This window comes from Artibeus jamaicensis, unplaced genomic scaffold, assembly GCF_021234435.1.
Source record: "Artibeus jamaicensis isolate MK-2021 breed Jamaican fruit bat unplaced genomic scaffold, CSHL_Jam_final contig_373, whole genome shotgun sequence".
NCBI lineage: Eukaryota > Metazoa > Chordata > Mammalia > Chiroptera > Phyllostomidae > Artibeus > Artibeus jamaicensis.
The window spans coordinates 6,749,216-6,877,714 of NW_026521807.1; the positions used below are offsets into that span (position 1 = coordinate 6,749,216).

Here is a 128,499-nt window from a genome sequence, read left to right on the forward strand (position 1 = left end):
TACAAAGTTTCTTTCAAAGGGGGCAGAAAACCTTTGTGTCAACTGGTTGACCCTTTGCTCTGTAAGGTCCTATTGAAAGCTTTTGTAACACAATGCAAGGCACTCTTCCATGTGTTGATGCAGTTTACCTAGTTGGGTGGGCCTGGCTGAAAACAAGTTTCACATAAATATGAAAGATTATGGTTTCACTTCTTGCTCACAAGGAAGGTGACTGATATATCCAAGGAGTCTGTCACTCAGAACAATTATTAAATACTCTACCATTAAGGTAGAGTATTTGAAAGACTGACGGGAAAAACAAGAAAGAATCTAGACCTTAATGTAGGTTTGCGTGAGAGGAAGAGGATCTGTTGGATGCAATAAGAGAATTTCCTGTTCAGCCCTTTATTACCGGGGTCTTTGTAGATTGCGCAAGGACGCTGGCCTCCCCACTGGGCAGTCCCCGGGAGGGCAGTGGGGAATTCTGAGGCTTTCCCTCTAGATCTCTGGAGGGTCTCCTTTCCTATGTCTCAGGTTGGCAGAAACCTTGATCCTCACACTTCCCTCAGATGGGACACGCAGGCTCTGTGGCCGCAGAAGCACGCTGCAAACAAGTTCTTTGGTGATTTTACAGTTTCGTTTGCTCCCAAGAACTGACGGCACTCAATTGTCTAGCACTAGTCTGTCCTGCAGGAGCCTGGGGGCTCGTTCCCCCCTAACCCAGAACTGGCAGCACGGGGGCGGGGCAGTGGGGGTGGGGAAGTGGTGGGAGGGCAGTGGTTCCTTGCACGCAGCGCGATGTTCCTTAGGGAGTCGCTGAATGGGGAGTGCTGCTGTCCCCAAGCCGATTGGTACTTGTCAGGAAGAAACGCCGAGAGGTGGGAGTGCCTGCGGAGGGAGGCAGGCGGTCCCTACCGCCAGCGCGGGGAGCTGCCTTTCCGCCTCTCTGCCTTCTTTCCAAGCCTGGGCTCTTAGGAGTGGCTGAAGCAGCGGAGCGCTTCAGGAGCCTGTGAATGAACCCTCCTCCTCTTCCTCTTCCTCCTCCTCCTCCTCGCGGAGTCTCCTCCTCGATGCTGACGGTACAGTGATATAATGATGATGGGTGTCACAACCCGCATTTGAACTTGCAGGCAAGCTGCCCCAAGCCTTTCTGGGGAAGAACTCCAGGCGGGCAGGCGAAGCAGCCGCGAACATTAAGTGCTGTGGACAGGCGCTGGACCAGCCCCGCAACCTCCCGCATCCTCCAGCACCGTCCCGCACGCTCCGCACCCATCCCCAGGCCACCGCGCTTCCTATGTGATCCGCCCAGGCAACGCCGAACCCATTCGCGCAGCTCTGCGGTGAATTGTTTCCCACAAACTGCACTAAGCCGCCTTTCAAGGTAATCACGTTTCTTTTGTTTCCCCTTAAAAAAAAAACTTATAGGGAAAAAAAGCGAACTTAGAAAAAAGAAGTACATTGCAATTGACAGAAAGCTTTAATTAAGGCAAAAGGAACTAACTGTAGGGCTAAGTTAAGAAGATATAAGCACTTAAAAAATGCAGGTAACTTTCAGAAGGACATTTGAAGGAACGAATACAGAGGGACCGTGGTGCTGAAAAAGATCCAGACAAAAGAAGCCCGAAGTGGGGTGGGCGTAGAACTACTAACGGATTTGGGGGAAGGGAGGAAAGGGAATTGTGGAGAACCCCTAGGAAAGTCGTAGGGTCCTGAGCTGGAGAGGAGAGAGGGACCCCTGGCACCTTGATCCAATTTTTTTTGTTAACCTGCTGAGGCAAAAGTTTGAATGGGGACTCCGAGACTTGCCCACGTACAAGTCTCCGAAGCCGCTTCTCTGCAGGCCACCTGGTTCCCGGCCCCTAGTTTGCAGTCAGTTCTCTGCGTTCCTGGAAAGCTGCTCCAGGGCAGCTCCTGACAGGGCGACCCCTCGTCCCAGCAGCAGGGGACCTGCGCGGACGTGATCCCCTCCGCCCGTAGGCAGCCTGGGGGAATGTCCGGCCGGGGGAGGTGCAGGGTGTCAGGGCTGCGTCTCCTTGGCGACTGGGGGGCTGTCAAGGCTCTCTCTGTGGCCCCTGCGCTCTTTTGTCCTGTGCCCTGTGCGCGGGGGCTGTCCGGGAAGGAGCAGGCGAGGGGGGTGGGGTTGCTGGAGTATCGTGGAGATCTGGGAGGCGCCTGGGCGGGAAAAGCTCTCCCTAAACTAGCAGTGATGTGCTAGAATTTTACCTTACCCTGAAGAGATAAGGGGAAGCTTTCACTCCCATCTCAATGAGCAAACCGACGCTCCAAGCACTCTGCAGACAAAGGTGGTGCGGAGACTCCAATCTGGAGCCTCTAGGACCAGTCTTCTCGCCCCGGCGACCGCAGCCCTCCTTTTCTTTCCATTTCCCCACCCTCTCCCAGCTCTCGGCCCAAGTTGAGCAACTTTATTGGCCGGTCCAGCGGCCGGGGAGAGCGTGTGCCGGCAGTCCCGCCGGACGCCCTCGGATGAGCGCCCCACCGCCCTGCAGAGTCGTCGGGCGACATCCCTGGTGCTTGTGGACTAGGGAGCCTCAGGGCTGTCCCGGCTCGTAGACTGTCACTGGATGGGTCACGGTCACTGTTTAGGCATCGGATATTGAAGTAGAAAAATAATGTCATAGCCTAAACTATTTGCTCTGGGATCCAGCTGCACAAGAGCAAGTTTGGCATGTCCCCAGAAGATGCTGCGGGACGAAGGAGAAATCTATGCGGGGCCTGGAGAGCTGTCCCGCCGTGCGCACACCCACAGGCGAAAAGGCAGTCTCGCTGTCTGTGTTCCTTGTCTCATCTTTGTCTCTCCCTCTGTCTCCATCTTCTCCTTGTCCCTTCCCCTCTCCCAGGCTCTGCCGCTCGGCCTAGCTCCTGCGTCCCCTCCCCCATGGCTGACAAATGAATGGCTAGTGTGAAATCCCTGCCTCCCCTGTCCGCAGACGCTGGCTAGAAGGGAGGAGCGAGGGAGGAGGTGCGCTCCTTGGGATCAGCCAGCAGTTGCAGGCTCTGGACTAGCAGAACCCAGACGTCTCGGAACAGGGAGTTTGTGGCGGGTATGGGCGCCCCCTGATGGAGAAATCCAGCACATGTGGAGAAAAACGAGCCCTTCCACCAGAGCGAGTCGTTTTCACAAGGACGGAGGACCCCTTTAGCCGTTAGTTTTCTACTCAGAATCTGAAACATAAATCTAGGGGTTTGAAGAACCCAGGAAGGAGACCCTGGTCTTTGAGAAGTTTCAGAAGTGCCTTCCCCGCGTCAGCTAGGATAGGCGGCCAGTCTGCAGCTTGGCGCATAAGCACTCTTTTCGCCAGGGGAGAATCCAGGTTTTGGGTGGGCAAGGGAATGAAGGATGATGCTCAGTTTGGGGTGTCACCGTAAGAAAGAATACAAAAAGCCTTGCTTTGTAAATTTTACTAGGGCCTATGATCACTTGAACACAAAGCTGGGCATCGCCCCAGGGCATTGCAAAAGAAGGGCCCCCTGATCCAAAGTTTTCAGTTCCTCAGCGTCAGGACACTCGAACCTGTAAATTTGGAAAGGAGACCGCCAGGAGAAAAAAAAGGAAGGGAAGGGAGGGGAAAGGAAAGGTGGGGAAAGAAAGGGAAGAAAGAAAGGGAAAGTGGGGAAAGTAGGAAGAAGAAAGCAGCAGAGTTAGGGCAGATAGATGCAGGCAAACTGCTGGGAGCTGACCTGCAGGGTTCGTTTCTAGATGTTGGGCTGAATTTCGCGTCTCTTTTTAAAATAGTTTTTGAAGCCCGAGAGCGACAACTAACGCAACTGAGGCGGCTCGCACAGTGGAAGGGTGGTTAGGGGAGGAATTAGCCCCTTGCAGCGGCTGGGGCCTGGGGCCTTTTGCTCAGCACCCGCGGGGCTAAAAACTGCCCCGGCACTCTGCAGCCCCGGAGTTCACCATCGGCCGCCACGTGGGCTGGGGCTTCAGCCGCGGCCCGAGACGGGTGTGACTTCTTGGGCTCCAACACAGCTGTCCAGCGGAACCAGCGGTCCGCTAAGACTGGGAGCTGGCGGGGAGCCTTGTGGGTCCCCGCCCAGAGGCCAGGGGAGGCGGGGCTTTGCTCCAGTGCAGGCTGGGGGCGGGGCGGGGCGGGGCGGGGCCCAGACGGGGAAGGCGGGGCCGGCTAGTCTGGGAGCCCTGCGACCGCGCACTCAGAGCTAAGGGTGTTGGCTGCTGCTGTAGGCGACCCGACTTTTACCAGACCGCACTAGGCACACTTATTAAAAGAATGACCTTTATTTTTTCCTCTTGGGAGCAGTAGGAGTTTTTGCCTTGTGACGGGGAAGAAGCAAAGATTTACTCCAAGAAAACTTAATTTTTTTTGGTGGGAAATATGAGATGATTTTATCCTGTGTTAAATACGTTCAGGTCGGTTTAAAGACCTTTCTTTTTTGATATTGTTTTCACAGGATAATCATGTTCAAGGCTGTTATAAAGAGTTCGTCTGGAATGGCAAACAATTGCCGTAGTTGACAGGACTGATAGAATTCTATGACCTCAAATACAAATGAGGCTGGTGGGGGGGCGGTCCCTGGGCATCACGGGCCTCAGCGTGGGCTCAGCCCATAGTGGGAACTCCTCACCTATTTATGAGATGGCTGAGCGAGTGACTCCGGGAATGTGGCACAAATGAGACACTGCCACCTACAGCCACATTTTAATTCCTCCTACTTCTCTTTATCTTAGAAGTACAGGGTTTTAATAATCTTTTCAATCTCACATTCTGACATCTAACAAACTCATCTTCTTTCCCTCTCTTTTTGACTCCTAAAACCTGTGACGTAATTGTTTTAAGTACTGCTTGGCAATTGTGCCAAACGTACCGTTAAAAAATTCATGTAAAGTTCTAAAATAGCATGTTGTCAGTTAAATATAAAAACAGGAAGGCACCAGTGAAAGCAACAACTATTTTTCTAAGATAAAATCTCAGTGCCCTGAAGGCTGTGCTCAGTTGGTTGGGCATCGTTCCGCAAAGCTACAGGTCACTGGTTTCAACCCTGATAAGGGTACTGGCCTAGGTTGCAGTTGGGTCCCCATGTTTCTCTCAACAAAATTTCTCTCCTCTCTTTCTCCCTCCTTTCCCTTCTCTCTAAAAATAAATAAATTAAAAAAAATCTGTTTCCAGTTTGGGCAATATATAATGTGGAATGTCAGCATATCAAGCAGAAGGTCTCAGGGACTGACTTCTAGTTCTGAGCTCTGAGTTAAGAAAGGAATATTTTGTGGTTGTATATGCCTGTCTTGTCTAATGTTGCAAAGGGTTCCAGTGGATTCCAAAGTGATTGAGCAATTGCTTCCTCCAGCAGGAAGTCCACAGTCCCTAATCATCTTGTGGGTGGTGGGAAGAGGGATGAGATTCAAGACAATCACTAAGAATTTATGTAAGAATTCAAAATTATTATTTTGATTTTTTAAAAAGTATTTTATTTATTTATTTTTAGAGAGAGGGGAAGGGAAGGAGAAAGAGTGGGAGAGAAACATGAATGTGTGGTTGCCTCTCATGTGTCCCCTCCTGGGGACCTGGCCTGCAACCCAGGCATGTGCCATGACTGGGAATTGAACCAGTGACCCTTTGCTTCACAGGCCCATGCTCAATCCACTGAGCTACACCAGCCAGGGCTATTATTTTGGTTTTTTAGTTAAAAAAAAAGAAATTAAAAGATATTCCTAAATTGTATTTCCAGCTTTTAAAAATGAATTTGAAAAAAAATCCTCCTAGATTTACATATGTTTACAAACATAGGTTTCTTCTCTTCTTTTTCTCTACTCTTACAAACTGGAAGGGACTGTGTCTAATATTATGAGATCTCTATATTCATACCCTTGTAAATTCTGTTTGGAAAGGATCTAAATGGTTAACTTAAAGCCGAATATAATTTATATTAAGGACATAGTCATTGTTTTCTCTTTCCTCACATTATTATGCTTAAGGACATCATGGTTAATGATGGGTCACTCATGGAGCATGGGAGCCTTTGGAACACAAAGATCAACCAAGACTGTTCCCAAGAATGATAAAACTAAGCTCTCCTTTTCTACTGGGGTTTAAACATATTTGTTGACTTTATTCATGGGCAAACATCATTAGACACTGTATTTAAACTGGTATTTTGCCCTGTGACAGAGCAGAACTTTTCAAGATACATGGTTCTTTTGAGGAAAAGAATGAATGACTGTAGTAAGCTATTATGTCACCACCCACCTAGAGAAACCAGTTAGGACTCACAGACCCTCATTGTTGGAGGTTACTAGCTCTGGTCTGAGAAAACATGCTTTGTTGTATAGGTCTATACTTTACAAGAAAACACAAGGCCAGTACTCTCTCTGGTTTGGAATCAGAACAAGGGGATTTAGAGAGAAATGCCTTGGCTGAGATCCACTTCAGTGAATGAATTTTTGCCAGTTTCCTCTGGTAGGCTAGATGTGGTAAATGACATATATATGTATATATTCTATATCTATGTATATTCTCCAGGATTTTTGACTTTTCTAAGTTATTATCACTGAATATGCAAGGAGTACTTGTGTTTCAGTGGTTAGTGCAAAGTACCTTTGTTTAATGTGTTTGTCAGTTATGTTTCCTGAAATTCCTCTAGATAGATCAATAATCTAAAAAAGGGTCTAAATCCATATCTACATTTAAGTTTCCCATATTTCTGTGTGTATATAAACACACACACAAAAATTCTACCTGGTTTTTCTAATCTAAGAATTTTAAGAGGTGCTTAGGCCCATAAAAGTGAGATTACATCACTTGTAGTAAACATATATATAATATGTAGGTTATAATCTTTTTATAACTAAATTATTTAGTTTACATTACCTGTGTGGTATAGTGGGATAAGCACCAGACTTGGAATCAGAAAGCTTGACTTGCACTTAACCAGCTGAGAAAACCAAATTAAGACATAGCTTCTAGATCTTTAGTGTCAGAATCAAAAGGATGAATACCCGTGGAAAGGCTTTTGTGAATGGAAAACTATACAAATAAGTGGTGTTTTTTTAAATTAATTTTATTTAGTTATTTTTCAAGTACAGTTTTTTATTTCTCCCATCCTAGCCTCCCCCGCCCCTTGCTCCCACCTCCCTCCCATTTCCACCCTCCTTAGTTCTCATCCCTGTGTCCTTCCTATTTGTTCCTCCAAATCCCTCCCCAAGTGGTGTTAATATATTATGTATGTGGGATTCAGATTGATCAGTTTTATAACTTTAATAATGACAGCATTACATAAATATGTACTTCCTATTAAATATATACAATGAGTTAGGGGTATATTGTTTTAAGAATTGCCTAGTTTCAATGAAGAGAATCCAGAATCTAGAAATAGAATGAAATTAACATGAACATTCATTGGAAAAGAAAGATTATTCAATAAATGGTTTGGGGACAACCGATCAGCTCACTCACAAAATCAAGGTCTACCTCATTTCTTATCATAACAAAAGTTAAGATGTATCAAATATGAAATGTAGACAATGATATTTAAAGAAAATATCATTTTCTTTAAGGCTCATCATGGAACTGTTGAAATCAGAGATGCTTCATTCATCTGATGGAACACTATACAGCTAAAAATAACACAGAAAACATGTATTTGTTGATTTGGAACATTTCCCAAAGTACAGTATATTTTAAATGAAGACAGTAATGTGTTAAATAGTATATGTAATATGCATCTAATTATGTGAAGAAAGGACATATTAATTAATTCAACAAATATTTACTGAATATCCTGTGCATTGTGGATTCAACGAAGAACAAAATACCAAAGACTGCTATTGGAACATATACAATGGTGGAGAAAGAAAGGCCATTACCAAATACATTCATGAAATGCTGAAAAGTGCTATGTTGAAATGGGAGCAGGGAAAATGGAATAAAGAGTGCACTATGTTTTCCAGGCAGAGAACAGAGCAGCAGTGCTAAGGAGCATGGACATGAAAAAGCTTAGCCAAGTCCAGGTTCAGGAGTCTAATTGCAGCTTCTTAGACATAAATTCATATGGTGCCATTTCTTCTGTGATGTAAATTTATGAAATTTCATGTCTAAACCACGAGAGATTTCTCCCTGTATTACAGCGATTCCTCCTGTAAAAAAGCACCCAGGAGCAATCTGGTAGACAATGGTCATTATCTCCACTTTGTGGCTGAGGTGTCCTAGACAGCTGGTTGTCTGGGGTAACTAATTTGAAGACTGGAAGACAAAACCACTATGCCAGTGTCTCTAAGTCACCCTTTGCTCAGTGGGGCTTCCCCAAAATGAAGGGAGAATATTAAATGTCTGTTTGCTAGAACTTGGGCTCTTGCTTTCTCTGAGCAGCCCATTCGTGGAGTGACATTTATCCTCTATGCAGTCATTTCTCATGGGTAGGAGTCTGGCTGACCTTGTCTCTTATGTCTCCCAAGCAATTAGACAGCTGTAGTCAGCTGTGTCTTGATTGTTCAAAGACTCTCTTCTCCTCACTGACTTTACTGGAGTAGAAAGCTAAATATAGGCACAGTTCTCCTATCTCCCAGGTCTTTCTATGCAGACAGACTTGTTATCACTAATAGATTATGCCTTCAAGACTGACAGGAAGAACAGAAGAATAGATATAGGGCTCTGAGTGGTGCTGAAAACAAACAAAAAAGAGACTTTAGAAAGTCTGATTTATTAGAAAGACACATACCATATGATCTCACTTATAGGAGGTATCTAATGAACAAAATAAACTAACAAGCTAAATAGAACCAGAGACATAGAAACATGGAACAGACTGACAGTGGCCAGAGGGGAGGGGTGAGGGGGATAATGGCAGAAAGGAGGAGGGATTAGTCAAAGAACATGCATGAATGATGCACGGATATGGACAATGGTGTGGAGATTGACTGTGGGAGTTGGGGGTGGGATGGGCGGAGGAGAGCAAAGAGGGAAAATTGGTACCACTGTAATAGAATAACAATGAAAAAATTTAAGTTCCTCATTTAGTAAGATGAAACAGAAGGAAAGTCACATAACGTGACTTAACAACAATGAACATGAACATAGCCTTAAGAAAATTAAAGAAATGAATGAATGCACATGCACTGAGGTATTTGCTAAAGAGAGAAATGACCATCCTTTAAATTAAGGGGTATAAATTCTGTGCCTACAGGGAACAGGCATGGAGTAGAAATGGATGAGAAGCCCAGTGGGGCCACTGATAACCTTGAGCACACAGAGCCAAGGTGAGAGGCTGCTGCTTGCTTAGCACTAATGATTGCCCTGGTAGAATATGAACCTAGAGTTGCTAGATCTGATTTTTCAAAAGAAGTCATAGATCTGAGACTTAGTGTGCAAACTCTAATTTTTAAATGTTGGCCACTTATTCAGACATAATTTTACAAGTGTATTTAAAACATGATCTATCTCTCCCTTGTATTTTCAATACACTGGCATCATTACTTAACCTTGTCTTGGGATGATTTTAAGTGATGAGGATATTTGTTATATAGGTGAAAGACCCCTTTTCCTATTCCATCAAATAAAGAGGACACTTTTTTTTAGAGATTTTATTTATTTGTCTTTAGAGGGGAAGGGGGGAAGGAGAGAGGGAGAGAAACATCAATGTATGGTTGCTTTTTGTGCGTCCCCTGCTGGGAATTGGCCTGCAGGGAACTGGCCTACAACCCAGGCATGTGCCCTGACTGGGAATCGAACCGCAATTGTCTAGTTCGCAGGCCTGTGCTCAATCCACTGAGCTACACCAGCCAGGAAAGAGGACACTTTTATAAGCATAAAGTGTGGTACACAGAGTTTAGGCTTTGAGTATCTGACTTGGAGGGGATTAGGGTGCAGAAGACACATTCCTGGATCACACCTCTCCTCTGGGTTTGTTATGAGGTACAACACTCTAGATATTGACAAACATCAGTTATTATTGTGTCATGGTAAATATTCAACTAGACTGATACAAATGTGTTTCAGGTGTTAATTAACCTGCTTGCCCATTGCTTCAAAGTAGGTTTCTGAGTAGGAAATGGAGGGTATAGTCATGCATTTGGTTGGTGTACAGATTTTCTTCAAGGGTCTGTTCCAAACCTGGCACTACGTCAATATTGTGGGAATTAGGAAGCTGAATATGACACAAGCTGTGCCTCCCAGAGCTAGTTCTACAGAGGACATAAAACGTGTTTGCAAGTACTGATTCAAAGCACATAGGACAATTTATTGTAAACATGAAGTTGCACATTGATTCTATAGGGGTAACCCAGGTTATGATTTTCAAATCCAAGAGATTCAAGTGCTTTTCTTTTTACTATTAGTAATATGAAACCAGGAAGAGAACATCTGTAGAAAGACTGAATTAGTAATTTTTAAACTTAATTTTACTTATTTTTATTTTTTAATTTTATATATTCATTTCTACAGAGGTGAAGAGTAGGAAGAGATGAAGAGAAGTATCAATGTGTGGTTGCCTCTTGCACACCTTGCATGGGGGTCCTGGCCTGTAACCCAGCCAAGTGCCCTAGACTGGAAACTGAACCAGAGATCCTTTGGTTTGCAGGCCGGCACTCAATCCAGTGATGCCTGGATCCACAAGGCTGAATTAGTAATTTTAATAATAAATATTGAATAGCTGGTATACCTTATCAATGAGCTATATGTCATATGCATTATTTTATCAGTTCTTACAAAATTTTCAATAATTAATCTTATTTTCAATAGCTAATTTCATAACTAATTAGTTACTGAAAATAAGAGGATTAATAATTTACCCCAAATCACAGAGTATCTGTAAAGGATTCAGAACTTGAATTCAGGACCATCTAACAGTGAAGCCAAGACTTTTAACATTATACTTAGAAATATTTCCCCCCAAAAAAGAAAGTTGAGAACAATTTTTTGAAGGGTGATAAAAAATTATGGTTTATAAGTACATTGATAGAAAGTTTTCTTATTTGGATTCCATTAATACTCATAGGATACATTTTCTTTAATAGTATTTTATGATACAATCTACCATTTCATTTTTTGGAAACTTTTGACTATAGAGTATGTAAAATCGATATCTTTATTTTTTCCCTGAAATGTTGCAATGGCATTGAGAAATAGGTGTATACTTTCTGTTTGCTGTGGTATCATAGAAGAAATCCAGAAATATAGAAATCTAATTTCCCAGTTAGTGTTTAACAACATGTAATACATTTTTTAAAACTTTTTATTTATTTATTTGTCTTTAGCGGGTAAGGGAAGGAGAGAGGGAGAGAAATATCAATGTGTGGTTGCTTCTCATGTGTCCCCTGCTGGGAACTGGCCTGCAACCTAGGCATGTGCCCTGACTGGGAATCGAACCATGATCCTTTGGTTCACGGGCCCGCACTCAATCCACTGAGCAACGCCAGCTAGGGCACGTGTAGTAAATTTAATGATTTTAGTAATCGTATGCTAAATAATAAATTTAATTGTCATGGTTGATCAACTATATGCTTTTCATTGTGAGTTGTCCAATGGCCTATAGATGAAAAATACACATATAATGTATTAGGTTAAAAATGCTCTTTAGGAAATATCTGGAATTTTATAATTTTGTTTTAGATCAGTTCTAACACATTTCAAGATATATAAAAATAAAGCATTCAAATCAAGATGAGTATACAGGAAAAATTAATACCTGGCATAAATTATGAAATTGAAATTGAACTTAAATTTGACTTTGATTCTTGTAGCATTTCGTTGTTTTCAGTCTACATTTGCTAAATAAAATAGAGTTAATATATTTTCTAGGGAAATTGTTAGGAAGTTATTTAGGACACCAACGCATGTATGTGTCAGGATGCATTCAGCTATAAGGAACAAGAAGCCCTAATTTTACTGGAATTTGTTATTTTATATAGAAAAAAATTCACAGGTTCCCTCTAGGCTCACTAGCTTTAAGCTCTGTTCCTTCGAGTTCTTTCTCAGCTTCAGCCCCGGAGGCTATCCTAAACACTCAGAGATGCAAGATGGCTACAACAGTGAGAGGAGAAACTAAATCCTCCTAGAAACTAAATCCTGTCATCACAATGTGCAGTGAGGAAGAGCAACCAGCTCTTCTTTTTCTTTTCTCTCTCCCTTTTCTTAGAATGAATATACCTTTCCCAGGAGCAGCTTTTAGAAGCGCTGCAGCGACTTCCTCACATCTCATTGGCCAAAATTGCATTATGTATTTATTTCAAAACTGATTACTGGTGACAAGAATGGGGTTTCCTTAGGACAATCAGAATCACTTTTTTGGACTGGGTTTTGACCCTGACTCCTTTAAAGTATATGGCTGCATGAAGGAGGGTAGATACTAAATGGAATCAGAGTTTTGCAGGAAAGGAGAAAGAAGAACGGCTATTTGTACAATGCCTATTATAGAAGAGTTCTAAATGTGGCTGAGAAGGGAACAACTGGAGATCAAATAATCTGCAATTCTTCAGAGACTGGCTCTTTGATTTCTAGATGGTCCCCAACACTGGTACTTACCATCCTCGTAATTACAGCTTCATAGAAACTTGAGCTGAAAGGGACCATTCTGAGTCTCAGTTTATTAAAATGTTCTTACCAAAGTCACACAATAAATTAATGGCAAAGCCAGGGCTGGGCGGGTTTCTTGACTCAGTCCGAGTGTTTTCTTTTATGTTTTACCCCTCAGACATTAGAACTGTTGGGATGGCTTTAAAACTCATGGCCAGCCCTGGCCTTTTTTTTTGTACTTAACAGTTCTTCATAATGTATTTGTTTGTTCAGCCTCCTAGAAACTAAACTGAGTCTGTGCTTTTAAAAAGCCTGCTGAAGTCTTTGCTCTCTTGTGATACCATGTGCCTGAACCACCAGCAGGCTCCTTCCCACCTCACATTTGATGCCAATCCTTGTCTTTCAGCATCTCTCCCTATTGCTTTTCTATCTACTCTTGCTCCATCTATGACCAGTTTCCTCTTTCTAAATAGACTTTGTGGTCGCCCTCCTCTCTTTGTGCCAGCTTTTAGCCACCAGTAATGAGGGCTGTGGTCTTCACTGTTCTTCCTACAGCCTACCCAAATTGTGGCTGTCCCACACATCCATATCGTTAGGTCCCCAAATCGGGTCCTGGGATTATTTTGGTAACCACTGCACTGTGTGAGAGTCAAACTAATAGTGTTGAGACAACTTCTGTTGCAATTTCCTCTCCTATGTTTACTATCCAAGAGGAGCTGCTTCTGGTACTCTTTTTACATACAATGTACAAATAGCATGTGATTTATAGCCCTCCACAAAACCGAAAGCTTATGATTTACTTTGGATTTTTCTTCATTTCTAGGACAAGATGTTGATTAATATAAAGAGCATCTTATTGATGTGCTCTACCTTAATAGCAACCCATGCACTACATGAAGGTGAGTGTGGTAACAATTTGTTTGGTGCTAAGGGAAATGAAAATTTAAGTGCTGGAGCATGTAATGGCAATATGGAATAATTAGAATAAAGGATGAATTTTTTAATCTATTCAGTGCTGAAAACTTTTAGTTAAAATATTATTAGGCTGAAAACAGTGGTTTTAAACAAATCAATCAAAACAAAATAACAAATAGCATGCTAAAGAAGCAGGTGGGCTTACAGTAACTTCCCAGATTACTTCCAGACTGTGCAAAAGGTTCATACAGTCATCCCCTGGCATCCATGGACAATTGGTGCCAGGACCTCCCCACAGATACAAAAATCTGTGGATGCTCAAGTCTCTTATATAATGGCATAGTACTTGCATATAATCTATGCACATCTTTCCATATACTTTAAACCAATAATGCCTAGAGTATTCATAATGCCTAATATAATATGAATGCTATATAATTATTGTTATACTGTATTATTTAGAGAATGTGTTCAAGTACAGAGGCAACTGTCTAGACTTAACTACATATTACTCATCAGCAACATAACATTAAAAAAATATTTTCAATCTTCAGTTGGTTGAATCTGTGGATGCAGAACCTGTGGATATGGAGGGCCAACTGTCTGTATCACTGGGCAAATTTCCCATCTTCTTCAATACCACTCAAAGACTTTCATATAAAAAAAAGATTGTCACACCCTCAGGAGACTAGATTTTGAGAAAAGTCAAGAAGATAAAGAGAAGACTGACAGCCAAGTATTTGCACCTACTTCCCTTTTCTTTTTCTGTCCTTTCCAAAGTAACTGGAGACATTCACATAAACTGTTTTTCTTAGCTTTAAATTATATGTCCACCAAATGAATATTTCATAATTCCAAATCTGTAGGCTATGATTCATGAACGATACTGCCTTGAGCTGCAGTGATCTACTCCTCTCTGGACACAGCATCCACCTCTTTCTCACACTCCCTCTATCTTTCAGGATCTTTGAAGTATTTTGCCATTCCATGCACAGACTTTCATATGACATGTTTTTTTCTATGTAATTTCTCTGCTTGGCAGTCCGATCTCTTGTTCTCTACACTTCTACTTCAACTCGTTCTTCAGTACTCAACATTTAACTATCACTTCATCTATCCATTCATTTATTTACTCATCCATCCACCCCTTACCCTATCCATTCATGTAACTACCAACTGACAATGTTGTTTGAATGCCTTCCATGTTCCAGGTTTAATTTGGGTATACAGGGATATACCGTTGTCCTGGATTTCATTAAACTTAATCTCCTAGTTATATGAGACAGATGATAAACACATACATAAACAATTTGGCTATTAGAGTCTAGGCTCCACCCATCTGTTAACAGTTCAGGAGCTGTCTTTTTCACATTTTCGGGCATAAAGGTGAACATCACAGAAAGGAAAGGGTAACAGCATCTAGGGAAGAGGGAGGGCACAGAAAAGAGATATAGAGAAGGGAGTTGGTTCGGGTAGGTGGTAAGAGAAGGGGAATTACAGAGGAAGTCGTGGTAGAACCTGGAAGGACAGAGCAACCATCCTCATTTAAAACAAAGTTTAGACTTTCTGCTTAAAAAAAGGAAAAGAACTTACCCCCCACATTAAAAAACAAAACAAAACTATAGTATAGCTTCTTGACAGTATGTTAACATAGTATAATAATAATAATAACTAAAAATATTGAGTAATTTTAATGTGTTTGGCCTTGTTGAAAGTATTTTGCATAGTTTATTTAATCTTAACTCTCTAATGATAAATCCTTATATTCTCCCCATTTGGCAGATGAGGAAACTGCAGTATCAAAAGGTTTGCAGGCATAGCTACTGTGGAAGACCATGCATCAATTTAGTGTTGGAGCCTGGAGTTGAACCCAGGCGGTTGGGCTCCTTCACCTCTACTTGGTGAAAATGCTGAAGACAGCTCCTGAACTGTCTGTTAACACAGACTGGTGGACCCTAGACTCTAGTAGCCATCTGGGTCTTTTCTATCCCAATTTAAGTCTTACTTTCTCAAAAAGGCCTTACCACCTTCCCCCTAACCCAGGCCATGCTCTTTTCACTCCAAGAACTGAGTTCTTTGTAAATCTATGATAATGATTAAGACATGTGATTAGTTGGGGCTAATTTAAGAAGAATTTAATTTTTTTCATATGAGAGGAGAAAGTTGAACAGGTGATCTACATAAAACAGATTTGCCAAGTTCACGGTGAAGTACACCAAAGTACCTGGTTGTGAGTCAACACAAGTGCTTATATTTCAAGTTTTTTTTCTCTTTATTCTTAGGCTTTCAAAGGTCAATAACTAACATTAAGGAAAACCCTATGTACTGGTTATTGGCTTTATTTTAATTCATGAAGAACTCTTTGCTTTAACAATACCCATTATATTGATTATCAGGCACTGACCTACTTATTTGGATATTCCTCTAATATTAATAACTAGAGTCACATACAGTCATGCATAAATAAATGAATGAGAGAATAATATTTATCACCCAAGAAAGTGATAAATTCCCATACTCTCAATCTGACATGTTTTGGCCAAAGTCTCCGTGTGTATAAATGTGTTTGGTCAAATAATGTAGATGGAATTTACATCATCTTTCTTTTGAAGAATATACTGACAGGATGAAAGGTAATTGATTTTCATTATTTAGCCATTTCTCCCTTACAATACTCATTTGGATCACAAACTGTCTGGTGGGAATAGCAAACTTTGTGTTAGCATTCGTTTTTATTACTTGCATTGTCAGAATTTCAGACAAGTTTGTGCAGGTAGCAGCTTTCTTTTTTAAACGAGGATAATCCATAAACATTATCCTCTGAACTACTAAATTTCTTTCTTAAAATATTTAGGTTTAGTGAACTTAGTTCTTGTGATCCAGTGCATTAAGACCCAAGATTTCATACACAAAAGAGCTGACCACACAGTGTTTTGTTTGTCCTGGATTCTACATGACATACACATTTATGTCCAACCAAAGGTTTTACTTTTCTTGGGAAATTTGCCTTTTGACATTATTTTGTTCCAGTATATCTTTTCATTACAGCAGTGCTATTATTGAGCACCACTCTGAGTTTCTGAGATCTCTCCATTGGATAGGCTGGATTGCATCTCGTATCTGCCTCTCCACATCTAAAACTGTGATGAGAACTATAATTTAGTTATAAATACTGAGGAATTCTAAGTCGCTTATCTTAAAATCTTTTTTTTAAGAAACTGGGAAAGCATCTTACAATTTAAACCACCATTGAGATTGATGATAAAGTTTATTCTCCATTAAAATGCAAGACTTTATTTCTGCTGAAGTCAATCATTGAAATTTTCAGGAAAGTAGGTGATATTTTCTAGAAATATGATAAATGTAAATTAAAAGATTTTTAGGTCACAGAATCCTCACCCCTTTCCTTCTCAGGACCCCTATTCCTGGCCATAAAAATGAGCAGTTCTTATCTCCCTAACGAGTTCCTAATTAAAGGCCTATGAAATGGGTGGTGGTTACTCTCTGGGAGTCCTGTATAAAGTGGACTTTATGGATTTATTTAAAAGATTATGAAATTTCTAACAGTTTTCAGTTCAGAGAGCCATTAGAAATAGGGTAGGTGTAGACTGGAAAGGAACTAAAACTAATTCAGGGACAGGAGAAGAACCCAGTAAATGCCAAAGCTGAAAGATGCCTTGATTAGGTGTAAGGAGACATGTTCAGGTCCAGGTCTGTTGCCAGCCAGCTGGGATCTTAACAGTCAGTTCTTCAGTGGAGCAACCTTGTAAGGTACTGGACCGGTTTCACTCTGAGGATGGGCTTTAAGTAAGAGAATTTGTTTTGTAAGCCAAGGAGGCCATTAAAAATAGAATTATTGCCTTGCCATTATAGTTCAAAATACTATAGTCTTTGTAACATTTTAAAGATTAACTTAGTGCAGTTAATAGCACATTTCCTTTTAATTTTATTTACTCTTGAGTGCCTTAAACCCTGTTAGATTAGTAAAGTGCTAAAGAATTTATGGTGCAAATGATCATTATAAACTTGGAATGATTACTGGTTTCTATTATATATACAGTAAATATAATACTGTATTAATAATTTTAGATTTATTTGTATCGCATGAAACATCTTATAAGCCAGTCTTTCTGAAGTTAAATTTCAATCTCTAGCAATAGAGATTATTTTTTCTTAAAGAGCATAATATCTCCATATTTTTCTGCAATGTTCAAAATGACTTATCCCCAACTGAATCCACAGAGCTATATTGACAACTATATAATTTCTGTTGTATATCCATATTGACACGTGTATTAACATCTTTGACCACTAACACACTGATGTTAGATATGTCATGTTATTAATTACAAATTGTTATTTCATTCCACTGATTAACTTGTTCATCATATTTCATTAAGTGGAAGCTGCTTTTGTATTGATGGTCATTTCTGTTGTTATTACCAACAACCCTCTGGTTAATTAGTAGACACTGGAAGATATGGGGTGTGGGGAAATGTCCTATAAAAGAACATTTCTTTTGCATGTCATAGTGTTACATTGTAGGCAGTACATTCTTTTCCATTAAAAGTATAAGGGCTTAAACAGAAAGACATTGTGCAGATTAATACTTTAGGAGGGTTAGGTGAACAGATGCCAACTCTCCCCCAGGATATAATCTAGAGGTAAGGTTTCACTGCAAAGTGATTGCAGCTGGATCTGTCATTATAATGAAAGCCTTTGGTTCAAACACTGAACCGAAGAGGGTCCTTTCAAGTGTTAGACTTCCCCTTGCTCCACTCTACTGAAGTACATTATTTTCTTTATTTTCACTTCCTCTTTAAATTTTATTTTCACTTCCTCTAAGGTAATGTGGCAGTTACCTTAACAAACGTTTTTCACCTTCTGACCTGTGACATAAACTCACCTTTCAACTGCTCTTTTTTACATTGATCCAGGATTTTAAACCTGAATTCCTGATTTGAGTCTCCTTTGGCTCTTTTTTGCTTGCCTTCCTGTACTTTCCTTACGTTATAATTTATTTGTTCATGTTAAACACTGAGTTATAAATACTTTAATATTAATGCATATTTTGGCATAAAAAGGAATATTATTAATCTCTCCCTTTGTTCTAAAACATTAATGAAATTGTACACTATTCTCTCTCTATAAAAATCACTCTCATTATTTCATATACCGAAGATACCAATTTCCATAACGGTTTCTTATCCACTTACATAATTAATAGACTGGTTTTTTTAGGACTATTAATTCCATATCTTCTCTTTCTTCTAGTCGAAGTGGAAAAAAGCCCACCTGTTATGGGGTCCCTCTCTGGAAAAGTCAACCTTCCTTGTCATTTTTCAACCATGCCTACCTTACCACCCAGTTACAACACCATGAGTGAATTTCTCCGAATCAAATGGTCTAAGATTGAATTGGACAAGAGTGGAAAAGATTTGAAGGAGACCACTGTTCTCGTGGCTCAAAATGGGAATATCAAGATTGGCGAGGGCTACAAAGGCAGAGTGTCGGTGCCTACGCACCCCGAGGACGTGGGCGATGCCTCGCTCACCATGGTCAAACTGCTTGCAAGTGACGCGGGCCTCTACCGCTGCGACGTCATGTACGGGATTGAAGACACGCGGGATACAGTGTCGTTGACCGTGAACGGTAAGGCCTAGAATGTAGTATAACTATAACATGGTACTCTGTTCAGAAGTGTTCGAAACCTTACTCAAAAGTAACTATTGCTCAAAGTTTGAACAAATGGAAACATCATTGATCACCCCAACAGTCCATATCTTTCAGCAAAAACCCCTGTTATTTATTTGGGGGTCAAGGAAGGTCACTTCTTGCATAACAACTTGAATGATTCAGTGTGGAAAATATAGTTTGTATACTGGAAATAATGAATGCCTGAAGACATAGGATATAGTTCAATATCATTACTCATTATTGAGACCTATTGGCTATCTACATTTTGTTAAATTTTTTCCATATGTGTGTATGCACACATCATATACGCACATACACACACAACATATATGTGTATATACACACTCCCCCAATTTTTTTCTGATTTTCCTCACTCTTCTAGCATGATTGTTAAAATCTTTGAGTTTGCTTTTATGAAATATAAATTCTGTCTTAATGTATATTGAACAAATAGGGCACAATAAGTAACCTGGTACATATCACAGCACATTTAAAAGGCCAAAACTCAATAAACATCTGAATTGGATCAAAACTATAACTGGGAATTTTTTAAGGTTAATATACTAGTTGTTACCATTGCTTTGCAATGAGAAATTTGGTTTTAGCCATCTTCCAGTGGTGGTTTATATGTCATTGGAATTTAAGTTAGGGGACAGAGCAAAGAAAAATTGCTTTAATTGGGTACACACATAATGCCATAGCTCTTGGAAGCAAAATATTTTGGCAAGTTACTGAGCAAAATTCTAATACTTAGACATGATGGAACAGATTTTTCTTCCAACCCCCCATTGCCCTATAATATATTTATTTACCTTTTAGAAATATATACAAAGGGCTTTATTAAAACTCTTTCTTGTGTAGCCAAAAGGAAATACTTTAAATTTCAGATGCAACAAATTAATTTTCTGGACATCCTTTTGCATTCAGATTCTATTGCCTTCTTCCATAAATCTATTTTTATATTATCCAGTTATCCACTAAATATCCTGGGCTCTTTGCTCTTTTAAGCTTGTTATCATTAATTTTAGTTAGCATAGAATTGTTTTATGCTATTGGTATTTCTCTTGATAGGTAGGTAATAGTGTTAGATACACACTATATACAAATATATATAATAATGTAAATATATTAAATATATATCTGAAATGACCAAGAATTTAACAACTTCTTAAAATTACCAGCATTAGAGAATTAACAATGGATTTGCCCCTTGCCCCTCTGAAAACATTGAAAACCTTCTGCTTAATCTCCTTAGCCAGATGAGGTATTCAAATTATCCCAACAATTGCAGATACTTGTACAGGCTCTTATTGTCTGCCTTGGGCACGGAGGCTCCTTGGTGCCCTTCACTGCCAATCTTCAGTGCACACAGAAGATTTTTAATGATCAAGAAGACTATCTGAAGCTTCAGTCAAGCTAAGACTAATTTACAACTGTTCGAATTCTTGCTTAGCCTTAGAGATTATTATAAGCAATCTCTCATATTTACCAAATACCATCATATATACATCTTGGCGATTTCAAAGTAGTTCTGTAAAGGTACATATTTTCTGAAACACAGTGGATGATTTCTTTTTTTCAATATCAGAGACGGGAACACAAATGCTAATTGTCAATGCATCTTACTTAGTGCCTGTGCAGGCCTTTTGTGTTGGCCCTGATCACATGTGCTCATCTATGACATGGCTATTCAGTTCCCTCACCATTACTTTATCGGCACAAACCTAAGACAATCTAAGTATGGACATGTGGGAGAGTCTTACAGTTGGATGTCAGTCTGTGAAAGGCAGACTTGTCAACCCCAGTAAAATACTAGGAATAAAAGGAGAGTAGAAGATACTTCAGAAACCAAAATTTATTCTGCATAACAAAAAGGAAAAGTAGTCAAATGATGTGACTCAAAATCTCATCCATGAGACCCAGGTGCCCCAATTTGTATTTTTTGGTGACTTCTCAGGCACATTAGCTTGATGCACTTTGCAGACTTACAGAAGTATTTATTCCAGTTAAAAATGGAGATGCTCTTGCTGAAGTGGGAGAAGAGGAATACAGCTCCACCCAGCTGCTCTTTCCTTGGCCCTTTGGCAATTCCTTGATCCTGGAGGACAGGAAGAACTACTAGTTTATGCAACTCCTAAAACACAAGAAAGTGGAATTTGAGACAAGTACCAGAATTCCTGACTTGACTTCAGGGCTTCTTTGGGATAAAAGTCCTACATTTTTATCTGTCATAGGGGAGACCCTAAATTATGCTGGTCTGATAGTAAATATGATAAATCTTTGAGTAGTACTAGTAGCCTATCCAACATTTTAAAATCCTTTATCTAATTTGAACATCATATTAGTCAAAGAACATAAGCAGTATTAGTCACATTTAAGGAGGAGAAAATTAAGGCTCAGCACATGATTAAGAATTTGTGTATGTTTAAGGGGTTAATTAGGGATTAAAACAAGCCTTCTCACTCATACATAGTGCAGTATCTTTTCCATCTTAGTATATTGGCCCTGGAAGGAAATATGTTTTATGTTTAGGAGAAGTGTTCACAAATGTTCCATGTGCTTTTGAGTTGACTCTGGGAAAAAATCATGAAATAGAAGTTGGTTTTGTGGTCCCTTAACTCTTTTTGTCCCTTGCAACTACTCCCTTTAGTTGTCCAGTGTTCCCATGAGAGCCTGAGTACTACCTGTATTAGGACAAGTGTCCACCTTTTGGGACTTAGTGGCTTAAATCCTAGGTTGTGTACATGTGAACAGAAAATATATGGCTAGGGAACTTTGTAATGGAGCAGAATGGGACACCCAAGTGAATGCCATTTCTGGGGCTCCTCATATCACCATCATTTTGCATAATGTTACATAAAGTAAAAATAAGGACTTATCAAGACATTATTACCATGTTAGCAATAATTTGATATATTGCTCCAATGAGAAAGTGGCAGATTGTACATGCCCGTAATTGTTTGCTGCTCTCTTTGCAGGGGTCGTGTTTCACTACAGGGCGGCCACCAGCAGGTACACTCTGAACTTTGAGAGTGCGCAGAAGGCTTGTTTGGATGTTGGAGCCGTCATAGCAAGTCCAGAGCAGCTCAATGCTGCCTATGAAGATGGATTTGAGCAGTGTGATGCAGGCTGGCTGTCTGATCAGACCGTTAGGTGAGATGTCTGGGGGCCACAGGCTTTATTTCATCGCATTGGGAGTGAGAATAAGGTGCTAATTTTTAGTCCTTTATTTCCCCAGATATCCCATCCGGACTCCCCGAGAAGGTTGTTATGGAGACATGATGGGGAAGGAAGGTGTCAGGACCTATGGATTCCGTTCTTCTCATGAAACTTATGATGTGTATTGTTATGTGGACCATCTGGATGGTGAGATCAGTTTACCTTTCTCTAGTATCATTTGAACTGAGAGAATTGAGGAAAGACCAGGAGCATGTTGAAATAAAACAAGTCTTCATACCTGTTTGGATTCCAGCAGCAACACTCAGTTTAAATGACCATATGATTCTGTGGTGAAATAAGCTTAAAGTAGAAAGAGAAGGAGGGGTGTGTAAATGGTTGTGCAGGTTAGACATGTCTTTAGTTAATAGTGGGTTTCCTTTCCATCATGCTTCTGTTAGAGTGTTTCCAGTATACTTTTAGAGTGTTAAGAATAGAAAGCTGTGAGGGTGGTACCTATTCTTGTGAGAACTTCAGGTAAAATCCTGTGATGACAAACCAATGTGAATCCAAGTTTTGATAACACCCCAAATTACAACTGAATAACATAAACTAGCCTAAAAAGGGTTTTCATGTGTCACTTCTGTTTATTTTGCTACTACACTGATATTCAGAGTAATCACTCATTCATTTGGCCAATCAACACATTTTAAAAAATCTGCTTTGTGATAGATAGTTTGCTAGTTGTTAGGAATGTGAAGCCAGGTAAGATATAAGCTTTGCTTTAAAGATGCTTAGAGTCTGATTGGTTTGGACTATCATTTCTCACACAGCATGAGTTGGAGAAGTGGTTTTTTTACTTTTTTTCATCGATGTTCTAATACAGTTGTCTTCATTTTTCCACCACCACTTTCCCCCGCCCTACCCACACTCATGGTGGGAATTAGAGATTCTTAAAGACAAGTTTAAGTTCATTAGTGGCAACATTATCTAAGCGGTGCTTGAGGTTTTATTATAAAACACTGGGAATACAAGTTTATGTGACTTTTGAAATGGAGTTTCCTTTGTATCAATGGATATCTCGGAAGCCTAAATATATAAGTACAAATATTGAATTGAGTTATACATTTAATTTTGGCTGGGTACATATAAAAAGAGTGATCTCAACTAGATAATTGCCATGGTTTCACCCAACATTACGATTCCATGATTTTATGAATTGAATAAACAGCCTCAGAGACTGAGAGCTAGGAGAGGAGCAGCTCATATTTTCCCAATGCTCTGACTAAATTTGCATCAGTGGGCCTGCTTACAGGGAGGCTGCTGAAGTGTGGGGGTCTCCAGCATCCTAATATTCTCATTATAACTATCATTTAATACTGGTTACATGTGTTTCCTAAACCAGAACTCCAGATACTAACAGCTCCCTTTTTTGTACAGGAACCAAGGGAAAAACACATGTAAAGTCCAAGCTATGATATGTAGTTTTTCTTCTACCTTTACTTTAGGTTTCATTTACTAGGAGAGGGCTGGTAAGAGAATCTAGTTTTAGGAAATAAATTTGGCTATTGCTATTTAAATAAGATGGAAATTTGTATTCAAATTCAGTAACATGGAATTTGTTTAATCATGGTTGTTTTAACTTAGGATAATATCTATCAGAGCAATAGTTATGAACATCTCTGGAATATTGGTAATACTGGAACTAAATCATAGGTAGTTTTGAAGATGTATACATAAATTCTAATTACCTAAAAGAGTTCTACATAATATAATTGAAATGATGGCTTTCGGGTATGAATTCATGGTCTGATCCAAATATGAATTATCACCACAAACCAGCCTCCTTGTTGGAGAGACGGGCCCCTGTACTCACAGTGCTCTCAGAAAACCTAAGGCCCCCTCTGTGAGTGTGTTCTTCATTCTTTTCCTGATGGAGCTACTGAACCCCTCTCTAAGGCTGAAAACTCCTTAACTTATTTTGAGACCAACCAGAGCACTTTCTGCTTCTGCAGAAGTCCTAGAAATCCCATGCCTTCTGTAAATACGGTTTGAGAAAATACTTTTGACGGGATCACTGGGGATCCGTTGCCACTCTGAACCCATTGAAAAAGCTGGGCCTCTCATGGTCTGTTCAGAGTATTGCAACTAGTGTGTGAAAAGAATTAGAAAGTAGGTCTGAGAGTGTGCACGTGCAACACAAACAGGACTTAGTAGTCATACAGGAGTCTTCTTCTGCCTCCATGAACATCATTTCTAAGGCTGCCGTTGTTTGTAAAACCAGTCTAGGCTCCACTGTAACCCAGCTGTATTCTGTACAGTCACTTAGGACTAATGTTTCACAAATTTGGGGACTGAAAACTTGTGATGTGTAATGTGCCATAAATTTATGTAGGTATTTATACAAAAGCAACAGAATTTAAACCTTTTCTTTTAGTACATACAAGTTAGAAGACAGAGATAAAAGAATCGGTATAAATTCTAATTCAAGCACCAGCTGAAGTTAGTGTCAGCCAAGTAAAAGTTTTCATTTGTTTCATAGACAGAATTTGACAATTCTGAAAGGTATTCAGTATATTTGCAGTGACATTATGCTGTAAATATTTCCCTCCTTGCTTTCTGTCCTTTGGAATAATTAGCAAATCTTGGGACACTGGTCTTTTCTCTTAATTTGAAATTGGGCTGGTGGTCATGGGTGGGACAAGGAGGTGACAGTGACTTTTGTGACCGATGTAAGAAAAGCACAAGGTCCTTCTTGTAAGGTCTCCTTCCTTCCTTTACTGAGGTGTGTGTCCTCCATCTGAACTAAAGGCCATAGGCTAAACTATGAATTGATAAAAGTTCTTGTGGAAAATTTACTATATACTATTACACCTGGTATTTCATGCCACATTGATAGGAGATTATCTGAAGTGAGCCATAAATTCCTCATAAGAGGTACTAACTGCTGTACTCATGGGTATAATAATTCCCACCTATATTTTATTGTATTTTCAACAGCCAAGTGTGTGTGAGAGAGATGGTGAGGCAGGAAAAATTACAGATAGTGACATACCCAGAATACACATGGTATACACAATTACAAACAAGGTAAAGTACTTCAGTTAGAAGCTATATTATTCCAGATGGTATAATGAAAAACCCACTGAAGTATAAAATTAAACCTAGTCTAAGATAACATTAATGTTGTTTTAATTTAGTTATTTATCATCCAAGGTACTTAGTTAACAGGATATCAACCTTCTTTTTTTTCTTAGTTCTTATTTTATGCTACCATATTCATCCTGACATGGATTTCTTTATAAAAGAGAAAAATGGATCTGGTTCCTATTCTAAGGTGGTGATTCTAACACAGTTATGCATCTGAATACAATATTTGATTCTATTTAAAAAATAACCTTATAAGTATAAGATCAATTACATTAAAATGGTGAATATATGTATTCACTAATACATATGAAGCATTTCACTAATAGCTTGTGTTCTTAGAAATGGTCTAGACCTTAAGGTGGTTTGTGAGCCACAGTGCAGTACCAGCGTTCTGTTACTAAGCAAACCATGGAGTTGAGACTCTAAAGTTGGAGTCTAGTAATTATGCTTTATAAAATAATCCTTATTAAGAAGCTTTATCTGTGTTTCCTGGTAAAGTAGATTTGGGAAACATTGCGAAAGTTCCTTCTTAGAAAGTTGAATCCTTGTTTCCCGGTAGATGGATTGGAAAATGTTGAGAGAGTTTAGAGAAGAGTTCAGATGTTTGCATAGCAGACAACTGAGTAAAGGATTAGGGTTATTTGGAGTGGAAAAGACAGTGCTGAGAGAGGGCGCTTGGGAGGCAGTTAAGTTTCTCACTATTAAGAACAGGAAGGCGTCAGGTGAGCCCCAGCTCCGTTACTTACTCGTTGTGAGATCCTGAACCACCCTTTACCTCTCTAAGCTCCAGTTTCTTTTTCCGTGAAAGGGAAACAAGGATACTTACTTTTTAATCATGACATAAAGATGAAGTGGTTTAATGTGTGAAACTTCTATCACAGTACATGGCACAAAGTAAGTGCTCCATAAATAATAGCTGATGGATATATGAAAGCTTCTTTATTTCCACTGAGTTCCTGAAAAGAAATGAGTTAAAATTCAACTTTATAAATTACATTCGATATGCATTTTTTAAAATAATAATATTGGTAAGTGTAGAAGGAATCCTGACAACCTGTAATATTTCTTCTCTGGAACTTTCTTAAAACTAAAATGAATCTAAAATGTTATGACTGTAATCCTCTGTCAAAGGCTGAGTCCCACTGGGTACTTCGAAGGATACAGAAAATAACTGGAACTAAGTCACTTTATGAAGAAGGGTAACTTTACATCAGACATTCTGAATAGGCTAAATTGTTTGAACATCATTGAATAATTAAAAATAATACTGTAGCAAAATAAGAACTCCTATGTTATCCCCCCTAAATTGTTTGAAACCAGTTTATTCTCTAATAGAACATTATCTTCAGGAATTAATCTGGTGTCCAAACTTTTGCAAAGGACACATAAACATGCCCACTTTGTCAATGGAAAGTTGAAGTACTTCTGAAAGCGCTTTGTGACTTAATGTATTTCTGTTCTGAAAACTAGCAGTTTAATAGGAAGTATTTGTGTATAGTTTTATCTATAGCAGAAAATGATTCCTAAATAAGGCAGATAAAAGTGTTGTAAAAAATGGAGCCCAAAGTAAACATTCAGCTGAGAAAACACTCGAACATTTAAGGGAACTTTAATTCTTTTTTAATGAAATCAATGGATTGTTATCTGGTTTACTTTTGATAGCAGGTACTTGTAAGACAATAGTTCCCTTTATACAGGGGTTTAATTCTCCCTGCAGATAAATCAGAGGGTAGCAGATGAGGTCAGATTGCTTTCTTTCATGCCTGACCCTTTAATTTCCTGGCAAATGACTCAGCACTTCCAGCCTTATCTCCAGATCTGACAAATGATTGATCCAGGAGATCCTTGGCCCTCTGACACTGACAACCTTGGGGGCACCTACGTCCTATTCTTCTATGATCTGTATTTCTACGTAGCCCTAGCTTTTGGCTTTTACTTCACCTGGAGTAACTACCACCCTAGTATTCCAATTCCCTGGCTCTCAGCCAAGTTTCCCTAAAGTCTGATCTCTGTACATTGATGGGCTCCTTCATTCATTTCACATCCCCCATCTGATTCCTAGTTGATCTCCCCTACCTTTACCATCTCTGAAACTTGAATGTCTGACTATAACTCTGTCCTGCACACCTCCGTGTCTCCTATTAGCCTGTGAGTTCTGGGAGGGAAGAAACCATGTGTATCCCCACTATCTTCCTGGCACATAGTAGGTGATACATAGACGGAGTGGAATAAATGAGTGAATTGATAAATTAACTTCCAAACAATAAGAGCTCACTCCACTCACCTCACTTGATACTTGTACCTTGGAAAACTTCCCATCTCTCCAGGCTTCATCACTATTCTACTACTTGCTTCCCAATTTTTCTTTTTTTTTTTTAAATTTTATTTATTTATCTTTAGAAGGGAAGGAGAGAAATACCAGTATATGGTTGCTTCTGGTGCATCCCCTGCTGGGAACTGGCCCCTGCTGGGAATTTGACCTGCAACCCAGGCATGTGCCCTGAGTGGGAATCGAACACGGTGTTTTGGTTCGCAGCCAATTTTTCATTGCTCCAATTTTCTTAGTAGTTTGTTTAATTTTATTTTAGTTCTTTTATATGTAAACTATAAGTCAAATGACTTGCAGTGTAGATGATTGGAGTGCAAAAGTACACCAAAGAGAACACACAAAAAAGAAAATGTTAATTTCTAGTTTTGCATGTCTAACCCTAACCTTTCTTCTGAATTCCATATTCATATTTCTAGTTCGTGAATAATTTTTACGAATCACCTCTGCTTTTGATTCTCACAAATAATCACCTAGTCAATGTTGTGTAGTGAATTTTCCATTGCTTTCCTCCTCAAGTACAAATTCTGCCTGATTTTTGAAGCCTCTCAAACCTGGCTCATGAGTAACCTATTTGACCTCATCTCCTCTCCAGCAAGTGCCCTCAGAGAACACCCCCCCCCCTCAGCTGTCCAATAGCCTGCTCTTCCCTTGTGCCTGAAAGCCCTGCTCCCAAGGGCTCAACTGTGGCTCTTATCATCTCACACTGAGATTTCCTGGCTCTGAACCCCTACTTTTCTTAGATCTAGTTCCACAGAGGTGGTGTTTAGTTATCCTCTGGTTGCTTCATATTAATCAGATACAAAATGTTATCTGTTAGTTTTATTTCCGCGAAACCTCTCTAAACTCTAGGTAGAGATAAGGTGCCACAACTTCTATTGCTCTCTCAACCACAGTGAAAGACCTAGTCCAGAAATAGACACATAATAATTACTCAAAAATACTTGGCGGTAATGGCAGTATTTCTCCAGACTTTGTTTTTTGGTTTTTTTTGGATACTGCCTTCACTACCGTTCCATTTCTATAATATTTCAAATAAAGCTTTGTCAAGCTTTGTACCGAGTGAGCTATGTCCACCAAATTTACTAAGGATTTTTTTTACCTTCATTAAATCACAAAAGTACTAATTTTTCTCTGTGAATATCTGCTCTCACTTTTTTCTGTGGTGTCTCAGGAATAATTCCTTTCTAGAGACACTCTTTTCTGCTCTACAGCCTCCCATGATAATTCCCTTCCTTGCCTGCCCAGTCAATTGTCCTCTGTAGGATTGATTCCTTTGTATCTATTTATAGGTTAATTTTTCTAGTTCTCCTCGTGTCAAAATCCAGGATCACTCTGTCTCCTCTGCAACTTGTCTAATGCCTCTACATCATCCTTGTATCTGACCTGGAGCCTTTCTTTTTGTTATTGTGTTAGCTCCTTTAGAAATGCAAAGCAAAAAATTAGGTAAAGGCCTGCTTATCCTTAAATAGGTCTTAGAGTTAGGCTTAGTTCTGGCCTTTTGGGAGGCTTTAATTGGACTAAAATCAGATACCAAATTTGGAAATTGTGTGATTTCCTACCTGTAGATTCTCAGATTGGCTTCTAATTTTAGCAGAATTTATAGCATGTAATTTACAGAATACTTCACTCATGAGAGTTATTTAAGAATTAGTGATAGTGAGCTTATTCAGCTAAAAAGCTTCAAGTTCAGCGGACGATTTAAGTATTGATTCTGGATTACAGAACCTCTCTATACTGATTGAGGCTGGTGCTGTAAGATGCTCAAAACTTTTTAGCTATTCTCTGTAGAACTCATAAATCATAGATCACAGCTATGGCTATGCTTCTTATAGTGGCTTTGGAGACTAACAGCTTGTTAGGTGTTTAAAACTGAACTTGGAGTTTTTTTCTTTTTAAGTGTTTGACTGGTCTAGCAAAGAGCCATTGATGAAGGCAATCAGGCATGGCACCTTCATTTACCATGAAGATGTCATGGTAAATGACATGTTTATTCAGTGTAGTGACTTCCATAGATTGACTATCAGGTAGTCATAGGTGGTAGGGTAAGGAAGGAAACAATCTATCATATGGTTGCTTGTGAGGCATTAAAGAAGAACCCACACCCTCCCTTTTTTAACGTAACTGAGGCACAGAGAGGTTAAGGGATTGAATGTGCCCTCTCCTGTGATCCACTGCAGTCTGCTTTCAGGGCCACTGAAGATTCCCCAGCAGGGTAGCAGCTCTCACAGCTCCCCTGAATCTCTGATTTACTGTGGGAAAGTATTCTAATTCTTGTGTGAGTAATGACTGCATTACTGATTACGTTGCAATGATTGGAATTGCTGAGTTACATGGTAACTCTATTTTTAACTTTTTTGGGAACTGCTAGATTGTTGTCCAGTGTGACCGCACCATTATATATTTTCACCAGCAGTATCTGGGGGTCTTCTTTTAATTTCCTGCCAACACTTGTTTTTATCTGACTTTTTGATCATGGCCTAGCCTAATAGGCGTGCAATAATATCTGATGGTTGTTTAGATTTGTATTTTCATGCTTGCTAATGATTTGAACTTTTTATGTGTTTTTTGGCTATTTACATATTTTCTTGGAGAAATGTCTATTCAGTATTTATGCCTATTTTTAATTGGGTTATTGAGCTGTAAGAGTCATATATTCTAGATTCAGGTGCCTCTTCCAATACTGAATATTATTTGCAAATATTGTCTCCCATTCTGTGAGTAGTATTTTTACTTTCTCAGTAGTGGCGTTTGAACACAAAAGATTCTAATTTGTATGAAATCCAGTTTATGAAATTGTTCATTGGTTGGTTGTCCTTTTTGGTGTCATAACTAAGAAAACATTGTCAAATGCCCAGTCATGAAGACTTAGTTCTGTATTTTCTTCTAATGTTATATGACATTTGTTTACTTGTGTTTTAATCTATTTTGAGTTAATTTTTGTACATGGCGTGAGGTAAGAGTCCAAATTTATTCTTTTGCATGTGGATGTCCATTTATCCAGGCAGCACTTGTTGAACAGACTGTTCTTTTCCCATTGAATAGTCTTGGCATCCTGTTGAAAATCAGTTGATAGTAGATGTATGGATTTGGTTCTGGTCTCTCCATTAGATTCTATTAATGCTTATGTCTCTACCTATGCCAGTACTATTGTCTTGATTAATATGGCTTTGTAGTAAATTTTCAAGTTGGAAAATGTGAGACTACCAACTGTGTTCTTTTTAAAATTGTTTTAGCTATTCCAGGCCCACTGAGTTCCCATATTAATTTTAGAATCAGCTTGTCAATTTCTACAAAGATGCCAGCTGGGATTGTAGTATGAATCCCATTGAATTTCTATATCAATCTGAGATGTGTTGCCATCTCAACAATATTAACTTTTTGGATCCATGATCATGAAATGATTTTTACTGTTTTTTTGAAAATCATCTTTAATTTCTTTCAAAGATGAATTTTAGCCTTTACAGTACAAGGTTTGCAGCACTTTTATTGAATTTAGTCTTAAATATGTTTTCTTTTTGATAGAAATGTAAATGGGTTTTTCTCCTTTTCTGTTTGTTGCAAGTGTAGAGATGCAATTGATTTTTATACATTGACATTATATCTTGTATTCTGCAACCTTGCTCAATTTATTAGCAGTGATAGTTTTTTTAATGGAATCCTTAGGATATTCTGTAATAGTTTTTTTTTAAATTTTATAATAATGCCTCAAAAAATCAGGGATGTCTTGACATAAACTCCTTGAAGCATGTGACAGTCGTTTGCACTACGGTTTTGATGTCAAGGTCTCCTCAACTACTGAGTTCAAAGAGGTCCTTTGGGAACACAGTGACCACTTACCTTTCAACTGTGAGACCTAAAAAGCCATGAGCGCACAGATGCAAAAAGTAGGCCAATTCTCCTGTGCTGACCTGCGGCCTTGCTGTGCCTGTCAGACCAAATAACATGTTCAATCACTTACGTATTTTGAAGACTGAGGCACCCAGATTTTTTAGAACTTCCTTCTCACTCTGATTAAAACCTGACAGCTCTATCAATGGGAAAGAATAAGATCAACATCCCAAAAAGCATAAAAATGTGTTTAATTTTAGTGGGGCTTCCTTGTCTTTCAGCCCTTCAAATTGACATCTGTGAGCGCTTGTGTAATACCACACAGACAAATGCGTGGCTTCCTTTTACTGTACATGTTATTTGATTTAGAGAATGTTAGCTGACTATCAAAGCTGACTAAGAAAATTCTCTAATAATTACTTAGAGGTTACAAACTTCAGAACCCAGAGTCTATGCTTTAAGCCACGGTATGCTTCTACTTCAGCCTAAGACAAGGGAGAAGTTGGAAAGGCCCTGACCTGGCTTCCCATTCTCAGCGCCGCTCAAATTAGAAACATCACTAACCTCACACTGGAAATGAAGTGAAGTTACTCTGGCAGATCAGGGGGCCTTCTTGTCACTGTTAATGGGGGGTTGGTGGTCTCTGTGAAGGTTAAAGAATCAAATCGTAGGGGGAATCAACATATTTTTTGCATCATCTACAAATTTTAGCCCTCAGAAGATTATATAGCAGTGTATGTTAGCTGTTAACCACACATGTACAGCTGTGGGTTTCATGATCCAGAGGATAATGAGCATTAGTCTTCATTGCTTTGATCTTGGGTATGCAGACTCAGGCAAAAAAGGAGACAGACAGAGAAAGAGGAAGAAAGAAAAAAGAAACCTCCTTTGAAAAAACTTAAAAGTCAAGACTTCAAAGCTAATGATAATTATGTTGAATTGTTTTTATCACTATAGCACTTGCCATATACTATAAGTTGTTTTATTATTGTATGGCATTTATAAGCTCATTTCATGTGCTTATTTTCAGCTCACACCATATCTACTTTTGCATACATTTACTACTTATACACCTATTTGATCCAAATAGCAGGAAACTGTATAAATCTTGAACTTCCTTAAAATGAAAAAATAAATCAGGGAGTTCTGTTCTCAGATGGACCAAGGGAACCATGATTAGTTTATGAGAACTAATTTTTAGGCCATGTAGTTCCGGACTGAAGAAGGATTATGACCACAGATAAACAAAAGAAGCATAAACATTTATCACACTACCCAGCAAATACATCCAGCTGGAGAACTGTGGTGAGGTCTCAGCTTTGATGCTCACAGAGAGAGCCTATTGGCTGCAGGCTAGGAAGCAATTGAGTATTACCTGGGCTCTGCTGATGCCCATTTCCCATTTCACCTTAGTGGTCACAGGGAATTGTCAGCAGGAGAGAAAGATTCTACCCCACCTTTGCTCTAGACCCTGGCCCATTAATAATTTTCCTGAATTACTCCTGGGTATCAAGTCTAGATTTTGAACAGTGTGGCTTATTTTCTATGTTTTGATTTGTTGTCGTCATTGCTTGTCTTTTCAGCATGTGTCACCGTTGAGTTAGCTAGAAAATAGCTTTCCTATTTAGAAATCAGAAGTACAGAAAATGAACATGCATGGTCCAGTTTCTAGGGAGTCTTAGAGCAGTTAGTTGTCAAATTAAAGCTTTTTCTTTGTTAATAATTATGATGAAGTTAATTCCCATGATTAAGATGAATTCAGTTTGTGGAATGTCAACAGATGTTAAAGTCTCACCAGCAGTGCCTTCCAGTTTCTTCCAGGACATCCCTGGGAAGTTGAAATAACAGGAGTATTCAGAGCCACAGTGTTTAATTTTCAATTTAGGAGAAGTATGTGTTAAGAAGACTGCATATAAGGTTTTCATAAAATATGCAAATTAGCCTGTGTGTGAAAGCTTCTCTTCTACTTTATATTGCACATGTATGCTAATGGAAATGCATATGTATATACCTTGTTGAATTCTTACTTATAACAAATTGACTTGACATTTTATCTTAAGTAATGTATTGCTTTGTATATATAAAAGATACTTTGGGTATTTCTTTCCTGACTTATTTGCTTTCTTTATCTGGAGAAAAATGAAGTATTCTCTCATAGGTAGATAACATTTGGAAACATGTTCCAAATCTGTACTCTAGTTACAAATTTGATAAATGTCTTATAGATGTAGCTGCTTTGATGAGGTCACTTCTGAAACTTAATAGTGGGCGCATTGTCAAGTTATAAATGTGATACTTGCCTTCCAGGAAGGCAATGATCCAGTAAATGCCAAATACATTAAATTGTTTAGTTACAAGTATTCAGTTGTAGACACAGAACACAGCCATGTCCTAGCCTAATATAATAGGGTTTTCTCTCACTGAAGGCTTTGCTTTCCCCCTTCTCACTCTATAGGTGGTATTGTAATAAAAACTCAGAAGGAAATTTTATTGCCTACATCAGAGGCAAAAAGGTGCCTTTAAGATACCCTCAGGGTAGGAACTTACACAACCCGCCCAATTAAGTCATGTTGAAGAGAAGCCAAGCAAATGCACTGAGTTACTTTGCTTGGTTCCCCACGTTTGCTTTCTCTTTCTGTTGTTCTTTGGTTCCTAATTTGGTTTTGCCTCTGGATTTTAGATTCTATCTTTTGATGCATCCTCCTGTGATTATTCACTTTTGGAACAAGACCTGAGTTACTTTATTATTACTGGCCCAGACTCAATATGTAACTGTCTAATTTCATTCCACCATGCTATAGTTTAAAACATATAGTTTGACCTATAAATAATTCCTAACTATAAACTTAAAAGCTGAAAGAGAACCTATAAAAAATTGAAAATCTTATATCTTGACTGCTTCGTTAGTGTAGCGGTGGTCAGTATGCAGAGCTATGGAGTGGAGAGATGTGCCTATGGTTTGCTATGGAGGAGAAAACCCGATGCTTTTATTGACTGTCTCTTGTTTTACTTTTTGCAAAAAGATCTTTTTAATAAATAACCTGTGTTTGGCTAAAAACTGTCTTAGACACTTCATCAGGGCTCTCTGCTCTATCCCAGCACCGTTTGCTCACTTGAAGTCTTTGAAGAAACCTGGGAGACAGTGAACTTAATATGCTATTTGCTTTGTACTCTCTTTAGTTTTTTGGCCCCTGCTTTGATTCTGTGTGGTTACCTGATCCACTTACCCTACTTCTACCTTGAGCAGGTTGACAAATAGGCAACCAGAAAGTCAATACTAAGTTACAGTCATTATGGTCACCTGAAGTTCCTTCTCATTGAAACACATATGTCTCTAGAGTAATGTTTTTGAAACTATTCCAAGTAAGGGATCTATGGACTATTGAGTAGTAGTCTGTGAAAAAAGGAGAGTTCTCTGATCAAATGGTATGGGACTCCCAATAAATATTAGAACTTTAAATGCTCAGAGAAGTGTTGCAGAAAGAAAGCCTATCAAATGACTCATGTCTGTTTTCTAACGGTGGTTGTTCATGGAGCCTTGTCTTCGGAATGCCTGGTTGCATCTCAAGGCTCATCAGTTTTCTGTGGAAGACGTTTTTGGAAATTGTGTTGTTAGAATTGGAACTATAAATTAGTAATATTCCTGGTCTACATCTTCAATAATAAGTTTTTTTACAGATTGGTTTGAGAGAGAGAGAAAGAGTGAGAATCATCAATTCATTGTTCTACTTGTTTATGCATTCACTGGTTGATTCTTTTTTGTGCCCTAACAAGGGATCAAACCCACAATCTTGGTGTATAGGGATGACACTGTAACCAACTTAACTACCTGGCTGGGGCTTCAACAATAAATTTTTAATAGGTTAATGCTAACTTAATCAGCAGGTCATCTACATTTGTATTATGTTAGATAAAAATCATATAATGTCAAAGTGTTATTTAATTAAAACCAGGCATCCAATGAATTAAAAATATATTTGACAGGAAGTTATAGAAGCCTTTTTGTGTATGCATGGTTTGAATTTTAGTGTGAAACTGAGGCCAGGATATTCTGGCACATTCTAGAAAAACATGTGATGATCTGGCTTTAATAGTTTGAAGTTAATACATGAGAAGGGCAAAGTTTGTACATTTAACATATCAATATGGATATAGATTCAGTGTTAACCACAGGAGTACTGAGATATAGTAAGATAATTCTATAATGTGAATGCCTCACCATATCATTTGTTTTCTGCACCGGGCAAGGTAATGTTCAAGATAAACAATTATAATTTAGGAGTCTTAGATATATATATTTTGGGATTAGTTAAAGGAAATGTTTTTCTCATTTTTCATTATTTTAAATAAGACAATAATTATGACATGTAGATATCTTTCTTTATAGGTGAAGCCTTTTAATTCTTACCTTTAAGTAAGTTCAATGTCAGTTGAATATTCCTTTGGGGAGGGGGTTCTGCATTACACAGGACTCAGTAGTAATATATCTTCTAAAATTTCTAAAAAAATGTATTTGCCATGTTTTAAAAATTTCTACATATAAGTGAAAAGAAAAATAGGCAGCCTTAAAGGAAACAGAATTTAATCGAATAAGTAAAATCATTACTTCATGGGTATTGGGTACATAGATGAAAATTGCATCCTCCAAAAATGAATTAAATAATTGATGTTTTGATGTAAAGTCAGATTTAACAAGAGTTTCTGTATAAAAAGTTCTATAAGTAGATCTTTATGACTTAATATTAATAAGAGAATTCCCTTTTCAACCTGCCAGCCCCTTCTGAAACCCTTTTTTCCTTTAATACCACAAACGTGTGTGTTGTTTAAGACAGGGAAACTGTTACCCATGAGATCATGCTGCCATTTTTCTTCATTAGGCCTTTGGTCTGGCTGCATTTGGAGAAGTTGATTTCCCCCAACCGATCGACTAACCTAGGTGTTGCAGTTTTACACAATTAATTATGTTTCTTTGCCCTGTTCTGGTTGGCCGAGCATTCCTGTTACTTAAGAGGAACAGTAGTTTTACCTCAGTGCAGAAGCCCCTTGCAGTGCAGAAAATGAAGGCAGCAAAAATGATATGCCAGCTGTAATAACAAACCCAAGCGGATTGGCAAGCTGCCCTCCTTCACACTTGTGTTGCTCTCAGGCTTAATGCAAGTGTAAGACGAAGTGAGTGAGGCTGCTCAGGGCCGCACGGACCAGTCTATCTGTCTGCCTTTTCCCCCTGTTGCTTTGTGCCAAACCCATAGGTGAAATCAATCACCTGTTCCAGACGGCAGCGCCCCAAAGCCCTGCTACAGAATTAGTTTTATTTAATATGCTGCTTGGGAAGCAGGGAAGAAAGAGTACCTTGTGTCTTAACAAGAACTTGAAATGGAATTCATTTAACAAATATTACGGAATACATACTCTGTAACTGGTCTTGTGACCCTTATGCTTTTAAAACTTATTAGGGAGGGAGACATTGAAGAAATGGGGAGGAGGTAAACTTACCTGTTTATGTGTATTTTTAGATTTGAGGTTACTAACCCTTCCCAAACTAGATCATTAAGTACAAACCTATTCACACCGCACCGTACCTTTCTCAGTCAGGTAACAGTTTTTCTTTCTCTTTTTCAAACAGCCCTTATTGGGATTTGAACAGGTATTATCAGCAGCCATTTTAGATTTATAGTGAGAAAAGCTGATATGTGTGATTTGGCTATTTTCCCCATAACTCACTTTTTCTTGTTTTATAAATCTATCACACACTCAGAGAGGAGTGGCTCTATTCATTTTAAATAATTGCTTGTCACATCTAAATTTGGTCAGGTGAAGCCCCAAACCGCGAGAGCTCTGGAGTCCCAGCCGTTTAATGTCCCATAGAATCAGAAAGCGGCTGGAAATGGGACCCGCAGCTGCTGCAGTGATGGTCTATCAATGTTTCACCTTCCTCTGCATTCCATTTTATATCCCTTCTGCCCACTGTATTTGCCTAGGTAATTCTAATGCTGCCCCTGTCTTTTAAAAAAGGGCACTTGTGCTCAGGTGTGGAAAACATCCTTTAATTTACATTGAATCATGTTCAGCCAATTGTTCTGTTACCCAGGGAAATTCCGATTTAATAAACTGTCTGGCATTTCAGAGTATTTTATTATGGCACATTAAATGGAAATAAACATATTCTTAGTTAATTGGGCCCGGTGATTAACAAAGTAAATGTCCAGCCTTTCTTTGTTAATCAATAAGCAAATATAAGAGTCTCGCAAACCTAAAGCCCCTGATGGCTTTGTGAGAAATGGAGACACAGTCCCCACCCCAGACCGATTACAAAAGTCACCTCCCTGGGCAGAGCAAGCAGAAAACAAGGTGCCACTTCCTCCCAGAGGGACTGGAGTGCCTTTGGCTGGGTGAGTGGGAGCTGACGGCCCCATTCACTCTCTGCCTGACCACGTGTGCGTGCAGGCAGTACCCCGCGGAACAATCCCAGCAGCCCTGAGCCCCAGATGGGAAGGCAGGCAACACCATTCCATTCTGATTCTGTCCCTTCCTGCTTGATAACAGTGGTATGTGAGAACGAGCGTCAGAGAATTACCGTTTGATTTTAGGGTAAACAAAGTGAAATGCCCTCAGTGACAGCTCAGCACAGCTTTTCTTTTGCAGTTTGCAATGTTAGTAAGTACATCACAGACTCTTTCATTAAACGAAAAACCCATTTCTTGGACAATAATTCAAATATTCGCTTGGAAAGGTTTGTTTATCTTAGAGAGTTAATTGTAACTTTATTATCAAATGACCGTTTCTATGGTCTATGGGTATATAGGAGCGTTCATTTGATAATAAAGTTTATATATATATATATGAACATTTTGGGGTATGTATTATTTCTTATCAGACACAAATAGCAACGAAATTAAGTAATATTATGTTTTCTGCTTTAAAGTGTCAAAAGCTGCTGCCATACTGTGAAAAGTATTACGTGAGTTCACCCTACACCCTAAACTGGAAAAGAATGAGTAACCAAACTTAGGACTTTCTTTCCTCTTGTTATTTCAGGTGATGTGTTTCACATCACTGCTCCCAATAAATTAACCTATGAGGAGGCTGAAGAAGAGTGTGAAAACCAAGACGCTCGGCTGGCGACAGTGGGGGAGCTCCAGGCAGCTTGGAGGAATGGCTTTGACCAGTGCGATTACGGGTGGCTGATGGACGCCAGTGTTCGTCACCCTGTGACTGTGGCCAGGTCCCAGTGTGGAGGTGGTTTACTTGGGGTGAGAACCCTGTATCGTTTTGAGAACCAGACAGGCTTCCCCTCCCCTGATAGCAGATTTGATGCCTACTGCTTTAAACGTAAGTGTTTGATACCTTTTTCAATGTTACAGATAAAAAAATACTTCGAAGGCATGCATTGATGTTCAACTAGCAATTGGAATGGATTCCTTATCTTGCAGTGTGTGCACAAAATGGAAACAGTTCAGTAATTTTCAAAAGCAATAAAATGGAACAGCAGTGATATGGTTAAAACAATGGGAAGTTTGACAAATAGTTTTGTAAATGGGATGAGGAAATGTCAAGTTGAGGTCTTAACTGTGCCCTGTTGCACCACGAACACATTACTGACTAGTTAATTTATATTAACCATAGTCCTCAAATGCAATTAGGTGATTGGTGCTGTATTGCTGAGGCCAACTATGGCTGAGTCGAATCCTTGAATTGTGTTTATTTTGTCTTTGGTATATCTTTCTTTGAAATGGCGGAGAATTTCAATATCAGTGATTGCAGGTGAGTACTTGTAACTGACATGGATAATCAGAATATTCGGTTAATGCATAAAATGAAGCATGCTATAAATAAAAATCTCCATTTATCTTATTTTGTCTCAAATAAGAGAAATATGTGCCTTCTAATAAACAATTCTCTAGTACCAATTGACACACGATATATGCTTTTTGCAAGGTGTGACATAGGCTATCTTCGTTAGGTTTAATACTTGAAATTGGTGTCAAACAAGATTTTTCAACATTCACGATATAGTTATTTAAATTTTTCAAATGACCTTAAGTTATTTTATCAAAACTAGTCACATGATAGAGTATCATTCTTATAGAATGTTTAATTAAACAGACAAGTAATCCAGAGTCTGTTCTTACTGTCAGGACTGCCTCATAACAGCTAAAAAAAGGTCTCCTAGAATATTAAAGTTATGTTTAAGACAGAGCCATGTTATATTGAAATGTAGCAAAAAGTTTTTACTAAGTTCCTAATATGTCTTGTTATAGCAATATGTAACTGAAATGAATGGAAAATAGCTTGTTATGTGATTGGTTTCTGAAGTCAAGTACACAGGCATTCGTCATCAGCCAGAAAGACACAGCTGGGGAATCTGAGGAGCCAGCAGAGTAGATGTTAGAGCAACGGACAGGTGTGATTTCACATACTGCTGTCTCCCGGCTCTGATGCCTCCGCTTGGATCTCCTCCCATGAGCTCAACTTTCTGAGTGTTAAAGCCACCAGCTGTGTATTGGTGCAATACAAATGGGCCATAAAGAGCCATTGAAAATACTAGCTTTTGTTTTTAAACCCTAAAACAACAGAAAAAACTTCCTTAATCATTTCTAGGAAAACAAACAAATAATACTAACACTTTATCCCTAAAAGTAGAAAGACACATTCTCATAGCAGTGATTTTTAAGTAGTTCAGGCTCTGTGATGAGTGTCACATGAAGTGACTGACATAACTGAGGGACAACATGAGATGCTTTGCGTTGGGGTGAAGGGGTTAGAGAGGTGAAATTAGGCAAGGAGTAGAATTCTCCAGCATCACGAGTTGCTGGATTGTATTTTTTTTTGCGCTTTATAAAACTGGCACTTGTTAAACAGTTTTGCTCCCTGAGGGTAAAATTTAAACCAAACCCTGTCTGGAGCCATAAAGAATTCATCCTGATGTATTTTAAATTATTTGTTTGCACGAGGAATTCACATGAATGTATGAAATAGCAAGGTACTTAAATTCCAATAGAAAAATCACCTACTAAAAATCTACATAAAAATCTTTAAAAGTTGGAAAGTTTAGGTCTGTTGTCTTCTATCGAATTCATTTGAATCTATGTAGTAACTTGGGCATATATAACTTATAAATATAATGGTTCAAATTTTGGTTATTGTTCCACCTTAGCTAGAGGCTAGACTTTTGTTTTTTTCTTCTCTACCTAAGACTCTGTCACATTCAAAATTTATTCAGCACATAAAAGGCTTAGAATGTTTAGTCATAACATAAGAATCTTTCTTTTTTTTTTTAAAGATTTTATTTATTTATCTTTAGAGGGGAAGGGGGAAGGAGAGAGGGAGAGAAACATCAATGTATGGTTGCCTTTTGTGCGTCCCCTGCTGGGAACTGGCCTGCAGGGAACCGGCCTGCAACCCAGGCATGTACCCTGACTGGGAATCGAACCGCAATCATATGGTTCCGCAGGCCCGTGCTCAATCCACTGAGCTACACCAGCCAGGGTGAAGAATCTTTCTTAAAGCACACACAATGCCAACAGTTTCCTTAAATTTCTAATTCAATTTTCAAAGATTCTTTTAATATATAGGGTGGGGTGAAAGTAGGTTTTTAGTTGTGTGTTCACAAAAAAACAAAAGTTTACTCTTGTATTATTATATATTATTATATCATTTTTCACATGAACAATGGTAAACTTGCTTTTGACCTACCCTGTATATATGTGTATTTTAATTTGAAAAATATTCTCAAACGATTTGACTGCCATCCACTTTTCCCGCACAGTAGAGTAGTGACTGAATTCTGTAGGGTAAACTTTGCAGGGGTTGTGGCCTTAGAGACAGTTCCAAAAGTGACTTCAGAGATGTACAGTTGGTTTGATAAAATAGAGGAATTTAGAAATGTAGTCATGTTTCTGGTTTGCTGTTACCAAGTGCAGTTACCAGTGTTTTTATAGCCACTTCTTGGTGAGTGAACAATAACAACTCTCACTTTGCTATAATTCCCTTTTTCTTCTAAAATCATTGAATAAAACATTAATAATGGCTGATAATGCATAGAACTAGAATTTATTTTTGTCAAGTAGATATCAAAAGCCAGTAAATTAACATCTTTGTGAAATGAAGTTTTCTTCTGTATCTCCCTGTGGTGATTAAACTAAATTGTATACTTTCGATTTTTCTATGAGCTCAGAGTTGAGCCGGTTATGTGAAAGTTAGAGTTAAACAGGGCTTTGAAAGATCACCCATACATCCCCAAATTTAAGTGAATCAAAAGCATTCAAGATAGGATAATCTCTCATTTGATATTATTAATGATTTCTAAGACAGGGAGTAGAGCATGTTTCCTAGAAAACCCATTCTAATACCCTATTACCATCACTCAGAGTTTTTTCTAATTATTTAAATCCATCATATCAGAGTTGGAGCCCATTTTTCCTTTTTCTGTTGGAAACCAAAATCTAGAATAAATAACATCCATCCCTATTATTGAATACAATTGTTCAGTTGTCCCTCAACTGAAATGGTGTTCTGATTTTGAAATTTCAATGTCTAAACCTACAATCACCCATGTGATCTTGCTTTGAATCCTCCTTATTTTCACATCCCCCTCTTTGATCACACTTGCAACTAAAACCAGTGGCCTCAACAAAGGCTAAATAAGTACCACGCGGTTCAGATGCTGTCCACTTACTTATTTGTTTACTTTTAAACTTGGCCTGCCCTTCTTAACCTACAGTCAGTTTATCTTTTTTGTGCCCTATAATCCGACCATAGGTACCAACAGTTATCCTTCTCTAACTGGTATTTTTAAAGTGTTTCTGTTTATTGAATTTGAATCTGTTAGCATTCACTCATTCATAAAACTTGTTTTAAAAGTTCGAATTTTACCATAGTTTCCACGTGTACTTTCCCCAACAATAAACCCAGAATCAACCTATCAAATACCCACTTTATTTGTGAATCCCTATGTTTATAATTATTTATACATAAAACATTTAATCAGAAGAACTAATTTGGAATTAGTCATTTACTTATAATGTAGGAAGTGTGGGCATGAGTTAAACCAACGGACATGCTGCTAATAGGGCTTTTATATTTGACTGGAAAAATCTGCCTGATGTCTAACAACAGAAGCACAGAGAAGACAGTCCACATGACATAAAACGCCACAAGTGCAGTGATGTGAACCATCTGTGTAGCAGACAGCTGTGAAGGCTGGAAGGGAGCTTTTGTGGGGAAGCAGCATTGATTTCTGTGGCTTTCCTAGCAAAGAAGTTGGGAGGACACTGGTAGTTCTCCAAGACAAAAACTTCTCCATGGGAATGCGCCTTCGGCAGGCATGGTGTGCTCACCTATATAATAATCGTCTTTATTATAGCAACATTTATGATACCTCTTCAGACATATTTATACTTTTAAAAATGATTTTTTGGGGGTGGGGAAATGGTTGAAACAAATGGCACAGATGAGGAGATATACTGAGTTGGAAATCACTGTTAAATTGATACAAAATTCATCCAACCCCAAGAGGAAGTCTGAGGTTTTTCATTCCAAATAGTATAATTTAATTAACTTAATTATAGGCAGACATTTTAACAGGGCTCTAAAATTTTTGAAAAAACCATTGTTCTTTTTTTTTTTTTTTTAATCGCATAACTCCTGGCTTTGTAAAGGAGATTCTCTGAGACTTATTAAGTCCCTTCACAGTGCTCCAGGCCTAGATGAAGCCAATCCAAATGCTACAGCAATAATTGATAATGACATAGTTATTTAGTTATATTTTAATCCAAGTCCTTCATTTTTCAGACACTGTACAAGTGTTTTCATAGCACAGTAGAAGTTGCTAGCACGGAACTCGGGTTGGAACGAATGGAGACCTGATTCCCAGGCTCCCTGTGCAGCTCTGATGCAGTTACCACCTCCTGTAATGTTAACCTCATCCGCCATGGAAATGCTCAGAGCAAACAAGCAAGGTCACCTTTTTTTGTTGTTAATAATACAATTAATTTTTCTAATACACACAGTGTCCTTAGAGCTTATATTATGTTTCCATGGGAACTTTCTCTGTATGTACATTTTACTATTTCCCAAAATAACGCAGTTATAAGACAAACATGATATGTGGCAGTTAAATGAGGTAACAGTTATGGAATTTCAGAGGATATAGATAATTGAATTAAAAGGAAAAATAGTCAACCATACTTTGCTTCCTTAAGTTGCTCATGTCAATCAAAATATAATAAAGCTTCTTCCAGTAAATGAATGAAGAAAAAGCTTTCCTTTAAAAAAAGAAAAAGGATATTTAACATAGTTTGATGAGTTCAAGTCTTTTTGTAAGTTTAGTGTTGTTTAACTACAAAAGGATAAATAGTTACAGACTTTAAAGATCATCTAAGGGCACCGTAATGTAAATAACCACCAAGCTCTTATTATAAAGTTGGCTAATCTGGGCTACGGCAGCTCGAGTCTGATGTACAACGAAATAACTTCATCTTATCATTAAATTTTTAAATAGACTTTATTTTTTAGAGCAGTGCTAGGTTCACTGCAAAGTGGAGTGGACAATTCGGTGACTCCCATGTGCCTCCCCCGACCCAGCGTGGCCCCCCCATTACCCACATCCCCTCCATGTTTGCACAGGCGATGGATCCATGCGGATGTATCATAACAGCCAGAGCCTATAGTTCACACGAGGTTCATTCTTTGTGTTGTATGTTCTGTGGGTTTGGACAAGTATATAATGACATGTATTTACCATTCTATTCATCCAGAACAGTTTCACTGACAAAATTAAGTTTTAACACAGTAGAGGGAGCTCAGAGGTATCCTGTTTTGCTTTCCCAGGGACTTCTGTTTGGGGGATTATTGAGAGTAAGACACAAAATGGCACAGGTACGACAGACCTTGCAACTCTTGCCGGGGGACAGTCGTTACCCATACAACTAGTTCTAAGTGGTAAAGGCTATAGCAAAACAACGAAGGTTTCCTCAGAAGAGTTCCTTTGGAGTTTAGTGGCGGGCAGTTTTTGATTTCTGAAAGTCTGAATTTGGGGGAAAAAGAACAGAATCTTCCTGTAGTAAGCTGTTGCACTTTCCCACGTTGAGAAGGAATCTTGTCTACAACACCGTCGCTTTTATACACAGTTTAAATTTCTTTAAACAGGCCAGGCCGTTCTCTGTAAATCTGGATGCCTTATAATGTAGCATTTTATGATGACAGGTTACTTTTTATTGCCTGAGCCTATTCTTTCTGATGCTTAGGGTTGTTTTCAGTGATTTGTAATTACAGACCTAAAATATATCATGTGGGTACTTTATTTCCTGTTCTACGTTTGGGTTTCATGCTAAAGTAGGCCCGGAACCAGGACCTGTAAGAGTTATAAACACAGTATGTAGAACATAGAACAAAAGGTAGAACTACAATAAATACCAAGCAGCCTCTGCCAGAAACATTTTATTATTATTTATTAGAAACAAGGCTACACTAGAGTTGAAAGGAGGGGAAGACAAATGTCCAACACCTGGAGTCAAGTGAGGGTGGTATTAAAAAGTTTAATATCCTGTTTTTATGACACCCTCCGTGTTATGGACCGTAAAATAGTTTATATGTAACGTGGGTACATTTGATGTGGCTTTTTGTTGTTTTGTAATCTGAGGCACTCCCTCTCCCCTGAGACATTATGCAGCTTGAGAAGGAGGGAAAACCTTGTGGCAGAGTACAGAAGCTTCCAGAATAGTAGTACTAAGTTCTCCAGCTAGGTTTCAAGTTGCTGCAGTTGTTTCTGATAGATCGCTTACCTATTATTTCCGAACTCAGCATTTATACATTTTTAGACATCTCCTGATCTTAAAGTGATATAATATTCAATTTCCTTAACCAAGAGCAGTTAATCATATGTATGGGTAAAAGCAGCGATAACCTTGCAATATAAAACAAGTGATCAGTGGGTGTCTATTAAATGTTCAGTTGTCATTGAGTTTAATCAGTATAGTTTTTAGACTTTCCTCCATCAAAAACACTTTAAGGTCACTCCCAAATATACAGCAGCACTTAACAAACACTGGACGTGCAGCTTTTTATTAGTGACTTGTCTAATCAACTCTCTGAAATTATTTTCTAGCTAAACAGAATATATCAGAGACTACAACCATCGATCTGAATATCCTTACAGAAACTGCATCACACAGTTTATCCAAAGAACTCCAAATGGTACCTGACAGAAATATACCAATCACCCCTTTAATCACTGACTTACCCATCATTACAACAAAGTTAACTTCTGTGGGAAACATGGTCAACTTTGAACAGAAATCCACAGTTGGGTCTCCAGCTGTCATACACAGGTCAGCCACGGAAACGCCCACACCTACTGTGGGTACCAAGAAGCCTTGGGATGAGAACTATTACTCAACTCCTGCTGCAGGACCACTTGGAAAGCCAGACATACCTGAAAGTAAGGAAGACGTGTCCCAAAGTACAACTGTCATCTACGATCGTGCTACCGATTCATGGGATGGCATCACAGAAGACATACGAACACAAGAATCAGTTACACAAATTGAACAAATAGAAGTGGGTCCTTTGGTAACATCTATGGAAGTCTCAAAGCACATTACTTCCAAAGAATTCACTGTAACAGAAACACCATTTGTATCTACAACAATGACCCTGGAATCCAAAACTGAAAAGAAAACAGTACATACTACTTCTGAATCAGTGACCACAACCCAAGAAGATGGTGGTGAAGACAGAACGTTTACAGTTAGATCTGGCCAGAGCACCTCGGTCTTTAGCCAAATACCTGAAGTCATCACAGTGTCAAAGATGTCAGAAGACACCTCCCCCACTCAGTTAGAGGACATGAAGTCAGTCTCAGCATCAACGATTGTCTCACCTGTAGCTGTTACTGACAGTGATGCTTCACCCAAGGACAACTGGGAAGAAAAGCAAATTAATGGTAAGAAAACTGAAGATTTTTTTGGCCAGTATGTATCCACCACACCTTTCCCGTTACAGCATCATACAGTTGTAGAATTGTTTCCTTATTCTGGTGATAAAATATTAGCTGAGGTAGTACCCACAGTTATTCATCCCTCGTCACACACAGAAATGACCCAAGGAAGAGAAAGAACAGAAACACTGGTACGAGAGATGAGAACAGATACTTATGCCAATAATGCAATACAGGAAAAGATCACCAAAGATCCATTTATGGGAAGAATAGAGGACGAAGGCTTTTCTGGAATGACGTCCCCCACAGCTTCCTCAGAGCAAATTCATCTCACAGAGTCTTTGGTGGAAATGACCACGTTCTTTGATTCGCCACCACTGACACCAAGAAAGCTGGGTGTGGCACCAACAGAGGCAAGAGATGTGGAGGAAGACTTTACAAGAACTCCAGTTGGATTGGAAACAGATGGCCATCAAGATACTACAAAGTATGATGAGGGTGTTACAACAGTCCGTTCGGCCCACAGCACTTTGAATGGGGAGGGAGTCACTGTATCCAAATGGTCACGGGACGAAGATAGCACAGCCTCAGTGCGGTCAGGGTCCACAGAGCAGGCAGGCTCTCGGAAATTGCCCCCGGCCTTACTCACCACTCCAGGAGTCAGTGGGAAGAATGAAGGCATCTCAAGTTTCACTCGGGATGGAGGAGATGAGTTTACTCTTATCCCAGATAGCATTCAAAAGCCATTAGAGAAGTTTACTGAGGAAGACACAACAGACCATGGGAAATTCACAGTCAGGTTTCAGCCCACAACATCGATTAGCATTACAGAAAAGTCAACTTCAAGAGATTCTACGACCGAAGAGAGAGATCTACCTGTCCCATGCACGGAAGATCGAATTGCTCAGGCAACCACAGAAGGAAGTGCTTTGGATGAAGGAGAAGATACGCATGTCTCTAAGCCTGTAGCTACCGTCTCCCAGTTTGCACACACTTCAGATGTGCAAGGATCGGCATTTGTTAATCACAGCCACACCCATGAGCCTACCACTGATGCAAACACCTCCCATACCGTTCCTCTTTCTCTAATTCCCAAGACAGAATGGGGAGCATTGGTACCTTCTGTTCCATCAGAAGGTGAGTTTCTAGGTGAACCCTCTCAAGACATACATGCCATTGGTCAGACTATTTCTCCTGAAACTATAAGAACACCAGCAGGCATTACCCAGGGAACAACTCAGGAAGAATTCCCTTGGAAAGATAAGACTCCAGAGAAACCAGTTCCTGCTCTCAATCCCACAGCCAGCACAGCCAAGGAGGCAACAGCACCTTGGGATGAACAGGAAAGTGATGGGTCAGTGTATACTGTTTCTGAAGACAGAGTAGTGATGAGTTCTGGGAGAGCCCCAATTTTAGAAACAACTCCCATTGGAAAAATGGAACACACAATGTCTTATCCACCTGGGGCTATCACTGAGCACAAATCAAAAGCAGACGGCGTGGTAACACAAACACCGAGCATGGGGCCAAAGGTATTTTTAAGTCCAGGGCCTGAACAAAAGTATGGAACAGAAGGTACTAGCCCAAGGGGAATTGTGTTGCCTTTAAGCACCAGTGACACCCAGCTTATGGAAGAAACTACTACTAAGAGAAGGGAGGAAACATCCTTAGATTATTTTGATTTAAGCTCAGGATTACTCGAAAAGCCCAAAGCCACAGAACTCCCGGAATTTCCAACAATGAAAACCACAGTTCCAAGTGAGATCTCCACCGTCTTCAGTTCAGCAGACGGACTTCGCACAGCTTCAGCCTTCAAGCCACCTTCAGCCTCCACTGAGACACCGCCTCTTGTTGACACGGAGCCCAGTGAAGAAACCACCAGTGACATGGTCACCATGGCAGAATCAGCATCTCGCGTTCCTCCCACTACCCTCAAAGATACTGTAGCCAAGGAAATGGAAACCCACATCGATAAAGACTATTTCACAACCTCAAGTCCTCCTTCTGTTACACAGCCAACAAGACCACCCACTGTGGAAGGCACAGAGGCCTTCAGACCTCAGGCACTCCCCACTCCAGAACCCCCGACAGGGACCAAACTCCGCACTGATATAAATATTTATATTATTGAGGTCAGAGAAAACAAGACAGGTAAGTCTTTGCTTTCTAGATATACCAGTGAAGGCAATCAGCTTTTTATCTTGAAAATTGCTTTTGGAAAAAAATTGTCAACATACCAAATGCTGCCATTAGAAGATAACTGGAGTGTGGAAAAATTCTGTCTTTTAGCTTCACATATTTGTACAAGTATTGGAAGAATGTGTTAAACAGTTTGGAAGAATGTTAGATAACCATTTTATTTTAAACATTATAAGAAGCACTGCTTTGTCATCTAATATAACCAACTCATCATGTTACATCACTTCAGAACGTGCAGAACAAAGTGTTTTAATTTCAGTGTCTCTCCATGTATTACTACTCAAGTGTAGTACTAGACTGTGTCAACATTCCATTGGTCTTTAACCATTAACCTTCAGTACTCACACTGTGGACAATTAAAACTGTATTTCATATTCCTAGGGTTCGCAGAAAGACATCTAAAGGTTTGCTATGGTTTTTCTTTCCAGGATTTTGCAGGTTTATTACGTGACTTGTGGGGGTGGGTAATACGTCTGCCGTTTAAATGTTATTTCATGCCAGTTTAACATGTGTTTCAGCTGTTGTCCTTGGGTATTTTAATGAGGCTTTAATTATTTAGGATGAATACAGTCTAGCTCAGTTCTGGAAAATGCTATAATTCATTGTGTCAATATCAGCATTACTTCTGTTCCCTAAAACCAGCTATAATGTTACTTATTTTATGATTTAATAGGGGTATTTGCAATGCCTTCTATTTTGCTCAAATATTTTATTTATCTCTCTGGTAAAATGCTTAAAAGCCATTATTTTCACATTGATGAATACTTACAATTCGCATTATCAAACATAACATTTTTTTCTGAAGGTCGGACCACGTCATCTTTTCAGTTTGGTAAGCTAAGCTGAGACTACACAGCACATACAGTTGAGTAGATCAGTTCAGGTTTGTTTCTCTCTAGTCTACGAGTCAGGGCCATTGATTTTAGTTAAGTTGGTATATTCTCTTTTTAATGGTGAATTTTCCTTGAGAAGTAGGACTGGAGGAGAGTCTCTTTTTTAAAGCAGGTTTTCTCTTACTGTTGAGGTATTCCCCTCAGCATGTCCTTTTTCCGAAGCAATGCTCCCCTCATTTGAGTTCTTAGGAGCGCTACCTGTTGGGGACAAACAGGTAACTCTACTGGTCTGCCGGCAGGCTTCCAATGCTGTGGTGGAAACTTCATGACTTCTACTCTCTAGATTTTCTCAGTGTTTTCACAGCTCTTGCCAAGGGAGTAAAGCGTAGAGAAGGGAATGCATTCCCCCGAGTGTTGAAGTTAATCTTCACTTTCCGATACAGTTGGAAGTAGCCAGGGTTGGAGCATTATTTTCCTACTAATGATGCTGTTTCTTGGAGACCATAGCATATTTCCTACATTCTTTTCCTGCCTCTTGAAACTGGAGTTGGCATGAGAAGATGAGTTGTCACCAGGTAGTGGGAATAAAGGTAGCTGTTAGCAGGGCTGGAAAAATGAAAAGAAGCTATTAATATGAAAAAGAAAGAAGTGAAGTAAAAAAAGGAATTAGAGCCAACACTTAATTTGAGAATTAAAAAATACATTTGAATGACTATGCAGCAGTTTTCCCCAATTTAGATTACTCTTTTATTAGTGTAGGTATTAACATTCAATCAAATAATCTAGAAACCAGTAAAAAAATGCTCTACATTTGAAAACCCTTTTAAATGGGAAACCCTGTTAAGGTTAGAGTGATCAAATTACAAAGCGGAAAAGTAAACTCCATCTCCCTGGAAAGACTGGCAGCCATAGGAAAAGAAAACCCGAGTTTATAAATGGTTACTCCAAATGGAGGGTCTGAGTGACCTAACCCAGAAACTGTTTATACAAAGGTGCAAATTTATAGTGAGTGGCGAACTTAATTCAGCCTGCGAGATGTGACTGTGTTTCCTCTTCTTCCACTTTTAAACCATGGCGCCATGCTTTGTCCTCAAACTAATTTTTGCTTTACAATGATAACAAATGGTCAGAAAGCTCTGTAGAAAGGGACTACAGTTATCTCTACAAGGACAGGATTCTATTGTCTGGGTGCTGTGAGCCTGTGTCTCCCTAATTTCCTCCCTTCATCTCCCTCTCTTCCCCGTTCCCTCCCCGCCTTTCTCTTATTCTCTCTTGAATCATTTTTGTGTAGTTTATATGGGCCATTTTCTGTATGATGAAAAGCAGTATTTAATAAGACAATGACATTAACTCAGATCCAGCTGCTTACTTTTACTTTTGTTTGTTTCCTATAAGAAATCAAATTTTTCAAGCATTTTGACATTTGTCAAGGGAAAGCCCTAAAACAGATGTTAAATTAATGAGGTCTAAGGCAGGTGTACATAAATAAGGAAAAATACATATGTGCCTGGAAAACCGACCTTTTTATGCATCGAGGCACATTTTTCCACACTGGAAAATCCTCGGTATACGCATGAACGTGTGTAACTCTATTCACAAACATAGACTCGACCTGTATGTATACTGTATATCCAAGTAAGCAAAGATACCACCTGTGTTACACTAAACCAAGACAGTCATAATTTTTTTTTGCTGCACTCAGTGAGTCATGTAAATCTTGATACATTTTTTTAGTACTATGAAACGAAACATGCTACTCAGGGCACATGAATGTTGTGTTCGTTTAAATGGATCTTAATAGCAACGAAGGTGCTGTTGCTGGAAGGCAGCGATAGCTGGCAGTTAAAAAAATCCGAAGGAACTTTTCAGCTCATAAAAGTTTTATGAGCTGAAAAGTGCTGTGGGCCGTATTTAACAGTGGTTCAGGGGACACTGCACACATGACTCCTGTCTGTTTCAGGGGTAATTTGCACACCTGCATTTTGAAAAATTATTAAAAGGTTTTCTTTGTGAACATGTATGAAGTCTACAGGGTTTCACGATGTAGGGAGATTTCCTTCAATTCTGGGCCTTCAAAAAAAAGAATGCTTTTTCTCTGAATCATCTGAAATATAACAAGTTAGTGTGACAGAACTTTGAATGATTTTTTAAAAAAACTGATATACTGGTGTGTCTAAATCAAAGAATAATTTGGAAATATGCAAATATTATGCAAATGCTCACAATAACAACTTTAAAATAGGTGCTTATTAGGTTTTTTTAAAAAACAAGTTCATATAAAACTACATACAATGTGTCAGGGCAGCTTGGTGTTATTTGTCTTCTCAGATATTTTTGCTCGTTTTATCATTTATATTAATATAAATCTGAGTGCAAGGCAAGTGTAAAGTCAATATTAAACCACGATGACATAAGCATTAAGATATATAAAATACTTAATGTAATAATATTAAATATTAATGAGATCTTAAGTAAGATCATTTTGGCCATGACATTAGAATGTATTTTGCCTGTTTTTTTTCAGTGAGAATTATGACTCCATAATCGCTACATCGTTCAGCAGTAACTCCCATGTGGTTAATCCCTTCTGCATTTCTGTTTATACATTTGAGAAATGTAAATAAAGCTAGAGGTTTATTGTGTGAATATGATAGTGTTGAAGAGAGGGGAAGGGATAAGGGGCATTGGCTCTGAGAACAGGAGACAGAGAGGTAAATGCCGGTCTTTAGATTATTGATTACACAGTAGTCATTTTTAGAAAGGTTTTTTTTTTTTAATGCAAGGTAGTCTCGTATAAATTTCAAACACATATATTTTATTTTTATTGAAATTATGTAAAAATTAGTGCTTTATTTTTTGTTATAGGATCAGATTCCCTTATTCAAACAAAATCTTACTTAGAACCTTCATATTTTTCGAGCAGATGAAAGAATGGCTGTTCTGGTTAATGTCTGAGAGCAGAGACAGGAGCCCCCTGTTCTGAGAACTCCCCCTCAGGCCCTTTGGTAGTTTCTAAAATAATGTGCACCTCACGACAGAGCAAAAAGGAGAATTATGTTATTTAGATAACTCAAAACAAAGCAGAGCAATTACTCATTCCTGGACGAATTGATTTAATAAAGTAAAAAAAAAAATTGGTCTGATTATCAATACGTTCTCTCACTGCATCTCTCACAGTGATGCAGATTTATCGACACTCATTTCTGAATAACTCCGTATGATTCTGATAAAGCAGGTCAGGTGGCGCCTCTAGTTTCAGTCCTGTTGATGCCCCTGTGTGATCTAAGTGCTTAGACTGCGGAGTGTCACGTGCGTGTGCAGGGCTAACTCACCACCCAGCTCACACTGATTCTTTCAGTAGGCTTTACGTAATGTTATGACGTCTAAGTCTCAGAGATGATTTGTGGGACAATGCGAGAAAGTACTGCAGGTGGGCAGATGAAGGCACACTGGGCCTGCTACTGTAGGCCCAGGGGCTCACAGCCTTGGTGCTCCTTGGAGCAGTTTTGTGGTGAGAACTTCTCTCCCCTGACGAACTCCCAGGAGTGATGACCCTCTATTGGCTCAGGTGCTGACCTCTCCCTCAGTTCTTAAAAAAGCATAGACTTTGAGAAGACTGGCTTTTTTGTGGCTTTCTATGCAACTGTTAAGACTACGTGACTCAGGTGTAGTTTGCAGGTACTGTACGGGGCTATGTATGCTATTCAGAGACCTGTTGGGGCAAGAGAACAGCGGGCTGAGATCAGTAATTCTGGTTGTAGGCGGCTGCTTCCCTGCAGAATTCTGGGGCACATCCCTAAGAGTGGTTGGGGCTGGTGCTCACACACATGAGCGGTTCCCTTTGCCGGGCACCAGTGGTGGCTCCCCACCAGAGAAGCACATTTTTCTGAAGGGAATTAGGTGGCTTCTCCCCTTTCTCCTTGGCTGGGAAAGGATCATGTTTCTCTTCTTTCAATCAAACAATGAAAAAAGAAGAGGCTATCAATCCTCCCTTTATTTCTGCAGCATAAAGAAAAGAGCTGACTTTAGTGTTTCTAACTTATTAATTATACAAATTATAATAATTTATATGTTATATAAATTATTTATTATCATGAACAATTGATATTAAGTAGCGCTGCACTACAGAAAAAAGGTTGCCTTTTAAAAAAGTTCTTCTACGTGAAATATTTTGTATGTATAACTCATACATACACATACTGCTCACTCACACAAACTCACATAGAATCTCAATTTTTAAAGTCCTCATTGAATGTTTTATGAATCCACTAAACTCAAGGAAAAAGATTAAGAAATTGAAATTGTTTTCTTCACAGATTAAAGTTTAATAATAAAAGACGTGTTCCATAGATAGCCAAAAGAAACTTCGCTATCTTCTTCCTAACACAACCCAGTGCCGATTCTTTCTGAAAATGGCATTTGCAGTTACAATTTACCAGTGTCAAAATAACTACTGAGGTGGGGCACTACCCAAAGACAAGCATCACTTAGTTATCTTTGACAGTGACCCCGGGAGAAAGGCTTACACTCTCTTCTAGCAGAGTGTAGTCAATCAAGGATTATCTTCTGGTAAAGCTACAGCATGACTACTTTCTTGACAGATATTAAAAGAGGTACAAAATAAAAATTAACTACAGGCCCTGGTCCCAAGAACTTTAAATACCTTTGGGGAAACCAGTATGAACGTGATCAAATGTAACTTTATTACAGAAAGACATCCAGGTGCACTAGGTACTGTGGTGCCGGGGCTGTGACTGGCAGACGAGGTGAGAAAAGGAAGGCATCAGTGAAGGCAGGGGGTTGGAAGCTGTTGCACGAGAAGGAAGGGACTTAAGTCTGGGCCTGTTGGAGGAGTAGATTAAAGAACCAATTACTGGAAACCAGCTATCAGCTTATTGCTTCCCAACAAAGGCTCCCAAGTGGGTATAAGCAGCCCCAAGTATTAACAGGCATTTTTCTAAATATAGCTGGATTACAGGGAGAGCATGGTCTGCCTTCTTAGGATCCACCTAGAAACGCACAGGTTCCTGGAAGCCAGAAGCATTCACCAGACTTCCTCAGGAGGCAGTGTTCTCGTACCACTTTTCTGTTCTTCTCTGACTTGTAGTTTTTGATAAAGATAGCATCTTCTATAGGTTAAGTATGTTTAACTTTTCAAAATATATTCCCATGAACTATCAGGGTTCAGAGTTACACAATTGTGAAGTTCAAAAGTACTTTTTAAAGAGTGATCTAAATGCTCCTAAGAGGTAATTTAAAGGTTTATGACATCTTAAGTCTAATGAATTTTGATCAATAGTGAGTCAGAAACAGGTGCTATGAACTGGGGAATCAACAGTCAGTCTGTCCTTTGATTGTCTGCAATGTGGACCTAGGAATTTCTTAATTTCTCTTTGAAATTTTTTTACCAGTAAAATGGGTGTAATGGCTATCATTGTATATAAAGAATAATATTTCTTAAACCTTGATCCATACTCTTTTTCCAAATCACAAGGATTATGAAACAAGATGATCATGTATATGCAGATATATGTATATATACAATTATACTTTTTCACATATTCAACAAATAGTGAAATAATGACTATGCACTAGTTTCTAGACAAGAATTGGAGTTTTGAATCACGCTGTGATATTCTGAATGAAATGGAAGGGTAATCAGTTCCCTTCATAGCATACATAAAAGAGGCAGTTTATGTAGCCGAAAGAGCTTTGGAAACAGACCTGGGTTCATTCATTATCAACATTGTTATATGCTATCTGTTTTGATCGTGAATAAATTGCTAATCTCTATAGGCCTCAGTTGCTGTAACTTTAAACACATATAATAATACTACAAATGCACCAGGCTGCTGAAAGGGGGCAGGGGTCTCTCCAAGGGCTTGCTGTGATGGGCACATCACTCATTTAAAACTCCGTGACAGCAGTGCCCCAAGCACCGTGCCGGGCACATGGGAAGGAGTTAGTACAGATTAAGCCCCTCTCAGCTTTAAGAATTACTTTATTCTGAAATTTTACACGCAGACAAATTTAGACTGTTTTGTACTAAATAGGCAAAAACTGAGTTCTCTTAAAATTCAAGATGCTTTGTACCGTGGGGAGCCAAAAATAATTATACTGTAGTGTCTGCTTGACTGCAAGAGCTTGTTAAAATTTTAATCCTCTGTGGATGGTGTTTGGGTGATGCCATTTTGGGTGCAGATCAGAAGCAGCTGCAGCCTTTATTTAACATTTAAATATAGTACCAATTCTATAGTGTCTATGTATACCATTCATTCGCTTTCTGCTTTATTTTATGTGTGAAAATTCGGTTTACGATTTTGATAACTATCAATTTCATTTTTTTCTGGAGAAAAAGAGCTTTTTAAAAAATTCTTTATGAATTTTTTCCAGGTACTGGGCTCAGCTTCTTCTTGCATATTCATAGAACACATGGGCATTCCCTGCTGTCTTTTTGTTGTTGTCAAGGAAACCACCCAGTTCTCTACACAGGGATTACATTCTTCTTTCTTAATAGCTCTTAGATCATTCATTTGTGCAATGAATAAAAAATGTATTCACAGGCCCAGACAGCGTTCAGCACTTTTGGGAGGGGGGTGGGTTGGTGGGTGTAGCTGACAGACATGCCTGGTGAGAGGAGCAAGAGAGATAAAAGAAAAGGCATAAGAAATGTTCTCGGAGGTTTTATTTTAATGAGGTAAAGCTGCAAATTTTATGTTTTAATGATGAGACTGCCTACTTTTGTCAGTTTACAAAACATTGCACCTCAACGAGACCAGTTTTGTCAGGTGCAAACAGAGTTGGTTATTCAGTGCCTTTAGTGATGGAATAATCCCAGGAAGGACTGAGGTGGGGACAGTAGGGACCGTCTTGGGTTTTGGCGAAAAGCATTGTGTATATTTTTTTCATTTGTATTGAAGAACTTTGGATTTTTGACAACACAATTGAAGCGATATAAAATGAAAAGTGTTGTTTCATCCTGAGGCATCCTGTGAATAACAGAGATTCTAATTTATTGCATTAAAAAATGTTGTTCCTTAGAGAGAGATGTCAGTGTTTAGATTTTTGAGTGTGAGTCAGGAGGGAGACACCAATCTATTGGCAAGAAGACTATAATTATTCTTAAAGTGAGTAATTTGATTCTTGAGAAGAAAATAAATTATGATGAACTTTCTAAATACTAGAATTATTGCAGTCATACATAAACTATTTCTTCATAAATTATTTAAAGTTTAAGTGGGAGATGTTAAACTGGGAGAAAAAGCATCTGTGGAGGGAGAGAAAAGTTGAATTGGGTTTCGATCTATGACAATTGACGTGTTGTGTTGTGACACGGTGCCCAGACTTGCTGTGCACACGTGTGATCCATGTGCACCACCCTGATGGGCTGCCAGTGGCCTCCTCCTCGGACATTGTCACTGCAGCGCCCCTAGTCTCTCACAGGGCAGATTGGCTGCTTTGGCCATGGGATGCGTATGCTAGGTTTCTGAAAGTTGGTTTTTCTAAGCTAAGAAAAGGAAAAGGAAATATAAAAAGGTATAGTCCTGTATAGTTTAATAGAATATAGTGTAATCACCATGTTTCAGTAGGTTTCATCCTCACCTTACTTGGCTCTGCAGGGAAGCCATTTTCCTATCTGAAGATAAAATATTTTAAATATTCTCTGCCTATCTCTTCACATCCATCCTCAGGGTTGTTGAAATAGTCATTCAATCAAGCTACTGTGTGGCTGGGGGAAAGAAAATAATGCAACCTATAAATTAATTGGGAAAGCCACTTGGAATAATTAGTAAGCAAGAGAGTATATACGAAAGGAAAATTGCGTACCCTAGTAAAAGGAAAAAATAGACGTAATACTGAATATGTTGATATAAAATGCATCTTTAGCAGGCAAAGTCTCAGAACTGGTCTCACAGGGAAGTCTGAACATGTATCCCCTCACCAGGGAACCAGCCAGTACCGGGAGGGCCCACAGCTGCAGCAGGCAGGCGCCAGCCAGCTAACTCACCACGAGGCCCTCACATGCTGGGATCTGAGAAGTGCCAGGGAACCCCCAGTGCATGCAACTGTCCACACTGCTTTCCAACCCTGGCTACAACTCAAAACACCAGAGAGCCTTCAGATAAAAATACCCACTGCCTCACCCCTCACCACACAATTTGAATCTGAATTTCTAGTGGTGGTGTTGAGGCATTTCTATTGTTTGTTAGTCTATTTTTTTAACTTGCTTTATTTGTTATTGGTAGGGTCTGTTTTTTAAATGTACCCCATGTGATTGTGACGCACAGCGAGGGTTGAAAACCACTAGTAAACTGAAGGCTTTTGGACCTACAGACAGCGCCGGCTGACATGCAGAGATTTCTGGGGAAGGGGCTGCTTTAAGTCTCTGCCAGTTTAAAATGTACTTGACCAATTTTAAGGAGGGAAAAATATGTATGAATCAGTGGTCTTTGATCATTTTTGGGGAAGTGTAGCTTTTGTCACAAGTGATAAATGAATCTTGACATCTGTAAGTGGGGAAGAAAATAAAATTAAGTATCATCAGAATATGTTTTTAAAAGTTTCAAGAATAATTGTAATTGAATCAGAAGTAATTCTGAAGGGTGGAGAATATATTTCAAATTGCCCAGAACTGCATACTCACTTTGCTGTACCCATGTTACCTTCTCTCTGTGAGCATGGCAGTTAAAAGGAAGTATTTATGCTGTGGCTTAAGGGTTCTTCTGGCTATACTGATGTGTACCGTATACAGTGTATGCGTACCTTTGAGGGAAACAGTGGTGATCACCCTGATAGGACTTTATATAGAATATGCTGGGTTTGGAAAGCAAATGAGTGATTGAGAAATTGTGCAGATGCAGTCTTACTATCAGGTTACCTGAGTTTTTAATAACTATTGGAGCATTTAGGGTTTGAGTTATCTGCATGGTTTTTTAGTTGTGTCTTAGAATTTGGGCTGTTATTGCACCTAAAGCAGTTTTTTTCAGTCTAAAATGTAAATCTTTTAAAGGAAGTATCAAAGAAGTAGAATGTGAACTTTTTCATTCTTGATGACAAATAACTGTGTGGACGTTCTTCCAACTAAATGGCCCAGAGAAGGCCTTCATACTCTGGCCATTTAGTTTCCAACTAAAACGGCCAGAGTCTGAAGAGCATTGCATGTTTAAAGGAGGTGAGACAGACATGTAAAAACAACTAAGAAATTTATAAATAGGAAACAATATGAATAAGTATGCGGCATGCAAATCAAAACACCACCAGTCTGGGCTGAGGAGTTTTAGAGAAAATACACTGGAGAATTGAGGGCTTCAGCTGAATCGTTCATCAATGCACGGGTGAGGTTCAAAGGGGAATTTATACAGTATTCCAAGGTGGGGACAGGCAGGTTCTTCTGGAGCAGAAGTTCGAGGTGGAAATAAGGATTTTGAGGTAGTTACATGAAGCTGCTGGCCTGCCGTGGGGAGGAGCAGAAAATAACACCAGGGCTCTGAAGGAAGGGGAGAAATGTGGGGACAGTGGGTGGAGATATAGGAACACATTTTTGAGGAGGTCACGTGGAAGGGTGACCAGAAACTGCTACTGACTTGAAGGAGTGGCACCATTACAAATACAACAGTGTTTGGTCAAGTTTAGCTTGGGAGCTCTACTTCGGGAGGCTTAGAAGAGAAGTACACATATGGGCAGGGCACAGGTAGGTTTACAGTTGTTTGATGGAAAAATAATTTAATAATTAATAATAGGAGAATGAAGTGTTTTGTATACTCACGCCTGTAAACCTGCTTTTGCCCCACCCTGTATTTATTTATGAGAGGCAGTCGTTTCACTTTAGTTAAAGGTTTTACTTAAATTTTAAGTCCATGAATCCGAGCAAAGCATTTTTCTGGTGTTAGGAAGGCTGGTAATTATCTATCTATTTATAATACGTTTTGATAGTGTTAGAAAACTACAGTGAAAAAGATATCAAAAGTACTGTCCTTAGTTTTTGTTTATTTGTTCTACTTTTAAGCAAACATTCGTAAACCAAATAATCTGGATTACTTCCCTTTCATGCAGCTGTCTAGGTTGTTGTTCAGACATGCTTGCAGGTCTCCAAATGACCTGATCATGCTCTCCAGCAAAGCCCTTACTCTTGAGTTCTTGGGCCTTGTCTAGAAGCAAGAAGAGCCCACACTCAGCAATATCCCCTTAGGCGATGTTCTTTCCACTTAAGGGAGCAGCATTATTAGAGAATTATCTGAGGTCGAGAAGAGGTGATTCCTATTTATCATCCCCAGAATATGTTTGCCTCATTAAAGTAAGGCCATCGGAAACTCTGATGTTGTTACACACACACACACACAGATACCTTTTCTGGGTGTAAAACGCATGCATTGAGAATATTGGGCTTTTCACTCAGCGAAACGGGGCGGTCACTATCAGCACACCAGGGCGGCTCGCCGAATGCACCTTAGCTAGCAGAGGGGATGGAGAGAGAAGGGTCACGGAATCGATGTTGGTCTCCTAACCTTTAGTTCAATCTCTCACCTCTGGGAGACTGAATATTGATATAAACATCACATTGTTTTCAATCATTAAGGTAATTAGGGATTCAAGAATATCTGACAAGATTTGGAGAGGGTGTTTATATTTTGATTACTGTGTCAATATTTTTTTAAAATAGCCTGAGTGGGCACCTTTTTTAGTGTCTCAGGTCTTAAAAATGCCAGAGAGTTTAGGATACCTGAGATAATGTGGTTGAAATTCATGCTGCGTGGTTTCCTTTGCTTTGTAGGAAGCCAGTTAACTTCTTATTTTAATTAAGAACATATCAAAGATGAAGGAAGTGCTAGCATTTGTTTTGGAGTGATTATTAGATCTATAGGTGTGTGTCAGAAAACTGAAACATATTAAAAAACTTTGAGTTTTTTCCATTAAATGCTATAGGTATTTCTCACATCCTTTTGTGTGGCTGTTGTGTTTTTAAAATGAGAAAATAAGATTTTTTGTTGCTCATTATATTTCTGCTGAGTAGATTGCTATATGCTTACATTTAATCGAAAGCTCTTAAATTTCAATTGTCAAATTCCCTGAAGAGAACATGAATGTTATTAGCGAGTGGCCTGTGCATCTTGGCAACTATGTTTTGTGCCCACTGACAGTATGACTGGAAGGCTTGTGCTATGTCTACAAAACTCTGCCATGAAGTGCTTAAAAATACTTGGTGAATAGTTTGAGGTCAGCTAGCAATAAAGCTTGGTGTGGAAGGCCACTAAAAAAATCTATTAACCATGGTACCAGTTTATTCAAATCAAGCTGTTAAAATACATTCACATAACCATAGAAAAGATTATACACACACTTCTGTAGAGTTCTGTGGTTTGACTCTTAAAATCCAAATAAAAGTTATATTGCCTTGAGAATAAAATTCTAAAATAGAGCAGTCTTTTTATAAAGACGCGTTCATCTAAGAGGTGTAAACATTAATTGCTCCATCAAGTAGCACTGTTAATACAAAACAGAGTGGATCACAATTTTGGAATGATATACCTGCTTTCACAATAGCACTGGTGCTCACCCCCACCCTCACCCTACCACCATGTCCTACACAGAAACTTTTCTAAGTTGCACTGATTATAGCTTTTGCAGCTTTCTGATAACCTGTATAGTGGGTAACAGGTGGCAACAAGAAAAGGGGGCAAAGAAGTAATTTTGACAACTGAAGAGATACAAAGAGCAAATAGGAATAGGGATTAGATGTGAGGTGGTGATGTTGGGAGCACCTGTGGCAGGAAAGACTTCACCTGTTTCTGCTAGACAGATTTCACCGCCATACCCTCGTGGGACTTTTAAAAGAATAAGAACAATTGACTACACTAAGAGGGTAACATATAAATTTATCTGTGGAGAATCTGTTGGCAGAAAAAATTAACTTCAGAGCCCTAGGCAATCCCTTATCCTCACATTGATATTAAGAAATCCAATGAAAACATTTGGAAGTTGAGTAAACTTACTTAAACAATGAATATTCATAGGTTAGTTGTAAGAATATCCCTTCAGGAAAAAGGACAGAAAGTAATTTCAACTGTTACTGTGTATCTTTGTTTTCTTTAAGAATTCTCATTTAGTGAAAGATTTTTATAATATCAAATGAACGCATTTTGTAATACATTTTTCCTTTTCAATCACTGTTCATTCTCATGTGCTTATGGTTCTTTGGTCATTGCCAGCTTTGTGGTATAGCAAGAAGCTTAAAATGATTCTATGTTTCTGCTATACTGAAAGCAAGTGAGATCAGATACTTAACATGCAGGTGAAAAAAGAAATTATAATTTAAATATAATGTTTGGTATGTGTACACTCAAAATATTTCCTTTTAAAATATAGTAAAAGGAATTTAATTCTGCCATTTCTCTAATCTCTTGTCAAGAACATTTGTTTTTGAGAGAGCAGAATGAGACCCATACACAGGAGGGAGAGAGAGTTGAAAGATAACTCGGAGTCTTAGTTCTCTATAAAGTCGGTAGATAGGTGTCTGCTCTACCGTCTGATACATAATCGGTGCTCGGTCAGTTCTGTGCAGTCAGTTGGCTCCTGAAGAGAGAACACCATTGGGCGGCAGGTATGGTTGTAGTTAATTAAATTCTGTGTGCAGAACCAGTGGGCAGCTGAGCTGTGTTTGTACAGAGTACTCAAAGGCCATCTCTCTGCAATGATTTATTGCCACGATTGAAATATGGTGATATGTATTTAGATTAGAAAATGGGATATACCGCATCCAACAGCTGAGTCTTTCGGCAAAATATTCTGGTACTGTGATGTGATGTACCCAGGGAAACCTTCATAGATTTATGAGTAATAAGAAATGTTAGACTTCGTTACCCAAGAGGAAAATGGAGTCTAAGAATGTTACACTTTGTTCACTGGAACTAAAATTGCAGAATATAATTGAATTAAGTAGATGTAATAAGAGTTGATAGTGAAATTATATAAGTTGTGGATTCCCAATTAGTGTTCTTCTTGAAAACCAGTTTGTTTTTAAGTATTCATTCTTTTGTGAAACATTTAGGTGAACATTGTAACGTGTCGGTTTCTGGACACACTGATTCCCTGGCAACCTTAGTGTCTTCTCTCTCCGCTGTTTCCACTCCGCTCATTTTTGGAGCCTCCAACGCCATACTGACAGAACTTCTCTCTATAGTTATTCACTGACAAGTTCATGGAATCTCTTTGTGTCAGTCTTGAGTTTTTAAATATTATTTTTAGAAGAAATGTATTTAGAAGCTCATACAGATCCTATAATAACAATGAGTGCTTTTACCTTGTTCCTGGCCTAAGAGTTTTTAAATAAATGGTACTGAACAGTTATTTTCTTATTGATCCTTGTGTTTGGCTAGAGAAGCTTGGCTGAATGGTTAGTTTTATCTCCATTATTTATAAAAAGGCAAAAAATGTGGTGGTGATTTTTTTTATATTCTAGATACAGATTCATGTCTCTTATTTAAAATTCTTTCTGTATTTAAATGAAAGGTACTATGTGAATTTAGTGTCTGTGTGTGTGACACTTAATGTGAATTCTAGTTTTATTGACACCTAATGAAAAGGGTTGAAGGTAAAACAAATGTACTGTAAACATTAAGATAGGCACATTTTAAAAAAAATATTTATTTATTTTTGGAGAGAGGGGAAGGGAAGGAGAAAGAGTGGGAGAGAAACATCAATGCGTGGTTGCCTCTAATATGTCCCCTACTGGGGACCTAGCCTGCAACCCAGGCATGTGCCCTGACTGGGAATCGAACCAGCGACCCTTTGCTTCACAGGCCTGTGCTCAATCCACTGAGCTACACCAGCCAGGGCAAGATAGGCACATTTTTGAAGCTCCAGTTAAATCCCATGAAGTATGGAGTAGTTTAACAGACTAGCTTAACTCGACCATATTCAAATAGTATTAGTGAGAGGCTATTAATTTGGTGATTAGATAAAATTATTGATGTGGTATTTTTAAAGATTCATCAGTAAAAAGGCATTTAAAATGTATTGTCTTACAGATATTTAAATGTATGTGCATATTTATTCTCTTTTTTTATAGCGACAGGTGGGCTTCATATATTAAAAGTGTTGTTATCTGTAAATTTTACTGTGTCCTCTTTTAAATATACACAATCTGGGGCACTATAAGATCACTGTAACAATTTCCATGATCTAATATTAAACAAACTTATTCATTTAATTATACTTTTTGAAAAAAGGTAAGGCATTTAGTCATTTTCTTGAGTGGCAATTAGGAGGAGTTGCATCAGCTACAGCAGCAATCATCCACACTTGCTTTTATGTTTTTGTGATACACTAGAGTCAGGCATTGATCTCACTTTCCTTATGGTGGAATTTTTTTTCATTCATTTGAATACCCATGAGCCTTGCTTACGTAGTTGAAAAGACGGGTGTGCGGCAGGGAATGGGGTTGAGACATAACAAATGTGTGAAACTCATGAGGAAGGACATGTCATTCGGGTAAGAGTGAGCTATCCCTACACGAATGGTCTCTTATGGAGATAGTACAGTGAAGATGGGGTACAGAGATGTTTTCTTCTTGGTTTTCATTAGAGCAAGAGGAATAAATGCAAATGTAGTATATATATGTCTTCTAGCTACATAAAGGTCTTGTGCTTTTTGTTTTAAACAAACCATAGTTAAAAATATAGAAGAAGCTTTGTAGAGCTTTTATTGATAGTTCATATATATCTATATTTATGTTGATACATAAAGAATCAAGCAACACTGGTTCCTTCTCTGTAGGGTCTTTTCTGACCATTGGTAAGGGCTAGATGTCAATCCTGTCATGCATAGAAGGGAGTGGCTTCTGGCAACAGGAAGTGTCTCCCTGCCGTGGGGGTCAGGTGTGGCTCCAACGTAATGATTCTTCCTGTAATCTTCTCAGGTTCAGCCTGAGCACCTTCAGCCTGAACGTGTGCGTCATGGATTGGGGCTAGGCGGAAAAGAATCCTGCCATTGTGCTTGTGGGGGACCAAGGGGGCGACTCTGCAGTCGCTGGGCTCTGCTTCGCCTTCTTCACGGGTCACCGCACCCCTGGGCACCTCTTCACGCCAAGTCTTGTCTCCCTGTTGCTTTGGGGAGGGCTTCTCACTGCAGTGTAAAAGCACTAGAAAGAAACTTCTCTGCTTTTCCAAAGACAGTCTTCTTAAGACAAATCATGAGAAGAGGCCAGTAGGAATCACTTCGCATTTTCTTATTAAATAGAGGGTGGCTAGGCATCCCCTTACACACAGGACAATAGCCAATTGCTTTTTCTGCATGAGTTAGTAAAATGACCTTAATTTTTAATTTTCTTTTCAGTTCACACAAAGATGGATTTCCACATTTCACCTGTATAATGTGTATATGCGATTGCTTGTTTCATTTTATAGACACTGTTTTGTAAAACTTGTCAAAGAGTTTTCATACCTTGTTTTTATACTCTTAAGTTGGATTTATTCTTCTTATTGTTGATATGCAACAGCAAATCCGAAGCCTGTGAACCGTGTGTAGAAGAATGGTTGTACTTCGTGTGGAGAGATGTGAACCCTTCCTTATGTGTGAATGTGATCTGCCAGCCTTGCTATCAGTTCCTCCTGTCATACGCTGCCACCTGTTTTATTTAAGTATTGTGAAAACTCTTTGTTTTTTTCAGGTCGAATGAGTGATTTGAGTGTAATTGGTCATCCAATAGATTCAGAATCTAAAGAAGATGAACCTTGTAGTGAAGAGACAGATTCAGAGCACGACCTAATCGCTGCGATTTTGCCCGAGTTAATTGACCTAGATCTGTACCACAGTGAAGAAGATGAGGAGGACGACGAGGACTGTGCAAATGCTACTGACCTGACAACCACCCCATCCGTGCAGTACATAAACGGGAAACACCTAGTCACCGCCGCGCCCAAGGACCCAGAGGCGGCAGAAGCCAGGCGCGGCCAGTTTGAGAGCGTTGCCCCTTCTCAGAATTTTTCAGACAGCAGTGAGAATGGTGCTAATCCTTTTCTCGTGGCCGAAACTGGATCATCTACTGCTGTGCAACCAAATGAATCTAAAGAGACAACTGAATCACTTGAAATGACATGGAAGTCTGAGATTTACCCTGAAACACCTGAACGTTTTTCAAGTGGTGAGCCTGATGTGTTCCCCACGGTCCCAGTGCGTGAGGGACAAGCCACAGAGAGACCGGAATCAGCCACAGAGAAAGGTCCTGAACTTGATAATCTGGTACGTGAACATAGTGTACCTCTGTTTCCTGAAGAAGCTTCAGGAGATGCTCCCATTGACTCAGAATCCTCAGAAATGATCTTTCCAAGGGTAACAGAAGTAACATTTGGTGAAGAAGCAGAAAAAAGTACTTCTATCACATATACCCCACGTACAGTTCCAAGCTCTGTGTCAGCAAATATTTTGGAGGACGTAACGGTTACATTAACAGGAAACCCCCGACCCGCTGACCCATTGTCCACTGTGGGAAGCTCATTGGATATAACCCCTAGGCAAATTGTAGAGCTCTCTGGGAGTCCTTTGATTCATATTCCAGACGGCTCTGGGGAAGCAGAAGAAGATAAAGATAAAATGTTCACAGTGGTAACTGATTTATCACAGAGAAATACTACAGATACTCTGCTTACTTTAGACACTGGCAAGATAATAATTACAGACAACCTTTTTGATGTTCCTGCAACTGCTGTTTACTTGGTGTCGCAACAACCTTCTACAGAAGCAGCGCCCACCAAATTTGTAAGGGGAACAGACACTTCCGAGTGGGTTTTCAGTACCTCTCTTGAGGGAAAGCAAAGGAAAGATGAGGAGGAGGGAACTGCAGGTTGGATGACCACAGTTCAGCCACCTTTGCCCCCACAAAGATCAGATCAATTAATTTTACCCTCTGAATTAGAAAACTCAAGTGAAGCTACACCCAGTGATTCGGCATCTACTACCAGGAACAGTTATATATCCTTGACAACACCCACACAGTCTGAAAGGGAAATGACAAGTTCTAATCTTGTCTTTACAGAAACAAGTGTTTTAGAGAATTTGAGGGCAGAGGTGAGTGAGCCCAGCGGTAGCAGTCAACCTGGGGTTCAGAAAGGGCCGTTCTCCATCCCAGGTAACCCCTCCCCTCCTTTTATGGAGCAGAGCTCTAGAGAAGCTGCTGCTGACCCAGGGACCACCACTGTCTCTTCATTTTCATTACATTTAGAGCCTGAAACTCAAATGAAAAAAGAAACAGCCCGCACCTCATCTCCCCACGTAGAAACTATATTTCCTTTCAAGCCAACAGGACAAGTGATGGACAGAGAGGTTGCTGAAGTTATCAGCCAAACATCCCAGGAAAACCTTGTATCAGAGATTTTAGGAGAGCCAGCTCATGGGATGGAAATAAAGGGCTTTTCTACAGATTTTCCTTTGGAGGAAGATTCCAGTGGTGACTTTAGGGAATACTCATCAGTATCTAACCCTGTAACAAAAGAAGAAACAGTGATGATGGGAGGCTCTGGGGATGTGGCATTCACAGATACTGAGATTTCACCAACAGCAGTACCTACTTCAGGTCCCACCCATCATGGAGCTGACACAGAAGGACCTGCTAACACTCTGGTCGGCATGGCACCCTTCCCTTGGGAAGAGTTCCCAGCCTCAGCCGAGGGATCTGGGGAGCAAGTGGTCTCAGTCAATAGCTCTGTTGACCAAGTGTTTCCCAGTGCAGTGGGAAGTGTTTTTGGTACAGGACCCTCAATTACTTACCGAGTTTTGGAAGAAGAAGGTACTATCAAGGCAGCTGATACGAGATCCACTGTTTTACCAAGAGCAGAAACTGAAAGTACTGAAGCTTCAACAGAAAAGGGGGAAATAAAGGTTGATGGCTTGGTTTCAACAGACTTTCCCCAGATGATGGAGCCAACCAAACTGTGGTCCAGGCAAGAAGTAAATCCCATAAGACAAGAAATTGAAAACAAAACAGCATCAGAGGAAAAGACTCAAGATCAGAAATCTTTGGAACCCTCTCAAAGCTCTGTTGCACCAGAACAAACAATTTTTGACTCACATACATTTATTGAAACTGGATTTAGAACTGCGGATTATTCTACACTAACAACCAAGGAAATGTATCATACTGATGAAGAAATGGAGGAGGAGGAAGGCACTTCCTTAGTTGACATGTCTACTCTAGATCCAGGTTCAAAGGATGTGGAACCCTATACTACTCTCCCCGAAGTTACTGAAAAATCCCAGTTTTTCTTAGCTACTGCCTCAGTGACTGAATCTATATTAACTGGAAGCATAGTTACAGATGCATCAATCAAACAGGAAGAAAGTATCAAACGCTTTCCCAAAGTTATGAGACCAATAATTAAAGAGTTAGATACTAGTGTATTCTCTGGCCTGGGATCAGGAGAAGAAGTTTTGCCTACTGCAATATCAGTGGATTTTACTGAAATGGAACAAATCATTAGCACGTTATATCCCCAGACTTCTAAAGCGGAAAGTACAGAAACCAGCATCTCAAGTGATACCACTGAAGATGATGAGGGAATGGAAAATGCAGCAAATGAAGTTAGGTCACTCTTTTCTAAAACGGATAGCATCTCTGAAGATAGTGAAACAGCAGCCAGCACAACCTCACTAGGAATTTTAAGTGACAACAGGACAGAAGGACCCTCTATAGCACCTCTCACTTTCTCCACAGACAATGAACATCCTCAAAATCAGACTCACAGTTGGGAAGAAGAAATTCAGAGTAGTCAAGCACAACCCACTCTTGAAGAATTCTCTAACAAGAATTCTTCAGTAGCAGAAACTAGAGAGAGAGCAACCTCTTCTACTGATTTTCTGGCTAGAACTTATGGTCTTGGAGTGACCAAAGGGTCTGTTACATCAGCACCGAAACCATCTGACTTGTTTTATGAACATTCTGGAGAAGGATCTGGGGAATTGGATATAGTTGATTTAGTCCACACTTCTGGAACTACTCAGGCAACCAGGCAAGGAAGCACCACATTTGTTTCTAATAGATCCCTGGAAAAATACCCTGAGGTCTCAAGTCCTAAAGCCAATAATGCAGACGGATTCCCGACAGTTTCAGTGGTGTTGCCTCTTCACTTAGAGCAGAATGAAAGCGCCACAGATCCAACTACCACACTGTCAAGTACAATATCATATAAGAGGTCCACAGAAGGTGCAGATAGTTTCCAAGACCATTACAGGGGATTTGAGTATTCCACCTGGAAACCTGACAGAAAAAAAGCCACTGAAAATATTATTATAGATCTGGACAAAGAGGACAAGGATTTATTACTAACAATTACAGAGAGCACTGTCCTTGAAATTCTACCTGGGCTGACATCAGATAAAAATACTATCATAGATATTGATCACACTAAACCTGTATATGAAGACATCCTTGGAATGCAAACGGAAATAGATCCAGAGACACCAGCAGGACCACATGGCAATAATGAAGAAAGTGCTCAAATTCAAGAGAAGTACGAGGCAGCTGCTAACCTTTCCTTAACTGAGGAAAACTTAGAAGGTTCTGGTGATGCTCTTCTGGCTATTTATACTCAGGCAGGGCATAATGAATCCATGACTTCTGAAGACAAAAACCAATTTGAGCATAGGGGCTTTATCTTAACAACCGAGATCCCCATCCCAAGCACAGAAACAGAATTAGATATTTTACTTCCCACAGCAACATCCCTGCCCATTCCTAGTAAATCTGCCACAGTTCATCCAAATACTGAAGAACCAAAAACTGAAGCAAAAGCCCTGGAAGACATCTTTGAATCAAGCACTTTGTCTGATGGTCAAGCTATTGCAGACCAAAGTGAAGTAATATCAACACTGGGTCATTTGGAAAGGACACAGGAGGAGCAAGAGGAAAAGAAATATCTAGGTCCTTCTTTTCAGCCAGAACTCTCTTCAGGAGCTGGGGAGGCACCAACAGATTCTACCCCCCACGTAAGTATTGGTACTGTCCATCCTATGGCTCAGAGTTTAACGGAAGCACCTGATGCGATGGAAGAATCTAATCCCCCAGATTACACTGATACCACATCATCACTTCTGGCCTTTGGAAAGTTGTCGTCTGAGATGCCGTCATCTCCATTCACTGTTCATTTAGGCAGCGAAGCCACTGAACACACAGAGGGACCTCAGACAAGTGCTCTGCCCGGCACATCTCGAATGTCCCCAGGAAATTTTGCAAATATTGAAATGAATCTCAAACCATCAAGTGAAGAGTACTTTCACATAACTGAGCCTCCATCCTTACCTCCTGACACAGAACTAGAACTTCCTGAAGCTGAAAATAAACCTACATTATCAGAACAAATGGAAGCTTCTCCCACAGAAGTAATTGTTGCAGAAGGAACTGCGATTCTCCAAGATTCCCCCAACAAAACCAATGTTCGGCTTTCTGGAGAAATGAACAAGGTATTTTCTAGTGAGAGAACACCTGAGGCTGGAAGTATTGTCACAGCTGCAGGTGAAATTAAGTTAGAAGGCGCTACACTGTGGCCACACTCTAGTTCTGTTCCTGCAGCTTATGGGGCTGAGGCAGGTGGGGCGGCTCAGCCCAGCCCGCAGACTTCTGGGAAGCCCACTGCTCTTTCCTCTCTGGAAATAAACTCTGAAACACAAGCAGCTTTGATCAGAGGGCAGGATTCCACAGTAGCAGCATCAGAGCAGCATGTACCAGCCATAATTCTTGACTCCAATAATCAGGCAACAGTACGCACTGCAGAGTTAAATATTTCACTTCCAACACCATCACTTTACCTTCTGAAAACTTCTAATGAAACCAGTTTCCTGATTGACATGCATGAAGAGTCAGTGGAAGGCACAGCAGTCTATTTACCAGGTAAGGTCACAACACTGAGGAATCTGTTTCCAAACCCGGAAGCAGTCCCTTGGCCTAGCATATATGTATGTAGTTTTTATTGTGATGTTAAATCAGGGGAGATTTCTATATTGTTCACAAAGCAGCAGGCCAGGCCACAGTATTGAGTCCATAATGAGGTGCAAAGAAAGTAAGTATAGATAATTTCTGAGCTTTGTATTTTTGTATGTTTTAGAAACAATGTATAATTGCATCAAGGAAAAATTGAAAATGTTAATGGTGTAAAAGTTAATTTTTCTTTTACTCACAACTACAGTATCGCTTTCTCATATGTCCCATAGCCACACATGTTAATTTTAAAAAAAGAAAAAAATTCTTAGAAATTTCTCGCTGATAAGCGATAATGTGGCAATATCGAAGTTTGTCAGGCCTTTAAAATTTGACAGCAGTGAATAGCTCTAAAGCATTTCACATAATTTGTGCAATATCAGTTATTCATTCATATTTGTTTTTTCAATTTTTATTTAATGTCCTTGCTCCAGACAGCCTACATGAGTGCTTCTAACACAGTGCCTAGACACACTGGGTGTCAGGGTACACATTTAGTATTGAAAGAGGATTTCTGTTTTTTTTTAATTGACCTTTGCAAAGAAAGCCATCCAGCACACACAGCCCTCCCCATTTATGAGAGAAGTTCTGTAATTTGCCCCGGGCTGCACTGACCCACACACTACGGGAAAAGTGGAATTCGAACGCAGATCTGCCCCATTCCAAAGTCCATGGTCTTTCCACTGATCTTTGCTGGTTTCTTATTAGTGTAAAAATGGATAATTGGTAGTTAATGATATGTAAACCATACATCTTGGAATATTTACATTTAGAAATTATTTTCCTTTATTCTAGATGGATAATGTAGAAAAGTCCTTTGTAATGGTGGTTTTCCAGGAATATTAGGAAAACAGCAATGTCAGTAGAATCTATAAGTAACCACCACCCAGCTACTACTTAGAAAAAGAAAAAAAATCAGTACTTCAAAGGCCATTTGATTGAAAATACGTTTTATTTTAATGAGCATGCTTTATAGCATGGCTGTACTTAGAATTATTCTTCTGATTTGTTTCCATATTACCTTTTGTGCCACTCATGCTTCAGTTTGTTGTGCTTCAGATAAAGTCACAAAGTGCAACTTTTATAAATGACTTAATATTTTATGAATAAAATATATCAAATGTGGTTGATGAATTTGTTTCTGTCGTCACTCTGGATTTAATCTGTAAATGATAAGCAGGTAATCTGGCCGATATTTATTCTTTTGTAATTTAGTTAAAATATAACTCAGGTTGGTGAAATTATGATACAGAAATCATTGGTAATAACTATATATTGAGAGAGAATTAAGTTTGACAAATGAACGAGAGATGCGTACGAGTTATCCAGTCCACAGTATTTACCTGGAGGTAGAGTTTGCGTCTTCATTGCAAAATACATTGTCATTTTAGATTACTTCAATGAACAACCATTCACATTGCATTGCCTGGTTTATCTGCTGCAGATTCAACTTTCAGAGGTTAATTCAAATTGTGTAGCGAAGAATGAAAATTATAAAAATAAAAATTTCTCCTAATCTAAGCTAGTTTAAGTTCACAGAAAGTCTCACTTTCTTGCCAACTCCTGTTCCATACTCAGCGTGGTATCTAGTGTCTGTGGCGGGAACAGTAATAGTACATCCCACACGTGTAGGACATCACAGTTTTACCAAGCGCTTTCTCCTAATGTCGTGTTGACTTTGTCCTGAGGGCAACGTGTAGATGCGTTGTGGACTGTAGCCTTGTCATCTAGGCAGAGTACTTGGAAAGACAGAGGCTAAAGCGGCTATAGGGAGCTTTCAGATATTGTTAGGACTGTATGAGAAAAAGTCTTAGAAGAATTGGAGTAGCTTTTGGAGAAGTAGGTGTAAGCATCTGTAGCCTAATTAGCCTAATGTTGAACCTACACAAAGAGGGTGTGACTGTATCAAGCTTTCTAGTAGTTTTGAATTTGCTTAACACTCAGAAAGTTTGAGTTTAATTTTCTTTTGTAGAAAAGAATCAATTATCTTCTATAGCAATACCTTCTTTATCCTGATAGTCCTTAAGTGCATGTTTTATAAGAAGACATCTTTTCATGTGTAATCATTTCAGGGTTTGGGGTCTTAAGATTCTTGAAAATAGGTTGTAGCCCATATATAACCATTTATCTTCATTATTTTATAAAGCTTTAAACTGTAATATGGGTTTCTGAACACTTTGAAATAAGCAATTCTAGAAAAATATTCAAATAAATATAAGCTATAAAAGTAAAAACAACCATCCAAGACTTGTTACAGAATAAAATATGTACTTCAAATAGTGTAAAAGTATTTGCATTTAGTAAACATATTTTAAACTGTTTCTCTCCATAAATTTGTGTCTTTGGTCTATCTATCTGCTAGGAGTTTTAATTTTATTTTAATGAGAAAAACTGTAATGAAAATTGGGGATTTCATTTTAGGTGAGGTTTTTGTGTTTGGGTTTGTTTTTATACAGTAGAGTTTAATCCATGTGTTGCTTTTCTTCAAGTATAGTTTAAAGGAGTACATTTGGAACGTGTTTTTGGAAAAAGCATATTAATGTAGCAGAAGAGACTTCAGTGCACACTTTCGAAGAAAAACAGTTTCTGAGCATTAAGTGGTAAAAGGCAATAATAATTCAAATGATGGTAACAAGCCAATCTGCTAAAAAGAATGCATGTTCTGTGTATCCAGCCATTTCACATGAACTAACCTCATTTAAAAGAATACATTTCCATTCACTGTGCACATATGTGTAATCATTTTTGACTAAAATCAGTTGCCATTATCATGCCAACTAAATCTGCAGTAGAATATATTAGTTGCCAGATACTGTACAAAATATTGTTTAAAATAATAATGATTGAATCCCAGAAATGAATAGATGCAATTTGTAACAATTTGTTAATAATGCCAAGAAACAACACTCCAGAGAGTAAAGTTAATGTTAACTTTTATGTGTAGTATCTCTAAGTTGCTATGGTAAACCTTATATGTTATGGTAGCAATAAATGGCATCTTATGCTAAAATACATCGAAAGTTAGAGATGAGCCTAATCACTTTTCTTACTTTCCTGAACATGAAGGACCTGATCGTTGCAAAACGAACCCATGCCTTAATGGAGGCACTTGCTATTCTACTGAAATTTCCTATGTGTGCACCTGTGTGCCAGGATACAGTGGTGACCGCTGTGAACTCGGTAAGACGTCCTTGCCCAAAAGAGTGCTATGCTTTTCCAAAAGACGTATTGGGGGAGACTTTATATTGCTCAAATCAATTGGAGGGTTTCAGGGAAACCCATATGTAGATGAACTCTGTGTTCAGTGAAGTTACAATCACAGTGTAATTTAGGTAGATTCTGGGAAATGGGCACAGATGGTTACTGAATTTTGCTCATATATCAAAGACTCAGTGAAGTTTACTGAGGTCAGCTATGTGTTTTTTTTACAGATAGGCTTTCTACAAATATAACGTTGCATCAGTATTAAGAAAAAATATTAGTCTAGCCTCCAAATCTGCATATCAATAATGATCAATTTAAGTACAACAGAGTTTTACAAAGCAATATTTTAAAACTAAGGAGTTTAGCTCATATTGATTGAATAAAGAAGGCCCACCAGAGGTAGTGGAATAAAATTGCCAATGCCATATTAAAAGAGTACTTGTCTTAAAAAAAGAAGCCAACAGAGTTAGTAAGCTTTATCTGTGTGCTGATTAGTGGGGATATAGATATAGCAATAGATAATATTTAAGGAATAATTACATATTAAACACTATACATATATATATGCATGTATCTGGCTTGTGTTCATTTTACGTTAAAGTCAATTCGAAGTAGTTAAATAGCAATGTATGTGAAGCTCTTAGAGCAGTAGTGGTCACTTAGCAAGCACCATGGAAGTGTTTGATATCATTACTATAAATATTATTATTAAGACCATTTCTTTAGGTAAGAATCATTATATACCTCTTGGAAATTTAATTTATTTTGTATATTCACTTTAAAAGTATTCCTTTTGTTTCATATAAACATTAATGAACATTTCAGTGAAATTGCAAAAATGCTATGGGGTGAAGTCATTAATTTCATCTGAAGAAATCATTCAAGTCTTTGTAGAATGGTTGCATTTGATAAAAATATAAAAGGTGGGGAGGAGTTTGATTGGTTTTGGTGGGGACCTCAGGTACCAAACAAAAGGTGGAGACCACAAACTGCAGGAAGCATCTGTGTGACTGCAATTATTGGGGTTTGTCTACTTAGGGGTTTGTGGGAGAGGAACATATGGGGATAGGGCAGCAGATCAGATCCAGGTAGGTCCGAGGAGGTCCTGAAGGCGTGTACTCAATGGCTGTGCTTTATACTCTGGTGGAGGGACGCTGAGACTTTAGTGTGCATCAGAGTCACCTGGAGGGCCCCATAAATACAGACTGTTGTTACTCCACGCCCACTATCAGATTCAGTAGATCAGGAGCGGGCCTGGGAGTGTACATTTCTAACATCCTCAGGTGATGCTGATGCTGTCCAGGGACCACACAATGAGAACAACTGTCCTGGGATCTAAGGGGGGATGTTTGGAAGCCAAGACTAGAACTGCCATGACTGTGCTCAAAGGAGGTGGCAGTCAGCGGAGCGAAGGATACATGGGAGAGGGAAGGCCCCGGGGTTGGGAGGCTGGTGGGTATTTTCAGGATCCCATGAGTGAGGTCATAGAAGCATGCGCCAGGATTTGGTGTGAGTAGGCTAGACTAAAACTATTCATTTTAAGGCTCATGTGACTCATTTAAAAGAAATGGATACAATGATGCTCCTCTAGTATCTTTGAAATATTCTTAAGGTTGCCAGGTATTTATCAAATATCGAATATAGAAATAGGGAGGTCAGTTAAATTTGTATTTTAGATAAACAAGAATAATATTTTTATTTTAAGTGTGCCCTAAATATAACATGGGACATACTTACACTAAAAAAAAGTGTTTTTTTCTTTTAAATCTGAAATTCAAATTAAACCGGCTATCTTGTAGTTTATTTAGCAGCCTTACACTGAACACAATCCTTTGACTCTTTTTGAAAGTACTCTTGTGACCTTCCATGACTTTATTTCAGATTTTGATGAATGTCACTCTAACCCCTGTCGCAACGGAGCCACGTGTGTTGATGGTTTTAATACATTCACGTGCCTCTGTCTCCCCAGCTATGTCGGTGCCCTTTGTGAGCAAGGTAAGTGCTATTGCAGCATTTGTATAATGAGCCTTATTGATACTTCATTTCGAATGTTACTTGTAGATAGACTTTTGCTGTAAAGATTTGGATGTTTTTAGTAATTTTGGCCACACTGCATATTCTTTCCTGCAGAGGAAATTCACAGGTTACCTAAAAACATTTAGTTTCCTTCGGTGACCATAGCCCACAACATCTGAAAACCAGTGTTGAGTTGATCATTTTTGTTTTGATGATAGAATGCAATTGCTTATGGATGCACTGAGCTGAATTTAGGACTAGATAGGCAACAAAAAGAACATTGTTATACGTATTCTTCCTGGGGACAAATCAGGAATAGACTTTAATCCATGTATGTGGTTTGCATTGAGGAGTATTCAATGTTCGTTGCCTTTATTTTCTTCCCTTAAGCACTTGTGACTCAAGGGGCTTGTTTTTCACAGTATGTCATCTATGGGGAATGAGTTTATATAGTTGTTAGAATACATTAACTTTGGCTTGGCAAATACTATGTAAAAGATACTGTGGGTCTGCTGGACAGGAATTTTCCTACTGAAGAAGCATTTACTTTTTCTGAATGAAAGGTGTAGGTGCATGATGGCTTAAATCTCGAGATCCCTGTAATTTGCATTTTATGGCCAACGTGAGAGTGAAGGTTAGGTGGTTAATGGTAACATTTCTTAGTCCATCAATCAGAAACAAATTGCATGCTCAGCACACTAAACTTTGGAACATCAATTTCCTCTACTTACAGTCATACAGTGGTTTGGCTTTGACATGAGTGCCTAGTGCCAAACTTCCATTTCGCCAGACAAAATGAAAATGTATTAGACACTCAGACACATCGGTCTGGTCCTACATTCTGCTTTTCAGCATTAATCCAGACGTCACCACAATTAACGCAAAACTAAAAGGAGCCTGTATTAAACTGCCATTTGAAGGGGATGGCTGATGGCTGGGTTTTTAGGGTTTTTAGGGTTTATTCTCTCTCTCTCTCTTTATTGCATGGCATAAATCTGCTTCAGAATTTTAAAAGGTGAATATGAAAATTGACCAGGGAATTTTCTCATTGTTTTCCTTCTCCTTAAAGTAAAACAGTGAGAAAAACACTATTTGTTGAAGAAAACAAAGGGTCATACATCGAGTTATTAAAATATGTTTAAATGATGTTGACTGCCCTTCGTTCCAAGTACAAGGAGCAATTCAAAAAATCATTTGTTTGACAGGTGTGTATTGAGCACCCATTGTTTTCCAGGCACTGTCCTGGGCATTGCACACTGAGCTCTGAACAATGAAGATATAGCCCTTGACCTTGGTGACTCAGCCCAATTCTTGGCAGAGCAGAAGAGAACTATTTTTTGCATAGTTTATAGTTAACCAATGTTTCCAGGTACATCATTGCATTTGGTTGACCCAGTATTTTTATGCAGTATTATAAATGGGTCAGAAATTGAGGCTCAGAAAGGAGCAAGATTGTGTTCAAGGTCACACAGCTAATAAATTAGAGTGGGAAAAATGAACCTAAGCTGTCTTTTTTTAAAAGATTTTATTTATTTATCTTTAGAGGGGAAGGGGGGAAGGAGAGAAGGAGAGAAACATCAATGTATGGTTGCCTTTTGTGCATCCCCTGCTGGGAACTGGCCTGCAGGGAACCGGCCTACAACCCAGGCATGTGCCCTGACTGGGAATCAAACCGTGATTGGTTCGCAGGCCCACACTCAATCCACACTGAGCTACACCAGCCAGGGCTCCTAAGCTGTCTTTTACAGCCTAGCTTTTTTTTTTAACAACATTGTTACTCTTCTAAGGTAGCTCGCACAAATAAGCATTTTGTTCATGGGTGTACCTGGTGGAGCCAGGGCCCAGTTACCTTCTCCAACACTTTAAAGGAATTTTGTAATGAAAAAGATTTATTTTCCCCTCTCATTTCTGGTACCACCTAACTTTCTGGTACATTCTGTATTATCTTACAGCAAGTTTAACTTCCATCCATGCAGTCCTGAGAAAGAGCTGCCCCAGTCTGTTTACCAGATGCAGCTGTGCTTCTGTGATTTACTGCCAGGACTGTGAAAGATTGTTTTCTGCTCTTTTTCAGGTTGCCTAAGAACAAATGCTTTCTTCATTAACAGCAGCATTATTGTCTAAACAGTTTTCTGTCCAGATTTCACTGATGACTGGGTCATTGTTTCTTCAGCTGACCTTTTCTGTTCTCTGCCTTAGTAACACCCCAACTCCCGGTAACTGTGGAATGGGGCTACGTATTGATGGAATGGTAACAGATTTGAGATCTAGATGGGATCTCAGAACCATAGAAAGACAGTTCTGTACACACAGGTTGCCCCCAGCCAAAGTCGATGATACAGCTTGCCAGTGAGAAGTGCCTCAGTGTTGACAATTTCTTAAGACTTGACAGCTATATGTCAGAGGTGTTGAGAACACTGCGAGCATGTCATAAAGTGAACGGATTTTTTGGGAGGTTGTTTAAGAGCGGTAGTTTCATCTCCTGTGGTCATGAACAGGAGGTGTCCCCCCACCCTGCACCCGCCAACGTGTGCAGGTGAAATGAAACCTGGGGCTTTGTAGGGCAACCTGAGCACTGTCAGCGTTTTAAAGCATGAGAAGTATTTCCGTGTCAAATGAATCTTAAGACAGAACCACCCAAAAGGGTTGCCTTTTAATAAACAAAATACATGTTCCATTGCTTTTAGGTAAGATAGGGTAAACAGACTGCTTCTGGTACCTCCTTTCAGAAGAGAACCCCAGGAGATGCTGCCCGACACGCTGTTTTTCCTCATGCATACATTGAATGATAAAAGTTCAGTGAATCAGTGTGGATGGATATTTGGCTTTTTTAAAAAGCCACTTTGTCAAGTAGTGTTTTAGTACAGATAAATACATCGACCCTGTTTAGTTCTAACAGAAACCCTGCCCCTATTTTTGGAGCCGTGTTCTGACAGGAATGTGTGCATCTGCTAACTGAGACAGGTGTTGTAGCGGGGGCGTGGTCATGGAGCTGGGTTTTATGATCTTGTGTTTTTGTATGGGTGTAAAAGGAAAAATAATGATCACCTATTTTACTGATAAAAGATAAAACCAGACTAAAACCATTTGGGTTGATAGAAGATCAGAAAGCGTGTATAGAGGAATTGTTATGATACACGATTCAATAAATTAGGGACCCTCTAGAATTTTAAACTGTGTGTCTTAAAGTCAATGATGATAATCTCCAAGGTTAAGGAACACGGTGCTATTATAATGTTGCATTATTGACTTTGGCAGTAAGAGTGTTCTAAATTTTTTTCCAGTTTTCTTCCCATGTAAACTAACCCCCTCCTACATGACCATTGATTCCTCCACCACCACTTCCGTGTACCTCAGCTCAGAGTCCTTCATGAGAGCTCCACAAAAGGAAAATTATTACATCCAAGTAACCAAAATATGCTCATTCTTGGTCACTGAATGCTACTTTTATACCAAGTCATCTAGCTGTGTTTCGAGTCCTTTCCTATGAGATTTGGTGTCTCCAAATGGCACTTTACTAAAGCTCAAAGCCTCTGGTGCCCAAGATTTAAACCAATTAGTCATCTGTCTGTAAGTAAACAACAGGCCAGATAGACTAAACTGAAATGAAGACTGTTCTCAGAGATAAGTTGCATCTGTCATGTGATTATGACCCAAATAACTGAAGCCAGGGAAAAGTAAATTTCATCTCTCAGGGCGCATGCCTTCCCACAACTGTAGAAAGAGGAGTAAGTAGAGTGAGAATCAGGAGGCAATCTGACTTTTGATTTAGCCACCAAGTCTGATACATAAAACAAGCATTTATTTCATGGAGGAAGGTTTGGTGTGGTTTTTTTTATTGATCAGTAAATTTAAGGGAAGAACTGATGGTCATTAGCTAACATGGAAAGTTTTCTTGGTCCTTAACATGCTATGAACTTTACAGTTTTATTAGTTTAACATGTAGCATTTAAATATGTTTGTGAAAATTATTTTATTAAAATCAAAACTATTTCTATGTATTATTATCAAGTAGAATTGAACCCCACTTGTGAGTGTGAGTCTGAGAGGAGGTCACCACTGAGAATGCAGCTCTATGAGCAAGGCCGCTTTCCTATGAAAACACGTTAGAAATGGCAATCCAGGGAGTACAGCTGAAGCTTCCTGCCAGTGTAGCTCCAATACACTGACAAAATGTTTTCCTCCTACCAGGACACTGGTGACAGTGCACTCGTGTGGTGAAAAGGGGGGAAAGATAGATATATTTATCAACCCAGATAAAATGGCTTGGTGGGATACTGGGAATGCAGTTAAAGAACTTAGGTTTTGTCATGTTTAATAAATTTAAAATTTGGATACACTTGCATTTGCAGTTACCTGTATTCCTGCTATTTGGGGGAAGAAGGCATGCAGCCTTAGCTGTATCCCAGAGACTGCCTACTGATGAAGATTTGTTTCTCTTTGCAAATCTTACCTGGCCAAATACTGGCCACCTGCTGTCTCTCTGGGAGTTGGGAAGGGACTACTGCCAGACCTTTGAAGTCTTTGTGCAAGCATTCAGAATCCTATTAGCTGGAATTCTTATCAGTTAATTGATGCTCTTCAGAAAACTTTCATTTGTTAGGGATTAGCCCTAACTGCTTCACAAGTAAGCCAGTAGGCACTGCAGCCAAGGAGGTTTGGACTGCCCTCTCCTCCAGGCTTCTCTCCTGATAAGCTGGCTTTAATCAAGGAAATCGCAGTTAAATACTGGCTTTCTGGTGCAAAAAATGTATAGTAGGTCCTCATGAGATGTCCTCTCCAGGTTCTAAGACTTTAAGTAAAATGACGTCTTTATTTCATTCGAGTATATCAGGCCTGTGTCTAAGTAGAGGCTAATTGATAAAACACAGGAGTTAAGTTCATGTTATCTACATGATAACAAAGCAAAATTGGACAGAAAGACATTATCTGTTGACCTGATATACAGCCACCTGCTTGGCAGGAATCAGCTGGACCCTCTTCATCATACTTTTTTGGTCATTATGACCAAGTTTTATGAACCCGTTACTGTAGGGATGTTGCACTGATAGGCCTTGGGTCTTCTGTTAATGCTTGGATTGGTGGGCCAAGTTTAAATGACATAGGTGAGTTTATTAAGCCTCTTGCCTTATCTCTGCCCAGACACCGAGACGTGTGACTATGGCTGGCACAAATTCCAAGGGCAGTGTTACAAGTACTTTGCCCATCGACGCACGTGGGACGCGGCTGAACGGGAGTGCCGTCTGCAGGGCGCCCATCTCACAAGCATTCTCTCTCACGAAGAACAAATGTTTGTGAATCGTATGTACCAAATATACACGGCTTTCCTGAAGCTGCTACACTCATCCTCACCACCTGCTTAGCTTTCTCTCCATCTACCACCACCAACAAAAAAGTAGCTTTCTTTCTCAGTTCTGATTCAACTTAAGTCCTTCATCTGCGAACTACTTAAAGTCATCTCTCCTATATGAGTCCCCTGTTTTTGGAAACATTCAGCTATACCATAGGAAGGCATTTCTTGGTCAGCCAGCACTAAGAGGTGAAACAGCATGATATAGATCAGGGGTGTCACTCATTTTCACGGGGGCGACATCAGCCTCGTGGTTGTCTTCAAAGGGCCGAAATAATTTTAGGACTGTATAAATGTGACTACTCCTTAACTATTAAGGAGTTGAAATTACATTCGGCCCTTTGGAGGCAACTGCGAGGCTGATGTGGCCCCTGGTGAGAATGAGTTTGACGCCCCTGCTACAGCTCGAATACATGAAATTGCTTTGATCATTTTTTGACTTACAAAAATGGTGACCTCTTATGGTTCAGTATAATTATGCTGATGGTTATTGCCTTTGTGGTCTGTGTTTTGAATATGCACATGCACGTGCTGTCTGAAGTGAAAGAGAACATTGCTTTCAGTTATTGCCGTCCCAGTAATTAAGATTGAATTGTTAATAGTGCCCTATTTTTATCCTCTGTGCATAATTTGTTCTCATTCAAGTTTCTAATTATTTTAGACCATAGAAAGTGGACTTTCATATTATGATAATGAGTAGATGGAGACAATGCTATGAAACTTACCACCAAAGCTGTTTACTAATTCTTTAAACTATAGCAAAGATGAGGGCAGCTAGGTTTTACGTAGCAAATATGTAAAAATTCTTGGTTCATAAAGCATTGTTTGATGCTTTGTTAAATATGTTCTCCTGATGCTATCTTTTAGAAATATGATTGTTAACCTGCAATTTGGATAGAGGTTCATTTAACTTTTTTGTATGACATGCTTACCTGTGACTCATTTTATAGTGAAAGCCATTATTTTTGAGGAAATTCTGCAAAACTGTCTGGCACAGGTATTCGGTGTTTAAACTGCTTTAGGGCAAAAACATGTGACTTCCAAAGTGAGGCCAGCAAGGGTAAGATCTCTCATGCCATACTGAGTCACTGAATTTTTGGCTAATGGCATAAGAATAAAAAAATAAATAAATCCAAAGTTTCTATCATCAGAAAGCATGAATAAAAACATTCAAATTGTAATAAGTTGTTGCAAAATGATTGTCTATGTCTGATATTTTAATGTTTAGCAATGTTTGCAAATTACCTTTTTAGTTTAAAGCATATTGGGCAGGAGAACAAAAGCAAGTTAGACCATGAAATATTTTTGTGAGCAAACTAACAAAAATTCAGCCAGTAAAGGGCATGCATGATTCACCTTGAAATACTTTTTTTTTTTATTACAGTCCATCCATATGTTGGAAAGCTAATACAAATATCTGTGTCTTTGTAGGCGTGGGCCATGACTACCAGTGGATAGGCCTCAATGACAAGATGTTTGAGCATGACTTCCGCTGGACCGATGGCAGCACACTGGTAAGCTGCTGATGCACAGAATGCCCATTGTAGGAACTTGGTGCCGTGCACTGACTGCATTGTGAGGGGGACTCATTAGAATGGAGACCAGTTAAGGGACTTGCTCTGGGTCGCTCAGTGAAATGTAGAGGAGTTAGACTAGAGTTCCAGGAGAACGTCTCTGCTCACCAGCCCTCCAGTCACTGTGGCTCTCTCGGAAAGAAGACTGTATCAGATTTCCGCTGAACTGGTAAACCACGTAATCAGAATTGCCTTTACTCTGTCTTTAAGATAGTGATCTTGGCTTTGTATAGTAGCTTCAAAATGAAAAAGAAAAGAATAACGGTAAGAGAAAAGGCCTTTAAAAATACCTTTCTTATTATATAATTATACTGGAGATGTGCTATAAGGCATGGCTCATTATATTTCCAAGCAAAAAATTCCCACTTTTTTTATCTTAAAAAAATTGTTGGATTGTGATCTTATGAATTTCCTTCCTTTCAAGCTCTGCTGACTAATTATATGTTTTGTTATAAAGAAAGGAATGATTTGGTAATACTGGCCACTATCTCGAGTAGCCTGGAATAAGATTCTTGAGTCAGGATAGGTAAAGCTGTTTTCTTTGTTTCAAAAATTTTCAAGGGGGGTTGGCTACACCAGTGCATCTGGGCCCCGGCTGTGGGAATCACCGGGAGGATGTAACAAAGCAACAGCTGCCTAGGACTCAGCACAAATTCATTACAGCAGAACCTCTGGCAGCTGTGTTTTCTGAGTGGTCCCCGGGTGACTGAAATGCACATAAAGTTGGGATGCACCAGGCTAGGCAGCAAGTGTAAATTAAAATCTAAGTTAGATGAACTGGAAGAAAAGTTGAAAATAGTTGTTAAGCTCTTTTGGGGGTGAGAATTACTTAGCTGCTTAAATTTCATTCATTAGCTGCCACTCATCTAATTTAATGAATTTGGCAACATGTAAAGTTCATCTTAGAACAAGTGCCAAAGTAGTCTGGTTTTGGAAGTTCTACTCTGTCCAGGAAAGCTTCTTTGTGCTCTGGGGACATACGAGGGAAGGCCCCCCCAAACGGAATTTATTTATTAAAAAATTGTATATTTATTCTTACATGTTTAAACTGAAGTCACCTTCAAAGTATTCTTCACTTGATATAGTACATCTATTGAGACTTTTTTCCACTGTGCAAAACAGTTTCTGAGTGCATTGATTTTGATGGCTTTTAGGGCTTCCGCTGTTTTTTGTTTCACCTCTTCCACATTGGCAAAATGTTTTCCTTTGAGAACTTTTTTCACCTGGGGAAACAAAAAAATATCACTTGGAGCAAGATAGGGTCAATGGGGAGGGTGGTTCATGGGGGCCAGGCCTTTTTTGTCAAAAACTGCTGAACACTCTGCGTGGTGCAGGTGGGTGCACTCATAAATCACCCATCATGCAATGGGGAAACATGTTGAAAGAGTTTGCAAAAAAATTTACTGAAGCCAAATGTAGCCTCTCATAACAACACCACTTGATACACTGATACAGATGGCTTTCTAGAACACTTGTCTAGCAGAGGGAGCTTGTACTACTAGGGGCCCACCCTCCAGAGGATAATTCTGGGGTTTTTTTGGGGGGGTCTCTTCTCCTACTCCTTAGTGCATCCACGTCATCCATTGCAGTAAGGACTTTGCATTTGTTTATTCCCCATAAACAACCTTGATAGGAGGCATTAGGTGTTTTACAGGTGAAGAAAGGAAAGGTCAGTAGGCTGACGTATTTGCACAGAGCCACAATGCTATTAACAGGTGGAGCCAATATTTGAACTCAGGCCTGTCTTCAAAGCCACTGGCCTTTTCTGGCTGGTACTTCCTTGACTCTAAAGAGTATTCTTACTACATTTTGCCTTTAGCAACCCCGAAATAAAGCTTGGCTTGCCCTTTATTTGTTATGACTCCTTATGTTTAATCAGCACCGTTTGCCATTCAAATTCATAAGTAGATACTTTGGCAAGACTCAGAAAACATAAAGAAAGCTGATTGCTCATAAAACATATTCCCCATCAGGTATATGAACTACAGCCTCTGGGTCAGTTAGTCTTATTTTCTTCTAATTGTCCTCACTAGATGGTGCATCTGCAATTTTTGCATCTGTATATTTTCTTTTTGTTGTAACTAAGGGGGATAAATATGGTCAGTTAGATTAATTAGTGGTTGGCATGGCACAAGTCCTTGCATGTTTATTTTAATTGAAGATAGACTCATTTTATTAATTTATAAGAATATAAAAATTAAAAGGACATTTTTCTATATATTACAGATAGTTGAAACCATTCACAATTCTGTTAATGTGTATTATGTAGTATAGGCATTTAATGAGTTTTGTCTTGTTGGTGCCTATTTCTTTCTTATGGGGTAAAATGGGTTCCAAGGATACCCATCATCAAGTCTTTCTCTCACAGACTTTCCTTTATAAGTAGCCCAGTGGAAAGTGCAGGTCCATGTGAGATCCCAGCCACATTACAGAAGCCAGAAGGTCAAGGATTCAGGTGGCCAGTTGGGTTGGTGCTTGTGCCCTGCAGACTCAGACACCACCCGGTCCACCTGCGTGCACCTGAGCCTGGACTGGCTGCATCTGGCAGGTGGCATGTACGTAAGGCCTGGCACTCGCTACACACTGACCTGACTGGGCCAAGTCCCTGACTATGTACAGTCTCCCATAGGTTCCACAGAATTGATTTGTGTGTTTTCATTCTTAGCATTTTTGTGTGTTATAGATGTTTGTTCTGATCTCTCCATTAGGAGTTCAGCTCTTCAAAGAAGGGTTTCTCTTGTTTGCTTTTTATTTCTCACAGTGTCCCTATAAGATCCGTGAGCTTGACTAATGAGACTAAATATTGACTTCCATCTGGCAGCATGTAAGATCTGTTAAATTGTCTTAGGGAATTCATCTTCCCTGTCAGGTACCAGTCAGGTTAGCTTGGCCTGTCAGTTGTTATTATTCCCCTCTGCCAAAGCAAGGCAAGTTAACCATTTTTTATCTGTGTTCATTAAGTTTTAATGGACTGTGGAAAATTACTATTTTCATAATCAGACTGGTCTTAAACTTGGAAAATAAGCAAGCATTTCACTTTGTCGAAAAATATTGATCTTCCCTGGAAATTTTCACAGGAAGGTAACCTAACATTGATAACTACAAAATGTACACAGGAATCTTATTCTTAATTAGACATTTTCAATTTTAGGCCCAGGGTTATGGAGAGAGCACCAAGGGGGAGTGCCTTGCCTAAGAAGGCAGCAGATGAATTACATAAACAAGCAAAGTTTATCAAAAAGTGACACAAGCAACTCCAGAGAAAACTCTGACAGACCCTTGGTTTCTTCTTAGTTCACTCAGTATAAAATGGAAGTGTGGCAAGGAGTGTCCCTTACTTTGAACATTCTGGAACAGAAAAGATTATCCGCCCTGCAGCCGGTCTCCCTCCCATCTGACTGATCTCTGGCCCACTTGCTGCTCCTGTCCCCACCCCTGCCCCCGTCCCTTCCTCTCTGGGACAGCCTAGGTGACTCTCACACTCGTCTGTAGTCCTTTCTGCAGCCACCGTCCCCTTAATGGGTTCCATATGTGCACAGGCCTTTGAATAAAATAGCTCTCCTTTGTTTCGCTGTTTATTTCAAGTGTCTTGCTTTTCAAAGTACCCCTAATGGTAAACTCTTCACCGGAGAAAGCAGTATCTGCTTACACTTGGAAATGGTGTTAACTTGACTGTGTGCAATGTTAAGGACTTGGTTTATATTTTAGAGGGATTTCTCTCCTTCCCACCCCCACTCCGTTTTTGGTTTGAAAGATTGATTCAAGTTTATCCTTCTTGGGAGGCACAGCAGAGTTAAAACAAAAGGAACCTTTGATATTTACTGTACGTTACCTTTGGTTACTCAGTTTAATATTCGGTAGACACGAGTTTATATTAAATTTTGATTTCAGTAATTCTTTATTTAAAAATAATTAAACTTCGCTTTCAATCAACTTTCGGTATAATTTTAACATATTTAACATGATTATGCTTTACAGCTAGACTAATTCAGCTCACATGCTTATGCTAAATTAACAGTGTTACTTGTTCAAATTTTCTGAATTGCCTCTCTTCTTCAGATTCTGATCCATTCCTTCCCCATTATTGGCTTCTGAAATAGGATGTTGGCATAATTAACAAAATGCTTAATTCCTGCTTTGGTTACGTTGTAAAAATCTTTTTTAATATTGATTTGGTGTGTTTGCCCAGTAAATTTCACAAAAGGATACTCATGAGTAAAGTTGGTTCTAGGCTTCCCTTTGTGATGTGTATTAAGGTTATTTTATCTGAACACATCTACATTGTCACTTTGTCACTTGGGCTTCAACTGGAGTGTCGCGAAGTTAGTTCTATCAGCAGCTGTGATTCCTACTCACAGTTACGCTTTAACTTGACTATTGACCTCTGTAACAGGGACGTGCCATGAGTGCTCTATTAGAAACCTTGACAAATAACTTCAGTAATGAAATACTTTCCTTGTCACACAAGTAATGTCTTCAAAGACACGAAGTTCAGCCACCCAAGTTAAATATACATTAGAGCTGGTAAAGTTAAATATTTCTTATCTAGCTTTTATAGTATTATCTGACTTTAAAGCTCTATCCTTAACTTATTGTTAAATGAAGGACTAGTCTGAAGTGTTTTCCCCCAGACCTGTTTTCAGTGCTTATGGCCTTCCTCTCTCCTTGCTGTGAACTCTTGTTATTCCTTTCTTGAAATTCTTCAATGTCTTCCTATTGCCTGCAGTAAAATTCTGAGTGTCAGTGTGGCATACCCAGTCCACCAACTCCCTCCGCCACTTCCTGTGCTACCCCATCTCAAAACAGTAGCTGGAAGAAGCCAGAACATCTCATTCCTGCAGGTCTTTGCATACGCTTCCCTGGCACTTAGAACGTTCGTGTCTCTTGCCCTAATTTTATTTCATAAGCATTCAGTTCCTTGCTTAGCCAAGGGTCCCCTTTGTCCAGGAAGCCTTCCTGCAGCTCTTTGGGCACTTTCCATCCTACCACAGACCTCTGGAGCGTAATTTCTTGCCACTGTACTTTCTGGGGCAGAGATTAACTCTCCTCTCTATTTGTTCGACGCCTAGCAGACTTGTTGACAAAAATAGATAGCTGATGAATGTTTTTGAATGATATTCAATAGCCATACATTGTTCATCAAACTCAACTGTTCAACTGTAATCTTTTGAATCCTAAAATGACCAATCAAGTCTTTTGGCTGAACCTCTTTGTGGCAATTCTTGCATATCTAGATTCAAGATTTTATTTAAAGTTATACCAGTATGAAAAACATTAAAACATAATAGGCAGGATGTCAAATATGGTGACAAGAAGAAAATCTTCCTCAGAAACAGAAATTTATAGCTAAGCACAATGAATGTATCTTACAAAAGTTGTTAACCCAGGAGAACAGTGTTCCCTCTGGCAATGATGACAGTTTTGTCCTTGATTGTCCAAAGAATACATTTACAGTAAACTTTAGGAAGAAGAAATGGAAAGTAAACTTTTTAACCTCTGCCACCCCTGCAGATTTGAGTTACATGAGGGCAGATTTTTCCATGGAGAATTAGGAAACCAATGATTACTCAAAACTTTGAAAGAGGATTTTTCCCAAGATAGGTCTATATTCTACCATTATACTCTTTTAAGAAAAATGACTTTAAAGAGCCCTATTATCTAAATCCAAGTGTAATAAGACAAGCAAAAGGAAATCCCACTCCCAGATGTTATCAGCTCACTTGGCTTTTTATAGATTGCCTGACCAAGGAGGAGGTGTTGCCAGAGGTGGGACAGAACTTCCTTCATTCACCCACCACCTGTGACTGTCCTTTCTGCAGAGAGGGCGCCAGACCTCAGGAAGCACTTCCACTTCTCCATTACATACTTCCTAGCAATCTCATGCTTACAACTTCCTTTGCAGCTATAGACTATTGTGTGTCCATGGGCAGCATGGTTAGGGAGATACTGGGAACAGGTGCTGTCATCTCACTACTTTGAATAACCTGCTTCCCCAGCCAGTGTTTTAAAATCAACCCACGGACCACGGAGATTTGAAGCTGCCACCTTCCTGCTCCGTCCTCCTTCTGATCCCAAGAAATAAAATTCTCACGAGAGGAATTCTCCGTGGTCTGTACTGCTCCTTTCTCCCTTCCCTTCATCCCCCAGCACCTTCAGAGCCAACCCCGTACTATGGGAGATCCCACGCTTCAGTGGATCAGACGCGTTCCTTCAAAGGAAAATGTCACCTGACAGCATTGTCTGGAGGTTGAGGACTGAACAGAACTGACAGCTCCCTGTTTAAAATACTAAGGGGCTTCTGGAAAGTTTGATTTGTTTGGTAAGAAAAAAACAAACCCTAAATTTATTCTTATACATTTTAGTAAGCACTTCCTACATCTCTTTCCCATTTTCCTTCTGTCATCTCACTCCGTGAGCACCTAAGCTCAGCCCCTGCGAGGCAGCTGGCTTGCGGGTTTCCTAGGAAAAGGTCGGGACCTCCTCCTCCTGCTCACTCTCTGCGCGCACAGAAGCACAGACTTCCTCTCCGCCGTGCTGGTCTGGAGCGAGCCAGGAGGTTCTGGAGCAACTGACAAATTCACAGATCGATAACTGTTTTGTTTTCTAGTTCTAGCCAACTCATCTCGCCTCTTGTTACAATACAGATTACAATATGGATTACAAAACACTACTTGATAGCCTTTGCTTACTTAAAAAAATTCTACTTAAAAATATTTCTAGAGCATAACTAAATACTGTTTCTGTTTTTTATTTTTATAAGCCTGATCCAAAGTTGGCAAGCTGGCACACCCAGAATTTGGGACACCCACTCGCTCTCCTGGGTAGAGTCGGCTCATGACAATAGCCAGATTGGTTGTGGATTTTCCTTTAAATCCAGAGTGCCTTTTCTTTTTTCATAAACAAGCACATTAGTCTGTCAAGCAAAGTATTGTGAGAAAAAACAGCCTTGAAAAAAGTAGAAACAATAAAGAAATAGCCCTTAACCCAGGAAGAGACACTTAAAAGGGGCAGAGAAAAAGAGTAACAAATCGCAGGCTATAAACCATTATTCTTTTTCTGCAGGAATGTATCATTATTGTGCTTTATAAACACAAAGGTTTTAGCCTCCTCCCTCTCCCAGATGTCTTGGACGTTGAAAAGAGAATCAGGAGTATTAACTAATTTCTGGTGTTTTCTAAACTTTTTTGGTAGGTTTCTGCTCTTTTGAAAGGATTACATGATTTAGCAGAGAAATAATACAAAACAACCCACCCCCAACCTAAAACTTAAGTTTTTCTCTTTCTACCTGAAAATCTCAGAAGACTTTCTATAACGCATTTGCAGATGGATGTGTCAGCTGTCGTGTGGTTTCAGCTCCAAGTCAAATGCTGCTTCTCTGTGAACAAGTCACACTGCATATCAGCATTAATTTAATTATGTTAAACCTCACAGGCTTCATTATATTAACTTAAAAGCCAAGGAAAACATATGCTGTTTCCTCAGCCTTTAACACATTCATCATTATTAGAAAAATTCTCAGTTTCTTTTCTGCAAAAGACCACCAAGCTCTTAATGAACATTTTTTACTTACGTTGCAGTTGAACGTGATTTGAAACCCAGCACTGGTCCTTCTGACTCTGCATGGGAAATGTAAGGAGTTACAGACAAGCTCTAGAGCAGAAAAACTCCCATCTCCACCTCACCTTTACTTGAGTGCAAATAGCTAGTAATGGGCCAAACAGCTGGAAGAACAGTATTTACCCATCACTAGAAAATCATTTCATCATTGAGAAGATTACCCCCCAAAAGTTACCAATGCCATAGTTCCTTCTCACAGATGCTCTTCCGACATGCTCTGTGAAACTTTGAAATCACATACAGACATTTAAATTTCATGACTAATAATTTCAGGCGATGAATAACCATCAAAAAGGCAAAGAAAAGGTTGAATGGGTTTTGGCAGTTTCGCATTGCATTTGGAGGTTAGCACTTCCCGACTAAAGACCTGTGCAAACAAGCCCCTGCGAAGCCTCTGCTGGCACCCATTCATGGTAGGCACTGAATGCAAGTGGCTGGGGGGGCTGGGGGGGGTCTGCCTGGGGCCCTGTCTCCAAGTGGTCTCACAGTGGGAGTAACTCACATCCTCTGGAAAGTGCTGTTGATAATTACTGCCTTTGTCGGGCAGTGAGCTCACGCTATTACACAAGATTAGTGCTGCACTCAAGACCTGGCAGATCGTCTCCCCATACAGAGGTTTGCCAGCTAGGAAAAGAATGGGCACACTGCCACTTTAACAACTCTCAGGAGACCCCAAGTTCGTTTTTCTTCCTTCAGCATAGTCATGTTTGTGGGATCCGACTCCAGGCTGCCAGCCTCGGGCCGGACACCAAAACAAACGTCTCTTTCTCCTTTAAAACAAAGCTGCTCTTTTCCTTTCAGTTGTTCAACTTAAAAGACAACAGCAAAACCATAACCTCCCTTAAACTATACATAAACAAGGACCCAGACCAGAGTAACCTTAAGCAAGTACAAGGATCAGAAGAGGGTCTATCTCTACCTTTGCAGGGAGGTCATTTGCCCCGAACAAGTTAAATAAAACAAAGTTAAATGTACCCTCCACAGACAGCACACAAATGCCTATTGTGTCCCACAGCCGTCTAGGGGAAACAAAGGCATTTTAAGGTTCCCAAATGTTTTTATTTCTGTAATAAGTAGTCCTTCTAGCTTTCTTTCAGATAAACGTTTGACCTGTGTTCTGAATGGTTGGGGGTAACCCAGCGTGGTTATTAAGTTCTTTATTTAGGGAAAGGTGGCCTCTTATCAGTGTGTGTTTCAAACCGGTAAGCCGTCCTCTTGGCAAAGTGTTTTCTGTTTGGAGTTTGCTTTTATCCTTTGGTGGTTATCTGCTCACCCTTGGCACCTACTGCATTTGGATGTCATTTGTAGCTGTGGGAGCACAGGTGATAAGGGGAGTTTGCACACGGGGAAGTCGGCTTTTAGTGTCATGTTTCTGTAGCTACTCTTGATAAGCTTTTACCTAAAACCACACTAAACGTGAACCACACTGTGGACATTCATTTGTGTACCTAGGTGTTAATGATCTGCCCCATTCTAAGGATTTTAGGTAGGTATTACAGATTTTGCTTTGCTTCTGATATGATTTCATCACTGACATAAACTACGGGATAATTTAAAAAGCAAAGTGGAGAGAAGCAGCTGCTGTATATGGACATTTCAGACCAATAGGATATTCACATTATGGCTAGCACGGCCTCCAACAAAACAGTCCGCAAATCAGGTTGGCAAAGACGCTCTGGCTGAGGTCCACCTTCTAGCAAAGTGTTCGCTTCATGCTGTCCCTCACAGAACCCAGAACCGAGAGGACGTATCACAGCCAATCCTGTAATTTTTTTTGGTGACATGGAATAGATAATTATGATTTCTGGTGGTGTATTCTAAATTCTTTTTCGTTAATCGTTTGTAATTCATAAAATAATGATGGATGGATATCACCACCTAGTGGCCATGTTATATTTTGCGTTTTGAAACTACGCATTCCCAGCCTGCCACCTGAACGTCTACAGGGATAACATTCTCTGTGAATTAAATTTGCGTTTAAAAATTCTAGCTGGAATTGCTTTATATTGTGAAACTGAAGGTTACCTGTGAAAAAGGTGATTTTCCAAATGCAGCGTGAGGCCAACACATGGAGTCACGTGCTTGATAAATCCTAGCAACTGAGGCAAATATCAGGATCAGTGCCTCTAGTCTCTTTATACACAGTAATACACACAGAGGAAAGTTTTCTTTGGTGAGTTTCCTTGGTATGCAAACGTAAAGGATTTTTTTTGGTTTTCTTATGAAAATGTTTTACAATGAATTAATCTAGCAGTATTTGGGGTGGGACCGACTAGGTGAAAATGGTGACTGGATTGTTCATGGGAAAAAAACACCCAGTTACAACTTGAAGTTTTAGTAAATTCTCCCCCAAATTACAATAATATATTGCATCATAGACTAGCTTCCCTGGGCAAATGTCAAAGATGTTTTTTTCAATGGAATATCTATGATTAATTGTTTAAATCTGCTTGGCAACATTCATAATAGTTCTGAAACACAGGGCTTCTATCTGACCATTCAGGGTAATCTGAGTTATAGTGAATTTAAAAATTACAAGGTGACCCCATTTAAGCTGATAAACTAATCTAAAGATAGTTGGACATAGGGAGAGAGAGTAGGCCTTTACTAGCTGCAGGTTCAAGACTTGCCATTGCAGTTATACACTAGAAACCTTGAAGATCCGCAATAGGAAATTTTGCTAGAACCCAGTAGCTGACTGGTGTGTAAGAACTGTTCTATTAGCTACCAAGTCTGTCTAATGCATAGCTTAGCTTCCTGTCTCAAGGGCTCTGTTGCAGTCTACCCTGCTAATCATTTAAATATTTGCATACTCTTTATGGTATTTATGGTGAGAACCTATCTGCCACGCAGGTCTTTCTGAGTGCCAGTGAGCAGTGGGCACACTGTAGGGTATGTGCCTGCCTATGTGTGTGATGGGGTTAAGTCACAAGTGGGTGACTCACAGAAAGATGACCTTTAATTTAACCTAGTGTCTGTGAACATTCTTTTTCATTTTTAGTGGAGAGCAAAAGAAAGCAAGAGATTCTAAAGAGAATGTCTAAGTCTTTAGAAGAACTAGTTAGTGTCAATTGATTATTCTTTATAGTTATTAGATCAAGTTAAGAGAAATCATAAAGTTGTAATGAAAATAATTTGAGCTCAAATAATGTGGCTCCCTGGACTGAACACTGGCCTGAAAATCAAAGGGTTGCCAGTTTGATTCCCAGTCAGGGCATATGCCTGGGTTGTGGGCTGGGTCCCCAGTGGGGGAGTTCGAGAGGCAACCACACATTGATATTTCTTTCCCTCTCTCTCCCTTACTCTCTCTCGAAAAATAAATAAAATAAAATAAAGGAAAATAATTTGAAGTGGATGAAGTATTATGAAGGGCTAGTTATTAAGATTGGATAGGGAAAAAAGGTGCTTTGAAAACTTCTTAGTTTTAAGATGCAGATAAAAGGAATTTAAACACAAGAGTCTTGAATGTTTAGGGAATTCTTTCTCTAGCAGAGGTTGAATCATGACCTTGTATCTTCAAGGTTTTGATTTTTTGAATTGACATTCTTTTTCAAACACTTCTCTGAAAATCTTGATGTGGAAAAATGAACACTGTTTAAGAATGTTGTGTGGATGGGTAAAAGGAAGCCATTCCATGCTTCAAGAACCTTCCTTGCTCCAGCCTTTTATTTTCTCTTGAGCTGTTTGCGTATGTCCTCATCATTTGCTTGTATCTGTCACTTAAAGGACTAGCTGGGATGTGACTGTCACAGTAGTAACTCATACTGCTTAGTCTTGTTTCCTTTAACCGAAAGCAGAGCCCAAAGCTGAACCCAAGCAGACTTTTTTTTTTTAAAGCAAAGCAAACTCCTGGTTTATTTCTAAACCTCTTAACCTTATGATAAAGGCAGTTACCTATCTCTGCAAAAGGAAATGGTCAGTCATTTACCCTACATTTTCATCATCAGTTCGTTGTGATCCTGCTTATTATCCTGATCCTGCTTGTTTTGTTAATGGTAGTTATCTGCTGAGGGTTTAGACGCATGGATCATGGCCCTGTGGTGTGTACTTTAAAGATAAAAGATGTCTGGTATCTCTGACTGACAGGGGGACTCCTAGACTCTCTACCATCAGAGACTCACCTTGAAAGGATGTAAACCCTGTCTGACTTTAGCAGATTGCCAATAACCTTCAAAAGCAGAGACCCCATCCCTACACACGCACTTTTCCTCTAGTATGTTTACTGAATCAAGTTGGAGACTTGAGAAGAGCAAGAAAGGAGAAAATAGCTTTATAGCCTTTGTGCTTAAGAAAAATCACTCAATTCCCTGTTAGATCTGTGGGATTGAGGCCACTTTCTGAGAGTGGTAACTGGCAGACAGGGGAGCTCTGTGTGCTCCAGAAGACCCACAAAATAATTCTTTGTTTTTATGTTAATATGAGACAGAAATAAATTTTTGACAATAAAATATGAATCATTTGGAGGAATCTAAGTATAAAGTTGGATGGAATTTAAAAAAATTTTTCTCAGATTTTACTTATTTCTAGAGAGAGGGGAAGGGAGGGAGAAAGAAGGAGAGATATTGTTTGGTTGCCCGGGCCTGCAATGCCAGCAACTCAGGTACATGCCCTGACCAGGATTCGAACTGGCGACCTTTTGGTTTACTGGACGATGCTCAACCCACTTAGCCACATCAGTGAGGGCTAAAGTTGGATGGAGTTTGATGAATAACTTCAGTCTGCTCTGAATTTACCTCCTCAATATTAGGATTGGTTCAAAATGAGTTCTCAGCTTTGTGGTGACAATTTTCATGTGAGAAACTCTGTATAGTTTGTGGATTTTCACTGGAGGCTTTTTGAATCCTTTTATGTGTTTGGCAGCTGACTTACCTGAATCCGGTTGCGAGGGGAAGAAAAACAAAACACTAACTGAAAAGTTACTAAATCCAGTTTAATTGAAATGGTGGTTGTTTTTCTTCTTTCTTTTTTAATAGACAGAGTGGTACACATTTAATTGGAACTCTAAAAATAAAGTGATTTTTATCACACAATGTACAGCATTAAGCAGTTTCATATTAGGTATAAAACAATTATCTCTAAATAAAATGCAAGTTTGTTATAGAACATGTAGAAAGTTTTAAATCTTTGCCAGCTTTTTCTCTGCATCAATATTTGAGTTTTATGTCATACTTTTCTGCCATCGGAAGGGAACAGAAATGCAAAGTCATGTCGGGTTCTCTTTTCAGGTGCAGTGTCCACCTAATTCTGGTCCTGGGAGGGCAACAGGGGTTTGGGGTGGGGAACACCAGTCTCGGAGACGGAGACAAACATGCCAAAGACTAATCACTTATTTTTTCCAACAAAGTTCAAGTGAATTCTCCTTAAGACACACTAGCTTTTTGGAATAATTCTTAGTTTCTCTATCCATTCCTAAAAGAGGGTTGATCAAGGCTAGGTCACCCAGGATGGATGCTTATAATCCCAAATGAAGATGAAAAAATCGATATGGAAGGGTGATTTTTTCTGTGCTCATTTCAGAAATCTGTATTTCCGTGTGTATGAAACACTGTGTGTGTGAAAGACACTCTATTTCAGCCTAATAACTCAAACCAGTTCCCTGAGGAGAGATCGCTTCCTCACTTTTAGCTGTAGTGAAAAAAATGTATCATTAAGCCTAAAGTCAAAGATTGGTTTTGTTACACTATTTCTCGCTGATATTAAATAAGGCTGTAAAGCATTTACGAGGAAACAAAGAGAGTTAGTTGTTCAGAAAACTGAAGTTTCCTTTGCTAACTCTGTTTGGCAATAACATGGAGCAGAATCAAAGCACCCTAGCCAAAATAAATCCGCACAATGGAGCTATCAGATATGAGGCAATAGGGTGACATGTTTGTGGGTATCAGACATTCCTGTAAAAACCACGGACATAAAATTTGGTCCTGCACCACTAAGCCACAGCTTTGCCAAGCAACAACACAGAACACACACTTTAAATCACTGTTGCAAGCCAAATGTAATTCCCACCAAAAACAATTAAATCTTTTACCAGAGGTCTGAGCCTGGGCAGCTCACGCCCTGAGGATCAGGCGTGGAATCTGAGTCTCATTTTAGTGCGAGAATGAGCTGGTCATTGCTCAGATCAGGAGAAAATGTCAGCTGCAAAATACAGGGCAGTCAAATGACTGTAACGTGAAGTAATATTTGTTGAGGTTAGATTTAAAAGGGTCAGCTGAGAAATCTGTAAGTCCTTCCTGATAGCTGCAAAGATCCTTTTACACTGTTTTTTTATCGTTAGAAAATTCATTCATGCTTACTCTAGGGAAGTTGGAAAGTATGTAAGAATACATTGAATAAAATGTAATTTCAGCCTCTTACCACGGAAATGTAGACTTTGTGACATCTTGCTGCATTTCCTTTTGGTCTTTTGCACATACACAGCTGCATCTGAGAGCACATATTTTGCTGTGTGTAGTGCATTCCTTTTTGCCCAAGTTTTTGAGGGAAAAATAAGGATGTGCATTATTCATGGGCAGTATTAATTCTGTATCTATATAAATGTTTTTATTTCTTTATGCTTATGCATTAAAAGTGTAACTCTAGAAAGCAATAATGACATCCATATGCAAAATAATACCCTGTAATACGATCATAGGTTTTGTCCCTAAATATAAATAAATAAATAAATAACTGGATTAGAAAATTAAAATGAAAGTTTTTTTTTTTTAAAGTTTGGACCAAAAGCATGGGTGCATATTATACCTAGCAAAATATGGTATGTGTAAAATTTAGATCATTGTATGTTTTTAGTATTTGGCTTTTTAATTTTAACTCAATACTTTAGTATTACCCATTCCCTTATACAAAGACAGGATATTAAGGGCTATATAATATTTTATCTGTCTGGCTATACCATAATTTATTAAATAATTGTTCACTTTAAAAGTAGCTCCCCATTTATTGCTAGTATAAATAGCATTTTAGACAGAATATTGTTCACATTTGTAATTCTTTTTTAGGGTAGAGTTTTAGAAATAGAGTCGTGAGGTCCAAGGGTAGGAACTTTTTGAGGCTCTTGATCTGTGTTGCCGGAGACCATCCGGAAGAGTTGCCTGTTTCCACCAGCTCCGTAACTGCCCATCTCACCCATCACTTGTTAGCAGCAACATCTCCGGTCGGCGTAGGTACGGGTAGGGGAGGATGCAACGCACTCTGGTTCACCGTTTCTAAGTGTCAGACTGTTTATTAAACCACACCAGGGTGTGCTCAGCATTGTTCCTGGCACCGAGAATATAGTATTGAACAAAAGAACCCCAGATTCCTGTCCTCATGGAGATCACATTCTACTAGGGAGAAAAAAAATAAATAAGTAAATTATATGGGATGTCAGATGATAAGTGTAAGGAAGAAAAAAAGGAAGGGAGATGGGCAGCGTGGGCAGAGACAAGAAAGGGGTTGGCAGATACTATTGGGATGTTGGACGTTTTCTACTTTTGAGGACATTTTCTGATTTCTTATAAGAGGGTTAGTTAAGAGGTAAGCTAGAAAGTGCTGTGTTCCAAAATCCAAATTAAATATTTGAGGAACTCTGTAATCTTTCAGAGATATTAAATATAGATATTTGTCATTTTGAACACATTTCTATTTTTTGTTTATTATTTTTATCCTACCTTAAATCATGTGTTAAAGACAAGTTTGTTACACATGAGCAATGGACTGGATATAACTTTTGTATCCCTGCTTTCTTGCTCCATTTCCTTGTCTATTATCTGTTAAGGGAGTGCTGGGAAAGGTAATAAGGGAAAGGAAGTAAGCATGGAAAAGGAAAGTAGAGAAATAAACAGAAAGCCAGCTCAGAGTGAAGGTCAGTTCCTGGTCCACTGGAGACCTGCTGGTCAGAGCACCTGGGTGAGGGTAGTCTTCGGAGCTGCCTCTCCAGGGCCATCTGGTGGCACTCAGTGGGATGACTCAGGCTACTGGAGTTGGTTGTAAAGCTATCTAATTGCTGGATTTGGTTTTCCACCAGAGAACAACAACAACAACAAAAAACTCCATTCTTTGTTTCAGCAAACACAAAAAACAAAAACTGTATTAAGCTTCCCTTGGTTCTCTGCAGTTTTACTGCTCTTCAAAGACTCTTTTTAAAAATAAATAAGTAATAAATAAAGTCGAGATCTCTAGTCTGCGTCTTAATGTTGGCATGATGGAGAACTTTAAAGAAAGCTATAGGAAAAGTAGATCTCAATACTGAAGTTTTCAAAGTTTAGTCTTCTTACTAATTGTTTTTATCAAAAACTTAGCTTTTGACCATATTTAAAAGTTTTGAAAACCACCTGAAGAAATAAAAATTATAGATAACCTCTGGGATATTTATTATACATTTCTAAAAGACATAAATATAAACATAGTGCTCTTGGGAATAAATATTAGGACCATTTGTTGTTATTGTTCCCTGAATTCAGAACAATGGCCTTCATTCTTAGATATAGTTCTTTCTTCTCTGCCTTTAACTTTCTCAAATAAAATTTCTTAACTCATTGTTTCAAATCACAGACTAAATTTCATTTAAGAAAAAACCAACAGAAATGTCCAACTTGTGTCCTGTGGGCCACACGCGGTGCAGGATGGCTGTGAATGTGGCCCAAGACATAAGCGTAAATTTACTTAAAACAATTTTTTGCTCATCAGTTTTTGTTAGTATTTGTGTATTTAATGTGTGGCCCATGACAACTCTTCCTGTAGTGTGGCCCAGAGACCCCAAAAGTTTGGACTCCTGAGTCTATCTGTAGGCCCAGAAAAGATAGTCATGTGAACCATTGTTACGTAATTCTGAATCTCTATTTCTACCGCATGAAGGAAGTTTGTCAAAACTCTTTTGTTAGCATTAGATTTTATGTAAAATCACAATAGACAAAGCATGGTGGGAAAGTGATACTCAAGTTGAGCAAGAAAGACACTAAACAAACAAAATTGTCCTATATACCATTCTAGTTGGGAGACTCAAGACTAGGAAAGTGGACTCTTATTTACAGTTTAATATTATTTTAACCTCATGTTTGTTATTTTGAATAGGGGTAGGGGCTGTGTTTCTCTTATAATTATTGGTTGATATGGAATATTTTTAAGTAACAAAAAATTGAACATAAACCAATGGTGGTTTGTTACCTCTAAGGTTGAATTTACTTCTGATGCTGTTAGATTTTTGTAAGAGACAATGCATAACAAGTAGCTAGAGGAGGACTTCATTCATTGTGGATGCTGAACAATACATGCCATGTATTATGTTTTGTGTATGATGATGATGGCAAAGATATTTCCAGTTGTGTATCATTGGCCAGAGTGGGGAATCTGTAGATGTCATTTAAGATAGAGATATAAAGGTAACCAGCAGAAAAACACCCAATCAATAAAATCCTTTTCAAATACCTGACCATACATTATACAAAAAAAGATACCAAACATAATTATAATAAGATATATTTTTAAAAGCTTACCTTTTATATCAATATGTATTAATGTGATAAATGTTCCTATTAAGACAAATGAACTTCAGGATTAGATCTTAAAGCAAAACTCAACCTCATGGTACACTTAAGATCACATCCAAAACAGAATAACTCAAGAGGTTGAATATAAAATTATGTGTACAGGTATGGCAGGTAAATACATAAAATAAATACAGCAAATGCCTCAATTTTTAATGAAATTTGAGATTCATCAAATAAATTAATTTGGATTAAAAATCACATTAAATAAGACAAAGAAAGGTACTTTATAGTGGTAAGGTAGAGAAGAAAGAATACCCATTTGCTTGCGCTATAATTACAGCTGTGAAGATGATATGTGTGCATAAGGGCTGGGGGAGGACAGGTGCATTGGAGTGATAAGACTATGGATCTTTTCTCTTGTTGCCCTTTCATTAATTCTCTTATATAATTAATAATAATAATAACTTGGTTAGTTTTTAAATTGAGTGCTGATCATGTATTTAGAAATGCAGAATAAAATTCCTCATATACATCTCATTGCCAGAGGAAAACACATATCATTGAAGAGAGGCTTTGAGCTACATGTAGTATCTACTCAAACCATGAAAGTCTTTTTCTTTACCACCAAAATTATTTTAGCGAGATGGTGAGACACTTAGCCCACTCTAATCTGATCGTGATTAAATCCAGTGTCATGCTCACCACATGCGGCTCTTTGGCTCCTCCGTTTCTGCAGCAATATGAGAACTGGAGGCCCAACCAGCCCGACAGCTTCTTCTCTGCTGGCGAAGACTGCGTGGTCATCATTTGGCATGAGAATGGCCAGTGGAATGATGTTCCCTGCAACTACCATCTCACCTATACTTGCAAGAAAGGAACAGGTAATAATCGCTCTGTTAATTACGTACACTTAATCTGCATGTTCATTATCACGTATGCTCAGGAAGACTAAGCTTCATCCTCTAAGTCACAAACTGGATGTCACACACAAACATCATCTCTTGTTGTTCTGGAATATTTCACCCTTGCTCTACAGTTTAACAAATATGTTTTCAGTAGTGTTTTCACCATGCTTTTCAGGTCCTCAAGATAATCATGTAGTGTGCACGTAGAAAAACTACCTCCACGTATATTTTTTTAAAAAAAGGAACAACAGTCAGCCCAAGGGCCTAAAGATCTATTTATTTTGATGAAGAAAGCATTAATAAAATATTCTGGGGTTTTTACTTAAAAAAAAAAGAACAACTGTTACTGTTTGACCATGCTCAAATACATCCATGGTTGGAAGCCCTGGGGCTGAAACCCTGCCCTCCTGCAACGGGGCCTTGGTCTGCAGGTCACAGCCGTCCTTATCCAGTCTCCCCGCTTTTCAACTGCCTGGGCTCTGGAGGCTTCGAAAACTTTAGTCATTTTTTAGAAGCTCATTGTATGCTTATAAATTATGGAATAAAAAAAGCCATCCCTATATCCATAGCTGAATACCTTTGAGATGCAATTAGATAAAAACAGTTGTAATACAACTTCCATAATGAAGAGAATTGCTTAGTTTACATTAAACAGATACAGTTAAGAAAGCCAATTTTTAAAAAGTGTGTTGTGTTTATTATCAACCAGTATAGTATGTTTGAATGTCTAAAGCACACTGTATGGACTTCTTCCTTAAACAAATAGGAATTCCATAAATATTTTCTAACCTGTTTGCTATGGATAATGGTGTTAAAGCATGGATATTTAATCTCTAGGACTAGACTTTCACCCACCTCAAGTAAGAGTACAAAGTACAAATGCAAAATATAAAATTCAATTGATTTGTTTTTGAATATAAAAATAATAAACCTAGAAATTCACACTCTATAAATATTTTAGGGAACACCACTAATGAGACACGTTATTAGGATAAAGAGAACACTATGATACACAAAGCTCAGCTAAAACACAACCATCATTTGTGCCTACTTTGCTATTCTCTGATCTGAAGTAGAATTTACTGTGAATGTCCTTTCTACGTGAGCTGCTTTCCTGACTGTGTGCATCACTCCAGTATTTCTGCACTGGGACTTGGGAGAAGAGCCATCAGGTGTCTGTTCTCCCTGCTTCTAATGTAAGAACTCTGTAATGAACTGTTTGCCTTTATTTGAATGTTGTATTTGCATTCTCAGCTCTCCAAATGGTCCTTGGCGTGGTCTTTCTCATGCTGTGATCTGAACATTCTCACAGTTCCTGCAGCAGGGTTTCTCAGCACCAGCACTGCTGCCACTTTAAGCCAATGCCCCAAGTCGTGGTGGCGAGGGCTGTTCTGGGCACTGCAGAATGTTTAGCATCATTGCTGCCCTCTGTGCACTGAAGGCCGCTAGCATTCCCCTCCATTCCACATCCCTCTCCTTGGCTTTGAGGCAACTAAAAATGACTCCAGAAATTGTCAGCTGCTCCTGTGGAGGGAGGGAGAGGAAGAAAACTACCCCACATTTGAGAATAGCTCCCTATAGCTAAATAGTGTTCACAAACCCAGCATCACAATTTACATTTCTCAATGGGGAAAAAGATTTCTAAAATATTGGTTCTACCTCATGAAAGAGAAAAAAACAAAACAAACAAAACAATCCTTGTATTTTTTCTCCCTACTGTCTGATTTTTGTTTATGTAGATTTAACTCTTTGTTAACCAATAATCTGGGGAATTATATGAATTTTATAAATATCTGTAGACTTTTATGAAAGATACTCATTTTTGCCCTGGCTGATGTGGCTCAGTTTGTTGGGCATTGTCCTACAAACTGAAAGGCCACCAGTTTGATTCCCAGTCAGGACACATGTCTGGGTAGTGTGTTCTGTCCCCTGCTGGCGAGCATGTGGAAAGCAATATAGAAGTCAACTGGTCGATGTTTCACTTCTACGTTCTCCCTCCCTTCCCCCTTCTCTCTCTCAAAAAAAAAGATTCTCATTTCTTTTTTCAGATAGTTTAGACATCTTAAAACATACAGATCTAAATAGTTCTACTTTTAATTAAATACCTGTAAAGAAGGATTATAATAAATACAAGACTCTGTGTGTGTGTATGTATATATATGTGTATGTGTGTGATTGTATATATATATACATATATCCATATATCCATACACATATATCTGTACACATACACCCAAATACATAGTTAAAAGAAGACCTCAGTGCATACTATTCACAGTTCCCTGGAACATCCTATAGGTTCTATCTAGTCCCACCTATTTATTTCCCAGTTCCAACCATGGATAATGACTTAGTTCCTTACTTTTCTCTGTAGTATTATCACGTATGTTTGTATCTGTAAACAACAAGTTATTTAGTTTTACACATTTAGAAACTTTATATAAGTGGTATCATACTGTATGTATTTTGTGCCTTGCTTTTACTTATTTGGCGTTATGTTTGTGAGATCTATCCATGTTGATGCATGTAGCTGTGTTTCTTCATTTTTGCTGCTGTATAGTATTTCATTGTATGACTATATAACATTTCATTTATCACTTCTACTGTCAGTGGACATTTGGGATATTAAGTTTTTGCTACTGTAAATGTTTCCATGGGCATTCTTAAACCTGTTCCTGGTAGACATCTGTGAGTTTGCATAGAGTTTTTCCAGGAGTGAAGTGCTAAGTCACAGGATATGTATGCCATCAAATTTACTAGAAAATGCCAAATTATTTTCTAAAGTGGTTGTTACAGTTTGCACTCCCACCAGCCACGTGCAAAAGGCCCTGTTACTCCACGTCTTCGCCAACGTTTGGTATTTTGGGACTTTGACATTTTTTCCAGTCTGGTGGGTATAAATGTTATCTCTTTTGATTTAGTTTGCACTTCCTTGGATACTTTTCCCTTGATATCATTTCATAAACTTATATGCCATTCATGACTTTTCTTTTATAGTTTCTGTTTATGTCTTTTGTTTATTTTTAAAAATTGGTTGCTTTCCTTTGTATGTCGATTTGTAGGAGTTTTTATTCTGGTTAATAGTTCCTTGACAATGAAATATTTTGCAAATATCTTCTCGGAGGTTGTAGCTTGTCTTTACTCTTACCAATAGCTTTTTTTTTTTGATGAACAGAATTCATCAATTTTTACATTTCCCTTTATGATTTAAATCTTTTTTTTACCTCAAGAAACCTTTACTACCCTAAAATCATAAAGATTTTCTATGTTGTGTTCTAAATGTTTTATAGTTTCACCTTTTATATTTATATATTTAATCCATCTAGAATTGATTTTCCATGCATTTTCCAAGGTAAGGAACCAAGTAAATTTTTTGCTGTAAAAATACCCAATTGTCCAAATGAAAAGCTACTTTTCCTCACTGCTTTGCCATGTTGCTTCTGTCGAATATCAAGCATATATGTGTGGGTCTATTTGCCTGTCCTTGCCATTACCCCCCTCACAGAACTATTTTAGCTTGTCTTCACATATTCCTAGTTTTAGAAGAAATCTGTACATTGCTTTCCTCACAATTACAAAGAAAACTTCTAATATGTCAACATTACACAGAATTAAGTATAATGAACTAACTAATTCATTATATTTAATCTTCTGTGTCAGTTTTGTTTCCTTCTATCTGATACTAGCAGGTATCTGGGCCATGGTACATGCTTTTCATAGTACCATAAAAGAAGTGCAGGTTGGGGTTATCATTGAAACACATACATTGTGTATTTTATTAATTGAAAACAATATATTATTGTAGAAAGTTCTGCTTTAGGAATTTATGTAGGTCAAATATATGCACAACTATTTCTAATTTATTCATATGTAGTATGACTTTATAATCTATTTTTAGGTTATGTCTATCTAAGTGATAATTCTTATATGAATGAAAAGAAATTCTTGGATTGTGTTTTCTTAAAGACAGCTTTGTTTGCTAGGGGTCAGTATGCCCCAAGCTGTTTTGTCAAGCAGAAGTAAATTAGAAGAACTAAGAATATAAGTTAAACCCAAATTTGTCATTACAACAGAAGAATATGGTTGCAAACAGCCCTATGAATATGTAAATAAATTTAATGTTTGTAAACTTTTACTATTAGGATGTTAACATCCAAACATCTTGGTACCAAGTTTCCTGCTAATCATCCTCCCATTGAAGAATTGCATTATTTATGGGAGAAGATAATATAATATGTTCTCACTGTGGGTCTTGTGATGTCAGAATTCTTAGGAATTGGATAAGAAATGCCATTTAGGAAAACAGCATTTATAACGAAGTTATAACAAAGTTAAATTATATTTTTATACAATATATATAGCAAAATACAGTCACTTACTGAAAGGTAATTTTTTAAGATATATCATTCAAATCAAGAACACCAATGTTGAATAAAACTAAGTTTTTTTCAAATTCAGTTGAATCAATTTGTTCAGGGTTTTGAACTTCAAAATTACAAGGTTTCTTTTACTTCTATTTCCTTTTCATTATTTTCTCTTGCTAAGTTGGTTGGTATTTAGAATTTTTCATTGTAAATTAAAAATTATACTTAAATATTCCAAGATTTACCTTTATTACTCTTCTCAAGAGCTGAGATTTATGTTTTTAAGGTAGTTACAAAACAGAGCGTGAACACCGTGCCTCAACTTCCTGCCATCTTTGTACAGAAGATGAGAGTAAACAGACTTAAGTAGAACCAGATATATCTTACTCACACTTCACAGTTCATATTTTGTCAATATTTTGGACATGTTCCGTCCATATTTTGTAACCATGATGCTATTATAGATGTTAATTTTTTTTAGGGAGGTAACAGGAATAGTTAATTGTTACAAATTCATTGTTGTTCCAAGTGAGAGTAGGAAATAAGTAAAAACTTTGGGCTAGTGATGAAGATGATACCATCAGGCCGCATGAGACAGGTGCTTTCCAATTTGGAATTTTTCTTCAGAAAAGTGACCATTTAACACTATGGTTCTTTAATAAAATGCAATTCAAAATGACATAGTCTGAGATTCACACTAAGTCCAGAGCCTCAATATTGAAATGTCGTCTTTCTTAAAAATTTTCAATTTGTTAAATCTAAGTGATTGCTTTTGATGAAGGTCCTTGATTGGGAACATAAAGAGCAAAGAGATAAAAAGAGATTCATACTGATAGAAATATGTTGCTGATTTGGAAATGACTTAATTTACTTTTCTTTAGTTGCTTGCGGCCAACCCCCTGTTGTAGAAAATGCCAAGACCTTTGGAAAGATGAAACCTCGTTATGAAATCAACTCCCTGATTAGATATCACTGCAAAGATGGTTTCATTCAACGCCACCTTCCAACTATTCGTTGCCTAGGAAACGGAAGTTGGGCCATGCCTAAAATTACCTGCATGAACCGTAAGTGGTCCTTTAGAAAGAATGGACAACCGTGCTATAACAACTACTAGACACCTACATTTTACAGCTGTGGTATTGGTAGTTTAGGGTATGGAGCAAGTAATATTGTTGTGTTTTCTTTCTTTCTTTTTTTCTTCTTTCCTTCCATGTAGCATCTGCATACCAAAGGACTTATTCTAAGAAATACTTAAAAAATTTCTCCTCATCAAAGGACAATTCAATAAATGCATCAAAACACGAGCACCGTTGGACCCGGCGGTGGCAGGAGTCGAGGCGCTGATCCCTAAAATGGCGAACATGTGTTTTCATCATTTCAGCCAAAGTCCTAACTTCCTGTGCCTTTCCTATCACCTCAAGAAGTATTATCAGTTGGACTGGATTTTTGGACCACTGTCCAGTCATTTTGGGTTGCTGCGCTCCCAAAACATTTTAAGTGACAGCATTGGCATTTAAAAAGAAAGCAAACAAGATGAAAGAAAATGAGGGCAGAGAGTAACCATTTGCAGCCTATCTGATTTCTTGGGTTTCTACTTGCCTCCAGTGCAGATCATTTTCTAATGCACACCAGCCTACTGTACTATTTAAAAAGCTCCATTTCAGTACCAATGGCAATGTAAATAAGATGATTTAATGTTGATTTTAATCCTGTATATAAAATAAAAAGTCACACTGAGTTCTGGCATATTTAATGATGATTACGGAGCATTAGAGGTCTTTCATCATTGGTTTGGCTGCTTTGGTAATTTGTTTAGGCTGGAAATGGTTTCACTTGCCCTTTGACTGTCAGCAAGACTGAGGACGGCTATTCCTGGACAACTAACAAACACACAGCCTCATGGGTCACGCTGCCGCATCTCAGCTGTAGGTGCAGTTGGCTTCCATGTGCCACTGAAGCCAGGCTCATGGGATCCCGATGGAACGAGGGACTGCAGTGTGGACCTCCTCTTTGCTGCATTCCTTTTTCTTCACTTACAAGAAAGGCCTGAATGGAGGACTTTTCTATGACCGGGAGCATTTTTGGGGGGTCAAAGTGCTAATTATTAACTCAACCAAGGTCTACTTTTTAATGGTTTTCATAACACTAACTTTGCAAGGTTTCAGATCAACACATTTCAAATGGGTATAGACCCAGGGCTCTGCAGGGTGGGGGATTGTTAAAACAACACACATTCAATGAAAATTTGTATATATAACCATTTTAATCTTTTATAAAGTTTTGAATGTTCATGTATGAATGCTGCAGCTGTGAAGCATACATAAATAAATGAAGTAAGCCATACTGATTTAATTTATTGGATGTTATTTCCCCCCAAACCTGAAAATTGGCATAGTATGCTAGCTATTTTTCAGTGTTAGCCTTTGTACTTCTCTCACACAGTTTGGAACCATATACTCTTAGGTACTTTGTCCCTGATTCAATAATGTGATGGATAGACTGCACCAAGTGTTTATTGCAGAAAGAGTGGAAACGTGTATAGCTTTCAGCAAATGGTGTTTGCCCATTCTAAGCAAGAAGCATATATAGAGAAATAGTTAGGTGTATGTGTTAAAATGTCTCCCTATCTCTTACCACTCGTTTTCTCCCCTCTATTTGAATAAAGTGACTGCCGAAGATGACTTTGAATTATTATCCAATTAATTTAATGTTTAAATAAAAATCCGTAATGGAAAGAAGGCATTTAGGAGTCTATTCCTAATTTCAGTTAGAATGATCTTGAAAAAAGTAGACAACATAAGAATTGCAAATAGCAAAAGAACAGCCTCAGCTATAATTCTTTTTCGTAAAACCTCCTTTGCTTAGAAGTAACCGCAGTAGCTGCAATCATTCACACTGCCTTTGTGCAAGGTTCCTTGGTTGCTGCATTAAGTGTAACCCACCACTGAGTGTCCCAGAGCACAGAACAATGCTGTGTTGGCCTACGAGGTTTTCAGTTTTCCTCTTTCATTATGATGCACATAATACATTCCTGTATTTATATTATACCATGTATAGTGTATAATGTGAATGATTGTGGGTTTTTTTGTGAATGAAAATCTAAAATCTTTGTAACTTTTTATACCTGCTTTTGTTTCACCAAAGAAACCTAAAGTCCTTCTTTTATTACTGTGACTGGTCTGGTTATTTATAACTTTAATACTAATATGCACCAACATTTTTATATTCTGGTTCCATTATAGAGTATGAGCTGCTCAGATTAAATGATTATGTGGCTAGCAGAGAGGTGATTATATACGTACCTGCAAACATTGAGATAATTTTGATAATGTTTACATCTACATACCTATGCATTGATCTCAAATGTGAGAGTAACATGCAGTAGGAAAAGTGATAGCTCAGATTTACTGAGTGCTTCCAGGTTTAGTATCTTATGTGCAGCATCTCCCAGTGAGCCTCTGAGGGCGCTGTTACTCTCCCCCTGATGAGGGATCAGGTGTCAAGAACTCAAGTTATTCATCCAAAGATACATAATTAGTTTTTAGTGGATGCATGTAATCTCTAGAGCTTGCAAAATATTCTCAAGAAAAAAATAACATATTATGTTCCTGATTAGTATACATTTAGGAGGTAAACTTACTGGCTAGTAAGTTAATTTAATTAATGATCAGATGTCAAAAAACATTGTTTCTATCTACCTAGATATTTATCCACATTTTCATTTTTAATTCAATTACTATTTATTAAGTACTTACTGCATGTCAAGCACTGTACTTAGCTCTTGAGGTCTGGCACAGAATGAACTAGACAGGTCTCAGCCACATAAATACTTATACTGGATATAACACCTGGGGTTTGTTTCACAGCCAATTCTATTTGATATCTTTATCGATAACTTGGAAGAATGAATCCAGTACATGTTTTGCAGTTGTACAGAATATAAAAAGGACAAAGGTGAGTTGAAAATTCTATTGAGGTTTCTTTCTTGGAATGTCAAAGGCATATGGGAAGATGGGCATGAATAGATTCAGAAAAGGAGATTCTTTTTCTTGCTGAGCTTATCCTTTTAATCTATAATCTCTCATCTTTTACACAGAACTTGAAACAGAACTTCAAGAGTATATACTAATTTGTATTACTTGTGCATACCCTTTTGGATGTTTATAATTCCACCAAGCAAATTTTTGTTAGTCTGGGTACAAATAATAAAAACTGAGATGTTCCATCACCCAGAATACTGGGACAGAAGTTCCAGGAGACCTGCACTACTCAAAGTCAACCAGAGGTGGTTTTCTATTTGTGTCTAAAGGCAAGGTTGCATATCAGGGGGAAGAATGGGCCCCTACTATTGGTGGCTGTTTAGGAAGCGGTGGTCTTCCAGGGTAGCTGAAATGGAAAAGAGGAAAGAGAGGTTGTGTAGGGAGGGGTACATCATTTTAATGTGATAACAAATAGAGCTTTGCTGATGTTAACTAAATTTTCAATACTGTGCAGGAAATAGGAAATGGATTAACCTTGAACTAATTGCTCAGAAGTCATAAATCATGTAAAATAAAGTTATGAAGCTTAGAAATAGAAAAAAAAGGTAATAGGTTGCCCAAGGTTCAGAGCTGATTTTGTGCATTATCTGTGCATGATGCCTGCCAAGGATAGAATCCACAAGGGAAAATATTTTAGATAAAGGCAAAAACGTTATTATCATGTGGCTAAAAGGAACATGTATAAAGGACATGGACGAAGCCAAAGGGGGGTAGGATCGAGGGTGGGAGGTGGGGGTGGGTGGGGCAGGAAGAGTGGTGGGGGGAAAATAGAGGCAACTGTACTTGAATGATGATTTAAAAAACAGGAAATAAAGACTCAATGATAACAACAACATATTTTAATGTGTTTCTCTTTTTGTTTCCTAATATTACAAATGCAATGAAATGGTTTTTGAAGAAAAAGGCTCATAGTGATATTTTTGTGCTGATACGCATGTGTCGTCTTTTTATTGTCCTACAATTGCCATTTGCTAAATGAACCAGAATTCACCCAATCATTCTTTTCTAAAACAAGTCTAAATTGAAGGTTTTATAAATGTCTTAGAGTGAGTCATTCAAGATTGTATAATCTTTTCCCATTATTACTCATTTCTGTATGTTTGGATCTCAGCTGCAGAAGAAAGAGCAAATGCCAAACAAGAACAAAACTGGTTTTTGTTGAGATGTTTACAGAATAAGCAAAGTCTGGGTTTTAATTGGAATTTAATTCAGAGTTCCATATGAGTTCCTCAAATGATCCCTGTTGAAGATGAAAAGTTTGCTGCCTTAAAGCAATAATTCTTAAATAATTTTTGAAAAGTGTTGGCTCTAAAAATAAAAAAGTTACTTTTTAAGTTGTCAACCTCAAATTTTTCATCATAAAGTTAAAAAATTGCAAAGGATGTCATTTTTTTTGGCACATTTTAAATATTGCCACTCTAAAGTCAACAGGTAACATTACTCTTTTAAATACAGTCAGTGGAATCTAAATAACATGATGATTTGAATCCTACTATCATCCATTTAAAAATACTTTTTAACAGACACTTTATATTTTTCTTTTCTTATTTTGGACTTTTCCTTATTTCAGTTCTCCCCATGAAATTTTATCCAAATATTATACATTTATATTCTTGAAAGTCTTCTATTGATTAAGCTATCAGACATATATATATCCAAATTTGTAAATTAATATGAAAATGAATGTTCTCTTGTGAACATAAAAGTGTAAAAGTTAAAAATCTTCTGACTGACTTATAATTGTACTTTACTGATATATATTGATCAAAACAGTATTATACTCTTATAAAATTTAAAGGATTATACCAATTGTGAAATTTTACTAGGAATACATCAATGAGATGATTAGAGGCATTTTTATCCCCAGTTTGCATCTCCATTAGTAAGTGTTACTTAAAAGAAGAATGTGTCGTGGCATGACATTAATTCCATTTCTATTTTGTTTCTATCAATTTAAACACTAAGGAAACTTGTTCATGGAAGTAGATAAAAATGACAGTTTTATTGTGCAATGCTACTCAATTTTTTTACCTCTTTCTGAATTATATGCCAAAAGTCACATGGTATTCTATCTAATGTTTTTCTCTCAGCTAGCATTTTAGTGAAGTCCTTTGGAAATTTTTCTTGTAAACACCTGACTTAAAGATTTGATTTGTACAATGTCATCAGAATCATTCATTTTGATTCATTCTTTTGTTTGTACAATTTTTGCATTCCATGTGAATACATCATGACACTCAGGGTGAATGAGAGCTGTGTTTGATATGGTGGGTGTTTTTTGTAAAGTGGGTAAAGAACAATTGTCTAGAGCCTTTGGTTCTCCAAGTTTGTTCCCTGAAATAATAGCATTCACATCACCTAAGACCTTGTAAGAAATGCAAATCCCCAGAACCCGCCCTACTGCATTAGAGTTTTGGGGAGTCAGGAGAGCAACCTGGGTTTTCACGAGCACTCGGGATGCTGCTGGTGCAGCTCAAGTTTCTGAGGACTGGTGTAACGAAGATGCAACTTAGAACCAAAACCAAGGCACATCATCATTACATTAGCCAAGATTAAAATGAAGGAGAGAATTCTAGAAGCATCAAGAGATAAGGGACAGTCACCTACAAAGGAGTTCCCATCAGACTGTCAGTGGATTTCTCAAAAGAGACCTTACAGGCAAGAAGGGGCTGGAAAGAAGTATTCCAGGTCATGAAATCCAAAGACCTACAGCCAAGATTGCTCTATCCAGCAAAGCTTTTGTTTAGAGTGGAAGTGCTTCTCAGATAAGATCAAATTCAAGGAGTTCATCATCACCAAGCCCTTATTATATGATTTCAGTTAAAGGAACTTACCTAAGAAAAACAAGATAAAAAAGATGAACAGTGAAAGGACAGCAAACTCACAGTTATTAAGAACCACACCTAAAACAAAAGCAAACTAAGAGGACAGCTAGATCAGGAGCAGAACCATAGAAATGAAGATCACATGGAGGGTTAGCAACAGGGGAGTGGGAGGAGGAGAAGGGGGGAGAAGGTACAGAAAATAAGTAGCATAGACAGTAGATAGAAAATAGGGGGGGAGGGCAAGAATAGTAGGGGAAATATAGAATCTAAAGAACTTGAGACACGTGGTCTTAAACTAAAGGGGAAGGAATGGTGGGGGAGGGGGTGTGCAGGGTGGAGGGGAATGAAGGGGGAAATAGAACAACTGTAATGGCATAATTAATAAAATATATATAAAAATAAAATCTTAAAAAACAAAACAACAATAACAACAACAAAAAAGAACCAACAGCCCCCACCACAGACACTGTTCTACATGGATGAGTTTTAGGTAAGAGGCCAGATAAAAACTGAAGTTCAGGAAATTGTTTCCCTTTACGTTCCTATGTACGCTTGAAGATTGTGGGGTATTCCCAGGGTAAGTGACGCTGGTTTGGAGACCAGCACTTTAAGATACAGTCTGTAAAGTACTTTCAGATTCTTGGCACGTTATCCACCCATGTTTATGTGCACATGTGTTCTGTCAGTTGGCAGTGATTCCTCTCCCCACTTAGGATGGACCTCTGGTTTCACAAGTGAGAAAAGGTTTTTCTACAGGGAGAACTGAATAAAACAGCATTATTAAAATGTATTATTTCTTACAGGATAGACCTGAAATAAAGTTTGAAATGCAAGAATTAAAACGTGTAAAAACTGAGAAACAGAAGCAAAATAAAAAGATAATATAAATTCCCAGCAACAGCCAGTCAGGAAAAGGAACTTCAAGTTTAGTGGGGAGTCCTATGAAGGTATAGGTAAGAGAGTCCATGGGAGAGAAGTGATCTCTGAATAACTACAGCTCCTAAGTATGATCATCCTCTCCCATTAACTAGATCAAACTCACTGTTCATTCTGTAATATACATTGAGTACTTGCCATGTGCCAGACACCACGTTAGATGTCGAGGATACCTCCATAAACAAGACAGGCCAAGTTCCTGCCAGTGGCTCTTACAGTCTAACGGGAAAGGTTAGCAATGGCACTAAAGCAGGAAGAAATCCGATTTCTCAAAATGCTGTTGCTAACGCCTCCATTCTTGGCCTCTCTTTGTCCTGTTCTCCACCTTTACCTGATGCTTTATAACCATGGCCTTAATTGCTTTCTACATTATGGTAACTTCCAGATCTCCTTTTGTGTTATGGGCATGTATTCAGTTGTTACATTTCATAGGTACGTTAAAGTCTGTATGTCCCAAATTGCACAATTCTCCAGCCCTCCCGCTAAACCATCTATATCTCTTTTAAAATCCAGGAGTTGAAAGAAAAATCATTCTGACCTCCTAATTTATTGCCCATATTCAATCAATCACCAAATTCTATTAATTTTAACTCCAAAAGTTTCTCATAGCCATCATCGTCTCTCTATTCCACTCTCTTCAGTATCTCATATAGTGTTAATATCTCTAGATGAGTCACTTTCCATATAATCTTTTGAACTACTATAGAGTATTCTCTCAAATGTGCAAATCAGAGCCTGATACTCTCCAGCTCAGAATTCTTCAGAACTTACTACCTACGAAATAGTCAAATTTTATATACATAGCAAAATGCTTTGGGGGGAAAGAAAAGAAACACCTGTCCTAGGAATTATGGGCTTAAGAGGAAGAGAGGAATTGATTTAGAAATCTGAAATAAATCAACCATGAAATTTAAGGTTCAGTTTTTCTCTCTTGATTAGACCAGCTTGGCTTCCTGTTCAGTTTCTGATCAAAAGTCAGGCCTGAGTCCTTGCAGCAGTTGTAAATAAGGCAGAAATGGAAGACCAGCAATGCTCCGTTAGTGGAACATAGGCTTGCTTCTCCAGATGCCCTCTCCACCCTTGTACTCCTGCTTGTGCCATGTAAACTGATTGTATAGATTGATCCTAATGGACTCAGCCATGGGGAGTGAGCAAGGTGGGAGATCAGAGCAAGAGGTGGCAATGTGTGTGCTGCCTTGGCTAACCCGTTAGACTGATCTCAACTCTGTGGGATCCCCATGGGCTGCTGGTGCCCCCACAGCAAAGTCAGGAGCTCCTAGAAGTCTGCCCTCTTCACACAGACCTCTCCACCTCCTGGTTTCACTACTGTTCTCTCACCTTGACCCTTCGAATCTGGGGGAGTAGAGCTTTCCACTATTATTGGCCCAGGGGTACTGCACTATAAATAGTGATTTCCTTAAGCTGCCTACCCTTGTAAAAAGTTCCTTTATTAAACTCTTCAATTTATCCAACTTTATTGTGTCATCTGCTTCCTGCCCAATTCCTAATTGATAAGACATTTTTAGATGCTTTTTAACAGGAAATTTTGAGGATAACTTAGTTCACATCTATCATAGAACAGGCATGCTACATGCCAGTCTGGAAGTTCCACAGTAGTTCCCTTGGGTTTTTTCCACAGCATCTTACTGTATACTTTTACGAGGTTATATCTTTTGTTGTTTCTTTACAACCACTAAACACTAAGCATGTGAGAATTGCGCTGCCAGCCATTTTTCTGCCTCAGCTCTGTACGATCATAGCCACACTGAAGACTGGCTGGTCCTGAGGCTGAGGTCTCCAGTTTACATTTCCAAAATAAAATGTCATATTCAGCTTGAGATCACAGTCAAGTTCAGTACTCAATGCTTGTTTCATAATTAGGAGTAAAGAAAAGAGTTGGAACCAAGTTATAGGTCTGCAAAACAAGTTTCTCTGAGTCTACACCCCAGTGTTTTTTGGAAGCTTTGCGGCCATACATGGGAAACAAGGGAAGAGAGGGAAAGGGGTTGACGTTTTAAGTCGGCCAACCCACTTTGTTTTTTCTGGATAAGATCTGCCTTTATCTCTCAGAGATTTTTCCCTCTGTTTTTGGAGGAGCCATTCCAGGGGGTCTAAGACCGAGCTCCTGTTACACTTTGGAGAATTTGTAAAGGAAGGAGTTGAGCTGTTCTGTATTGAAAAGTAGATGTTCTCTTCTCTTACAGAATGTTGTATTTTTAGAGTAAACTTTTACTTCAGAAAAGATTGTGTTTATTTTCTCTGGGGTCTTGATTCCAAAGAATGGAAAACAGTTTGCAGAAAGGAACTTGCTCACAAACTGATGGCAAATGTGCTGATATTGAGAGAAATTTCTGGTAGAGATCTGTGGGGGAGCCCATAGTCTCTGGAACAGGCCAACAAAGTGCAGAGTTTGAAGTGTTGCCTGGTTATGTACTATATTTCTTCATGTCTTCAGTATAGTTTTGTTATAGCTCAAGGCTTAACTGAACTTGTCAGGATTCAGAGACATGCCATGCCTTCAATGGGGAGGGATGGAGAGGAAGAGAGATTGGCAGCAGTCTCATAGACAGTGTGATGTGGTCTGAAGTCGTACACCTGGTATCAGAAGGCTGGCTGGGGTCAGAGTGACATGCAAGGTCTTGACATGATCAAGACCATGTGACAGGAATGTCTGGGGAAAGAGTGCAAAAAATTAAATATATATACACACACATACAAATCTACCAGTTTACATTTCCAAAATAAAATGTGATGTAAATCTGTTACTTGCACACACATATATATATATGCAATATACATACATATGCAATATATACGTGCATATATATATGTGAGTAACAAGTGGTCTTGGGGATATTGTTTCAGTACTGAGGGAAAGTGAAATTCTATAGAGCTAAATTTGAAAATCTATTTTACATAGGCTTCGTTGTAAGTAATATCTTCAGTGCTTGATATGTGGTAATACTTTTGACTTTTAACTTTGAGTCTCTCCTTTTTAAAGTATGAGGTAAATTAACAGATGCTTTCATTTTGTGTAAGAATATGGAAAGCAAAAAGAGTACTTTGGGAGTTTAAAAATAAAGAGCATCAGCAAGAAAAAAAGTAACCCAGCAAAGTAAACAAAAGTAATTCCAAAGGAATGACAGTAATACAGTAACACCATGGTTTTGGGAAAGGATTTGGGAAAGGAAGAAGACCTGGAATTTTTAGAAGCTGTACTAATCTGTGTGGAGACAAACATGTCATTAAAAAGAGGCATTGGGATTTGGTGATGCTCTGATTATTAAAGGAAGAAAGAAGGAAAGTATTAATTATAACATTGTGCATACAGGGTTAGGGAAAATAGAAATGTCATAAAGCATTCATGCTTAGAAAGGGAAGACAGTTTGCCTAAAAAAAATTAAAACAAGAAATATACGAAGGTCAATGATAATGCAGTTTGCTTGAGAGTTTTTGATTGTATAAGGACAAAAAGATGTAAAATAATTTTTAATTAAATGAGGATTTGAAAAATTAACAGTCTTGTCCATCTGCAAAGGAGAGGTTCAGGATAGAGACTAGACCAGAGGATGAGAGATGCCGAAATGACTGAGAATGAATGGGCCACTGTGCTAAAGCTGGAAAATATGCTTCTAGGCTGGCAATAGCCCAGGCAATTAATGTTTATTAAATCATTACCTGAATCATAACTATTAAGACACCATGAAAGTGGTGTTAGGTATTGGTTAAATTATGTCACGACCCTCTTCTTGTTGTTAATATTGTACCAGAGTAATCCTTTTTCATTGCAATTGTGTTGGAAAATACAGAAATCACAAATAGGAGAGCAAATCTTCAAGAGAATAATGGCGTGAGATCGCTGTTTTTAACCCCCGTGGTCCCAGAGAGTGCTCCATACCTACTGTGGAGGCCACTGTTTATTGTGCGCCAGCCCCTCCCATAAGTGTGTGGCCATCTGTTTCTTTCCACAAGAACGCAAGCTATGTGAGCACAGGCGCTTGTTCTGATCGCTGCCATGTTCCTGTGGCCTGCAGTGCTTCCTGGCATGCAGCGGGCACTCAGTAAATATTTGTTAAGTGAATGACCTAATCACCTCTCTTAACATTCACATTGATTTTATTGTCATTCCTATTTACTGATGGAGAAAACCGATGTGCAGGGAGATTACAATAACAATTTAGTGCAAGAGCAAGGGCGTACATCCAACCAGTAAGACTTTGGACTTGTGCATGTGTTTCATTGCCACTTCTTAGCTAGAGAGAGGGCCTGTAGGAACGACGGTCAGTGGGAGGATGTCGATAAGTGAAACTAAGACAGAAACCCCTTCCCTCCTTGCCACAGGTGCCACTAAGTAGCTGTTACGTTACATTCATTGGGCAGATGTGTTCCTCCGCAGCATCAAAAGCTGAGGACAAACAGGTGTGAAGGCATGTGTCTCTGCCTCCCCACTCTGTTCCAGAAGTATGACATCCACAGTTGTCTGCCACCTAAGTTAGTGGAGCAGGCAGCCCCAGACCAGTGAGTTTTAACACAGGTGCGTATCCCCCGCGGCAGTCAGAGTGGATGTCAGTGTTGTGGCACACGGGATGCCAAACCATCGTGACTGTCACTCCTGCCTATTTAAACCAAGTAGGTATTTTCCACTGAGGCAGAACTGGACGTTGCTTTCCAGAACATGTGGAGAAATCTTCATGCAGCCATTTAACTTGGACGTGGGGATCAAGAAATTAATGCTGGAGGCCTCGCAGACGCCAACACCGCTGCCTCGGACCTTCTGGTGCTCGGCCATGGTCAGCCCCATCGGGTTCTTCGCTGTGAGCCTTTGGGACGTGCCTCCTTCGAGCTGTTTGCAGACAAAGTTCCAAAGATGGCAGAAAACTTTTGTGCTCTGAACACTGGGGAGAAAAGATTTGGTTATAAAGGCTCCTGCTTTCACAGGATTATTCCGGGATTTATGCGTCAGGGTGGGGACTTCACACGCCACAGTGGCACAGGCGGCAAGTCCATCTACCGGGAGAAATCTGATGATGAGAATTCCATCCTGAAGCACACGGGTCCTGGCATCTTGTCCACAGCAAATGCTGGACCCATCACAAACCATTCCCAGTTCTTCATCTGCACTGCCAGGACCGAGTGGCTGGACGGCAAGCCTGTGGTCTTCGGCCAGGTGAAAGACGGCATGGATGTTGTGACGGCCATGGAGTGCTACAGGTCCAGGAATGGCAAGACCAGCGAGAAGGTCACCATTACTGACTGTGGACAACTCTCATAAATTTGACTTGTGTTGTATCTTAACCACCAGACCATTCCCTCTGTAGTTCAGGAGTCTACCCCTCCACCCCCATCTGCTTGGAATGTTTTATAATCTTTGAGCTCTCGACACAGTTCATTGGATTCCATGTTTTCCTTACCCCTTCCAAATCTAGCTGGTTTGCAGAGTTCACTTTACGATTATGAAATAAAAACTAAACACCACCAACAAAAAGAAATTAATGCATGAAGTCTGCCCATGCAGCCCCGTGACAGCTCTCATAGTAGCAGTCACTGTATGCTTTTATCCTGTGTCTTAAGACCATTGATGTAAGTAGGTGACATGTACATTTTGGAAATCGGTGCAGAGATTTTTAAAAAATCCACATTTTTGCTTTCGAAGAAAATGTCACAGAGAAATATATGGAAATAACACAGTCCAAGTTTTGCAAATCAAGGTCTGTATGATATCTATTTAAATTAAGGCTGCACATGTTAAAGTACAAACTCACTCATTTGTGCACTCATCTTTTCATTCATTTAACAAATATTTTTTGAGCAGGAACTATAGCCCAGGAACTAGTCTATGTAATATCTTGGATTCATTTAAGACTCTATTACATTGTTTCCACAATGAGACAAGTCTCTTAAGGTTTTTACTTGTTGTTCCTGAAACAGGAAAGCTTTCAGCTGCCCACACATGGTCTAAGAACATCACACACCTGAAAATACTGTACAGTTTCTTTGTCGGAACGAGTGGCATTTCATAGTAAAGCAAACTTTGTTGGAAGCTATAAATAACTTGTCAGTTTAGAATGGAAAAGACGTTAATGTGTAGGAGGGAAGATTTGTATTTGGCAACAAGTAGTTTGCAATGATTTTGTGGTGAATAAGGACCTTCTTAAAAATATTGTCTCAAATATATTTTAAAACTCATGTCTTCTGCCTTCTTGGAAGTAGATTTTCAATGTACTGACACGGTGCCAAACGATGTTTTGGCTGAACTTCTTTCTGGTCCATATGCCGACCAGCTTCTTGTTTGGGAGTTGGGAACTGTGCACGTGCGACCTGAGTGGATGGGAAAGCCCCCTGCATATCCTGACTATCACAGAACTTCCCGAGTTGGCTCTGCAGGGGGTGCATCGAGGGGAGGAGTGATTATCATCAGATCGCAGATCTGATGAAATGGAGACATTAAGGGTCAGGACCCAGCATGTCCATCTGCTCTCTAAGGGGCTTCTTGAGACTGGATTGCTATGGGATTCATAACACAGCTGGCTCTTAACAGGACCTAAATGTTGTTTAGGATCTGGTAGCAAATGACACACCATGAAGAGATGATTCCTAGAAATTATGTTTTATGAATACATTACTATGAGGGGTTTGGTCTAGTTGAACACAAACTAAAGGAAAAAGATTTCCAGGGTTTTTTTCCTTCCCTTCCTTCCTTCCTTCCTTCCTTCCTTCCTTCCTTCCTTCCTTCCTTCCTTCCTTCCTTCCTTCCTTCCTTCCTTCCAAAACATTTTATTTATTTTTTATAGAGAGGGGAAGTGAGGGAAAAAGAGAAGAGAAACATCAATGGGTGAGAGATACATTGATTGGTTGCCTCTTTTTCGCCCCCAACTGGGAATTGGCCCACAACCCAGGCATGTGCCCTGACTGGGAATTGAGCCAGTAACCTTTTGGTTCAGAGCCTGGTGCTCAACCCACTGAACCACATCAGTTGGAGCTCACCTTGGTTTATGAGTTTGTTTTCCCAGTGTGGAAGGGAGAGGACAGGGCCATACACTCTCTACGACTTGAGGAAGAAGCTGAAGGAACTCCTTTTATTAGATACTATGAAACCAAGGTGATGGATGCAGTGCTGTGTTTTAGGGCAAAATGGACAAGACGTGACCATAGTTAAAGGGAGAAGAGCAGGGCAGGAGGAGTGGCTCTGGTACAGTGAGGCCTGCTGGGAACATGGGACGGCAGCAGTGGGGATGTCCGGACACCCAGAAAGTACCAGAGGCCTCTTTGGGAGCTAAGGTGCTGTGGGCCCCCTGAGTATAGACTGAGGTAAGAGTCACACAAATTTATTTATTTCAGCCATTGTGACTTTCTCCAAGGCTGTTCCAGTGAAAAAAGCAGTAGATGGAGCCAAAAGTGTTTAAAAGTCGCGTAGTAGAGCCCTTCTTACAATGAAAGCTCTTTCCAAACATAGGTCTATAAAATGAATAAAAGAGTGCTCCGTGTTGAAGCTGCCTGCTCACCAGACATCCAGTTTTTTGCAGTTCCTCCAAGTGCTTCCAATTTGCAGCCAAGTCGGAGATCCACTTTCTGGGAGCAGTGCCTCTCTGGCTTCACTGTGCCTACAAATCACCTGGGGATTTTGTTAAACTGCAGATGTGGCTTCAGGAGGCCTGGGATGGGTCTGAGGTTCTGCATGTCTAGCAAGCTCCCAGGTGATGCTGATGGTGGGAGGTAAAACACAGTTGAAACAGCAGGGGCTTGGAGCACTGCTTCCCACACTGTTGTGGGCATCGACATCCGCCAGAGGGCTCATTCAAACACAGATTAGTGTGCCCTGCTCCCAGTGTCAGAGTCCGTCAGTTTTGGGTGGGGCCTGATAACTTGCATTTCTAATAAGTTCTCAGGCTATATAGTTCTGGACACGATCCTGCAGGGTGGTGGCTCTCAAACCTGGCCACACCTGGCAAACTTCTAAAGCACTCTCAGCCAGGCACCTCCACCACTCTTCATCCCCCTGCCTCCCTGATCCCACTCTCACAGAATCCGGCCCAAAGCTCCCGTGTGGCCCACACGTGGGGTCAGGTTTGAGAATCACTGATAGAAGGCCTCATAGGTCAAACGAGGACTTCAGGTTCAATTCTAAATATTATACTAGGTACGAGTCATCTCTGCTTTTAGAAATGATTCATGACGGGACACGAAGTTGTTTTAAAGCAGGTCACTGATGAAACTCTGACAACTGAACAATGTGCCTTTATTTGGATAGTGAAGGAATAATCCATATGAGACTGGCACTGTCTTTATTATCACTTTTATTACAAATGAGGGAGACTTAGAAAGGTTAATCAGACAACTCTAATTCCTGCAGAGAAATATATTTAAAAGTACACAAATTAGTTAATTTTGAAATCCACTCATGCCAAACTGGCTATATAGTCTTGTTACTACTTTCTATTAACTTTGGTCAGTTCCATTATGGGTTATACAGCAGACGCTAATTACTGAGAGCCTATAATTTGGAGTGTCAGGTAATTGAAACTTAGGTTCTCTGTGAATGTCTGTGTCATGCGCAATACATTATTAAACACTAATCATTTAAAGTGAGAATGAAGTCAATTGAAGTCAGCTCCAGTAGTCAGTGGTTAATAATAAAATTGAAACTACAGATAATTAACCTGGGTCCCAAAAAATCTCATTTCAAGTTGGCCTGCAAAAATTTTTTTTGCCACTTGGTATTAATTGTGACATGTTAATATGTCTAATTTTATTTGGCTCATCTACATTCCCCTCGTGTAGTCGGAATGAAAAGCAGAGCAAAGCTCTACACCCAAGAAAGAAAGAAAACGATCTATCCCACACTTGTATTAGTATTTCATCTTCTTTACTGACTTAATACTCTGAGGTTACCAACACAGACCTCAATGAAAATGGTTAGTCTTTTAAAAAATACAAAATGGATTTTAATTTCAAATGAAATTTTATTTTATAAAATTTGATCACTTGATTTTTTTTAAATGAAAAAGCCTCAATAGAATGATGGAAATGCATATCACTGACCATTTATATGTATATATATATACACACACACTATAGTAAATATAAAATGTAACATACAAACAATATAGATGATATAACAAATATGTACCTGTACAATATAAATTATCTATCTATCTTTATCTCTATATCTGTATTTATATAATTTCCTTCCTGGTTTTTGCTTCTGAAATTGCCCATGTGATGCTTTGGATACTATAGTGGCATCCCTTATAATGATACATCTTGTACAGAGCAGAACAAAATGTGCAGACTCCTAAAAGCATGGTCTCAGTAACAGTTATTGTAAACTCACCTCTGTGAGTTGCAGGAAAGACTCCAGAGTCCTGCAGCATGCATTTTCCCAGTACACGTATGCCGTGCTGCTATGAAAAGAACAACTTTTACTTCCTCTGCTACTTTTGTGCAACTTATCATCCTAGTGGGGTTTGAGAGCCTTAACCTCCAGTATTTTGTTTTCAATAAGAGCAACACTTCATATGTGAGAAAGTAAATGAAATCCACTGAGACTAAGGTGAGAAATTGGCATTTTCTGTAGGTTCTATGGCATGATATGATGGTTAAGACCTTGGCGCTCTAGAGCTAGACTCAAGAGGTCAAAATCCAGGCCTCACCTCTTAATAGCTCATTATTAAGCTCAAATATTGTATTAAGTACAATATTTAAGTGCCTAACTATTCTGGGCTTTAGTTTCCTCATCTGAAAAATAAGCATACTACTTATTGTGCCTTCCTCATATGGTTGCTGTGTTATCAAATGAGCAATTGCATGAATGCACCTAGAACAGTACTGACAGTGCAGTGTATATTTTAATGTAAATATGCACATGTATCCTGAAATCAATTGCTTCTCACCACATCTAGAGCTGCCATTCTGTCCACCATGACTTCTTGCTTTACTCTTAAAACTGACTTCTATTGGGTGTCTCTGCATTCACTCTAAACCCATTCTGCAACCTCAGTCAGGGTGAATTACATTTTTTTACATAAATTTAATCCTGTCACTCACCTGCTCAAAACTTTTCCAAGTTTAAGGTAAATTCGCTTAGACTAGAATATCAAGCCTTTCCCATTGCCCCTAAGACCCTCCATGATCTGGCCCTGGTTGGCTGTTCCGGACTCACTGCCTACCAGGCTCCCTTCGGTCACTACACTTCCGTCTGCATCTCATCTCATCGCATGGCCTTTACATGCAGTGATTCCCACATCTGCAGTGTTCCGACTCTGCCTCTGCACACCTAAGTTTTCAGGCCCCCTGCTCACATGTCCTCTTAAAAGTGACGTACATCATTATCATATCAAAATAGGCACAGACATTATCTTCTGTGCCTTGGAATCATGACTGTTACATTTTTTTACCTTTACATTTTTTAGCAGCTGAAATTATATTACTTATTTTATTGTTTACTTGTATCTTGTTTGCTTCCCTTACTCGCCCTGAGTACCTATAACTGTAACATGCTGGGGCTCAATACATATTTGTTGATTAAGTGGATGCTTTTTATATATTTTGAAAAATGAAAGAAGAACGATTGAAGGTATTTATTGGAAGGTTGTGAATTATTTCCACTTGTTAGCTATACAGATGGAAAAGCATCTTTTTGCTTCATTTGTTTTTCCTCTCTCAGAGATTGCTGTCTAGTGCGGCCTGTTGTTCATCTGCAAACCATCTTTCTATATATCTTATCTTTTGGGGGGCGAGGTGTTTAAAACAAAACAGGAATTCTGGGTCCCATTTCTCCACCTTGGTGGAAACTAAACAATTCCACATGTATGATTTTCATGACCCCAGAATTGTTGTATTTTGTATGAACTTTTACAGATGGAAGGTATCTCACATAAAGGCAATTCCTACAAATTGCTGTGTCCTCTCTCCATTCATATGCCAGGTCCTGAATAGCTTATATGAGACCCTCCTGGCGTACCATGCATAACATTGGAAGCTGTGTGAATACAATTTAGAAGGGTCTATACAGACTTTCCCTTGTCTTCTCCTAGCACTCAACTCTGTCATTTCTGACCCGTTGGGTTGAAAAACCAGGGCAGATCCCAGAATAGATGCTTCTGGGAGACCCGAAGTCCAAGATGTGACAGAACCTTACATGGTGCTTTGAATAATTTTTGTTTATTTTTCACTAAATAAGGTAAGTTTCTTCCTATCTGAATGCTAGAAAAGGGAACACACTGTTAATATCTACAAGAATTTAATTTTCTAAGCGTCAATGTAAATTTTCTGTTGTAAGAGTCCCACCCTCACCCCAAAAATATATTTAAATACTAAAACTGAATAGACACAGGCATTTATACTTAGAAATTTAGAATATAATTTAAAACAATAAGAAATATTTTCTATAGAAAATCAGGCTTCTATTACATTGCTTTCTAGGCAAAATACTTTAACTTCAGTATCCTGGGATTGCTTTTCTACTGACTGAGAAGTGAATAATTATATGTGAATTCATCTGCTAGCATCTATATTATCTACTTTCATTTGAAACAAAAAAAATTTTTCTCCATCAGTTAAAAGGCTAAAAATGGATGATTTTATTAGAGCATAGAAAATTCTGTGTTATTTAATTCTTTGTGTAATGAAAGGGAAACACATAAAAAAACATTGAAAAAGACTTTGCTGTTGGTAATTGTTATGATTACGGTGCCAATTTCTGCATTCAGACCTGGTCTGGAGCCAAAAAGTTGTGTATGGATACCCTTAATGTATTTTTATTATACTTATAGAAATAAGGCATAAAGAACATAATGATACCCTGAAAGGAAGGAAAAATAAAATTGTGACTGAACAACCAGTCCCTCTGATACAAATGGGGGATATCAACTAGCAAGTTTTTTTTTATTACTTAACTGGAGTTTTAGATATAAATAGAATATCAAAAGTTGCTGTTCCACACTTTTAGGTCAACCCTAATAGTCTGAAATCAGTGTCTAGCTTGTAGGTATTAACTTGGATTAAAAGCTTTGTTGGAATATTTTGATTAATGAGTTGCTTAGAAGACTGGACTTGTGAAAATCTTATTTCCCAGAAATCTCTGGGGGACTCTCGCTCTCCATAGGGTGGGAAATAGGAAGGAGAATTGTGACAGGCGGCAGTTTGCTTGCCTTTATGGCAGAGTACAGAGAACACACTGGCTTGGGAGATGGCTCTAGTACTTGAAGAGGGTGCAGCATGGTGCAGGGGAAGAGCAACCATTAATCTCTGACATCGGACAGACCTGACCTTCAAGCTGGGCTCTCCTATTTACCCAATTTACACAGCAGGTGTTATGTGTCCTCCCTTCAAAAATAAAATAAAATAAAATCATATGGTGATGTCCTAACTTCCAAAGTGATGGTAGCTGCAAGTGGAGCCTTTGGGAGGTAATTAGGTTTACATGAGGTCATCAGGGTGAAGTCCCATGAGAGGAAGAGAGACCAGAACTTTTTTTTTTCCTCTACTTAATGAGGACACAGCAAGAAGGCAGCCAACTGCAAGTCAGAAAAAGGGTCTGCAGTAGGAATCAAATCTGCAAGCACCTTGATCTTGGACTTCCCAGCCACCAAAACTGTGTAAATAAATGTCTGTGTCTTAGGCCACCCAGTCTATGGTGTTTTGTTAGAGCAGACCAAGCTTACTAAGAAGACAGCAGACACTTGAAAATACAAGAGAATGTTTCCCAGATATCAAACTTTGATTAAAAAAAAAACCCAACATTTCAGGATACAGTGTTGACTTCAGAAATAGGGAGAAAGTGTTCTAGAATAGACCACTATCTCTCTAAATATTGCTTTTCTCCCATTCTCTTTCTCCTCTCCTTCCAGTACTCCAATCATACAGATTTCTACCTTTCGACTGTGCCATATATATATATATATATATATATATATATATATATATCTTACTTTCTGCTTTATTTCTTCTGTTTTCTGTTTCTTTCTTGCATATTCTTGTTCACTTGACTTCCAGTTCACCAATCCAGGCTTATACGGTACTCAGTCTTCCATAAAACCCATCCAATGATTTCTTAATTTCAAATGTTGTATTTTTTCCATTCTAAAATGTTCATTTGTTATTTATGTGTTCCAATTTTTCACTTATTTGTTTCTACTATTCAACTAACTTTTGCTCTAATATCAAAATCACCAATGGATCATTTTTCCACTCCTGTTTTTATAAACCTGGTGTATTACATGCATTAGCATGCTTCGTAAGTTTGGATATTGTGGATAAAAAAAACTGTAGAGGCTCTGTGGATTTCTTTCAGAAAAGAGCTAGTGTTTCTTTGGCAGGCAGATAGGTCCTGCTGAGGTGTGAATTTAGACTTTGTTAGGGCTAGACTATTAATTTGTTTTACCTTATTTGACCTCATTGAGCAGACCTGAATCCTTGTGTATTTCCACTGCTCTAGTGCATTCCCTGTCTGAGGTCTTGGCTACAGTTTCCTAACGTTTCCTGGTGCCCTTTCTCTTCAGTAGGGCTTAAACTAACCTGTTTCCCAGGGCTGCATGCTGCTGAGACCTGTGCTCAGCTTTTTAGCTCTCCAGCTGCTGCTTGCATCTGGGTTCGTGGTGCACAATTTAGGTATCATCCAACAACTTGGGGAGAATATGTACACTGCTCTCTGGGCCCCTCGTGTGAATTTCTTTCACTCTAGAAATTTGCTTCTGGAGCACCTTACCCCTGCAAAACTGCCACTTTCCTTGGAGGCTCTATTTCCTTATGTTTGAATATGGAGAACTACCTTAGAGAAAAAGCCAGGTAGAATGTGAAACACACCTTCTATGCCTTCTTCTCTCGGGGGTTAGAGCACGTGATTGCTGCTTCTCCAGCGCCCAGCAGTTGTTTTGTACATTTTATATAATATATATTTTATTACCTTTTGTATATTGTATGTTTAGTTCTCATATTAGCTTCAGTCATAGCATTAAACCAGTACGAGCTACCATGCCAAGGCCAGAACTGGCTCGCCTTTACTTTCCGACTAACTGTAATGTAATTTCCATCCCACAACTCCACTGAAACCACTGTTGCTAGGGTCACCAGTGACTTCCATGGCGGCACTTCTCTGGATTCTTTCAGTCCCTATCCCACTTTATCTCTTAGCAGCCTCGACACAGTCGACCTGCTGTCTTTGGGTTTTATGCCGCACACTCTTGGTGCTCCTTCCGCCTCCATTATCCAGTTTTTTTCTCAGTCATCTTTGTTGACTTAATTCCCTTTTACTCAAACTCGAATGTTGGCTGGAAACTTTCAAAGTGTATTTCCAGTCCAGGCTCCACTTCTAACTTTACAACTTAGATCTAATGACCTCCTTGAAGTCTCCACTTGGGCGACTCAAGGACTCAAGGATTTTCAAATTTAGTAGGTCTAAAACGGAATTATTTTTGTGCTGTATGCTGACCTCCCCTTCTTCTAAAGTTCTCCTTGTCAACAAAGGATGCCGTTCTCCACCCCCACCCTCGGGCCTGTAACTCCTGCCAGGCACTTGGGAATGCCCTTGATCCTTCCCTGTCACTTCACCGCACCAGGTTTTCACAACTCATCTTTTGATCAGACTTTCAGCTTTATGAGAGTGTATCTCTTTGCCGGCAGACGATCTTACTTCACTTTGCCCTGGGCCAGATGTGCAGTTCGGGAACCCATCAGGGTCTTTTTTCTTAGGGCTTTTGAGGGCGTCGGGGCTGTGAACCGTGACATGCCATTGTATTGCAACATACAATATAAAAATTCATAGGCCGGATCTAAGTCATCCCATGAAGATTAATTTATCTTCTCTATGTTTTGTGTTAGATGTTTGGGACATTTATGATTAATTTTCAAACAAACCCAGAAACTTCAGAAATGTGGAAGCTGAGGTGGCTGTTGGGTAAATCCTGTGAGGCCGTCTTATGGAAAATAGTCACCATCTCATAGAACCGTATCTGCTAGTAGCTGAATGGCCTATCAATTTATGTCACACAGTCTAAAATTTTAGGCTCTTTTTTGAGTCATGGATAACTGGGAGTCTTAGACTGGTACATACCATCTAGTCTATTGTATGTCTTAAAATTAAAATATGTACAAAGAGAACAGTATGTTTTAGCTAATGAGTTTCCAGGAAATGTTGTAAGTAAAACGATGCTCTCATGCTTTCTAAACTCCCTTTAGGGCCCCTAGACACAGCATAGTACCTCTGACCCTGGGTGACCACGGGCAAGTCGCTTACCTTCTCTGTCTTCGTTTCCCTCTTTTATAAAAAGGTGATGATAACAGTGCCCACCTCTTTGGTGGCTGTGAGGATTAAATGACTTAGTATTAATGAAATGGCTAGAATGGGGCCTGCACAGGGTGAACATAATAACTGTTTGCTAAATACAGGATTCACAGCTTTTTCTTTTTGTTTCTGTTGTTTTGTGAAAAAACTAAAGAGTGAGGAATCTTGGAATCTTACCTTAGAGGTGCCACTGTTTATCTGTGTGGCCTTAGTGGCATTTAAATTTTAGTATCACTTATCTTTGGTTTTGCATCTGGAGCACAAGTAGCGTTTGCTGAATACTTCTCTTGTGCCAAGCACTCTATGGAACACTTGCCCTGCACCATCTCATTTAATCTCATGACTGCAGCTCTAGACAGATGGTAAAATAATAATCTTCATTTTATCTGAGGCACAAAAAAGAAAACGACCTGTCTGAAGTCACCGAGCTAGTGCGTGTGGCATCTGGGCTGCTCGTGT

The 128,499-nt window shown here is 39.0% G+C and overlaps 1 protein-coding gene and 1 pseudogene across 4 annotated transcripts; both read left to right on the top strand.

Annotated features, from left to right (window-relative positions):
* Positions 1 to 869: 869 nt before the first annotated feature.
* Positions 870 to 108,128, top strand: VCAN (versican). Of its 4 annotated transcripts, none has more exons than XM_037142966.2 (15): positions 870 to 1,360; positions 13,285 to 13,360; positions 18,651 to 19,028; positions 22,052 to 22,226; positions 22,312 to 22,439; positions 38,572 to 38,865; positions 45,641 to 48,622; positions 65,168 to 70,378; positions 73,532 to 73,645; positions 75,551 to 75,664; positions 80,828 to 80,986; positions 82,467 to 82,549; positions 100,427 to 100,571; positions 105,841 to 106,023; positions 106,176 to 108,128. In XM_037142966.2, exons 2-15 carry the CDS (start codon positions 13,291 to 13,293, stop codon positions 106,301 to 106,303), a joined length of 10,164 nt encoding a protein of 3,387 aa, XP_036998861.2. In that variant the 5' UTR covers positions 870 to 1,360; positions 13,285 to 13,290; the 3' UTR covers positions 106,304 to 108,128. The 4 variants fall into 4 exon arrangements, with proteins under 4 accessions (XP_036998861.2, XP_053520450.1, XP_036998862.2 ...); XM_053664475.1 differs by having other exon boundaries at positions 45,641 to 46,477; XM_037142967.2 differs by lacking the exon at positions 45,641 to 48,622 and having other exon boundaries at positions 871 to 1,360.
* Positions 108,129 to 117,547: 9,419 nt separating this feature from the next.
* On the top strand, positions 117,548 to 118,032 carry LOC119047511 (peptidyl-prolyl cis-trans isomerase A-like; annotated as a pseudogene).
* The last annotated feature ends 10,467 nt before the right edge of the window (positions 118,033 to 128,499 follow it).

Bases quoted from the DNA above. Each gene is read 5' to 3' on its own strand.
- VCAN (XM_037142966.2), top strand. From the start codon at position 13,291: ATGTTGATTAATATAAAGAGCATCTTATTGATGTGCTCTACCTTAATA. The intron at 22,440-38,571 runs GTGAGATCAGTT...TTGTTATTTCAG, and splicing joins TTATGTGGACCATCTGGATG to GTGATGTGTTTCACATCACT. The intron at 75,665-80,827 runs GTAAGTGCTATT...ATCTCTGCCCAG, and splicing joins CGGTGCCCTTTGTGAGCAAG to ACACCGAGACGTGTGACTAT.